At 36.9% G+C, this 144,179-nt stretch overlaps 6 protein-coding genes across 10 annotated transcripts; 3 read left to right on the top strand and 3 right to left on the bottom strand.

Moving 5' to 3' along the window:
• Positions 1-14,689: 14,689 nt before the first annotated feature.
• On the bottom strand, positions 14,690-49,207 carry LOC111894866 (uncharacterized). Of its 4 annotated transcripts, none has more exons than XM_023890958.3 (8): positions 48,956-49,199; positions 48,782-48,861; positions 48,522-48,606; positions 48,286-48,374; positions 48,094-48,205; positions 47,791-47,995; positions 46,572-46,673; positions 46,264-46,471 (listed from the first exon to the last, which is right to left on the bottom strand). In XM_023890958.3, the coding sequence occupies exons 1-6, from the start codon at positions 49,059-49,061 to the stop codon at positions 47,811-47,813; spliced, it is 657 nt and encodes a 218-aa protein (XP_023746726.1). In that variant the 5' UTR covers positions 49,062-49,199; the 3' UTR covers positions 46,264-46,471; positions 46,572-46,673; positions 47,791-47,810. The 4 variants fall into 4 exon arrangements, with proteins under 4 accessions (XP_042757373.1, XP_023746726.1, XP_023746727.1 ...); XM_023890959.3 differs by having other exon boundaries at positions 48,782-48,865; positions 48,956-49,152; XM_042901439.2 differs by lacking the exons at positions 46,264-46,471; positions 46,572-46,673 and adding an exon at positions 14,690-14,845 and having other exon boundaries at positions 48,956-49,207.
• LOC111894857 (uncharacterized) lies at positions 36,482-37,504 on the top strand. The gene has a single exon (XM_023890950.1). The coding sequence runs from the start codon at positions 36,482-36,484 to the stop codon at positions 37,502-37,504; it is 1,023 nt and encodes a 340-aa protein (XP_023746718.1).
• Positions 49,208-62,408: 13,201 nt separating the features above from the next.
• On the bottom strand, positions 62,409-64,607 carry LOC128133668 (uncharacterized). Its single transcript, XM_052771185.1, has 4 exons — positions 64,290-64,607; positions 63,944-64,216; positions 63,749-63,884; positions 62,409-62,656 (listed from the first exon to the last, which is right to left on the bottom strand). The coding sequence occupies exons 1-4, from the start codon at positions 64,605-64,607 to the stop codon at positions 62,409-62,411; spliced, it is 975 nt and encodes a 324-aa protein (XP_052627145.1).
• Positions 64,608-75,657: 11,050 nt separating this feature from the next.
• LOC111894855 (uncharacterized) lies at positions 75,658-83,607 on the top strand. Of its 2 annotated transcripts, none has more exons than XM_023890948.3 (11): positions 75,658-76,083; positions 76,351-78,140; positions 78,237-78,326; positions 79,126-79,584; positions 80,666-80,780; positions 81,072-81,245; positions 82,057-82,277; positions 82,571-82,658; positions 82,751-82,800; positions 83,073-83,177; positions 83,267-83,607. In XM_023890948.3, exons 1-10 carry the CDS (start codon positions 75,867-75,869, stop codon positions 83,160-83,162), a joined length of 3,294 nt encoding a protein of 1,097 aa, XP_023746716.1. In that variant the 5' UTR covers positions 75,658-75,866; the 3' UTR covers positions 83,163-83,177; positions 83,267-83,607. The 2 variants fall into 2 exon arrangements, with proteins under 2 accessions (XP_023746716.1, XP_023746715.1); XM_023890947.3 differs by having other exon boundaries at positions 75,659-76,083; positions 82,565-82,658.
• Positions 83,608-112,692: 29,085 nt separating this feature from the next.
• On the top strand, positions 112,693-114,002 carry LOC111894862 (V-type proton ATPase 16 kDa proteolipid subunit). Its single transcript, XM_023890954.3, has 3 exons — positions 112,693-112,917; positions 113,010-113,295; positions 113,644-114,002. Exons 1-3 carry the CDS (start codon positions 112,839-112,841, stop codon positions 113,774-113,776), a joined length of 498 nt encoding a protein of 165 aa, XP_023746722.1. The 5' UTR covers positions 112,693-112,838; the 3' UTR covers positions 113,777-114,002.
• A 6,240-nt stretch (positions 114,003-120,242) lies between these two features.
• On the bottom strand, positions 120,243-124,001 carry LOC111894863 (probable LRR receptor-like serine/threonine-protein kinase At4g36180). Its single transcript, XM_023890956.2, has one exon. It carries the CDS (start codon positions 123,793-123,795, stop codon positions 120,397-120,399), a length of 3,399 nt encoding a protein of 1,132 aa, XP_023746724.1. The 5' UTR covers positions 123,796-124,001; the 3' UTR covers positions 120,243-120,396.
• Between the last annotated feature and the right edge of the window lie 20,178 nt (positions 124,002-144,179).

Here is a 144,179-nt window from a genome sequence, read left to right on the forward strand (position 1 = left end):
AAAATTAGTTAAAAATAACAACAACTATAAATAGTATTAAACCATATATAATATTTAATTTTATTGATGTGTAACTCGCAAGTAGAAGCCATTCAAACGATTGAAATTATGAGGTTATAATAGATGTATATATTATCATATAATTTAAAATAATCAATATATTATATCAAATTAATATACGAATTATTATATCAAATTTAACAACAACGTTAGTGTTATATTATATTATATTATATATATATATATATATATATATATATATATATATATATATATATATATTTGTAAAGAGTTCAACTATATAAGTGTTTCTGCGCATTACAATATCAACTCAAATATAAATTTCAGTTCCATTTAAAAAAAAAACTAAAGAATATTTTGTAAATAGTTAAAATTAATAAATTGTAGTGATAAAAGCACAAACTAAATTGTAATCTCAATTTAACTAAAATATTTCTTAAATATATTTTTATAATCGTTAAAAGTTTTCAAATAAGTAGCTTAAAATAAATTAAAATAACAATAGTTAAAAACAACTTTATATAAATAATTATATTGTTAGCTTTAAAATAAAAATACAATGTTTGATGTTTTAAATAATTATAATGATAGAAATTAAAACATTAAGCAAATAAATTTTAAAAAATTAATTAACAATAAAAACAACTATAAATAACATCAAATCATATATTATATTTAATTTTATTCATGTGTAACTCACGGGTAGAAGTCATTCAAACGATTGAGATTATGAAGTTATAATAAATGTATACATTATCATATGATTCAAAATAATCAATATATTATATCAATTTAGTATATATACAAATTAATTATTATATCAAATTTAACAACAACGTTATTGTTATATTTAAAAAATCATATATTTGTAAAAACTTCAACTATATAGGTGTTTCTGCGCAATGCGCGGGTATTCGTCTAGTTTGATCAATGAAAAAAAACAAATAGAGATTGGTTGATAAATCTTCAACTTTTTTGGAAACATCGAATATTCATTCAAAGGGCAGTGCTAGCAAGTAGCTGAGAGAGCAAAGGAACAGTACACAGGAAATAAGAGAAAGAACCAAAAATTATAGCAGAAAATGAGAGAATGGTGAAATACTCCGTTTGACCCAATCTTCGCATCCAAGATTACCATGGTGTTACACAAGATATATGATAAAGAAATGATGTTGTTAGTAATTTTCGACAAGGGCACACCAATTTTTTTGAAAACCTTGTTATTCATTTCCATCCAAATGTTTCGGATAAAATAGTAGAACACCATATTTAGGATCAATTTCTTCCTAGGTAGTTTTCCCAAGCAGCCACGTAATCAATGAATTCTTAATTAACATTTGAGAAATTCATGTTTTGAATACCACACCATTTAAATATCCAATCTTTTACAACCCGAGTATACCCACATGTAATGAATAGATTAACGGTTGTTTTTACCCATTGAGGCTCTCCAAATAAATACTTTTAGAGGGATCAACTTTAACCAACAAATTGATTGCCCATTGTATAAAATCAATTTTGACTCAATTAACTTTCTCATGGATTTGACAAAGTATTGCCCATTGGAGTTTAGATTGAATCTAAACCCAAACTTGGAATTTCTCGCATTTGTCAATTCACCGATATCATTGTACAATTGTAGAAGTTCACTTAGTTCAGCTGTTGCACCTCTATGTTCAAACTTCCACATCCACGAGAAACCATTGGTTGAAAACCGATACTCTAATAAGCAACATTTAACCAATTCGTTCAAATACAAGTTGGGAAATTTAACTTGAAATAGAGTTTTACCACAAGATGAATCTTTCAATAATAGAATTTTGACTCTCGATCCACGAATAAGAGTGAAGATCTCATTTCTATCAATACTAAAATCATTGATGGAATTCACCACCTTGGAAATGTTGCACCACACGTCATTTGCAGTTTTCCTAGCTATGTAGAATATCGGTTTGTTGTTCAAGTTGTGTATGCTCGTAATGACAGCTTTCCATAAACTTTCTTTCTAATTCATCAATTGTCACTGCCATTTAACTATGAGTGATGTATTTTGAGCTAGAAGAGTTCCCGCTCCAAGACCACCAACAGATTTTGGGGCGATGACTTTCGACCAATCCACCCAGTGGATTTTCTTTTTAAGTTCTCCATCCCAATTTGGCCACAACTTTATACATACACCTTATCAGACTAATTGGGTGATAATAACCCAATTTGAGCAGGTTGGATACTTTCGATACAAGGGTGATAAACAATGAGTTGCTTCCAGATGTGAGAGAATCTGTTGCTTTAAAGTGCTTGTAAAATCTTATGATATCACCTTTAAATGTTTCCCATTTCGCTTTAATGAGTTTGAAAGTGTAACCATCGGGGCCCAACGCTTTCTCCCCACCACAACTCTAAACAGCACTTTTCATTTCTTGAATTGTAAAAGAAGATTCCATGAAGGAAGATTGGTCCAAGAAGAGTTGCTTATAGTGGTTAATAAATTTAGGTCTACTGGGCCATTGCTCTTGAAATTTGGCAGCATAAAAATCGTAAGCTCGTGAAATCTATTTTCTCAATTCTTGTTATTGACATCTAGTGCCATGAAAGAACCGGGTATTTTCATGTCCGTGTGTGACCCATTGATTTTAGCCTTTTGTTGCAAGTCGATCTTAGTGAAGCGCTCAAGCTAAGTGATTTTAAGTTTATCATCCTGCTAACAAATCCGTTCTGAATCCGAGAGCACTTGAGATTCAGCAAATTTATCCAAGTTCACAACCTTACTTTTGAGTTATATCAGTTCTGCTTGTTCCTTGATTAATTCCTTTTGTCTCGATTCTCTAATAGTGTTTTTTACAAATTTACTTTTGGCTGCAAGGTAACTGTCTGGTGCACCAAACCCATGAAAAGACTCCGAAGCATTGTAGAAAATCTCGTTTAAGTCGTCTCTCATTAACCATGAATTAAAGAAACGAAATGGGGAGTGGCCAAAATCCTCATAGGATAGTTTTAGGATTAATGTAAGCCAATGAAATAAATTTTGTGTACTCGTTTTAACTTCCCAATCCAGACGACTTTGTGATATAATGGCCAAATTTACCTTGGTGATACAATGGCCACATCTCACACGATTTAAAGAGTTTAATAGCACCTGAACATATTTTACGCCTTCATATTTGATGAAGGAAAAGTATGAGCCCCCTTTGTCTTTCCTCCCTGGTATATAGATATTCACAAGCCTTCCTAATTTTTGAAAAGCATCGTTTAGCATGGCATTGGTAGTGTCTGGTTGTATGTTTGATAATAAAATGATCTGATTGTCTTCTCTGTATGTTGCTTATTCCAGTAAACCTTCGTCCATTCGCCAGCCTTGCACTCCTGACCATCCGTCTCCCTAGAGAGCATCCTCACGCCTACACACTTTTTTTTATAAATCTTCAACTTGTTCCATTATATATAGTCTAAAGATTTAATATGCATCATGAACTTACGCCTTGTTCTTAGCTAAGTCTCTGATCAAGATAGACATAAAGCATGTCAAAAATTGTCAAGATTTAGCAAGCTAACTTTATTGGAAAGTCTGTCATCATGGTTCGCAGACTGAGTTTAGACTGAACGGTGTGGGCAACCCCCACATGTTGTTGTTCTGACGTGGCGGCCCCTCAACACTGTTACCACGCCCCCCCCCCTCCCCCCCGCTATTCGTTTTCGTCCGTTATGAGGCTACTCGTTGCCATCGTAACATTTCATAACGTGTTTAACGATCAAAATTTCGACTAATATGTTAAAAAAAATTAACCTTTTTTATTTTATCTATACATCCAAACATAAAATTTTACCAAAAAAACTTTTCTCATCTTCTATCTACTTTCAACTTTCAAAAAAAACTCATTTTTCCTTTCAACCAACTATGGAGCAAAACCCGAACACCCCGTCTCCAAACACAAACACATCCATCCCAATGGGTTTCGCACAATACGGAAGTTATATGAACCTGCTCACCTCAAACTCACCCCCAATGCAATTTCCTACATCCCCTTACATGCAGCAAAACCCAAATCTTGAACAAAACCTTTTTAGTGCTTTCAGTTCCATGCAACCACCACCCACACAACCACCACCAGAAATTGTTCCGAAAACACAAGCGGGAGGCCGTCAGAAAGGGAAAGGGAAAGGGAAAGGGAAAGGGAAAGGAAAAGGAAAAGGGAAAAGGAAAGGGAAAGCAGTCGCGGATACGGAAGAAGAGCCTCCACTTTGGTGGACACCGAAGGAGGAGTATGCTTTGGTTGTGGCGTGGTGCGGGACTTCAAAGAATCCAACCATAGGAAATGATATGTGGAGAGTTGGGTTTTTGGAAGTCGTGCTCGGCAAATTCCACATGCTTATGAAGAAACAACTATATCGGAATATCGACATGCTTAGCAGCAAATAAACTCCGATCAGTCACCGGTGCACAAAGTTTAATGGGATTTTCATGAGACTAGAATCGCAAAGGCAAAGTGGTGCGAATGATTTGGATGTTTACAAAGTCGTGAGGAAACAATATCAAGTGGAAATGGGGCATGCTTTTAAGTTTCAAAAAATATGGGAGATTGTTAGGCTAGACCCAAAATGGAATAAGACGCTGACATCGGGGGAGGCACAATCAAAGAGGTCCCGCAATTCTAGTTCGTTTGACGTTTTCGACGCACAAACGAACGTCGACCTTAACACAGACACGGATGATATCCCTGATGACATCGAAGAGATCTCCCCCCACGTCAATCGGTCGGACGCAACAAAGCGAAACGTGTTCAACGTCACGCAGACGAAATTGATAGAAGAGCACAAGAGTTGGCGGAAATAAAAGCAAAGTTCAACCAACACAATCTGATTGTCCAACAAAAGGTTGATGTACAATGTGAGCACTTGAAGTTTCTTCGTAAGCAGGCTGAGAAAGATCAAATGGTGAAGGATTTAGCAATTCTCCAGACCAGTTAAGCAAATATGGGACCACGAGAAGCACTAGTGCTCCGGAAGATAAAGGAGAAAATCAAAAGACAATATTTGGATGACTAGTTGATCGGTTTTTAGTTTTTAGGACGATTGGGTTTTTTTTTCGTTCAACGTTGTGTTTTTTTTTGGTGTGTAATGTTTTTTTTAGTTTTTAATGTTATGGTTAATCTAGGAGTTAATTAAATTGCATGCTTTTTTTTATTAATCCAATATGATTAAAAAAATATAATGAAAAAAAAATCAAAAATAAATAAATTGGAAAAAACAAAAAACAAAAAAAAAAACAGAAAAAATAAATATAGAAATGATGACAAAATATAATGAAAAAAAATCAAAAATAAATAAATTGGAAAAGACAAAAAAAAATATAAAAATAAAAATAAAAATGATGACATGAAAAGTTAAAGATGTTATAACAAATTATCCATTTCCTCCATTTAGTGTTATAACACCATTTTGAAATGACATGTGAGGTGGCACGTTTTGGGTGTGATAACACCCCTTAAATAGTTTCTCACACTCACTAGTCTTAGTGAGGATGGTGGTTTTTTTCATAAAAGATGAAATTGTCCCTCATTGATTTATTGTCTTTTGAACTCATTTAAGACCAGCGAACCCAAAACTTCAGGAACCATATATGGGAGCTTATCTAAAACAAATTGCACGTTAGGGATGGATATAATAGTATTTATGGTTATACATGTCTGATTACTCAATCAATACTCGGTCTCTAAGAGGTCTTGGGTTCAATCTCACAAATACTAACATGGCTGTTAAAAAAAAAAATACTCGGTCTCATTTACTCGTTCCCCAATAATTTCTATTTTCATAATTATTATATATATATATATATATATATATATATATATATATATATATATATATATATATATATATATATATATATATATATATATATATAAACACACTAAGTGGATACCCGCTTGATGACGTGACGTTGATCAAGTAATCTAACCACATTTTAAATTGTATGTGAAGATAATAACAAAAAGAATTTGTTTTTGGCAAAAACAACCACTTAGTCCGGAATGGGTATTCCAAAAAAAAAAACAAAAACAAAAAAAAAAACTTTTTTTTTCTGAAAAAAAATATACATTTCAAACTGACATTTTGGAACTACGGACTCCTGACTGAAATTTAGAAATTCGAAAAAAAAAAAAAATTGGTATTTCCGAAACATGTCCGAAATCGGATGAATAGTTCTGGAATTTGAGAAAAAAATATTTTTTTTACTTAAATCTAATAAAAAGTTAAACAAACATAGTAAATGTGAACATATATGATATTATGACATAAAATCAAACATTTTATTGAAAAACAGTAAATTAAACACTTCGATATTTGCATTTGGGATTGGGACATAAATATAATAAATATAGAGATTTCATTGGAAAAAGATAAATTGGAAAGAAAATTTTAAAAAAAAATTGAAACATCCCCAAAATACTCCTAAAATTTTCATTTTCGAAACACTCAAAATGATACAAACAATTGTTCCAAAACCAATCACAGTATAAATATTCTCAACATCAGAGTAATCAAACAAACAATGCAGAATAAAAATCAAGGAGATGTTATGCGATCAAGTCGGGCCCTTCCCTTCGGAACCAAAAGTACCTGAAACATTTAAACCATAAAACCGTAAGCACAAAGTTTAGTGAGTTCCCCAAAATATCACATACCATATATATCACTGGGCCCAACCCTAGGGGTATATTTTAACCCATGTGAAAGCTGCGATCCAACCATAGTCTTACAATCACATTCGTTGCTACAACCTAGTTACATTCATTCCTGCCATCATCCAACCATGATCTTACATACAAGTGTTGTGATCCAACCACAGTCTCTAATACAAGTAATGTGTAACATCTAAAAGATTGCAAATAAAAATTGTGTTTTTAATTCATTCAAAAGCATTTAATAGTCATATCAAATCAACCAAAAGTATATTATAGTGAAAATAACATCATAGTACAAAATTCCAAAATCACATAATGCGGAAAACATGGGCGGATACGGTTCAATCATGTCGGACCCTTCCCTTTCGAGCTGGAAGTACCAAAAACATAACATAAATTGTAAGCACAAAGCTTAATGAGTTCCCCAAAATACAACATACCATACAGATCATAACAGCCAAAAACATAAATGGGTCTATTTCACCCCCCCCCCCCCCCTTCGGTCTCTTTCAACCAGTATTTGGTCTATTTCACCCCCTTTCGGTATCTTTCAACCAGTACTGGGTCTATTTCACCCCCTTCAACCTTTTTTAACCGGTACTGGGTCTATTTTACCCCCTTCGGTCTCTTTCAACTGGTATTAGGTCTATTTCTCCCTTTTCGGCCTCTTTCAAATGATATTGGGTCTATTTTACCCCCCCCCCCCCTTCCGTCTCATTTAACCGGTATCGAGTCTATTTCACCCCTATAGCTAAGCATACAATCATATCATCAAGAGTCACAAAGACAATAAGCATATACAGGCATAACAGTAAGTATCACAAAGACAGCTATCATCCTACACACATAATCCAGTAGGCTAAAATTGGTACCTTCGACCCACGAGTATAGTGAGGAGACTTGCCTCTCAGTCTGAAAGATCGCTAATCAGGACAATTCTCTAAATATCAGCTCTACCGGTCACCTATTCATTGGAACATGACCAAACTTAACTTATAATCAAAATACCTAAAATACCTCTAAGTCAACTTGGTCAAAAACAAGTCAATTTCGAAAAGTCAAAAAGTCAACCAAGTCAACTCAACTGAGTACTGATGGGTTTTTAGCATAACATCATTCATATGGTGTACATGCAACCCTAATTGCTTTAATCTATGTTTTTCTACATTGAACATACAACATTGAATACCAAAGCAATAAACCCTAGATCTAGCATACAATAATCGATATTAACATATAAACTAGGGTTTAGATCTTAGCTTGATTTTTGAAAGCTTAGTGCCTCAAGTGTTGCACCTCTAATGGAGTCACAAACACCATAAGCAACAAGATGACTTAGGAGAGGGAGGAAGAGCACCAAAAACGTCCAAGATCTTCTAGAGAAAGCTTAGTGATGTTTTTGGAGCCTAAAGGGTTCCTTTTATATTTAGGCTTTCAGGGTTATCAACTAGGAAACCCTAATCCATTTGCTTAGGCCTTAAGCAGCCCATAGGATCCTTCCAGAAGGACCTTGGACGATTTCTATATGGACTTTCATATAGAATTTATCCATGCTTCCTTTATGGATCCTAAGCCCAAATTTGTAACTATCATAAAATTACAATATCAATGCCCTTTATTTAATTAATCTCTTTTAGCCACAAAATTAATTCTTGACCAATATTAATTAAATAATATGATTTCTCTTTTAATATATTATTCACATAATATATTAATAAATCATAATTAATCCTCTTTATCCTTAATCCATCATATCAGTTGCTATGGTGAAGGCAACCCAAAAGGACCATGCTCATAATCGGGTCAAGTACATACCAAAATAGTTATGGACATAGACACCTAATCCAACAGTCTCCCACTTGGATAAGTCTAATAATTATTTTAAAAGTACGACTTCGGAACCTGATCAGCAATCGTAGCTTTCAAAAGCCGTTGTCAACTCTGATATTATCAGTAACGCGTCCTTTAGATAAGGGATCATATATTCCTCCATTCTAGATATCGTATAGACTGAGACATGAATTTTAATCATTCTCTCTGTCTATATGTTGTTTCCCGATTTCCGATTTATGACGACTGCCAACAGACTACAATTGAACACATCAACTTAGTCCCGGCTTGGCCAAGCGCTTTAGGGTGTCATTACTAAATCATCGAGGGGCCCACAGATATCGCTTTTATCCACTTTGGATAAAAGGAACGGATAAAATTCGAATCATATGATTGCTCTATTTACTCATCAAATCACACACAACAATATGTTTTATAACACCAAGTTACTGGTGCGTTTACGTATTATCGATGAGCAGCCGACTCGTAAACTGTAACTCATATCTCTCTGTTTCAAGAATATAAGATTTTATCGTCTCACTAATCACTCATGATAAAATCCATGAAGTGATTCAAGTGAGCTTGGGTTTAATCCAATACTCTAATCTTATTACATAAGTACTCATGAACTTTGCAGCAAACTTGTGCTATGTCTAAACACTTTAGACAATCTACAGACAGATTCATGACAATCTTCATTCAAACCTACTTCCAAAGTATTATCGATTATGTAAGTTTTGAATAATCTTATAATTCAGGAAGTCAAAACATGCAAAGTGAAACACAAGAATAATATAATTCAATATGATCTCAAACTTTTGAGTATAAATAAAACCCCTTTTATTTAGTCACCATATTGGTTACACATTATTCATTGTATAATGTTTCAGATAATCAACTTAATACTTGAATTATAACATTATCTATCCCATGCTCTAAGCATGCATACTATGTTTACATATGGTCCTTACTTTGTGAAATAGATCAATTGAATAACATTTCCAATTTCTCTCATTTCACAATTCCCAATCCTTATCACAAGTGTAAGAATACCAAATTCTTGCCACTTTTAGAATATGTTCGATTCTAACATTTTATGCAATAATCCTTTTGTAATGTCACAGCACAAAATCACAAACATTTTGCCAATGATATTACAAAGTGCTCTATTGGAGACTATTACAAGACAATTCCACAGATATGAAGTCTCACATTCAAAGTATATTTTTTGAACATTTCCATATTTACCATACGACAACTCATTCTTAATAGATACATATCTATTCATAATAATGTTGATACGGTCCATCCTTTATGATACTTCCAACTGCTCACAAGTGACCAATCATTGGTGAACCTTAGATTGTTCCTGACAGTTGTTTAATTATTTTAGTCACATCTGGTTCTGGTCCTTTTCCCTCTTAATGCCCTAGGCATTTGGAAAAATTAGAACGGTTGAATATTACAGCTTATGCAATTGATCTCATACCCGAAGCGTATTAGATACGATTCTTAACAAAGACATGATACTTTACCAGTCTCCTGCTATAATATTTCCATATATAGAATTCCCTTATGTTGAATCTTTTCAACATAAATTTTATACATGTACTTATGACTAATTATAATTTCTCGATCTAAACTTTTAGATTTTAAATGAAGTATAATATTCTCTCCCTTAATTATAGCAAAACAACTTTTCGCCCTCTGCAACTTTGCAAATTTGAAACTTTTGTTTTCTATAATTAATATTGCTACCTTGTAATACTTAAAATAATAACCATGCTCCCACTAACATGATGATTATATCCTTACCAGCATAACACTTATGCTCCCACTAGCTTCGACATGTATTCAGAAAACAACTGAACTTCTAGAATTCAATACTTGTTGACTTTCTTAACTAAAGTTCATATATTTGATACGAGATGCTTCGATAAGCCTTTATCTAACCTTCTCAACCTCATACACATTTCCTTAGATAACTCATGTGTGTGTCTAAACAATTCTAGAACTTTATAGAAATAAGTCTCGAATGTTCAAACTAATTGTCAAATCTCACAATTCAAACTATGAAGAGGGATGTTGTACTTATAATCGAATTTGAGAATGCAATTTACACAATTGCTATCTCCTTAAAATCTTCCTAATGAAAGCGTTTTCTCACGATCATTTTCATGAAGCGGAGAGAAACCTTATGACAGTTAGATTTTATGGTGTACGTGTTCCTATCCATGTGAATTTGTCATAATCATAATCAAAAGACAATGTTTGTGTCAAAACTCATATGGACCGAACCTTGTTTAATCTTAATTTCTAGCCTCATGGCAGCACGGGTGCCCACCATTGCTTCCAAGTTGTTCAGAAGCTCACCTATACCAGTCAATGCACTTTCATTGATCAAGGTGATTTGCCTTATGCAATCAAATGAGAACTCATAGAACCCACATGCATAGTTAAGTTAACTGGAATGGCACAGAAACAAGAATGTGTCAACACGATATGTTATAAACCTCAAGTCGTAGTAATTAATAATAGGTTTACTCTTGATTAGTTCTTGAAACCTTTCAAGATCTTCAAGACTCCCACTAACCTCTTGACATATAAGATTCTCTTGTCAAGAAACATTCCTCGACAAACAAATATTCAAGAGTTAGTGTAGGTTTTTATCAAGACAAACACTTCACACAATTAGTCTTAGTTGGTCTTTGTCTTATCCAAGACATCACAACTTAACAATTTTAAATGTACATGAGTGAGAAACTTTTCCACTCTACAGTTGATGAGTGTTATAAACCTACTAAAGGTGTATTACTTACTTAAGACATGTCACTCAATACACAATCTTGGAGTACAACTCTAAGACTTGATTTTGGAACGAAGTATGATTCACCTTTTGATTTAAACATTTTAACAATTTATGATTCCTCTGCTTAGAGGATCAATTTGTGATATGGTTCAATAATCACTAAGACGATCATAAAACATGATACAAAAGTACCCTCTCTTCTTTTCAGATTGGAGAAACTTTTATCTTTCTGCCTAATTGATTTTTCTTATTCGTTCTGTTATCCATTAAAACTTTTCCAATGTTTCAGAATTACACTTAATCTTGTAAGCATAACCATATATACTAAACCCTTAGTAGAATATGACGAATATCCTTTATCGTTATTTGTGGTGGACTTGACCAATACACACAATGTGTACTAGATTTCCCAGTCCTTCACTTGACTCTTTGTCAAAGAATTAGTCTTAATTTCCCAAATACAAAGTTTCTCATTCATCACACAAAGCAAGTTGTATGATTCCAAGTTTATGTCCAATTGAAACTTGGGCGATGAGAATATTTCCTTATTTGGAGAAAATCTCGACACTGCCACAAATAGTATAATTAAGAATCACATCCATATTGCTAAAAATAGAAAACATTCAAACATCAATTTTCACATTTGCCATTGCAAGGAAATATAAATAAGACAAAATCAAAATTTATTTTATTTATAAAAATTGCGGAAAAACTTTTCCTTACAATGCAAAAACAAATGAAAACTACGCTATTACATAATCCTAAGCAATCTATCATAACTCTAAGTATCAGCTCAAAAATCCGATCTTCGAATCCATGCGATCAAAATCCATTTCTCCACGATCAGACTCAGCTCACTCTTCCTTTAAGCTTTGTTTCTTTTCTTTGATCCTACAAAACATCAAAATGCAATCTTATCACATCATGTATTAAGGAATCTACGAATAGGAACTTAGTAGAGTTAGATAGTGGATTTCACCTGAAGTAGAGTCATACATCTTGACTCTCCCATCTTCGCGATCTTTCAGGTAGACACAAAAGCTTCGTAACTAATGCCCCCATCTCTTGGCAATAGAAACAAGTGGACTTCTTTGGAATAGCACACGGACAATCTTAGACTTATCCTTTCTCTTGCGTAGAGAAAACTTTTCTGGACTTCCAATGTTGCCATTGTCAATGTCCATGGAAGCATGGGAGGTTGATTTACCAGACAAATTTGCTTTACCATTGTGTCAAATCATTGTTGATTCAACATCAATAAGTAAATAAGTCAAATCAATGAGGGTCACGTCGTGATCTATCATATATTACTCTTTAATTAACTCACTATATGAGTCAAGAAGTGACTGAAGAACCTAGTCAATAGCCAACTTCCTTGGGAACACAACACCCAACATTTCCAACTTGTCAATGTGTGACTTCATCTTCAAGATGTGTGCACACACAGACTTCCCATCTTCATGTCTTTTTGCCAATAGGGCTTGAGTGATTTTGAACTTTCTATGCCTTCGAACTTGTGGGTCAGGGAGAACTATTGGAGGAGTTAGAGGAAGTGAAGCATAATTCTCATTTCCATGATCTAATCATGGAACATCATCTTCACGTGGAAAGCTTTTTTCAAAAGGTTTTGGAAGACCATAGTTGTTAGATTTTGACATCTGCAAAACGGGAGAAATTCAAGTTTAGTTGATCGGGTCCTTAATAAAACACCCAAATGATATATTAAGGCTAGGACCCAACACAATATTCTACAAATTGGAAGTGGGATGTCGTAATCTAATTTGCAGAACATTTGAAGGTAGGTAAATGACGATTTACCAGTTTCCACCATAAAAAACGAAAAGGAAATTTAAGTTTTAAATGAACTAAAACTCCTAGATATTTTGAAATTCATTGAACTTTTCAATTGCATGTTTAATCTCGATTGTGTCCTTCATGTTTGTGACTGGGATGCCGAGGATCACAAACAAGGTGTGGATAACCATGCAAAGTAGATTGGTACTCTCAAAGATGTCATCACCTAATCAATGTACCGGTTAACCACACACGGTCCATTGATCTATGATAATCTACGAGATACCCATTGCCATCCTTAATTGGTCCCATATTAGTGTGTGAGAACAAGGACGATCTGATGCGCAGGGACAGGGTTTGAAAACTCAAACCTTGAATGAATGCTTAAGATCAATGTCTGCTTACCGATTAATGTTCTAGTCAAGACTGGAAAGACCATTCAAGTCTGAGTTAATGCAATCAACAAAGTATTCAAGATATTTAATGAAGAGAGAAGATAATGATCAAGGAAAAGTTAATAAATGAAGAACAAGAAAAATGTTTGAGAGAATATTCATAAAAAATGAAGTAACTTGGATATTGCTAAAATGAGTGAATGATATGTCTCTTGATTTAACATTGAAATCTCCTATAAATAGGAGTACATGAAACATGGTACTAACCAATTACAATGAAAGAACTGGATAAAAGAGTTACATCTAACACTCTGGATATTACATATGACAAGTTAAATCAAACAAAAGACAAATACAATTAATGCAAGAGACAAAACATAGATTCCGGATCAACAAACATTCCAGACATAAAGTCCATTCCGGAATGCCTTCACTTCCAATCTTCACATTACAAACAAATCTTCACGTCCGGGCCAAAACAGATCCCGGACCAATCTTCACTTCGGAACACCAGCTGACTTCGTAATTAACATAGGAACTTAGGATTGCTAGACGTTCACTTTCAGGTTCCAACAATCTCCCCCTAAGTGAACTTAGCAATCAAGTCAGCTTAGATAGCTTCTTCCTTGATGAAAGTGTAGGCTCTGAACAACCATTCTCGGACTTCAATGTACCAGGTCAGCTGACTTACAAACTTTGCTTTGACCTGTTTCGGAGCTTCAGACTTGGATGCACGATTGATGAACTTCTGAAGAGCTTTGGTAGGAACCAGGTGTTTGTCAAGGACTCTGAAAAAGTCCTTCTTTTTTGTCTTCTTTGTTGTGTAAACAAACCCTAGAACCGGTTCCTCAATTGGACCATCTGCAAGCAGTTCAGCCTCAGGAAGCACAAAGTTGGTTTCCGCAACAAAGTCTTCAGTTCCGTATAAGTGAGCCAACTAGAAGTCGTATCTACAAAATTTCGGGACATAGTCTTTGAGGAAGCTCAGAGCAGCATGGTAAGCTCCCATACTGATATCATCGTTTTGGAGTCCTCAAAAGTGAGCAACTAATGTGAGAATGTCATTCGGATTTGTCACACCCCCAAACCAGAACGGCGGAATCGTTCGAGGGCAGATGACTTCATGTAGTATCATAACAACTGAATATTTGTCAAGAAAGTAAACACAACCATCATAAATATAATTTAAAAAGTTACATAATTTCATGTAGTACATGTTTCAAAATAAATTACAATGTGATGTCAAAATGAGTTTTGAACTTGCCGTCTTAGCGTCCCTTCTACAAAAGTTGATGTTTACCTGTATTAATGAATCCCTGAGAAACACAAGTAGTTTTGAAAAAGTGTCAACAATTAAGTTGGTGAGTTCATAAGCGTTTTTTTATTAGAATTATATGTCTTTCTGTATAACTGAGTTTGTTTCTAGAAAATCCAATATTTTTCATAAATGTGTAGTAGTTGAAAGTTCCAAAGAGTGAAATGCATAAGTATTATCCATAGATAAAATAGTGTAGTAGATTTATATTTGTATATATATATATATATATATATATATATATATATATATATATATATGTATATATATACATATATATACATACATATATATATATATATATATATATATATATATATATATATATATATATATATCACTAAGGCATTTGATAGCCCCGTAAATCAAAATGTTTTAACACTCCATGTGAGTTTTATAATCGTGCTATTGACCTGGACTGCCTGTAACAACGTTCTTCGGGCGTTGCAGTGTTATGACGTTTGTCTCTCTTTGGGGATGCCAAATTTTGAAGAAATAAGTTCTTATTCTCCTTATTTCTCTTTCATTTGATACTAGACAAAAGTCTTTTAGTTGCTTCACCTGAGAATATATATTTCTAAGGCTTATGAACAACTAATACAAGAATATACTAGTATGTTTTGATGGTTCTACTCTTACTTGGTGGATACTTATAGAGAGCTCTTAATTTAGGCTTAATGTCATCTTCATCAACTTCCAGCCTCCCATGAGGATCAAAGTCTTCAAAGGTTGTTATGCTTTTCTCTTTTATGGTTGTTTTAATCTTGCTAAGTCTTGCAAAATGATCCTTGGTGGGAATAAAACTAGTTTTATTTTTGCTCAAATCTTAAGTCTTCTGTTGCATTGTTTATGTTTCTGAAACAATTTTTGAATAAAAACCCAACAATTTGTATCAGAGCCATTTTTGCAAGATTAGTTAGATTATTTGTTAAGTTGATGAAATCTTTGTTTTTGGAAAACATTGATGGTCTTCTCTTTGCAGGAAAAATCCATATATATTTCCTTTGACAACTTTAAAATGTTTATAATTTTTATTTTTGACAAAAAGCTTACATGCATCTTTTTAGTCATAAAATTTGTCTTAGAAAAACAAAGAGTTGTTGTATATAATTTAAGTATATAATTTTGTATGATGTGCATAAACTAGCCATGGACCTTTGTGTTGTTGAATGTGTTGATTTGTTTAAAATTGTCGTAATTATTTATTTATTCATATGGTATGTAATAGTTAAATATATAGTTTTCATTTGTTAATATTTGTAAGTAATATATTAGTTTTAGAAATAGTTTATTTTTATAAAAATATAACAAGAATGAAGATAGTGACCATTTTGAAGATAAATAGTTTATAAACTTGATTTTATTAAAGTTTCTTAAATTTATAAAATTATTTTTATAAACTTGTTACAAAGTGTTAAAGCAAGTGGGAGCACATGAAGATTACACAAGATGAAGGTCCCTTATGTCCCTTTAGGAATGGACTTAATATTTTTTGTGATGGCTCACAAAAATATTATTAGTTTATGGCTTGGTTATGCACATATGTTATAATTGTTATGCATGCTTATGTTGTCTAATGTTTATGTTAGTATTATTATGTTATGGTTGATAAATTAGTTTTTCAAATGCAAAATAATATTTTGAACATAAATAAACAACACAAAGGAGTTTGTTTTTAATGAAATTTACCTTTTAACATAAGATGGTAAAATTAGTTTTAAAAATAAAACAAGTTTTATCAATAAAACTAGTAACCGCTAAAATTTCGGGATTAAAATTGTATAAGATTGAAATAGAGATTTGTAAAGTTATCAAACTCCAAACCTTAATTTATAAAAGGAAGTTTTATTAAAAGGTTTACAAATGCTCTAAAGCGCTCAAACATCGACTTAATACGTCAATTTTATAAAATCGGGTTTTATAAAGGAACATTGTTAAAATGTGATTTTTTCATAAAATAAGATTTTTAAAGTATACCATGGTTTATTGGATGCATACAATAACCATGATATAATATGTTTTTCAAAACTAGAATTATTAAAACATCAAAGACCTCTTACAAACCTCAAATTTATGCAATATTTTTTTAAGAAAACTCGTACATCTCTTGTATGCACTAGTGGGATAAAGGTCACCTAACCGCTTAGTGTTATCTTTTGATGTCTGGGGTGTCTAGCGAAAACATCTATTTACATGACTGGTCGATTATACTGTAAGGCAAAACTGGGGTGTTACATGCTTGATGAATGTTTCATTTTGATTCTTGTTGGTCTGATCATCTAGCTAGGGTTTAATCATTCTAGTTAATCAGTTTTTGAAATCTGTAATTGTTTTGTCAGCCTAGTAATAAGTGACAAGTAATAAATCGATCCTATGTTTGGATTTGAATTTATTATAAACTGAAATTTCATATCTTTAAGCTTCCGAGCTTGTGAGAAGTATTAGATATTGCTAGGAATTTTACATAGATCTTAATGCAGCTTTTCTGATTTGATTAAGAGCATGTTTAATTAAATTAGTAAAAAGTTAGGGTTAACTGAAGAGCTTGTTTTGGTTAATTAGTTAGGTAAAATAGAATTTACTAGAGCTTGTTATTTCTTCTCAGTACCAGCTTAAATTGAACGCATTTGAAATAATCGAGTCTGGGTTGACTGCATGATTAGGAAAGTCGTAGCATAATTGAATTCATTTTTATTACTGAATTTTATTTTAGGTTATTTCACTGTATTTTTAGTCTTTAGTTAATAATTAAAAAAAAACCCCCATTTTTATATTTTCTGTTTTATGACTAGAATGTGTCTTATGCAAAGAGGCATTGACTGTTAGGTTGTGTCTCTGAGGATTCGACCATGCTTCCCTGTGTTACCCAATAGTGCAACAAAGCAGTGAAATTTTATTTGCTTAAATCGTGCATGAAATTGGTTTAACAGTGTGTTTTTTGGTGGCATTGTACCACAGGGAAAAAAACCCAATGGATTCAGAGATTGAGAGAGAGAGAAAGAAGAAAATAGTGGTGGTTAAGGGATTGTTATCTCTTGGCTTCGTTTCTTGAATTGGAAAAACCAGTTTTTGAATCAAATAATCTGAAAGAAAACATTAGTAATAAACACAGTGGTTGACGCTCAAGTTGGACTCGATTCCCTTAAACGCAGTGTACTGCCAGATATGGCTACTTGCCTGAAATAATCGTCGGAAATAGTTGCAGAGAAGAGGAGGAAGAAGATGAGTATATGCATTTGTGTGTCAAATGAGGTAGCAGTTGTCCGCTTTTATACTGGTTTGTAGGAATTGAGTGTGTCAATAAATGCTATTAATTGCACAATGGATGCGCAATAAATGCACCAGTTACCAAAATTCAAAACCAAGGACCAAAACTGTAAAGTTTATCAAAAACGAGGGTTGTGTATTCCCGATTTTTCGGAGCTGCATTCGTATCCGCAGGTTGCACCTACGCACAAGTTCGATGAATTTAGCCTACGAAATCAAAGATCCCTCCCCCCCCCCCTGCACGCGGTTAGGAGTTGGAGTAAAACCATAGACACAAGCTTGTAAGCCTATCATACATTCAAGCTTATAAACTTACTTGAGTTTAGTCTTTCTACCAATGTGGAAATCATTCCCACATCCACTTCACTTGCTAACTTTTATTCTCAAATACCCAACTTTGAGTATCGATATCTCATTCACATATAATCCATTTTGGACGTACGACATATCATTTCAAAGTTCTTACAGAGTAGAACACAAACCCACTTTAAGTTAATTATATATACAACATATGTATATATTTATATATGTCCTTAGTAAAAATATAAATATTTATACTAAAATTTCCAATAATCCCCCACATCAATGGAGATCTATCTCTACATATCAAATTTCCAAACGAAATTTTCAACAGTTGAATCCTGCATAGGATAGGTAGGTGTTATCTTTTGAACCCTCGCTTAAGAATTATACTTAATCTCCGAGCAGTCAGTAGATCTCGTTGTCTTTGAACTGAGCTGCCATTTGTGTAGACAAAAATATAATTCTCACAAGACTCTCCCTGACAATGGTGTATCCTCTAGACGTGTTCGTTTTGGTCATGAACACTAACCTGGTTCTCCAAGAGCTTTAGGAATTATACCCCCATAATTCCCTTAGAAGCGACCCCACTTCTCTCTCACATAGGTGATTCCAAAATCATTAAAACCTTTTGTTTAGCCTCATTTTTCACTACATATAGGAATGGACTAGGAAGTAATGTTAACTCCCCCCACAGTGACCTGCCTCACTCATACAACTAGGTTGTCCTTTTGAACCCACATCTTGGGATCTGCAGTCTTCTAGGTAAGGTTTCTTTCGTATGAATTTATTCATTCAAGGGCTTTAGTCTCATTCCTCTTGACGACTTATAAACTACATCTCTACTTAAGCCTTTTGTATGCGCATCCACAATGTTATCCTTTGACTTAACCCAATCAACTGTGATAACACCCCTAGAGATTAGTTGTCATATCGTTTTATGTCTGTCTAATGTGCCTTGATTTCCCATTATACATTGTACTTTGAGCTCTACCAATTTCCAATTGATTATCACAATGTATACATATGGCCGTTACCAGCTTTAGCCATTCTGGAATGTCCTCTACATATTGACGTAGCCACGCCGCCTCTTCAGCCGAATATCTAAGGCGATAAATTTAGATTCCATTGTAGATCTGGATATAACCATTTTCTTGGACGATTTCCAAGCTATAGCAGCACCTCCAAGTGAAAACACATATCCACTTGTAGATCTGGAATCTTTAATGTCAGATATCCAATTTGCATCAGTGTACCCTTCGATAACTGTTGGATGTCTACCATAATGTAGTCCATATTCTAGTGTGTATCTCACATACCTTAGCAACCTAGTAATACTCTTCCAGTGTTCATAACTGGGTTTACTAGTATATCCACTTAGTCTGCTCACAACATATGTTAAGTTAGGTCTGGTACAACTCATTAGATACATCAGATTGTCAATAATTCTTGAATATTCCACTTGATTAACACTCTCAACTCTATTTTGACGTAGATGTTAACTAGTGTCAATTGGAGTTCTAGCTATTTTAGTATCTCCCTTAGCAAATTTTTCAAGAATCTTATCCATATAGTGTGTTTGACTTAAAATCAAACCATTATGGGTTCTTGTGATCTTGAATCCAAGAATCACATCCGCTAAACCCATATCTTTCATGTCGAACTTGGATTTCAACATATCATTCGTGGATATTATCATCCTGTTATCACTACCAATGATAAGAATATCATCAACATATAAACACAAGATGACATAACCATGAGTGGTGTTTTTCACATAGCTACACTTATCACACTCATTGATTCTAAAACCACTTTCTATCATGACTAGATCAAACTTTTGATGCCATTGTTTTGGAGCTTGTTTTAATCTATATAGAAACTTAACAAGTTTACAAACCTTGTTCTCCTATCCCAAGGCAAAGAATCCGTCAAGTTGCTCCATATAAATTTTTTATTCCAACTCCCCATTTAGAAAGCAGTTTTCACATCCATTTGATGAACTTGCAAGTTTCTAATGGTTGCAATGGAAAGAACTAATCTAATGGATGTTGTTCATGTTACCGGCGAATACGTATCAAAGTAATCTAGACCTTCCTTTTGTGTATAACCTTTTATTACTAGTTTTGCCTTGTATTTATTAATATTGCCATCAAGTTTCATCTTTCTATTAAAAATCCAACGGTAACCAAGTGGCTTGCTACCTGGAGGTAGATCCACTAGTTCCCACGTATGATTTTGTAAGATAGATTCTACCTTATTTTTGATGGCTTCTTTCCATTGAGTTCCCTTAGAAAAAGTAACCGCCACTTGGTAAGTTTTGGGTTCACTTTCCACCACATAGGTGTAAAAATCGTCACCAAACGATTTCAACTCTATCCCTCTTACTTCTTCTGAGTTCTATCTCTTCTTCCTCGGATTAAGCTTGTTCGCCCTCTCGAACAGCTTCGTTGTTTGGTAAAAATGGGCTTTCAACCTCCTTGTTCAAACAAGGAGATACATCTTTAAAGAATGAAGCATTCCTTGATTCCATTATTGTATTCTTGTGTATCTCAGGATTCTTAGAATCATGCACAAGAAACAGATATGCACTACTGTTTTGTGCATATCCAATGAATACACAATCCACTGTTTTAGGACCTAACTTTGTACCTTAGGCGATGGTACAACAACTTCGGCTAGGCAACCCCACACTCATAAGTACTTATATGATGTCTTTCTTCCTATCTAAAGTTCATATGGTGTTTCATCCTTTTCTTTGTGAGGTATCTTATTTAAAAGATAGTTAGCCGACAAAATAGATTCCCCCCACATTGACTGGTTTACACCATAACTAATTAGCATGGCATTAACCATCTCTTTCAAGGTACAATTCTTTCTTTCAGCAATGCCATTAGATTGAGGTGAATAGGGTGATGTGAATTCATGACGAATTCCATTTTGGGCACAAAATTCAGCATATGGAGAAACATATTATCTACCCCTATCACTTCTAACTACTTTGATTTTCTTGTTGAGTTGATTCTCAACTTCCTTTTTGTACAAGACAAACGTGTCCATTTCTTCATCTTTACTCTTAGTAGCAATATTTCGTGAAAACGTAATGAAGTATTTGTTCCTAGCTAGAGTAGAAATTGATTTCAAATCACACACATCAGTGTGAATTAAATCAAGAGGTTCGGCGTTTCTTTTGATTGTTTGGATAGATAATCTAGTTTGTTTGGCTTCAACACATATGGGACATTTGTGATTTGAGTCAATATTAAATTTTGGTATGTAGTCTAGTTTAACTAGACGTTTAATAGAATTATAATTTACATGTCCTAAACAACCATGTCAGACATTTGAACACTCAAGCATATAATCTTTATTCATTTCATTTTAACACCATTACATTCATTTTGTACATGCCATTCACGGCATATCCTTTTCCCACAAACATACCATTCTTGGACAAAACAAACTTGTCCGACTCAAACACAAGCTTAAATCCAAACTAATTCAACAAACCACCCGACACTAGATTCTTACGAAGTTGTGGAAGATACAAAACATCCCTAATCTTCACATATTTCCCCGATGTCATTTTGAGAACGACATCACCAACACCTTTGATATCCACGGTAGCTGCATTTCCCATGTTGAGTTTTTCACCATCTTCAACTTCCTTGTAGGTGTTGAAAATACTCTTTTCATGAAACACATGACGAGTAGCCCCCGTTTCAATCCTCCACTCCTTTGAATTAGTATTCATGAGATTCACCTCCGAGACCATGGCCGTGAGATCAGTTATCAAGGCCACCAACTCCATGTCGTTATTCACCATGTTTGTTTCACGGTTCTCCCATTTGGGTTGTGGGCACTCCAAAGCCTTATGACCTGGTTGGCTGCATTTGTAGCACTTGAACTTCTTCTTGAAAGTTCCTGCCTTGGGGCCTAGGTTCTTGCCCTTTCCTTTCCCTTTGGGATCTCCTTTGCCTTTGTTCTTGGAAGTTTGACCAGCTTCCACCACATGAACCTTAGATGGTTCAACATCACCACCTTTCTTCAAAGCCATTCAATTGTCTTCTTCAATGCGAAGACGCACCACCAGTTTCCTCCACAGTAAACGAAATGATATTAAAGAAGAAATTGACACACACTCGATTCAGAAAAAACAAAAGAACAGAAAGAAACGAAAATAAAGATGAAAATATGTTTAAGATTGTTATCTCTTGGCTCCGTATCTTGAATCGGAAAAACCAGTTTTGGAATCGAATAATCTGAAAGAAAAATGTTAGTAATAAACACAGTGGATGAGGCTCGATTTGGACTCGATTCCCTTTAAATAGATTCGTCGTCTGTTCGCAGGGTACAACAACCGAAACAGTGTTTACTGTCGGATATGGCTACTTGTCTAAAAGAATCATCAAAAATCGTTGCAAAGAAGAAGAGGAAGAAGATGATTATATGCATACGTGTGTCAAATGAGATAGCAGTGGTCCACTTTTATACTGGTTTGTAATGGCAAAAAATCAATCCGTAAAAAGGTCAAACCCCTTGCACTGGTACTATGATCCGTGCAGTAAATGGATCTTATTTTAATGTATTTATACTTTAAGACTATTATTAAATGGTAATACTTTAAAAGTATTATTAAGTGGTACTGGAGTATGTAATAAATTAATTGGTGAGTTTACGACAGAATGAAGAGTTTGATAAGTTAAGCACCGGATATCTCTCTTTAACTCCTCCAGAGCATCAAATTTTGGGTAATGTTATTTTTCAAAAATATAATACCTTTGATTTTTTAGTAATCATGATACATTTTGTCGGCATAGATTGGTCACTAGAAACTTATTGTAAGCACATTGATTTTATGGGTAAACGTACATTGCATTTATTTGTAAAGTAAGTAAAGTATGTTGTTATTTTTTGCCCTTTGACATTGATAAATTAAAATAAAGTTAAGTATGTTGGTATTACTTGCACTTAGGTATTTATTTTTACAATATTATTTACATTTTCCGTTTTTATATATTTTGCATTCCTTATCGATTGATTTCTTGCGTTTTTTATGGAAGGCTCATGGTTGTTCTTTTTAACCAAAAAAAAAAAAACACCGTCACAAGGGAAGTCCGGGCATATCTCCTAGTTACAACTAAAAAACACATTCGCCTACATTGTAGAAGGTATCACCGAAGAACGAGTAAACCCTTCCTACTTTGGCACTATCTCGTGTCGCACTGTCTCACTCTCGCACACTCGCCAAATTACCGCTGTCCAGTCTTCTTGTCACCATTCACACTTGCATTCTCCACTCCAAAATGCAAAAAATTCACCGGTGGTAGAGTCAAGAGAGCTTTCTTTATTCTCTTCTAAGGTAAAAAAGAAAGAGAAATTGAGTAACCCCTTTGATTTTAAAAGAAGCTAATCATGCTGCTTATGATTTTCGATATTTGTGCTCTTGTATTTTCTAGGGGTGTAAGTGAGTCGAGCTACTCGTGAGCTATTCGGGATCGACTCGTTAAAAGCTCGACTCGAGATGGAATTAAACGAGCCCGAGCCAAGCTCGAGCCTAGATTTGAGGCTCATTTACTAAACGAACTTGAGCCGAGCTTCAATTAATGGGGCTCGCGAGCTTAAACAAGCCTCTCTCTCTCTCTCTCTCTCTCTATATATATATATATATATATATATATATATATATATATATATATATATATATATACACACACACACACACACACACACATATATATATATATATATATATATATATATATATATATATATATATATATATATATATATATATATGTGTGTGTGTGTGTGTGTATATACATAGAGGCTCGTTTAGGCTCGATTAGGCTCGCGAGCCCACTAAATTGTTCATGAGCCGAGCTCGAGCTTCATTTTAAGGCTCGAATCGAGCTCGAGCTTCCTCAAATTAAACGAGCCGAGCTCGAGCTTGGTCAGGCTCGGGCTCGGCTCGACTCGTTTACACCCCTAGTATTTTCAAGACATTTTGCGTGATGTCGTCCATTTACTTGAGTTCTTTGTTTTCTTTAGTTGCTTCAATAGTTAATATAATTGTTAAAGAAATTGAAACATGTAACAAATTATTTTAATTATATGGTTTGTATTCATCATAGGTATAATACTGAATATATATTGACCGCATATTCTTTTGTTTTTTAGATACGCTACTATTTTTGAATTCCATAATTAAGCAAATTGTTGCGCTCTGCAAATCTATGATCCAAGAATTAAAAACAATGTAATTCTTAACTCTTTGTTATATACTAGTTTATAACCTGTGGAAACCACGGTTAAAAAATTAATTAAACTTTCATAGTAAATATTTAAAATTATTAATCAATTATTTTAAATAAATTATTAACTAAGACATATTTTTTTAGTTATATAAAATTTTAATAGTTGGTTTAAATAAATACGTGACATTATATCACTTTATAACCTGTATTAGTTTTATTTTAATTTTTATTCTAATATTATTAATTTAATGTAATTGGAATGGGAAATTTAAAATTTGAACTTGAGAATCAATAGGATGACAAATGACATGACATTAATTATGAATTCTAATAAGATGACACACGGTAAAAAAAAAAAAAGAATAAAGCTATTTTTTATTAGAATAAGAAGATTTAACTTTTGTGTAACGTGTAGTGGTTATTTGGCTTCTCATAACCAAAAGAACATATTTGTGACCTTCATTGTATTAATGTGTAATGGTTATTTGGCTTCTCATAGCCAAAAGAAGATATTTATGACCATCATTGTATTAATGATACTATTATTGAAGGTTTTAATAATACATGCTTACAACTGTAAATGAATAGTAATATAAATGAATAGTAATATCAAAAGGCAATTAACAATCGAACCAACAATATTAATTCTAGGTTTGCTCTCATTATTCTAAAATCCTCACTCTCCCCGAGACTAAATATGTATACTACAAAAATATAACAATAATAGAAAAACAATTAATAGGTTCATATTTTATAACTAACTAGGGTTTAGACTATCCGTGCGTTGCTGCGGAAGATCTGGTATGTTAAAAAATGTAGTTTGACACCATATATACCATTGAGATAATTAAATCATGTAAAGTGGAACACAAAAATATCAAAATAAAATATGGATACAAACAATTGACTTGAAAGTGTATCTTTAAGAAATTAATAAAAAAATGATTATTAAAAAATTATATAAGGGGTCAAATTGTAACTTTAAAATATAGTATGGAATCAAATTATAATATATAAAATACTAATAATTTAATTTTAAAATTATAATGGGTGAAAACTGTTGAATAAAAATTAATTAAGGAGAAAGAATATAAATATATATAAATTTTAAAACTATAAGGATAAAAATTGTTATATCAAAATTAGTTCAGGGTACAAAATATAAAAGCAAATAAAAGTAAAGGGTGAAAAATGTAAAAAGAACCGTAAGTATGAAAACTTAAAAAATGAGTATGCTTACGGGAATGAACAGTGAATTGTCTCACATACCTATTTTGGTAATTAATATATATATATATAATATGAAATCTATACTTTTATGAAATTTCTACATTATGTATTACTAACTTTAAGTTTTTCATATTTATATTTTTATAAAATTAATTAAGCTTTATATTTTATTGTTACAAAGTTGCTAATTATTTATCCATCAATTTTCTATATGTTATTACAATTTATTTAAATAGCATATAAAATTATGGTTAATGTCACTTTTATACAACAAAGTCAATACGTCGTTGTTTAAGCCATTTATTTTATACTAAATTACACATTCCATCCATGTGTTCTATTATAAGTTAGAGCTCTAGTCAAGGATGTTTCTTATTTACCTTGATGGGAGTGTTGTTTGTATTAAACATTAGCATTTGTTAGGTTATGCGAAGTGGTCTTCATTTGCCTAGTTGGCATTTGGCACACCGTGCCATGTCCTCCACATGGCAAAAATGGCAAGTATTTCGGCAATAAGTTATCAAGCATTCTCCCCCATTTCACCCATTTGACTTTTTGACCAACCAATCACAATGCTTTTTTGATTTTTTATTTTTTTTCAATTTTTTTTAACATGGCAAAAATGGCAACCCACGCCCAGTAAATTGCAAAATTTTGAAGAAGTGTGGTAAATCCTACGTGGATCATGACAAACTTGACACCACTACCTACAGCCTTAAACACCATCATAATCTTTACCGTCCTTTAATGTTAAATGAGATTGTTGATTGGAATAGAAAGAAAAGTAAAAAGCTCACAATCTTTATAGCGGATTTTGAAATAGCGCACAACTCTCTAAGGTGCGGACATTTGGAGATTGTTATGGGGTTTTTTCTTTTCTTTTTTTGGCAGGGTGGGGGTGTTTTGCCGAATTAGATTGCCTGGGTGTATGGATGTTTGAATTCGGCTAAGTCGGCTTTGTTTGTGGTGGTTAATGGTAGTCCGACTTGTGGTAGTCCGATTAGAAATGAGTTTAAGACAACGAGATCTTCTTTCTTGTTTCTTTTCACTATGGCCATGGAAGGTATACATGTTGCAATTAAAGATGTGGTTGCTAATGGGTGCATTCAAAGAGCTTTGGTTCTAAAGGATAACTTTACTATTCGTCACCTTTTTTTATGAAGGTGGAGCGCTGTTTCTTGGCGAGTGCCATAAAAGAACACGAGGAATGGTGTGCGTCTTTTGAGATGCTTTTACTTGGTGTGCAGGTTGAAGATTCGTATTCCAAAGTCTAACGTGCATATAGCACAGGGGTTAATTGAGAGACGAAATCATGAACGAGGTGTTGATCATAGGATGTTCCCAACAAAATTAGCATTTGCTTATTTAGTATTGTTGTTTGGGGTTAAGATGTATAGGGTTGAAGGTCGGAAGAATATTATTGACAAATTCAATAACAAATTGTCTAAAAGGGAAGTAAAAATGCTCTTGATTGGTGGTCGCACTACCCTTTGAAAAGTATGTTGGGTAGTCTTGGGATTTACTTTATGTAATTTTTTAAGATACCGATAAAGTGCTCAAATTAAATGGGACAATATAAAAACATGGGAAAATGTCTTAAAATGACAACCAATAAAACTTAATTTGCTCTTTAAGTCACTAAACTTTTAATTGTATCCAATTGACTAACAAACTTTTCATTTTGGTTTTATTATATCATTGATATCGGTGATAGTCTGTTACAAACCTGCGTGGACTCCATGTCACCAATTTTGTTGTAACATCCGGTCCAGGTATGACTTAGCTTTGTTGTATTTATTTTAAAAGGGACGACCACGACGTGGAGGTCTGAGAAGGATCGTGGGATTTTAATGACCCGCCACAACGTGGTCATGAGGCACCACGACGTGGCAAGTGTTTTTTAGTAAAAACCCTAATTTTTAGGTCTTAAACCTTATATAAGGAACATTAAGGCCAGGGTTTCAGCCTCCATCTTTCTCCCAACCTCAGAAACTCTAACCCTAGCCTCCATTCAAGTTGTGACCTCATTCTTGGTTCTTTTTGGTGATTTTATAAGGAGAATGAAGCTTTTGGTGAGGTGGTTACTTGGCAATCTTCATTCTTCAGCTAAGTTTATCTCTTGGACCTTGGTGAGTGCCCAAGACTCAACCTTTTCATGCCATGTTGCTAGATTTATTGTTTTTGTCCCCTTTTTCCCATGCTTTTAGATGGACTTATGTGATGGGATCTCATAAAGTTTGCAACTTTATGAATCTCTAGATCAAGTTGAGCATTAAGTGTCTTGGATCTGATTTATAATCAAGTATTGATGTCATGCATGGGATTTTAGTCATTAAACCCTATTTGTGACCTAAAATGGAAAATACATATATTGGACATGCAAGTCCATAAAGTCGAGGTTTTTAAGGTCACTTTGGAGTGTGAAACCATTCTGGAAACTTTAGTTGTAACATCCATTTAAAATTAAGTTTCCATTCAAGTCCATAAATTAAACCTATTATAATAACTATTAACATCCATTTAAAATTAAGTTTCCATTTAATTTGTTAGTTTCCAGAATGGTTTCAAATTTCAAATAAATCAAGTCAAATTAAAACTTTTTCATCCATTTAAATTGACTTGATTTATTTGAAATTGAAATTGAAATTTGAAATTTGAAATTAATAGCTATTATAATAGGTTTAATTTATGGAAACTAAATTAATGATATAGTGGAAATGAATAATGAAGTAATTGACAAGTGGAAAATAAATATATTTCAAAATTATGACAAAATGACATGTGGCCAAATAAATGAGAGAATGACAAGTGGCAATAACATTTTCATTTATTAGGGTAGATAATCACATATAACGAGTCCAGTCATCCTCGGGATGGAATACGCTCCACTATCAATCAAACATGTGCACCTATATCAAAGAATCATCTACAGTCTAGAGAGACAACATGCTAGGGTCCAATCATCCACAGGATGGAATACCCTCAACTACCAATCAAGCATGTGCACATATAACAAGTAATCGCATAACAGTCTACAGACAATCAGACCAACTATAGGTCACTAAGCATATCATCATCCTACTACTAGGATATCGATCTAACAGATCATAATAGCATATAACCATCCTATCTATCAAGATACCGATCTACCAAATCATACCAGTAACAAATCTGAATAACAATTCAAAGGTCTGGCCTTGGTGTCGTAGACCCTTGAGTATAGTGAGGATAACTCACCTCGCAAGTAGTGTTGAAATGAACTAAAAGTCTCTGATCGCTGTCTCACCAAAATCCTGAATTATCCAAATAATAAACACTAATTCAATACATGGGATATCAATCTTGACTAAAGGTCTACATAGTCCATTTTATCTTTTCTCTTTACTGCGCCAAGGCCTAATTGCCAAATCCATGATCTTAAAAGTCCACATATCCAAAGCCCATTAATGGCCCAATTTTCCCAATTGGGTCTAACTTCCTAATTGGACCTGAATCTAAGATCCATCATCAAAGCTGGCCCAAACTAAATTATTCAGAGAGACCAGCAAGGCCCAAGTCTAATTAGTCCAAAGGCAGCCCAACTCGTCAAAAGTCCATCAGAGGGTGTATGCGAGGAGTACTCCTCTAGTACGTTGGGCGTACTTCCCTTGTGCGTTGACCACCGTCGGGGTGGTTGACTCGGTACACTGGGTGTACAAAAACTACGTGGGGGCATACCCAGGTTTTGCCAAAACCCTAATAAGTGCTTAATGGTTTAAGCACTTAAGCCCAAACTTCAGATCCATCGACTAAATGTGCCTAAGACTCATAAAGTCTCAAACTTTAACACTTTGGACGTCTAGAAAGTTCTTAATACATGGTCTTAATCCATTAAGACCTTCCTACTCTATGTATACGACACATTTAGCTATTGGGACATCATTTTTATCACTTAGGACCTCTTCAAGGGTCTGAAAGCACACCTTATCTCGTCCAAATCATATGATGCACCAACTTGGGACTTTTTGGAACAAGAATGGTTCCATAAAGCTAGCATGGCAAGATCTATATTATACAAGCATAAAGTTTGAAGCTTTTTACCTTCTAGAGCTTCTAGAGCACAGGGAAACCTTAGATCTACAAGCTTATCCTCCTTCTCCAACTTCTTGATGAAACACCTTCTTCTCCAACTACTCAAAGCACACTCTTTTAGCTTACACACTCAAGAAAGAGATTAGGGTTTGGGGAAAACGGCTCAAATCTATGGAGGCTGAGGTAAGGGAGGGTTATGAGCTTATAAGGACGTTTACATAGCACTCAAACCCTAAATATTTGGGTTTCCTTCTGACATGAGTACGCCAACGTACTAGGGCGCGCCTAGTAGGCTTAGCGTACCCTTATGTACGCTCAGCGTACTCCTCCTGGTCCCAAAATTGCAATTTAGCCCTTAGGCTTCTTATGGCTTCACGCATCCATCCCCAGGGACTATAAATGAAAATTCTTGGGATGTTACAACTGTCCCCCACTTGAACTAGGCTTCGTCCTCGAAGCCTGCTATAGCGAACAATTCAGGATAATGCTCCCGCATCTCAGACTCCGGCTCCCAAGTCTACTCATATCCTTTCTGATGTTGCCCCTAGTCTCCCTACATAGTTCAAGTGCTCTCTGACTTGAACATCACCCAGCGATACAACTGCCTTCGCATCCAATATGTGCCTTTGCAGCTGCTATACGTGAAAAGTGTCGTGAATCTGACTGAGCTTCTTCGGAAGGTCTAACCTATATGCCACCTTGCCAAACCTGACAATAACCCTGATGATCCAAAGCATCCGAGACCCCACTTTCCCTTCCTGAAACGAATCCTTTTGTGCTGACAGGATAATGCATCCTTCAGCTCCCGAAACAACCCACATAAACAACCAGCTAACAAGCATGAACACTCACACCTGGCCCAATCAGCCTCGGGCTGGAATACCATGCATGCCTACGACGGGTCCGATCATTCCTTGGATGGAATACCCTCGTTTCACACACATGTTTGGCCCAATCAACCCTCGGGTTGGAATACCAAACACGTCAGGTCCAGTCAATCATAGGGTCCGATCATCCCTAGGATGGAATACCACTATATACATAACAAGGGTCTACACCCATAACTTGAGATCCAAGGATCTATCCTCGCATCTCTTCCAGAATTCTCTGAATCGTCGCCACTAAGTATATCGCATCTGAATCTCGTTCAATCTGAACACGCACCAACAGGAGAAATAGTTCTCCGCAATTCTCTATTCCCACTGCCTATGACTGGAATGCTCCCGCTAATTTATTGTCACTGATGTTGACACCTCACTTTCCCAACTCTCCAACCTGAAGATACTCACATCCTTCCATTGTCCCAAAGGCCTAATCAATGTCCTTCACATCATCGAACAAGTGTCACCATACTGAAACCCTACCATACACGATTCCCTTATAACATAAGTTGTTGCCCACAAATTTCCAGGTTCTTTTATATGACCAACGACAGTCTCTAAGGGTATTCCATGAAAGGTAACCAACCAGTGCATAAAATGCAATTCGCCAGACTATAATCACCTAACGTCCGACTCAATACCAGGAAATGGACATCCTGATTGTTGTAACATAACAACATACTCAACACCTGCTCACAGATCTAACAGAATCCATACAGAGTCTTCAGCACGACTGGACCACCCGCATCGGGCCTTCAGTCTGTCTGGCCTACTCTTAGAACCTTCAGCATGTCTGGTCCGCCCTACTGGGCCTATATCCTGTCTGTACCGTTCTTCGGGCCTTCGGCCTGACTAGTTCGCCTCGCAGGGCACTCAGTCTATCCGGGCCGCCCTGGGTCTGTTGAGCAAAATCCTGAACCCGTCCTGGTGCCCTTCCCTAAATAGCCAGTCCTCCCCCACTTAGAACACTAACCACTACCCGCTGATGGAGAGACCAATCCACTACTTACCCGTCCCTACTAGTTGTTACCACCCTTAACTGTGGAACGATTAACCCTGGAGTAAATAACCTCCGCAGAACAACCCTCCCAACACGGAGCAACCAAACTTCAAGAGAAACCTGAATCCCCAGCTGAAAACTCCTGAATCTCCAAATCTCAACCACTAACCCTCCAATAATGATCTTTTATCCTAACTTCTCATCCTCAATGCATCCTTAGGTCTGAGCCATTTACAACCCTTTGATACTAAATTTCCCTGACACCTCCTATGTCCTAACGTCATTGAGCAGGCAAACGAAAGCTCATAATACAATCATAAACAATAAAACATGAGAAGACATACCCGTCTTCGCATGTGGTGCTGTCCTGGCCTCCTCAGTAGTGAGCTGAAAAGCACGCCCCTAAACCCTCGGGGGCTCTGCTCTACCCTACCTCCCGTCTGTAACCTTAGCCGGCGCTGGAACCGGCGCTGGTCTGGTAGCTAGCAAGGGACATTGGGCCTTTCATGTAGCCCACCTGATCACATTGGTAACAAAGTCGGGTGCTAGAAGCTGAAGTCTGCTGCCTGCAGTCCTTCGCAATGTGACCCTCCTTGCCACACTTGTGGTATCCTGAAGAAAATCGGCAACCCCCATCATGAACCTTGCCGCACTTCCCAGAAGTGTGACTCCTCTGACTCTCCTGCCTGTAATCAGCGGTCCTAAATCGCTTTGGCACGGGCTGTGATTGCGCCAGGACCCGCCCCTGTTCCCTCAACTGAAGCTCGATATTTATCTCGCGCCGCCTGGCGGCCTCCTGTAGCTCTAGCAAGATATCATATCTCTGCGTGGACACGAACTGTCTGATGTCCGACTTGAGCATGCTCAGATATCGGGTCATTTGAGCATGCTCAGAAGCAAACTCAGGGAAAGACATTGCCCTCTCAGTAAACATGCAGGTGATCTCCGTCACCGACTCAATACCCTGTCTCAACTCCAAAAACTCCTGTGACAACCTCTCCCGCTCCAACTCGGAATATAACGAGTACGGAACATCTTATTGAACTGATCCCAGTAACCGCCTCTCGCTGCTCATCAGAATATGACCTCGTAATCAACCTCCACCAATCCTTTGCTCCGGACCTCAGCAGGTTCAAAGCACCTAACCTTCTGGCCCACAGGACACGAGCAGGTGAAGAAACATCCCTACATGTCTGATAGCCACCTCATGGCTATGATTGGGTCCTAAATCCCATCGAAACTCAGGGGCTTCGTGTTATCGAAGTCCCGATACTAAAAAGCCCGACTGACTCCACCCCATGCCACTGTTACAACTGCAGTTGCTGCTGCGGCAGCCGACTTAGTAAGGGCTACATAGCCCTCACCAAAGTACTCGACCATAGTGGTCTTGATAGACCCAAACATCTCTGGTAACTCCGCCCGGAACGGTGCAGCAACCTCGTCAGGCAGGATCTCTCAGATCCTGGCATCCATCTCATTTGGCCTCATTTGGCCGATAGTCTCGGGCACTGCGGGTGTCTCCTATCCGCCGTCTCCTAATCCTGACCCGAATCCTGTCGCAAATTGCCTCGTGACCATCATGCTGAAAATATACCAGGAATATATCAAACACTCCCTATAATAACAGGAACTAACTCCCAACGAAACCCTAGGGGTTGTGACCTCCTTGCTACGCGTATGGGTCTTGTTCTTTCAATAGTACGAGATCATACTACCTTCCACACCGACCCATATTTGTCTCAAGTATCACCACAACACCCTAACAATATACATAAACATAACGAGCGCTCAATCCTCACTCCTAGAGGAATACTAAATATCTCATACAGGCCTACCGACCTCACACAACCCACCCATCCATTAAACTTCCACCAACCCTGCAGCACTAGTGTATGTTAATCATACATAACGATGGACCCCATAGACTTTCGAACTATGGGTCCAATCAACCATTGGGTTGGAATACCCCAGGCCCACAACCATCGGGTTAGAATGCCAACATACTATGGGTCCAATCAACCATCGGGTTGGAATACCCCAGGCCCTCAACCATCGGGTTGGAATGCCTACTATGAGTCCAATCATCCTCGGGATGGAATACTCTCGGCCCACAACCAACTTGGGACTTTTTGGGACAAGAATGGTTCCATAAAGCTAGCATGGCAAAATCTATATTATACAAGCATAAAGTTTGAAGCTTTTTACCTTCTAGAGCTTCTAGAGCACAGGGAAACCTTAGATCTACAAGCTTATCCTCCTTCTCCAACTTCATGATGGAACACCTTCTTCTCCAACTACTCAAAGCACACTCTTTTAGCTTACACACTCAAGAAAGAGGTTAGGGTTTAAGGAAAACGGCTCAAATCTATGGAGGCTAAGGCGAGGGAGGGTTATGAGCTTATAAGGACGTTTATATAGCACTCAAACCCTAAATATTAGGGTTTCCTTCTTACATGAGTACGCCCAGCGTACACAAGTGTACGCCCAACGTACTAGGGCGTGCCTAGTACGCTTATCGTACCATTATGTACGCTCAGCGTACTCCTCCTGATCCCTAAATTGCAATTGATCTCTTAGGCTTCTGATGGCTTCACCCATCCATCCCCAGGGACTATAAATGAAAATTCTTGGGATGTTAAGTGGTGCAACTCTATGAATTTGGTGCTTAATGAGAATCTTGATGCATTAAGTCACCATTAGTGGTTGGGTTTGGGATTTTGGATTATGGAAGGGTTTAAGTGATAAAGTTGGAAACTTTATCCATCAATACCATAGGGAGGACCAGATCTGAGCCTTGGAGTTTTATGTAGTTGAAGGAAAATAACTTAATGGTTTAAGTTGTCTAGACGCACCACCACTGCATGGTTGAGTTTGCCACGACGTGGTGACTTGGTCTAGACCCGCCTGTTTTGTCGGGTTGCATTCACGGTGTGGCCAAGGAGGCCATGACGTGGCAACTAGCTAGATTGACTTTTGGCTTTTGACATTGACCTAGATTTTGACCAATGTTGACTTAGGGGTATTTTGGGTATTTTGAGTTGTAGACTGAGTTTTGGTTACTGTTAATTGTAAAGGTGACCGGTAGAGTTGGTTTTCGAAGCAACGTGTTACTACAGCTATTTTGTTTGTCCATGAGGTGAGTCTCCTCACTATATACATGGGTTGAAGGCACCAATGTCGGCCCATTATTCAATTATGTAGAATGTTAACCGCTATGTGATATATATTTGTTTGTGTGATCGGGTTGGAATACAACCCAGGGCGGGGCCCATTATTATATGATCGGGTTTAAATACACTTTAGGGTGGGGCCCACTATCATATTATCGGGTTGGAATACACCCCAGGGAGAGGCCCATTATGGCAAGTTCAGGTTGAAATATACCCCAGGGAGAGGACCCAAGGTGGGGACCATATTTGTTTATTGGGTTGAAATATACATTAGGGCTAGGCCCAGTTGTATGTTTGGTATGTGGTACCTTGGGGAAATGACTAAGCTTTGTGTTTACAGTTTATGTTTATGGTTTCAGGTACTTCTAACTCGAAAGGGAAGGGTCCGGCATGATGGCACAGCATCCTCCCCTCATGATTTCCGCATTTTGATATGATTGTACTCTGATGTCTTGGATATTATTGTTGGTGTTGGATTTTGAAACAATTAATGAAGGAACTGATAGTCTTTTAATGAAAAAAAATTATCACTATTTTTGGGTTGTTACATGTGTCCACGTAATCGATTGTATAATATAACCAAAAGAAATTGTTGTTCAATTGGATATATATATATATATATATATATATATATATATATATATATATATATATATATATATATATATATATATATATATATAAGTTTAGTGACTTGAAAAGCAAATAAAATGTTATCAGTTGAGGCAAAATTGAAGATTTTGGATATATAATTAATGTTTAAAAGTTTTTTAATATTTTCTAAGGAATGTCTTAAATAGCAACCAATAACATTTTATTTGTTTTTTAAGTCACTAAACTTATAAATTTATCCAAATGACCAACAAACTTTTTTTGGTTCTATTATACATGTGATTACATAGACACAACCAATAGCGTAGAGTTCATGTGGGTTGGTAACGGGCTATCAAGGGTATCAATGGGATAATAGAATCAAAATGAAAAGTTTGATGATCAATTGAATACAATTAAAAGTTTAGTGATTGAAATAGTAAAAAAAAAATATTGGTTGCCATTTTAAGACATTTTCCCTAAAAGCATCCAAGGAAAATTGTGGAATTAGAATTGGAAGTTCGGTTTTAATCCTTCATTGCTTTTTAAATGGTAGTGGAAATAGGCAATCGATGCAAATTCTTTATGGGCTATATAAAGTTATCGAATCTAATCATGGAAGTAAAAGCATGTTTGGTTTTACTGTTAATGGTGTAAAATCGATGTGAGTTTGGTTAAATATGGTGTAAAATCAAGAAGGATTAATCTGGTTTTGGACAAAACTTGATAAATATAATAATAATAATTGGATCTATTATTCGCATCTAATCGACATATAATTCTCAATATTATTTGTCGGTTTCCTTACGTGTCTATTAGTTTGATTTACAACATTCTTAAAGGTTTTTATTGTGATAAATCAACAGACTAATGGACACTACTGCTAGCCTCCACTTCATGAACCAAGAGTTTGCCAAACTTGACCAATTCGATGGTCAGAACTACACCCGTTGGGCCGAGAAGGTCAGGTTCATGTTTCATGTCTTGAAGCTCGCCTTTGTGTTGGACCCAAAACCGGCACCAATTCCTACTAATCCAATTCCCGAGGCGGGGAAAACCGTGGACCCAGCGGTCATCGCAGAACTGGAAAAGCAAAGGACTATGCGTAGAGAGTCTGAGGAACTGTGTGTGGGTCATATCAAGAACTCCCAATCTGATCGACTCTATGATCTTTACTCACTGATCAAAGATCCAAGAGAGCTATGGAATGCGTTGGAACTTAAGTACAAGGCACATGAGGAAGGTACTAACAAATACCTTGTGTCTAAGTACCTAGAGTTTCAAATGGTTGATGACAAATCAATTATGGAGCAAGTGCATGAACTCCAAGTCATGGTCAACAAGTTGAACGCACTCTCCATCTCTATTCCAAAACTCTTTCAGGTTGGTGCGATTATCGCAAAACTACCACCCTCGTGGAAAGATTTCTCTAAGAGAATGATGCATAAATCTGAGGACTACTCCTTGGATGATCTGATGAAACACCTCTGCATTGAGGAGGAAACTCGCATCAGGGACAAGCATGGTAAAGTCGGATCAAGTGTGCATCACGTGTCAGTTGGGGGTTCTAGTCATAAAGGCAAGTCTAGGGGACAAAACAAGAAGAACTTGGGACCCAAGAAACAAAGCTTCAAGAAACCGGGTCATTCGAATCCTAACTCCAAGCTAAAGAGGACCGGACATTGCCACGTCTGCGGAGAGATTCGGCACTATGCTAGAGAATGCAAGGATCGCAAATCAGGACCGGTAGCACATGCAGTCGAGCAGGTGACTAACATGGTGGCAAGTGTGAACCTTGGAGAGATTTTTGTGATCTCCTCCCTTACCCGAGCAATCAGTGCTCGAGGATGGTTCGTGGACACTGGAGCCACCGTGCATGTTTGTGGGCAATGAGAGAGCTTTCGTACTTACCGCCCAATGCCTCATGGGACGGTAGTTGTCTGTGCTGATGGCCACAAAGCTAAAGTTCAAGGAAGAGGTGATGTTCGTGTGAAGTTCACACGTGGTGAATGGGTAACCCTTCGAGATGTTCTTCATGTTCCTACTATCTCGAAAGGGTTGGTTTCTGCGGACAAGTTTGACAAGGGTGGGTTCAAGATGGTGCGTGAGAGAGGCAAAATTGTGATCACTAAAGGCAGAAGATATGTTGGGAGGGCGAACAATTGTTCAGGGATGTATCGTTTGTGCGTTAGTTATGAGGGTAGTGTTAGTGGTCCTAGTGTTGAGAGTGGTGGTTCTAGTGTTGCAAGTGTGTCAAGTGTTGATAATGATGTAATTGGTGGATTGGTTGCTAATGTGAATGAAGTAAACTTTTCTGGTTATTTTGTTTGTTCAATTTCTTTATGGCATAAACGTTTAGCACACACTAATGTTAAAAACATTGAAAAAATGCAAACTAAAGGAATGTTAAAATATGATAGAAAAGATTTTGAAAAATGTGAAACGTGTGTGAAATCAAAGTTCACTAAGAAACCATTTCCATCGGTTAAGAGAAATACATCATTGCTTGAGTTGATTCATTCTGATATATGTGAATTAAATGGAATCCTTACTCGAGGAGGAAAAAGGTATTTTATCACATTTTGTGATGACTTCGGTCGATATCTACATGTTTATTTGCTGAGATCAAAAGATGAAGCTTTTGATGCATTATTCACTCGGATAGAGGCGGGGAATATTTCAACCAAGAGTTTGACACATTCTGTGAAGAGAATGGAATTAAACATGAGAGAACTTCACCATATACTCCCCAACAGAATGGTTTGGCTGAAAGAAAAAACCGAACCCTTTGTGAGATGGTCAACTGTATGTTGAACCAATCGGGCCAACCAAACAATCTATGGGGGAAGCACTATTGACTGCTTGCTATGTTCATAATAGGATCACTAGTCGTGTGATTCCTACAAGCCCTTATAAGTTGTGGAAAGGTAGAAAGCCTAACCTAGACTATTTGAAAGTGTGGGGGTGTGTTGCTTATTATTGGACTCCCAATCCTAAGCGGACCAAATTGGGAGCACGAGCGAATAAGAGTATATTTATCGGATATGCTCACAATAGCAAGGTTTACCGGTTATTAGATATTGAATCAGGTGTTGTTGTGGAATCCAGAGATGTGGAATTCTTTGAAGACAAGTTTTCTAAGGATGAAGAAAACTCCAGTCATACAACACCTACAAGTACTTATCGAGAAATACTCCCACCTCCTCTTATTATAGAGGAACCAATGAGAGGTACTAGGGCTAGAATAGAGAAAAGTTTTGGAGACAATTTCTATTCTTATTTGGTCAAAGGAACACAAAAGAAAGTGACAAGAGAGGTCATCTTTTCCATTAATTTTGATGATGATCCTAAGACCTTTACTGAAGCCATGACGTCTCGAGATGCTCCTTTGTGGAAGGAAGCCATCAATGACGAAATGGATTCAATCATGAGTAATGAAACTTGGGAGTTAGCTGATCTACCCAATGGGAGAAAACCCATAGGATCCAAGTGGATATTCAAGAGAAAGTACCATCCAGATGGATCCATATCTGCTTATAAAGTAAGATTAGTTGCTAAGGGCTATAGGCAGCGAGAAGGTATCGATTATTTTGATACCTATGCCCCAATTGCTAGATTAGTTCTATTAGAACTCTCATAGCAATATCAGCTTTGAAAGGATTGTACATTCATCAAATGGATGTGAAGACAGCCTTTCTAAATGGTTATCTCAAGGAGGAGATTTACTTGGAGCAACCTGAAGGTTTCGTGATACCTAAACAAGAAAACAAAGTGTGTAGACTAGTTAAATCCTTGTACGGGTTGAAGCAAGCTCCCAAACAGTGGCATGAGAGATTTGACACCACTGTGACTGCCTTTGGTTTTCAGCACAATAGTGCTGACAGATGTATTTATTCTAAACATACATCCGATTACATAGTAGTTATTTGTCTTTATGTTGATGATATGTTGATCATTGGCACTCACCTAGAAGGTATTCTTGAGATGAAGAAATACCTATCCTCGAACTTTAAGATGAACAATCTTGGAGAAGTTGATACAATTCTTGGTATCAAGGTGAAAAGGACAGGTGGTCAGTTTTCTCTGAGTCAATCTCATTACATAGAGAAAATTCTAACAAAGTTTCAACATTTGAACATTAAGGAATATTCAACACTCATTTTGATTCAAGTGTGAAACTTAAGGTGAATTCTGGTCGAGCTGTGGTTGAACTAGAATATGCTAGTGCAGTTGGAAGCATGATGTATGCTACTCACTGCACTCGACCTAACATCGCATTCGTTGTAAGCAAACTGAGTCGATATACTGTTAATCCAGGGACGGAGCACTGGAAGGCATTGGGTAGAGTGTTGGATTACCTGAAAAGGACAAGTACTTTTGAGTTGACGTATTCGTCATCTGATGGAATACTTGAAGGTTATTCTGATGCCAGTTGGATTGATCACACTAGTGATTCAAAATCCACGAGTGGTTGGATTTATACTCTAGTTGGTGGTGCTATTTCTTGGGCGAGCAAGAAACAGACATGCATAACTCATTCAACGATGGAAGCAGAGCTAATTGCCATAGCAACAGTGGGCAAAGAGGCAGAGTGGGTTCGAGATCTACTTATGGATATCCGTTTGTGGGATATTCCAATGCCTTCAATACCCATGTACTGTGACAGTGAAGCCACACTGTCTAAAGTATATAATGGTAAGTCGCGACATGTAGGTCTACGACACAATTTTGTGAGACAACTAATTGAAAGTGGTATCATCAAGGTTGTCTATGTCAAGACAAGTAGAAACTTGGCATATCCGTTTACCAAACCTCTGACGAGAGATTTGGTTACATCTACCACGAGAGTCATGGGTCTAAAACCACAATAGAATCGCTTAGTGATGGAAACCCAACTTAATATAAGTGCTCCTAATTCTCAAGTTTAAAGGGTAACAACGAAGTCACTAACGATAGAAGGTACTATCATTATTAATAGATCCATGTGAGGTAGGATAGTATGTCGTTGCCGAGAACGAGGTTGAGTTACGACTCTTAACAAAGTTTTGGGGACATCTAAGCAACGAAGATGCTGTAAAACTTTACCTATATGATCTAGAGGTGGTGCCGCCTCAAGTGAAGATTAGTGGTTTATCTTCTATAGGATCATGAAAAGGGTTTATAGAGCATGGCCATATAGGCCACAGTATATAATGCGGTATATAATTGTAAGTCGAGACATGTAGGTCTGCGACACAATTTTGTGAGATAACTAATTGAAAGTGGTACCATCAAGGTTGTCTATGTCAAGACAAGTAGAAACTTGGTAGATCCGTTTACCAAACCTCTGACGAGAGATTTGGTTACATCTACCACGAGAGTCATGGGTCTAAAACCACAATAGAATCGCTTAGTGATGGAAACCCAACTTGATATAAGTGCTCCTAATTCTCAAGTTTAAAGGTTAACAACGAAGTCACTAACGATAGAAGGTACTATCATTATTAATAGATCCATGTGAGGTAGGATAGTACGTCGTTGCCGAGAACAAGGTTGAGTTACGACTCTTAACAAAGTTTTGGGGACATCTAAGCAACGAAGATGTTGTAAAACTTTGCCTATATGATCTAGAGGTGGTGCCGCCTCAAGTGAAGATTAGTGGTTTATCTTCTAAAGGATCATGAAAAGGGTTTATAGCGCATGGCCATATAGGCCACAGTATATAATGCGGTATATAATGGTAAGTCGAGACATGTAGGTCTGCGACACAATTTTGTGAGACAACTAATTGAAAGTGGTACCATCAAGGTTGTCTATGTCAAGACAAGTAGAAACTTGGCAGATCCGTTTACCAAACCTCTGACGAGAGATTTGGTTACATCTACCACGAGAGTCATGGGTCTAAAACCACAATAGAATCGCTTAGTGATGGAAACCTAACTTGATATAAGTGCTCCTAATTCTCAAGTTTAAAGGGTAACAACGAAGTCACTAACGATGGAAGGTACTATCATTATTAATAGATCCATGTGAGGTAGGATAGTACGTCGTTGCCGAGAACGAGGTTGAGTTACGACTCTTAACAAAGTTTTGGGGACATCTAAGCAACGAAGATGCTGTAAAACTTTGCCTATATGATCTAGAGGTGGTGCCGCCTCAAGTGAAGATTAGTGGTTTATCTTCTAAAGGATCATGAAAAGGGTTTATAGCGCATGGCCATACTAGTGCTCAGGGAGAACACAAAGATGACTTGTGATGTGTGGGGGTAAACCTGAGAGGTCATTAAGGTTCATGGTTTAAACCTATAAGGATACCATTGAATCGGTCTCTTCTTGTTTTTTCTCATTAAACTAGGGTTTAATCTTCGTGACACCCAAGTGACATCATCTGTCTGAGTGAAAGGAAACTTTCCAACTTGGTGGGGGATTGTTGGAACTTTATATATATATATATATATATATATATATATATATATATATATATATATATATATATATATAAGGAATTGCAAGTTGGCAATTTCCTTTGTATCCCACATTGGTGGGGGCAAGAAACTTTTGTGGGTTTATAAGCCTATTCCCTTAATAGGCCTTCAAAGGCTTTAGTGGATCAAAGGAATGAGCCAAGCCCACGCGCGCGCCTAGCCTAGCCTAGCACTAGCCAACATCGTGAGTGCACAAAATGGCGCGATTTAGGCGCACTTGGCACTTCGCACGACACATCGGTTGCTGGGAGCTGAGGAGCTTTCATTTTTGGCAAGTTCGGGTCAAGTCAGTTTGACTGGTCCGGTCAAACCGTTGACCAGTGTTGACTTCGTGGAGGACAAGTCGGGGCACTCTAGAAGGATCAGGAAATGACTTGCTTGGAGAGCAAGTTGTCGCCCTAGGGTTTCTAGGGTCGGCCTATGGGGGCCCGTTTCATGCCTTCTAGGGTTTCGATACTTATAAATACTGCTCCCTAGGAGCCATTTGACACACTCACGAAAATCGAAACTCTCTCCCACTCTCAGCATTTTTCTTCCCGTTTCCGAGTATTCACTTTGTGTTTATCGATTTCCAGTGTTGTTGGAAAATCGATAGATATGCATTAAATCTTGGGGTTTTACTCTGTTGCTTACACCAATAGAAGCAAAGTAAAAACCTTTAAGGGCAGGAGTCCGATCCGTGCAGTTATATGAAGTTCAAGATCAGCCATCAACAGGTCGGTTTTACTTCTCTGTCTTACGTTTAATTTCGTCCAACAACAGGACAGTCTTCTTCTACCTTTCTTATAATCATATCTAATCGAGAAGGATTAATCTGGTTTTGGACGAAACTTGGTAAATATAATATTAATAATTTGATCTATTATTCGCAACTAACGACATATAATTCTCAATATTATCTCGATAAGTTGCATTTGGACAACCATTTTATGTAATCTTTAATTGGTTTAATATTGACGATAACTTAAGGGGAAAAAAACCAAGAAGTGAATACTTCATCCATGCTATGGCACCAACGTTTAGGCCACATTTCACAAAAATGAAAGTTAAGACTCGTGAAAGACGAAGTATTACCAAATATTAACTTCTCGGATTTTGACAAATGTGTCAAGTGTATGAAGGGGAATATAACAAAAGGAAATAAGAAAGGATCCATAAGAACTAAGAAGCAGAGGATTTCTTGAATGGATATATTTATGGGCCTTTCCATATGGGCATAAGCAGACATAAATTACTTATAACATTCATTGATGATTACTTATAACATAAATTACTTATAACATTCATTGATGATTACTGTCATATATGTATTTGTACTTGATACATGAAAAATCTGACTCTTTATAATGTTAAAAATTGTAAAGGATGAAGTTGAAAATCAACTTGAATAGAACCATTACACCCATGTTGTGCTCCTCAACAAAACGGAGTTGTCAATGGGATAGCACCTTAATGGACATGGCGCGAAGTATGCTTGCAAACACTAACTTGCCATATTTTTTACGGATCGAGGCACTAAAAACCACGGTCCACATCTTGAATAGAGTTCCTTCAAAGTTTGTTCCTAAAACTCCTTTTGAATTTCATACAGTAAGAAAAATAAGATAAAGGTATTTAAAAATATAGGGTTGTCCAACCGAAGCAAAACTCTAAAATTCTCGGTCGTAAAAACTCGACATCAAAACCTTGAATTGTTTTTTCAACCAATATCATGAGAGGTCTAAAGGTTATCGATTTTATGCTTCATCGCATAGTGCCCGAATTATAAAAATGAAGCACAGTGAATTTCTTGAGAATGTCAAAATGAGTGCGATTGGTTTACCGTGCAGTTTTGATCTCCACAAATCGAAATGAAGGCACATCTATAATTCAAGTGCATGCCCATTCTGACTGGTATTTCATTAGGATATTCAAGTCAAAACATTTTGCCTCATGATAATGATTATCCAAATGCATAGAGACATATGAAACACCATAAAATGAACCCACTGAAGAGATTGATACTAACTCATCAGCATGTAATACGATCTCAATGATCAAGGTGGCCCACAAGTTTTGACGATTATATGACATACTAATATGAGGTTGATCTTGACATAGGGAAGGAAAATGATCTCATCACGTATAGTGATGCCAGAACTTGTGATCAATCAACTAAGTGTAATGAAGCTATGATTAACAAACTTAATTCCATAGAAAAGAATGATGTTATGGAACTTGTTGAACTGCAAAAGGGTTTTATAAACATGTTGGATGCAAGTGGATCTTTAGGACCAAATTAAAACCCGAACGGAAACATTAAACGATATAAAGCTCGACTGGCTGATAAAGGGTATACACAGAAGGAGGGCATTGATTACCAAAAAATGTTCTCATATGTTTCCCGAATGGCCATTATAGCTCCTTTTGATTTAGAGTTATTTTGATTTAGAGTTACATCAGATGAATGTCAAAACAATTTTTCTTAATGGAGATTTACAAGAAGATGTCTACATGACCGAGAGGAAGGTTTTGTTTCTAAGGGTCAAGAACATCTAATGTGTAAACTCAAGAACTCGATATTTGGGTTGAAACAAGCTTCACGTCAATGGAATTTGAAGTTCAACGAAGTCATGAAGAAAAACGACTTCATTAAGAAATAAGTAGATCGATGCATACATATACCTCAAGATGAGTAGGAGGAACCTTATGATACTTGTCCATTACGTAGATGACATTCTTCTAGCAAATAATAATATTTATTTGTTGCACAAATCGAAACGTTTATTGTAGCGCCATTTTGATATGAAATATTTTTATGAATCCTCGTACGCTATATACATAGAAATACACTAAGACAGAACCCAATGGACTTTAGCATCCTCCCAATAGACATAATATAGCGGGTACTTAGTCGTTATAGCATGCAATAATGTTCCCCCTTGTTGCTCCCATAGTCAAAGCATATGTTTTCAGTTCATTTTCAATACCCAAAAGCATAGGAAGAATGATATCAAATTAAGTTAAACATTTACGCTTCGACAGTTAGAAGCTTTGTGTATACCCAAGTTTGTACTCATCTTGACATCACTTATGTTACTGGCATGTTGGACCGTTATTAGTCAAATCTCATACTAGATCATTGGAAAGTCGTAAAGAAAGTATTTTGATATTTATAAGGGACTAAGGGGGGATGTTGGAAAATAACCCATCAGTATGGCCTAAGGAGTATTATGTAATGTTAATTACACGTTGAGTACAAATCTATATTGTAGCATAATTTTCCATAATGACATTTCAGTCTCTACACATAAATATATCTAATATGATGGATATGACATTGTTCTATAACTTGAAGGACTATTTTGTATGGTTCTACATGCTTTCCCGTAAGGTTTAATTGGCGGGTTTTTCCTATGTGCTCTAAAACTCTATAAATAACATATGATCTTGTATGTTAGGAAAGCACTACTCAATCAAAGAAATTTGCACAGGCACCATTATAGGAAGAAAGGATTCGTGTACATGGCATCATCTTCTTCAAAATTAACACTTCAAAGTAAATAAACTTCATTCCTCATTAACTATTGATGAAGCTATGTGTAAATTTGATCTTGGTTATGCTTATAATCTAATATGAAGGTGTTTATAAGACCTAATATTTTGGTTATGCTTATACTTTAATATGAAGTTTGTTTATGGACCTATTATTTAGGTGTTAATAATAGGTATATTGATATGCTTAATTCCTTTGTTATCACGTTATAAAAGTGTATCTTTTTTGCATACATTGAATAATAAGGCATTTTCAGTATTAACTATTGCCCAAAGTTAAGTGAAACATTGATTGAGACTAATTTCACAACATCTGAGAGACTCTTTGAAATTGGATCCAAGTGTAATGGACCTAGATCATGCATTATGTTATGATCCTCACTCTATCTAAATAAGAAGAGCACCGTTGAACAATAACAGTTATATGATTAATGGGAAAGTTCAAACTGCATGGCACTCATGATCATAAAGAATTCCATTCTAATAGCTATTTGTAGAGCCATTAAAACACAATTAACTAAAAGGGTATGGATATGGAAATCAGTGAAGGTTCCTTGTTCACTTCATCATGACATCTCTTCCCGCTGAGTGTAGTCCTTACATGTTCAGTAGTTTCCCTTCAAAAATATAACTGATGTGTATGTTCCAGACAAAATAGGCAAAACTTTTCTCGCCAGATAACTGACTTTAACTCTATAATGTATATATACACATAGTTCGGTTTTGCAAACCACTTTTCACATATATTACATTTTCTATAATTTGTCTCGATAACATAAATCAAGGTATTTATGTGTTTTTGAATACAGAATTTTACCTGAAATCAAGATTGTTATTTCTTGTATTATCCCAAATCAGTATACCTATTATTAACACCAAAATAATAAGTCTTATAGACACGTTCATATAACATAATCAAGATCAATTTTACACATAACTACAGTAATAATGGAGTTTACTTACTTAGAAGTGTTAACTTTGAAGAAGATGATGCCATGTTCATGATGTATTTCTTCCCATAATGGTGAATGGTGTCTTTACTGATTTTCCGACGGGAGTGTTTGTCTAACATACACAATCATATGGTGTTTATGGAGAGTTAGGGCACATAAAAAGCTTTCCAACTTACACTTGATTGTAGGTGTGCTTTGCTTATTTAATTCATTAGTTACACCTTTTAGACAAGAGTATATATCCACACAAAAGTTCACTCTAAGTTATAGAACAATGCCATATCCATCATACTACATATATTTAGGTGTGGGAACTAAAAATCCATTATGGTACAATATTTAACTAAACTCAAAATATAATTAACAATACAAAATAGTCCTAAGGTCACATTAATGGGTTATTTTCCAACACCCCCTACCTATATAAAGTTATAAATGGCTTGTACTCTATGATGTGGTACTTTTTTTTGTATGATTTTTGTCTGCACTAAAGCAAGGGGAATTTACATTCTATTTTAGGACCAATTGAAATAGTTAAAATAGTTCAATAGAATTGGTGGATATGAATATAATATTGTGATGTTAAAATTGTTCAAATATTTAAAATAGTTTAAAGAATTATTATTGGTGAATATGTTAATTTTATTTGGTTTATATGCTACTTTTTTATTAGGTGTGTATGTTAACTTTTTACTAATGGTGTGTAGCAAGATGATGTTGTCTCTGAAAATTTGACACATTTAGAAGATCAATTATGAGATATTGAAGATCAATATTGATTGTGCGTTTTTTGTTGTTTTTTCTTGAATAAATATAGTCAGTACATATTCGGGTTCTTAGTTTTACTTGCATTATTATTTAATTATGTTGTGCATATACATTTGGGTTTTGGATTACTTATTTTCAAACAAAAGGATAAAATCATCATTTATTCTCGTTCAGATGCTTCATTTAATCCAAAAAAGGAAACATATTTTTTGTATAGAGTACTTTATACAAACAAACATCATTACAGATTCATACATGACTTAACAGAAAAAAAGCCCTTGATCATGTAAGTTATATACATAAAACAAAAAAAATCGGATATTTTCTTTTGCAAGTGTGTCATCATTTTCTTAAAGATTTTTTTAAAATCATTTTCCAAGACAACCAGTTTTATCAATTGTCTTTATCCAAACAGCACTTAATGGAATAAACAAAAAAGATAGAGCCCAAGATTGATATACCTGAGTAAGAAGATATGGAATCATAGTATTAATGATGTAGTAGAGGAGAAGCTAGTGGTAGTAGAAGCAGCTGTAAATGGCTTAATTGATGACTGAAGTGATTCAGGACCCTCTGCAACAATTCTCTTGCATACACCATCACAATTACTAATCACTTCAGTCAACCTTCCTTTTAGCTCACCAACTTCCACTTGTAACTCATGAACTGCATGTATATTTTTTTTGTAACATTTGGTTTGTTAAAAAGGGAATTTAGGTTTTTTCAGTTATATAAAAAAAAAAAATTTGAAAAGTAGAGAATACCTCCCCACAGGTGACTTGAAGTTGTTTTCATTGCTGTGAAGGAGGAAGTATATGTTTGAAGAAGTTTTACTGCTAAAGCATTTACAATTTCTATTTTGTTTTCCACCTCTTCCTATAAATATAAAAATAAAAATTCATTACATAAAAAGAACAAAAAGTTAGAAAAGGCCCTATTTGTTACTTATAACAAACCTGTCTTTTGTTAAAGGTGTGAGCCTGTTGTTCTTGCCATTCTTGATATGTTGTGTATAATTCCATTAGCACTTTAGGATCCACAATAACTGTTAACAAAAATTTAAGAACAATATAACAGACTTGTCAACCGAAGTTATGTTGATGTAACAATAGTAAATACAACTATGATAGTAAGAATTATAACTAAAAGATTGAGGATTTATTGACCAAATAAGATAATGAAGAAAATACACCTGCATCTGACGAAGTTGAGGGTCGATTGACCAAAATATCTGTCAAGCTACTCTTTGAGGGTTCAGATGTCAATATGGAAGTCGCCTGTTCGAGAAATTCAAACATGTGAATAACAAGAAGCCGATTTAAAACAAATTAGCACACATTTTGGTGTTGAGTGATCGAAATCGATGTAGTTTTGTCGATCTGAAAATCGTATGATCTGATACAAACATGCGAGTTAAAAACCTAATCAAATGTTAATCAGAGACAAACTCACGATTTGGAGCGAATTAAGCTTCTCTAGCACGGGATCGGAGCTTTCTAATCGCTCGGAGACAGTGGTGATTCCATCGTCCCCTTTCTTTACAGAAAACAGATTTACAGCGGTGAAAATTTTAAAAATTGAAAGATAATTAAAGTTCTAGTGAAATAGGTTGGAGAGTTGGGTTACCTGTGACCTTGAAAGAGTAGATTCCGATGACCCCATGGCCAAATGCTTCCGTGAAGGTGAAGAAATACGATGAATACCTTATATTACTGCCAGTTAGAAGTTGCATTCCATTTCTTTGGCGGAGCTAGACTACGGTGGCGGGATTACGTCGGAGCTTGCCGGAAAATCACACAGTAGGTTTTACCTAGACGGTATATTCTCGTTTGAGGCTGTTAATAGGGTCAATGTGATTGGGTTTCTGTTTTATTGGGCCGAATTAGTCGGGTTAGTTGGCTTACAAAGTAAAGTAAGATAAAAATGACGTGCCATGTTTGTAATAATTAAGTTTTATAAGCTTAAATTGTAAAGTGGTAAATCAAAATAATTTTGAATGCATATGGTTTATTGTATTTGTTTGTATTGTATAGTTAGGGTGAATTGGTATAGAATTTTCATTAAACTGAGTCATACCAATTACAGTTTTTACAAAAAATTTGCTACCACTACTTTACTAAGTATAGTTGGTACCAACCTGTTTTTTGGCTACCAATAAGTTCGGTTGGTACATATTGGTAAAGGTATATACCAACATGTATGTTTTGTGGATGACGATTGTTGTGTTCTTAAGATTGTGAAACGTGAATCGGGGTTTTGTAAATGAGAGCTTTTGTAATGGTTGAGATTGAAAATTAGATCCAAAAGGATTTTATTAATTTCTACCATGAATTTATATAATGCACGAAATTGAACATGCCAACATGAGCTTACAACTTTAAACTTTACTAATACGATAAATGTAAGAACTTGGAATTAAGAGTGAGTTAAGTTTTAGTCAACTAGTGACCAAATGGGCTAAATGATCATTTATGAGAAATTAGAAGATTTATGAGGTTGTGACTTCGTGAAAATGGTCAATATAAGTTTAAGTCACTAAGATGAAATTAGACAAATAAGTTCAAGAGAATAAATGCATGACAATATGCATTTTGGCCAAAAGGATAAAATTGAAAACTTTACGTTTTTAGGTCAACTTTGTGACTTAATAGATTAAGACTTGTGTTAAGTCAATGAGAAATGACTTAATAGATTTGTAGAGTATGTTCCCACCTTTACGTGGATATAAAGATAATAGAAAATGTGTATAGAGCGAATGAGTTATGAAGATTAGAAGTTGGGATGAAAGTTGTCTCCAAAGTTGGAACGAAATCATCAATGAAGTATGTTGATCTACAATCACCACGGCGTGACAAGATGCTCACCACGATGTGGTGAGGATAAATAGTGATTTAGACGAATTCATTCGTCGTAAGTTGTAGGCAACGTACATTGCACCACGACGTGGGGTATGGGCACCACAACATGGTGGGCAAAGTAGGTTGCTATGGAAGAATGGTCGCCACGATGCGGAGAAAAGAAGACTGCGGGGTCATTTAGGCCACCATGACATAGTGAACCCCTCACCACGACGTCGTTTCATAATAAATTATACCCTTGATTAAGTTTTAATCTCGCCAAAACACTCCATATTTCTTATAAAATGGAGCTCCAGCGATTTGTAAGAAGGATAAGGATTAAATGGCGCTCAAAGGTGTTAGAGGCAAGGATTAAACATCAAAAGCCCCTAAGGTAATCATCTTCTCCATTTTAAGCTAATAGGGCTTTAATAGTGATTTATGAAATGGACCTAGAAACGAAATATTACCCTTAGAAGGCTTGTTATTAATGTTATTAAAAGTGTTTAGGAGCTTTGAATAATCTCTATATGTGATTCCCAAGGTGATATATATATATATATATATATATATATATATATATATATATATATATATATATATATATATATATATATATATATATGTGTGTGTGTGTGTGTGTGTGAAGTTAGGATTTGAAACCCTAACTGGTGGTAATATGAATTGATGCAATATATGATACATTGTTGTAAAAATCCCGACTAGGTCCCGATTAATCTCCGATTAATCCCTAGGCGCTACCCGACCGATTATAGGACGCCTAGCGATTAATCCCTCCATACATAATGAGTGAAACATTGTAAAAAGATGAAATTTTAACATTTTGAAGAAGTTTTATCTCAATGGAAACTATTTGAGGCATGACTAGTGTTGTATTAATCATATTAACATATTTTGTTATCATATTAGTGGTATTTATGAACTTTAATATGATATTAGTCATCTTTAATTTTTTAAAATTCAACAAATTAGCAATTAATGGTCCCCGATTAATCTCCGCCTAACCGATTAATCTCTTAACCCCAGTCCACCGACTAGCTAACGTCGAGCGTTTTTTACAACCTTGATATTATATTATAAATAATTAGGTAGTATGGGATGCTTAATTCATTGTTTGGATTAGATTTAGAAGTAAAAAATGAAAAGATAGAATATTAATCCATTAAGTAGTCATTTTGACATAAGAAGGTCATTAAGATCTTAATAGGCTAAGATAAGTTTTGAAGACTCGGTTATGTTCAATGAATAGGCCTTGAGCAAGAAAATGGATCAATAATGCATCAATTGAAGAAAGGAGCCAAAAGGGGTAGTTAGTCATCGCTAATTAAAAAGGTAAGTTATATCACTCTCTCTCATTAGATTTTGTATGGACATATGTTTATATATATATATATATATATATATATATATATATATATATATATATATATATATATATATATATATATATGTGTGTGTGTGTGTGTGTATGCATGTGAATCTTGAGGTAGTAAGTGAGTGTCATAAAGTCATTAGAAAGAGATAGATTCTAATTATACATTTAAAATCATATAGTTGAGCATGTACGTATAATTAGATCATATATGATGTTATACATTCGGATCTTGTATCTAAGCATGTATGTATAACTAGAGTATGTATAAGATGTGTAAGGAGATGTTAAGGGTATAATGAGTAATACCCACCAGATATAGACGAAGAAAGAATATAATTATATGTATTATAGTCCTATTTACGAGTATATATATATATATATATATATATATATATATATATATATGTATGTATTTTAAATATTAAAGGTATTGTGAAGAATGCATGTATGTTATGATATAAAGATGGAGTTTAAGTACTCAACAAGTTAAGTACTAGATGAGAAGTAGAAGATCTCTTGATGAGATAAAGAGGTAGATTATCCATGGGAAAAGTGTCATGTGATGAGTCACGTGAAAGATTAATAGAAATGTAGTAAGATGATTCCTTCGACAATGAGATTATGTCCATGTAAGGAAAGAGATGATGATTCGTTCGGGAATATTAATAAATGATTAATGCAAAATTAGATTGTATATGATGTGAAAAGATAAGAGTGAGAAAGGTTACATAAGTGGTTCAATTTAATGGAGTTCTTTTAGGAACTTAGATATAATTTGTGAGCGATTAAGAGTAAGGAATTTGCGAGTGATTCAAAAGAATAAGCATGTTTAAAGATCCACGAGGGATCTTAAGAGATGGGAGCAAGTACGGATGAGTATACCTGGTAAATGTTAGTGTGTGGATGTTTCCCTTAGATGATATATGAGATTATAGTATGAGATTAGACCGTTGGGTCTAGTTGAGAATAAAATGGTGAGGCATGAGTATATGAGGATATAGAGATGAAGTGTAAGCAGAGTATATGATAGGCATGCTAAGAATAAGAGATGTGTGAGAAGAAGAGTAAGAATATGAGAAGAGCATACTTAGAGTATGAGAAGAACAAATAGAGAAAGATGAGATTAGATAGAGCATAGAAAAGGAGAAAATAGAAGAAGTGAGTATAGCATGAGAAGGGTAACGAAAGAGAGGTAGAGCATGTATAGAGTATGACATGAGCCTAAGAAGAGGCAAATAAAGAGTATGAGAATAAGAGTAGATGAAAAAGAAAGAGATATATAATATGAGAAAGATGGAGAATATATCAGAGTGTGAGAAAAGAGGATAAAATGTAGAGTATGTGAAGATAGAGAGATATAAAGATCATGCAAGGACTCATTCATAACGAAGAATCGGTCCTAACAAGTTTCACGACTATATTTCTTGTTTATTTGTCACATGTGCAGAAATGGTCAATATGGGACTCATTCATAGCGAAGAATCAATCCAACCAGGCTTAAGACTCGGAAATACCAAATCAAAGCACGCTTTAAATACTAGTTCAGCAAGATCCCATAATTATCGGACATTTAGTTACTTAATCTAGACTATAAATACACATGTAAAACACACATAACGGGGACAATTATCTGACACTTTACTCATTTAGTATCACTTTACCATTTGTAATCGTATTATCATGCTTATCTTTGTAATTCTTTCTTCAATCAATAAGATCAATTATCACCTCCTAATGTTTTATGTCGAAGATCCTAGCAAAGATCAAGGGCTTTCCTTGGAAACCACTTGTGCAATTCTGTTATAATTTCGTTAATCACTTCACCTACAACACCACAGTCTCTCATGCAATTTGTTTAATATTCACTTTGTCGATTTTTGACCAAAACAGTAATAAGATCAGAACATATAAAAGAAATATGAATTACGGTTGGTTGAGTTTGACATGTATTTCAATTACTTTGTTTTATTAATATTTTTATTAAATTTAAGAAAATTATCAATAATATACTAAAAAGTATCTTAATTTGGAAAGAAAGTAAATCAATACTTACAGGACCATTCTGGAGCAATTCATTATTATATAACATAAGTAATCGAACATAATACATATTTTTTAATTTATACAATTTCATAAAAATATAAAAATATTATTATATAAAATATTCTAAGTAGATAAACAACAATATAAAATTTTAATGTAACAAAACAATAAATTAATTTAATTTTAGTTAACAATTAATAAATAATATTAAAAATAATAATATTGGGAAATTCAATCTATACGTATAAAATACCATTTGCACTTCTAATTAAAAGTCTATAACTTTATATATCTTATATATCATTGTTACATTCAATTTTGTTATTTATCTATGGTTAGATTTTTAAAAATTGGAAAATTTAAAAAAATTGTTAGATTTAAGAAATAAAGAGTAAATTACAGAAATTGTCATGTGGAATAAAGAGTCAATATACATTTTGACGAGTAATGCCAAACCCTATATTTAAGAGTAATACCAACGGAGCTTCGAGTCAAAAGAATCGTCGGTAATCCATCTGTTGATTTATGCATAAGTCGGACATAAAACGCTTAAAGGTTAACAAATCAATTTCTCGAAGCCATGATTCATCCTAGAAAGCCTCATTTCTTCATCTGATGTTGTTGGTGACAATAAGTCAGACAACGTCATTATGTTCCTTCTTCTTCTTTATAGTGACACAATAAAAGAGAAAGATGAAGATACTTACAAGTTTGAAGTCGAAAAACTTGTCAATACGAAGAAGATAACTCAAGTGAGAATGTTACTTTCCTAAAGGTGAACATAAAAAATTATGATTTTTTAGTATATAAGAAAATTATGTATACGTTACATAAAAAGTTTTTTTTTTTATTGAGATTTAGTTACCTAATGTTGTCTTGTCCTGTTATTGTTAGGATTTAGATTTTTTAGTAATATTTATGAATATTGTTTGAAATTTGAACATGGTTACACTTTCTATTCACGAAGTATATTGCAATTTAATTTAAGTATTATGCAATAATCTTGTGCATTCTTTTTGAAAAAGGGACATGGGAAGTATCAATGTATTGGGTTTCTTGACCCTTTAGGTTTGGTTATTTGAATGTTGCATTCAAGGGTTGAGGATGATCAATTTTTCACTTTATTTTATTTCTTCATCTATAGGTGAGTTAACAATTATTTAGCAAAATGAAAATGTCAATCGAGAGTTGGAAAATCTGCATAACAAATATTTGGGATGTTGATATTATATAAGATAAATGGTTTTGCCGGATCTATGTTGTAGGCTATGGTGTATTGATAAAATATATAGTAAAACATTTCATAAATGCATAAAGCTTTTATATGTCTATAGAAAAGTCTTTGACATATCGTCTTGTTTTTCTGCACTTTACGATTATTAATAATTTGTTTTTATCAAAATAGAAAGTTATATGATCTTACTAACTTCCACAGTAGCTCTTATTGTGGAAAATAGAAATAAAAGCTATTTTGCACACAACTGTTTAAGGCAAGAAAGTATTGATGCTTTATTGGTGTAGTTAAAATGATTGTCAAGATGCCTAAGCTATTACCACATATCTAAGCTACAATATCAATATTTAGCTACACTAACATAACTTTTATTTTCTTATTTACCCTGTTCCTTTTTGTTTTAGGTATGAACAAAATGGTCAGTATAAGCTACTTGTGACAAGGGATTTTGCAACTATTGTAAATGAGCTTGAGATCCAACATCTTGCAACAAGAATATTGGTTTTGGCAGGAAAAGCACAACAAGAGGAAATTGGTAACAGAGCCAATCTTGTACTTTCTTTTGCATGGTAGCTTCTCCAGGGTGTAGAAGATCTCAATAGGATGGCACTGCATTCTACTGAAAATCATTATCAGATACGCAAAGGCAATTAACAAAGTAAGTCAAACTTCAGTTATTGTGCTATTTATCATATTTTAATAGGAAGGAGCATAGAAAAAGGTTTTTCTTTTCTAATGGTAGAATTGTTGAGTTTTATTTAAAGATTTCCTTTATAATGAACAAAAATTGAAAATGTAATACTATTTCCCAAAAATGAAACTAAATATGCCAGATTGATTCAAAGTAAAATGCTTAAATAAGAAAAAATGAAAATAATTAAGAAATAAAATTAAAGTACGATGCTAACTTAAAGAACATTGTATTTGCTAACTTTTTAGATTTAATAAAGCATTATGCTTTTAAATATACAATGTTATCATTGGATAGTTTTTTCAAAGTATATGTAGTTATAGCATACATAATTACAACACTGTACTTCTATTTGTCCAATAATAAGAAAAAAATTGAAAAGAACTAAGAAATACAAATTAAAGTACGATGCTAATGCAAACAAACAAAAAAATTTCATACTTATTTCTTGCATTTAGGGCAATCAGAGGCTAATTTCAAAAAATAACAATGTGGTTTCATTTGTCCAAAGTGCCCTTATGAATGGACTACGAATTAATGAAAAATGGGTTCCAAACTTACCTTAGCTTGTATAACATCCATTGCATTGTGACAATTAAAATAGAAGAAATACTAAATTTACTCAGATTATAGCAGCGTGGTTTGAAAGTTCATTGCTATAAGGGTAGACATGTTTTTTTTCTAAAAAAAAAGAGGATCACACACAAACTATCTTTTTAATTGGTCAAATTTTCTAATAAGAATTATTATTCAAATTATAATGTGACATCCCCAAAATCACAGCCAGAAAAGATCGGTTTCATTTATGTTTTTAAAATAATTTCAGAGTAAATCTTTTTGATTTAAAAGAGTTGCGGAATTTGTTCCGAAAAAAATATGATAAAAATAATATTTACCAAAACATTTCATAAAGAAATGTATTTTTATTATATAATCATAACTCGGGATGTCATGTTTCGATACAGACACAAAAGCATAAACAACAAAAGATAGACCATACAACAATTACATATAACAACTGGTCTAATAAACAAAATAACTTGATGATTCATCCATCTTATGCCTTCGTGCCATTACCTGTAATACAAATAAACTGAGTGGGTCAGACTTGGGAGCCTGGTGAGCATATAGGGTTTTCAACCCGCAATAAATAATTATATTTAATTTCATCAACCAACAATAACCCGATTACCCATTCCCGTTATCCTCACTTTACATCCCTAAATCAACATCTATCTTAAGGGAACTAATCTAGGATTTTCATCGGGACGGACATTACTGCAAAGGGGTTTCCTCAATAATTGATGTCCTAAAGGCAACCATGAGGGAGATAGAGTACACCGGTGAACACATCGTTCACAACACCTACAGGTTATGAGTCTGCTAGCGTTCCACATGACTGTCTAGAAAGAGTCTGTGGTCGTTATCCATACTCCGCTGAATAACTAGATCAACAACAGCAACATTGAGGCCTCTCATCTGTTTATCACACATCAACTATCTACCCATGTTCTACCCAACATATTAGTAGATAAATATATATATTTTTATACATAGTTTAAAACCTGTATGGCATTCTCATTCAATACATATTCCAAACAACAGATGAAACACATACCCATAACAAGTATTTCATAGAGAATAATTCATATCTATGAGATAGAAGAAAGTGAATATACATTCACACATATAACAACAAAATATACACATAACACCTACAGGCTATGAGTCTGCTAGCGTTCCACATGACTGTCTAGAAAGAGTCTGTGGTCGTTATCCATACTCCGCTGAATAACTAGATCAACAACAACAACATTGAGGCCTCTCATCTGTTTATCACACATCAACTATCTACCCATGTTCTAACCAACACATTAGTAGATAAAAATATATATTTTTATACATAGTTTAAAACCTGTATAGCATTCTTATTCAATACATATTCCAAACAACAGATGAGACACATACCCATAACACGTATTTCATAGAGAATAATTCATATCTATGAGATAGAAGAAAGTGAATATACACTCACACATATAACAATAAAATATACACATAACACACATTTCGTATAAAATACTTCATAATTATGTGTTAGAATAAAGTAACTACACACTCACTTGATCAGAAGATGATCGGACAACACTACGGCTTGTAGAAGTAGTATTCTTCGGTAGATCTGGAAGATCTTCACAAAAATTGGCTTTTCGCGGGCAGAGCTTCGACTCGGGAATTGCACTCCTCAGGATCTTCGGGGCTTCGGGACTTGCTTCGGGGCTCGGGAATGATACCGGGGCTTTGGGATATTTCTTGCACGTAAAATGGGGTAAAAACGCGAGAGGAAGGAAGAATGGAGCAAAAGATCTCGACTGCCTTCGACTTCCTTTTATAGGGACTGGAAACCTTGATTATGTTGGGCGTAAATCTAGGTATGTTGGGCGTACTAAGCCTTATGCTGGGCGTACGCAACGTAATTGCATGCGTAGCTGAGGCGGTTCCGGGTACGCTGGGCGTACTCCAAAATTACGTTGGGCGTACTCGATTAAGCATACTTCAAACTTGCGTAACTTTTGCATACGAGTTCCGTTTTTGACGTTCTTTATATCCATGCGTAGGTGAGACTAAGCTCTACAATTTTCGTTTAGATTTCATCGGCTGATTTTGACTTTATTTTTATTATTTATATTTAGTAGGTCGAGACAGTAAAACTCCGTTATAAATTCATAACTTCTTCATCTGGCGTCCGTTTTCGTCTGTCTTTTTACCATTGTACTACTATCAACGAGATCTTCGATTCTCGTTTAGATTGTTTCGACCAACAATCACTCGATCTCGAATTCGAGTTTCGGGCAGCATACTGCTAAGCTGAAACTTAGAAAAATCATAACTTCCTCATACGAAGTCAGATTTGGGCATTCTTTTCATGCACGCTCTCGGTTTAACGAACTCTACGACTTTAAATTAGATCACTATGGCTAAATATTGCTCTATCTTAATTTCGTATTTTACGTCATTCAGCGTCGTGCCGGTTCTGTCGCGAAACTTCGATAGGTCATAACTTCTTCGTTATAACTTGGATTTCGGCATTCTTTATATCTTCGGAATCCTTGTTTCAACCACTACAACATTAAAACTTAGATATCGGGTTTATCTATTATTTCATTTTGACGGTTATTTTTTATTCTTAATTCAATTAAGACACACAATTTAAGCACAAATCACATAATACTCAAATAATACACTTTTATTATTTCGAAACGGGTTACAAAGGTTAACCTAGACTATTACATCAATATTAATGACAATCCCATAAACACATGCGTTACATATAACAAAGTGCTTTAAAAGTGCATTGCTATAATTGTTATAAATGGAAAAGCCAAGAATTACCAAAATGTATGAAATATGTGGTATTTATGATTTACTGATGTCATGTTTATCATAAATCCATATAAATTTGATAACAGAAATTGTATGCATAGATTTTCAAAACGAAATACATGCTATCGACTAAATTGCACAAACACATAGACACATAGTTACAGTCATATACACACGTATAGGTACATGATGAAATAAAAACATTTATATTTACCACACACACACACACACTGATACATAGAAGTCAATGATAAAACTTCAATAAAAATTAAGAACTAACATGCTCCTCGAATGGAATTGAATGAAAATTCAAAACTTTTTTTGAATGCGTAATGATTTTCTTAGTCGAGAAAGAATAAACTCGAAAACAGTAAAGACTTTTTTTGAAAGCGTTTTACAAAGGATTGTAAACTACCTATATCTATACATACCGTAATATAATGATAATTTGAAAGCAAATCAATTGAAATCTCATTTAAAATTTAAAATATCCGGATTTTTTGTGGTTTGAAGTTAATACTTTCCAAGATAAGATGATGGTTATACGAATTGCTTAACTTATCATTGTAGTTTTGTAGGGATTCGATTCGACTAAATCACAGGTCGAGAGTTAATTTAAGAGAAATTGAAGAATGATTATGAAAACACCTTCAATCAATATACCTAATACGATATGCAACCAATTAGAGGAGCAGACGCATAAGCGGAAATTCATTTACATGAAATAGGCGGGATAATTACATTTGAGGAGGCTAATCGATCGCCACGTGGCGAAAAAGGTTTTATTTATTAAATTATAGAAGAGGAGATAGTGACTTTTGTTCTATGTAATAAATCTACATTATATGATGAGTATTTTATTTGTATATTGTTGTTTTTTATTTTATTGTTATAGTTAAAGTTGATCGGAGAACAATAAGGGGTCGTTTGATAGTTGCTGACTGGGTTAGAAATACTAACTGAGTCCATATCTGACTGAGTTTATGTTGTTTGATTATTTATCTGAATGGTTGTGCTGAATGAAAAAAATGACCATATTACCCTTGTGTTGTTTCTTGTGCTGGATAAAAAAAATTATAAAAACACAAATTATCATATAAAATCCAAATTAAACATGCATCAATTAAAATCCAAATACAAAGTGTAATACAAAATCCAAATACAAATTGTCATACATAATAAAAAAAAAAGTACATCATTTAACGTCAACCATTTGAAAATAACTGATTAGCAATCTGGTCACGCAAAACAGTCATATAATAAACGACTTATGAACCCCATTCTATCCTTTCTATGTTTTGGCCCTCACTTCCTCCACTACTCACATTAGGAGTAACCATAGTCTTTTGTTCAAAGTTCGTAAATAATTCATCTTCAATATCGTATTTCCTTATAAAATTATGGACCGCAACACAAGCAATGACTATGTAACGACCCGTCCTCGGTATGATGATTCCATAGTATTTAATTAGAAGTTTGCAAAAGGGACTCGGCGAGTTCATAGCCTGACTCGCCGAGTAGGGACGGGATTTCGAGCACGTGTTAGTCGGCGACTCGGCGAGTCCATATTCGGGACTCAGCGAGTCTACCTGCCTGGGAGAAACCCTAAATCCCCGGGTTGCTCACTATTTAATCCACCTTATAGCCCCCAATCTCGCCTCCTTCACCCTCAGAAGCTGTGAGAAAACCCTAATCCATCCTTGAGTGATCTAAGTGTTCTTGTGTTAAATTTTGAAGGCTTGAAGAAGGAGAAGAAGAAAGGAGCAAGGAGAAGAGGTGTAGAGCAAAGATCCAAGGGCAAATCAGAGTTCTTTGAGGTATTCTTCGGATTCCCTCCTGTTTTATGCTTTTAACCTCCATTAGAACTCTTCTAGGTCTAGTTTGATGCTTCTTTCAAGCCTTATGATTGTATGGATGCCCTATTATGTCGAGATATCCTTAGATCTGTTCATTTAGGAGTTGTAGAGCCCAGATCTATTGCCTTTTTGAAGTTATCTTGCATGAAAACCCTAGATCTAGCCTTTATTATGCTTTTTGAGCCATTTTAGCTTCATGGATGCATATGGGCACGTAAAGATAGAATCTTTACATGCTAATCGAGTTAAGGGAGTCCAGATCTATTAGTTTTATACACTGGATTCAAGCATAATCGAGTTTTGAGTTGCTGCATGCAAGCGACTCGGCGAGTCGAGTCGCGAGTCCCCGTTTTTCCCCTTTTGAGTGATGACGAGTGGAAGCCTGTGAGTAGTAGAGTGGACTCAGTGAGTCGGAGAGTAGACTCAGTAATGGAGGGACTCGGCGAGTTGTTCATACAACTCGGCGAGTCCAAGGCAATCTTCTTAAGCTCAAGAACAACTCGTTGAGTTGTTCATATGACTCGGCGAGTCGGATGAAGATTGTCTGAGTTCTGGGATAGAGAGAGTACTCGTCGAGTCGATGCCATACTCGACGAATAGCCACGAGTGGGGTTGTGAAATGAGATTAGAGACTCGGCGAGTTGGTGGCCCAACTCGGCGAGTCAGGTCAACTGTGGGTTGACTTTGACCGTGAGAGTTGACTTTGACCAAGGGTAAAAGAGTCATTTTACCCCAGTGCAGTGTTTAGTATTTGATTGAGTGTGTTTATGGCCTTGTAGCCGGGGAGATACCGGAGCAGCAGCAGTTAGCTTCGAGAGCCATTCACACAGCAGCCAGTTCACGAGGTGAGTTTCCTTCCAGTAGTAACGGGTCTAAGGCCACAATGCCGGCCCGTTTAGCTAGAAGTCAGCTTCGGACCCCGATCCGATGTAGTAGTTAGTATGTTTGATGCCTTCGTGGTTCAGACAGGATAAGTGTTTATGCCAGTTGATATGGTTATGCTATGTTCAGTCAGCTTCGGACTTCGGCCCGATGTAGGGGACAGAGGTCCAGTCAGCTTCGGACTCCGGTCCGATGTAGGGGACGTAGGTCCCAGTCAGCTTCGGACTTCGGTCCAATGTCTCAGTCAGCTTCGGACTTCGGTCCGATGTCCTAGTCAGCTTTGGACTCGGTTCGATGTAGGGGACGAAGATCCCAGTCAGCTTCGGACTTCGGTCCGATGTTCCAGTCAGCTTCGGACTCCGGTCCGATGTAGGGGGCAAGGCCCCGATTAGCCGGACTTCGGTCCGATGCAGTGGGCAAGGCTCAGTATGTGCCTTATATGTTTGTGTGGTATGTGGTAGTTTGGGGGAGCTCACTAAGCTTCGTGCTTACAGTTTCAGTTTTGGTTTCAGGTACTTCCGCAAGCAGAAGGAAGGGCTCGGGATGATGACATCGCACACACCACAGTCATAGTTTTTATCCTGGGAGTTGATTAGTTATCTTATATATGTTTTGATACAGTCATGACACCGTTTTCTCATTTGTATTTTAGTATGGTTTTGAGATTTGCAACGCATGGTTTTATTATGATATACTCCGTTTTATGATTATGGTTATATTAAAAATGAAATTTTCGGGCCGTATTTTTGGGTCGTTTCAGACTATGTCTCTTTGCACTGGAAAAGGATAAGGAGCCATTTGTTTTAAAATTGGAAATCTCGCCTTCAATATACCATAAACACGTTCAATGATATTTCTAAGTTGTGCATGAGCATGATTGAACCTTTCTTTCTTTGTTAAAGCTCTGTTTCTTCGAAAATCAGCTAACCAATACCTAGTATTACGGTATGGAGCCATAAATCCACGGGTGTTGGTGTATGCGACATCACAAAGGTAATATTTATCTGTAGATTATTGACAAATTTATCATATAAATAATATAGATAATAAAACGTATAGTAAAGTTACAAACCTTGTGGAGGGAATGGAAATCCGGAAGTCGGGTTAAATGCAACTTCTTTCAAAACTTTAGAATCATGTGGTATGCCCTCCCATCCAGCCCATACAAAGGTGAATATCATATCAAAATTACAAATTCCAATTACATTTTGATAACATTCACCTTTTCCTCTTCCCCTATAATGAGTTTGTTGATCAACAGGCACAACTGCATGTACAAGTGTTCCATCTAGTGCACCTATTGCTCCGGGAAATATGTGCATTAGCCGTCTATGTCGTTCTGAGGTATTTCTTGTTGGATTAGACGAGGTTGGTACTATAATTTCTCGTGCAAAACACATCATTGCACGTAAGACCTCATGAAAACATTGGTGAATTGTTTGTGTGGAGTGATGAAATCTTTCTTTAACGGCTCGAAAACGTTCATTATGTCGTATAACATGTATAAACATAGCCATCTTCTCTTCAACGCTTATCGTCCTACTACATTACAACCAATTTCTTTGTGTAAAGTGATTGCATAATATTACAAATGCATCTTGTGAAAGACGTATCATATCGTAACATTGTATAGGACATCCGTGTATCAAATCTTGCGTATACACATACCCCTTTGCTACTTGTTCGCTAGCTCTTATTCTTCTAACTATTCTTTGCCTTTGTCGGACCAACATCAACCAATACCACGAGAATATAAGGAAATATAAAAATTCACCTTCTTTATCCATGTGTCCTGTTAGATATCAAATACAAATTACATAACAATCCATAACATAACAAACTGTAACATGTAAATACTAAAAGCATAACATTCCATAACATATAAATTCATATAACATAATTGCACCTAAGAAAACAATCCATAACATAACTAAACCATAACATACTAATGTCAAACAATGAAACATAACATACTAATGTCAAACAATGAACCATAACATACTAAAGTCAACCAACTAATCCAAATTTTCTTCCCGCATTTGTTACCCACGACTCACAAGTTGACAAGTTAAGCCGCAACCAAAATTTCCTATTACCAGCACTTTCAGCAAATAACATAAGAGCAGTGGTGTATTTCGGATCATATTCTCCCCACTCTAAGCTTGTCAACTTTGCCATACAAGCATCCATCTCCTTGTCAAGATTATTTGCTTCTGTGAATGCTTGTGCAGCCTTGATAATTTCTTTTCCAACTTCTTTCAACTCATCATCAAGTGTGGTTTCTTTAGGACCATTTCGTTTGCCCCCTTGTTTTTTGTCCGCCCAGATGATTCCTCACTAGTAGGTTGAGGTACTGTTGAGCTTGGGGTATCTGCATGAGGTGTTGGCTCTTCCATCTCTGTATCCTCAAAATCATGTGTACTGAAGGTTTCGTTAGGATGAGGTAGTGTCGAAGATGGCCCCCAACTGTGAACACCAGTCGAGGTCGCCCCTTCAAATAGTTGGGTACAAAGTTTAGGGCAAGGGAGGGGTGCATTTCTCAGCTTATCTACATACTTGTTCAACTGTTTGAAAATTTAATAAATATTATTAAAGTATTAAAAAATAATCTAATTTAAAAAATATGTATATATGTACCTTCGCTTCTGCTTCCAATTCTTCATTAGTCATGTTAAAAGAATTCGTTACAGGATCATAAATATTTCCTGTTTTGTTTTTAAGTTTTAACCACACTGCATATTTTGCTTTTAAATAGTCGTATCGGTTTTTCATTTGTTTTTTCTCGACAACAAAATTATGATCTGTTTTCAATTTCTCCGCGACCACAACCCATGAGCTTGCTTTTAGGCCACTACCCTCCCGGCCATTGCTTGTTAATTCTTGTATACATGCTTCCAAAAAAGTTTTGTCCACCAATTCCGACTTCCAACTAACCCTAATTCTTTTATCTGTCATGTTTATTGTAAAAAGGAAAAAATAGCTAATCATCCACATAACACACATGTAACGACCCAAAAATTTCTTTTTTTTTTTTTTTGATATTACTTTAGAAAAACATTAATAAATAAAACATTGTCTAAATAAAAGAAACATTGTTTGTTCACATTGCAACCATGTTCTCAAAAGCCAAACCGTACATCCCATCAAAACATCAGAGTACAATCCCAGTAAATCTCATAAATGCGGAAACCGAAGAGTGTGTGTATGACGTGCCGCTACCGCGCCGGCTCCTTCCCCTTCGATGCAGAGGTACCTGAAAACAAAACTGAAAACGTAAGCACAAAGCTTAGTGAGTTCCCCCAACGTACCGCATACCATACAAATCACATAACATATATACTGCCAGGCTATTCTGGGGTGCCTGACTACCCGGTACGGCCATTCTGGGGTGCCGACCTACCCGTGTCAAGCCATTCTGGGGCGCTGACCTACCCATACGGCCATTCTGGGGTGCCGTCTTACCCGTGTCAAGCCATTCTGGGGTGCTGACTACCCATCGGTCCTAACAACCGATCCTCGGGGACTATTTCACCCCTACTACTACGATCACATATAACATAACAAGCCATCATGCAAGCATATCATCACATATTGTCAGACGTATCTGGGGTGTCTGACTACCCTTCGGTCCTAACAACCGAACTCGACTACTATCACTTACAACATATCATGCTAGCATATAACATATCAAGTAGTAGCAAACCTAGATGATATCACAAAGACAATCATCTATCATACGTCTCCTACTGGTGGGCCGGCATTGTGGCCTTAGACCCACCACTACTGGAAGGTAACTCACCTCGAAGTAGCCGCTGAACTGATCGGGAACTAACTGACTGCTGCTGCTCCGGAAGTCCTCCGGCTGCAATTTCCACGACATATTCAATCAAACACTGCTAACTGTCCTTTAGGTAAAATGACCATTTTACCCCCGGATTAACTCTAAGCCAAAGCTGGAATCAACTTTCAGTTGACCCGACTCGCCGAGTGGATCTCCACTCGCCGAGTCCCTAGCAAACCAATGTCCTGGGTCCCTGGTTCTACTCGTCGAGTCGGGCTATGACTCGACGAGTTCACCTTCTAACTGCCATTCAACACCTTCATCCTACTCGCCGAGTTGTATGAACAACTCGTCGAGTTCATCTTCATCCGATGAACACTTTATGCTAAGACTCGCCGAGTTGTATGAACAACTCGCCGAGTCTGTTCTTGAGCTATGAAGATTGCCTTGGACTCGCCGAGTCAGGGCATTGACTCGCCGAGTCCTAACATGGGTGAGTTCAGCTCCCAACTCACCGAGTCACCCCCTGTGACTCAAGGCTCAACTCGACACATGAAGAAGGGACCAATTCGGTGACTCGCGACCAGACTCGCCGAGTCACCTATGCGACTCGCCGAGTCGTCGCCATGCACTCCTTAAATATACCGATTTGCTCGGTTCCAGACCATGCCATTCATAGATCTGGACTTCTAGGACACGAATCACACGTAAAGTTTCCAACTTTACGTGTGGATATTCACCAATGTGGATTATAAGGCTCAAAATGTCTCAAAATGGTAGATCTAGGGCTAACAAGCCTCATGAGGCCAAAAAGCTAACAGATCTGAGCTCCTGGAGCTCAATCTTACATAGATCCAAAGGCCAAACGCCTTATTACAACATATAATGATCATGCAAACTTGGGGAATTGACCAAGAAGGACCCAAATGAAGTTTTAAGCATAGAATCAAGGGGAAAACGGGTTATACCTCAAAGGAAAAGTTGAAATGACACAAGGATGGCTGATCTCCTTCTCCTCTTCTTGATCTACTCCTCTTACTCTTCAAAACCTTCAAGAATACACCAAGAATACCTCAACTCTCAAGGAAACAAGGGGAAAACGATGTAGGGGGGGTTCTGGGGGTGAATGGGGACGAGTTGGGGCGGAATGAGGGTTTAAATAGGGTGCAAACCCTTGAAACTTAGGGTTTCATCCCGCAGCGGTGACTCGCCGAGTCCAGGATATGGACTCGTCGAGTCGCCTACTTAAAACGCGTTCTGAGTCTCGTCCCTACTCGGCGAGTCGGACCATATGACTCGCCGAGTCTAAGGCTAAATTAGGGCAATGCTCAAATAAAATTCACATACCGGAAACCAGGTGCTACAAATCTCCCCCACTTATTTTAGACTTCGTCCTCGAAGTCTGCCGCCTGATCCTGAAACAGCTCGGGGTAGTGCTCCATCATCTCGTCTACCGGCTCCCAAGTCCACTCTGAACCCTTGCGGTGCTGCCATTGCACCTTCACTAGTTCCACCCTCTTGTTCCTTAAATCCTTCGACTTCCTGTCGAGGATTGCGACTGGGCGCTCGATGTAGTTCAGGCTGTCATCAACCTGGATATCCTCCAACGGTACTACTGCAGAATTGTCCACTAGGCACTTCCGCAACTGCGAAACATGGAAAGTGCTGTGGATCTGGCTAAGCTCGGCTGGCAGATCCAGCCTATATGCTACCTTGCCCACCCGGGCTAAGACCCTGAACGGTCCAATGAATCGCGGGCCCAACTTGCCCCGCTTCCTGAATCGGATGACGCCCTTCCACGGTGACACCTTCAGGAGGACCATATCCCCGACCTGGAACTCTAAATCGGATCGACGCTTGTCGGCATAACTTTTCTGTCGACTCTGAGCAGTCTGAAGCCTGCTCCGTACCTGCTGTATCCTCTCAGTCGTCTTGAGCACCACTTCAGTGCTTCCCATAACTCTCTGGCCAACCTCGCCCCAGCATATCGGGGTCCTACACCTCCGTCCGTACAACATTTCGAAGGGAGGGCGGTCGATGCTCGCGTGATAGCTGTTGTTGTAGGAGAACTCAGCCAAAGGAAGATAGGTATCCCAGCTACCACCGAAATCCAGAACACACGCCCGCAACATGTCCTCCAAAGTCTGGATGGTCCGCTCACTCTGTCCATCTGTCTGCGGGTGAAAGGCGGTACTGAAATGCAGACGAGTGCCCAACTCGTCATGGAATCTCTTCCAAAACCTGGAAGTAAAACGCACATCCCTGTCCGAGATCACCGATACTGGCACCCCATGCCGTGCCACAATCTCCCTGATATAGATGTCGGCCAATTTCTCGGCCGATATGCTCTCCGGAATCGGAATAAAGTGAGCACTCTTGGTCAACCTATCCACGATGACCCAAATCGAATCCACTCCACGCGCGGTCCTGGGAAGTTTTCTGATAAAATCCATCGTGATATCTTCCCACTTCCACAGTGGAATGTCCAACGACTGCATCTTGCCATGCGGCCTCTGATGTTCGGCCTTGACCTTCCTGCAGGTCAAGCACCGCTCGACATACCATGCCACATCCCGCTTCATGCAGGGCCACCAATAGTCTAGACGAAGATCCCTATACATCTTCGTCGCCCCGGGATGAATAGAGAATCGGGACTTGTGCGCCTCCTCCATCAAAATCTGACGCACGCCCCCATGATACGGCACCCACACCCTACGGTGTAGTGTCAATAACCCTCGGCTATCATAATCGAAGGAGGAGACCTGACCTACTATGCGCTCGTTCTTCCGATGCTCCTCCTTGATAGCCTCCTGTTGAGCTTCCCGAATCTGCTCCAACAGGGGAGTCACCACAGTCATCCTCATACAGGCGTCCCTGATCGGCGCCGCCTTGCGGCTAAGCGCATCGGCCACCACATTGGCCTTTCCCGGGTGGTAAAGGATCTCGCAATCATAATCCTTCACCACATCCAACCACCGACGCTGCCTCATGTTCAGATTCGGCTGGTCCATGAGGTACCTCAAACTCTTGTGGTCCGTGTAGATGGTACACCGAACCCCATAGAGGTAATGTCGCCAAATCTTGAGGGCAAATACCACCGCCCCCAACTCCAAATCGTGCGTCGGGTAGTTCGCCTCGTGAGGCTTGAGCTGCCTCGAAGCGTAAGCAATGACATGCCCCCTTTGCATCAGCACCGCGCCCAACCCAGAAATGGACGCATCGCAATAAACCACGAAATCCTCTACGCCCTCCGGCAGGGCTAGGATCGGCGCCTCACACAATCTCTGTCTCAGCGTCTCAAATGCAGCCTGCTGCTCGGGTCCCCACCGAAAGACCACGGCTTTCTTCGTCAGCCGCGTCAGGGGCACGGCTATCTTGGAGAAATCCTGGATAAATCTCCGATAGTAGCCTGCCAATCCTAGGAAGCTCCGAATCTCAGATGGGGACTTCGGAACCTCCCATCTCATCACGGCCTCAACCTTGGCCGGATCGACCTGAATCCCGTTCTGGTTGACGAGGTGCCCCAGAAATTGCACCTCGCGCAACCAAAACTCACACTTGGAGAACTTGGCATACAAGCTCTCCCTCCTCAGGGTCTCTAACACCTCTCTCAAATGCTCCTCATGTTCCTCCCGGGTCTTGGAATAAACCAAGATATCATCGATAAAGACTATCACAGACCGGTCCAGCATCGGTCTGCATACACGGTTCATGAGGTCCATGAACGCGGCAGGAGCATTGGTGAGCCCAAACGGCATCACCACAAACTCGTAATGGCCATAGCGCGTCCGAAACGCGGTCTTCTGCATATCCTCCTCCCTGACCCTCATCTGATGATAACCCGAACGCAAATCAATCTTGGAGAACCAAGATGCGCCCTGAAGCTGGTCAAAGAGGTCATCAATCCTCGGGAGTGGGTAACGGTTCTTCACCGTTACCTTGTTCAGCTCCCGATAATCTATACACATCCGATGCGACCCATCCTTCTTCTTCACAAACAGAATCGGGGCTCCCCAGGGCGAACTGCTCGGCCGAATAAATCCCTTGTCCAGCAGCTCCTGCAGCTGCGTAGACAACTCCTGCATCTCGGGAGGAGCCAACCGATACGGTGCTTTGGCTATCGGAGCCGCACCGGGAACGAGGTCAATCCTGAACTCCACCTGTCGCTCCGGAGGTATCCCAGGTAGTTCCTCCGGAAAAACATCAGCAAAATCTCGAACCACCGGGACCTCGCTCACGGTTGCCTTACCCGCCTCCCGGGTGTCCATCACGTACGCGACATAACCCGCGCATCCCTGCTGAAGGTAGCGCCTAGCCCTCGCTGCTGAACATACAGTGGGTCCACACTGCGGCCGCTCACCATGAATCACCAACTCTCCCCCGCTTGGGGTCTTGACTCGCACTAGCTGCTGTGCGCAATCTATCACTGCCCCATTAGGGCTCAACCAATCCATACCAATAATCACCTTGTTCCCACGCAATGGAATGGGAACCAAGTCTACCAGGTAACACTCCTCAAACAGTCGCAGGACACAATCTCGAAACACCATCGATGCTCGCACCGAGCGATCATCGGCAATCTCTACCTCTAACGGGCAATCTAACTCGCCTGAAGTCTCATGAAATCTCTTGCTAAGGGCAAGAGAAACGAACGATCGGGATGCACCCGAGTCGAACAATACCTGAACCGGGATGCCGTTCACATGGAACGATCCTAATACACATGCATACATACGGAGCACATATCAATATCATAACAATGTAAAATAAAGGATAGAAGGAAGGAATCATACCCGTCACCACATCGGGCGCGGCGCGTGCCTCCTCGGCAGTCAACTGAAATGCCCGACTCCTCACCACTGGAGCCTCTGCCTTGCCCTGACGGCCATCCGTGATCCGCAGGGTCGCTGGAGCTGGCGCCTTCACTGGCGCTGAAGCTGTCAACATGGGGCAATTGGCCTTCTTGTGGCCCCTCTGGTTGCAGTGGAAACACAGCAACTCCGATGTCTGAATAACGGTCGCAGGAGCAGTGCAATCTCTGCTGATATGCCCAAACTTGCCGCACTTGTAGCAGCCTGACGATCCCGTCCTGCACGCCCCCTCGTGCGGCCTGCCGCACCTCCTGCAGCGGCTCGGTCCTGACTGGCCTTTCGGCCTCCCATCTGATCCCTTGGGCTTCTTCCCCGAAGCCCCCAATGACTGACCATCCTCAATTTTCCGTTTCCGGATGTGCTCCAAATCTATCTCTCTCTCCCTAGCCCTGGCAATCATGGAGTCCAGGGTAGGGCAAGCCGAAAAACTAACATGCTCCCGAATATCAGCTCGTAGCATATCATGGTAACGAGTCCTCCTCATATCCTCGTCACCTGCATACTGGGGCACCAATAAAGCCCTCTCCCGAAACTTGGCGGTGATCTCCGCCACGGTCTCTGTCGTCTGCCTCATGTCTAAGAACTCCCTGGCCAGCTGCTGAAGCTCGACCGCTGGCGCATACTCTGCCCTGAACCTAGCCACAAAGTCCGACCAGGTCATTGCCTCGATAGCCGAGGCTCCCATCGAGTCACCCACTGACTCCCACCAATCTCGGGCCCGGTCCCGTAAACATCCTGCTGCGTACCTCACCTTCGACCCCTCGGGACAGAAGCTGATCAACTGGGCAGACTCGATATCCGCAATCCACCGCCTGGCGACAATGGGGTCCTTTACCCCATGGAAATCCGGCGCACCACTGCTCCTGAAGTCCTTGAAGGACAGTGTGCGAGATCCTGACTGGCTAGAGGCCAAGTCGCTCCTGAATGCCCGTAGACGATCCTCCATCATCTCCACAATCCCTTCCTTGATCGACCCAAAGATAATGGGGGTCGACTCAAGGATGCCCCTAGTGATCTCCGATGTGATGAACTCACGTAGCCTCTCCTCAATCGGCTCGGTGCCAGATCCCGAACCTGACCCCTCTCCTGACCCGCCATCTGTCGGTCTCGGTCGAAGTACCACCATTCTGCAAAGCATCAATAATGATCATTAGTGGTACTGCTACTTTCTGAGGGATCTCACTACTTACAGGTTCCTTGGTCTCGTCTTGGCCTTCCTCGGCTCGGGTACGGATCCTCTGCTTTCAGTAGTACGGGCCCATACTACCTTCCACATCTATCCGTACCTTCACCGAGAAATTCCTCGACTCCACCAACTCCCCTCTACTACTGCTACTCTCCGATATTCTCACCCTAGACTTGCCCTAGGGAGAACTCAAGTTCAACACAACGGGTCCTCAGCTGCTGTAGGTCTCCTCATAATGCCAGTTAGCCACCACCTAAACACCACCACCTATGATGAGGATTAGATCATCCTTCAAGTAAAAGGCCCGTCCCTACAACGGTTGGACTCAAACAAGAGCTGCGCAATAGGGCCGGTTCTAACACTTTGGGATTATTCAACCCCGATTACATGTGGTGCGACGTGTTTACCTGGTGGCTCACTCCCATTACTCAGAATCCCACCGAGCACGAAGCAAGCAGCATTCGGACAAGGAAAACAGGCTCAAGCCAAAACTGTCCTTAAAACAAGAAACGACACTTAACATAGGATGCTAAGCTCATACTATCAGGCATAACCTAAACAGGCTACCCTACTGCTGTCTACTCAATTCTAGCATGCAATATTCAATAAGCTGCAACAAATAAACAGGCACATAAGGCATCGCTCCTAGATCCTTAGCCTATTCTAGCATGCAATATTCAATAAGGCTGATAAACATAACATAAACTTGTATGGGTACTATGGGGAATACTTACTTGAGCTCGGCCGGTCGCGCACATCACACACACTTCGTTCTTTCTCAAAATCCTTTTCTCAATTTTCAAAAACATTTTCTTTCGGAAAATCTTTTAATCCCTCGATTTGAGTTCAGACACCCCCGAAGGTGTGTCAGAATCCCTCAAACCAGGGCTCTGATACCAACTTGTAACGACCCAAAAAATTTTTTTTTTTTTTTTGATATTACTTTAGAAAAACATTAATAAATAAAACATTGTCTAAATAAAAGAAACATTGTTTGTTCACATTGCAACCATGTTCTCAAAAGCCAAACCGTACATCCCATCAAAACATCAGAGTACAATCCCAGTAAATCTCATAAATGCGGAAACCGAAGAGTGTGTGTATGACGTGCCGCTACCGCGCCGGCTCCTTCCCCTTCGATGCAGAGGTACCTGAAAACAAAACTGAAAACGTAAGCACAAAGCTTAGTGAGTTCCCCCAACGTACCGCATACCATACAAATCACATAACATATATACTGCCAGGCTATTCTGGGGTGCCTGACTACCCGGTACGGCCATTCTGGGGTGCCGACCTACCCGTGTCAAGCCATTCTGGGGCGCTGACCTACCCATACGGCCATTCTGGGGTGCCGTCTTACCCGTGTCAAGCCATTCTGGGGTGCTGACTACCCATCGGTCCTAACAACCGATCCTCGGGGACTATTTCACCCCTACTACTACGATCACATATAACATAACAAGCCATCATGCAAGCATATCATCACATATTGTCAGACGTATCTGGGGTGTCTGACTACCCTTCGGTCCTAACAACCGAACTCGACTACTATCACTTACAACATATCATGCTAGCATATAACATATCAAGTAGTAGCAAACCTAGATGATATCACAAAGACAATCATCTATCATACGTCTCCTACTGGTGGGCCGGCATTGTGGCCTTAGACCCACCACTACTGGAAGGTAACTCACCTCGAAGTAGCCGCTGAACTGATCGGGAACTAACTGACTGCTGCTGCTCCGGAAGTCCTCCGGCTGCAATTTCCACGACATATTCAATCAAACACTGCTAACTGTCCTTTAGGTAAAATGACCATTTTACCCCCGGATTAACTCTAAGCCAAAGCTGGAATCAACTTTCAGTTGACCCGACTCGCCGAGTGGATCTCCACTCGCCGAGTCCCTAGCAAACCAATGTCCTGGGTCCCTGGTTCTACTCGTCGAGTCGGGCTATGACTCGACGAGTTCACCTTCTAACTGCCATTCAACACCTTCATCCTACTCGCCGAGTTGTATGAACAACTCGTCGAGTTCATCTTCATCCGATGAACACTTTATGCTAAGACTCGCCGAGTTGTATGAACAACTCGCCGAGTCTGTTCTTGAGCTATGAAGATTGCCTTGGACTCGCCGAGTCAGGGCATTGACTCGCCGAGTCCTAACATGGGTGAGTTCAGCTCCCAACTCACCGAGTCACCCCCTGTGACTCAAGGCTCAACTCGACACATGAAGAAGGGACCAATTCGGTGACTCGCGACCAGACTCGCCGAGTCACCTATGCGACTCGCCGAGTCGTCGCCATGCACTCCTTAAATATACCGATTTGCTCGGTTCCAGACCATGCCATTCATAGATCTGGACTTCTAGGACACGAATCACACGTAAAGTTTCCAACTTTACGTGTGGATATTCACCAATGTGGATTATAAGGCTCAAAATGTCTCAAAATGGTAGATCTAGGGCTAACAAGCCTCATGAGGCCAAAAAGCTAACAGATCTGAGCTCCTGGAGCTCAATCTTACATAGATCCAAAGGCCAAACGCCTTATTACAACATATAATGATCATGCAAACTTGGGGAATTGACCAAGAAGGACCCAAATGAAGTTTTAAGCATAGAATCAAGGGGAAAACGGGTTATACCTCAAAGGAAAAGTTGAAATGACACAAGGATGGCTGATCTCCTTCTCCTCTTCTTGATCTACTCCTCTTACTCTTCAAAACCTTCAAGAATACACCAAGAATACCTCAACTCTCAAGGAAACAAGGGGAAAACGATGTAGGGGGGGTTCTGGGGGTGAATGGGGACGAGTTGGGGCGGAATGAGGGTTTAAATAGGGTGCAAACCCTTGAAACTTAGGGTTTCATCCCGCAGCGGTGACTCGCCGAGTCCAGGATATGGACTCGTCGAGTCGCCTACTTAAAACGCGTTCTGAGTCTCGTCCCTACTCGGCGAGTCGGACCATATGACTCGCCGAGTCTAAGGCTAAATTAGGGCAATGCTCAAATAAAATTCACATACCGGAAACCAGGTGCTACAACACATTTATATGTGCTGCTATTTATAGGGACAATTTGGTCATGTGCAACATATTCAACATAAGTTCATTTCAACATATTGAATCCAAGGGTAATTTGGTCATGTGCTGCTATTTATATGGACATGTACAACACATTCAACATAAGTTCATTTCAACATAAGCTCTTTCAATAAACAAAATTTTTATATGTGCTGCTATTTACAGGGGCAATTTGGTCATGTGCAACATATTCAACATAAGTTCATTTCAACATATTGAATCCAGGGGCAATTTGGTCATGTGCTGCTATTTATACAGACATGTACAACATATTCAACATAAGTTCATTTCAACATAAGTTTTTTCAATAAACAAAATTTTTATATGTGCTGCTATTTACAGGGGCAATTTGGTCATGTGTTGCTATTTATATGGACAATATGGTCAGATTACCGCAGAACCACAAACATGCTAAAACATACAAATTCAGCAAACAAATTAAATGGCCATAAAATCGATTTGAGCATAGGAGGAATGATTGGTCGACTGACTGTAAAGCAAAAAAAAATGTTTTTCTTCTGTAAAAAAAGTAATCACCGTAGATTCTTGAAACATAAGAAGTAAAGAATCAAGGTTGTATAATGGAGAATAGGAATATATAACATATGCTTACATAAAATCGATTTGAGCAAAGGAGAATAGGAATCAAGGTTTTGTGATTTCAGAAAAAGAAAAGCAAAAAAAAAAAAATAACGCAGAAATCGTGATATGCTTACCTGCTCGTCGCCGGTGCAGAGGAGTCGTCGGCCTGTGTGCGTCGTCGCCGGAGAAGACGGGGGAGGAGATGAAATCGCGATGGAGGAGGCGATCAGTAGGTGTTGGCGATGGAGGGGAGCACCTTTTGTCTAGGGTACTGGCGAGTGGCGAAGGAGGCGTGAGTGCAAAGGGCAAAAACGCGAATCTTTATTTTCCAGTCAGAAGTTTTTTTTTGCTTACCGGGTAAGTTGATTGGGCTGACCGAATCAGCTATTTTATGTATTTATCAAACATCCGACTGCTGACCGAGTCAACAGTCAGCACTGACCGGGCCCGGTAAGTTTAAATTAAACGACCCCTAATTTAAGTCAACGTGTATGAGAGATCGGACCCAAAGACAAAACCCGAAAGCATCCGAACATCACACGGAACTTCATGTCCTCATCGCCTTCAACCGGAGTCCAGAAACACCGTTCCCACTCCTTTGTTTACCAAAATCTAGGGTTTGATTCTATATTTTCCCAATTAAAAGCCATCATCATACTGATTCCATCTCAATTTTTGTCTGCATAATCCAATCAACATTTGATTTCATCATGAGAACTCGAAAAGCAGACAATCCCAAATCGCCCCCTGCGGCAAAAAGAACCCCACCGGCTAGAAAATCGGCAACTAAAACCCCTACCACGCCACCACCCAATGCCTCCCAGCAATCAACATCTGAACCCACGATTACTCCTAAGCGTGCTTCCCTCCCTAGAGGGAAGACCATGGCGACCAACGATACCACACCAACAACTCCAAAAACACCAGGTACATAGTCAAACCTCAAACTTGATTCATGTATACCTTCGCCTTTTGTTTTCTTTATGTTCATAGTTCGAATGAATGATCAAGTCCAAAAAAGAAGTAGTTACTTTTGTTTTCTCCATAGTATTCCGTTTTTGCATATTCAATTTTCTAAATAACATGAAGGTATCATGATCATTATCATGGTAATCGTTATGTTGAATACCATGCAGTACATTCAACATCCCGCATCGATGTAAGTTCTAAGTTTTTGTGATGTTATGCGTGCAGTTAGTGCAATAAAACCACAGGCTGACACAGTCAAGGCAACTCCGGGAACAAGGTCTGGAAGTAAAAGGACTGTTAAGAAAGTGGTTAAAAAGACTGTTATCAAGAAAAAACCTAAATTGACTGATGCTAAGGCACAGCCTGATTTAGTTGCAGATGAAAACGATGATGAATTACTCACAGAAAAAGATAGTTTCGAGGAGGTGAAGGATATGGAACATGCAAAGCAGCAAGAATCTAGCCCAAGTGATGCTAAAAACTCTATCAAAGAGGAAGAACATGATGATGTTTGTATGCCTTTAAAAGATGATGAAGATACTATGAAGGATGTTGAAGAGGGGACTGATGTTAAGCCCTCTGTTGAAAGCTCTCATTTAAGAGATGTTGCAAAAGCCATTGATAATCAAGAACCAGAAGTGGATAAGAAGGAAAACATGGACGCAAAAGAGAAGGAAAATAAAGAAGCCATTGATGATAAATCCTTAAAGATCCAAGAATCCTTTGTAGAAGCTCGAATAGAGGAAGAAGAGGAACCTGAGGAAGAACCTGAAGAGGAACCTGAAGTTGAGCAACTCATCAAGAATCAAGAAATCATCATGGAAAATGAGAAAAAAGTTGAGATTGAAGAGGAACCTGAAGAAGAACCCGAAGAGGAACCCGAAGTTGAGCAACTCATTAAGAATCAAGAAATCATCATGGAAAATGAGAAAAAAGTTGAGATTGAAGAAGAACCCGAAGAAGAACCTGAAGAGGAACCTGAAGTTGAGCAACCGATTAAGAATCAAGAAATCATCATGGAAAATGAAAAAAAAGTTGAGATTGAAGAGGAACCTGAAGAAGAACCTGAAGAGGAACCTGAAGTTGAGCAACTCGTTAAGAATCAAGAAATTATCATGGAAAATGAGAAAAAAGTTGAGATTGAAGAGGAGCCTGAAGAAGAACCTGAGGAGGAACCTGAAGTTGAGCAACTCATTAAGAATCAAGAAATCATCATGGAAAAAGAGCAAAAAGTTGAGATTGAAGAGGAGCCAATGGAATGTAATGATGATGAAGTTGAAATGGAGAAAGATATGAATGAAGAAGTAAAGAGAGAAGAAGACCTACAAGAGCATGTATGCTCAAGTAATGAAGAAAAGAACAAAGACAATGATGTTCATGAAAAAGAGAAAAAAGGTGAGATTGAAGAGGAGCCAATGGAATGTTATGATGATGAAGTTGAAATGAAGAAAGATACAAATGAGGAAGCAAAGGGAGAAGCATGCTCACAAGAGCATGTATGCTCAAGTAATGAAGAAAAGCACAAAGACAATGATGTTCATGAAAAAGAGAAAAAAGGTGAGATTGAAGAGGAACCTATGGAATGTAATGATGATGAAGTTGAAATGGAGAAAGATCCGAATAAGGAAGTAAAAGGAGAAGAAGATCCACAAGAACGTGTATCTTTAACTGATGAAGAAAAGGACAATGACACTGACATTCATGAAGAAGATGACAAGGGTGTACAACAACAACAACAAGAGCAAAGTGAAACAAGGTTAGAAGAGGAACAAGCAGAATGTAAAATAGCTGTAGAGGAGCGAAAAAGAAGGAAAGAATTTGAGATATTTGTTGGTGGATTGGATAGAGATGCCACAGAAGAAGAAGTAAAGAAAGCTTTTCAGTATGTTGGTGAGGTTGTTGATATCCGAATGCATAAAGAACTTCCAACCAATAAAAACAAAGGATATGCATTTGTGAGATTTGCTAATAAGGAGCATGTAGCACGTGCTTTAGCCCAAATGAAAAACCCTGTTGTATGTTTATGGCTTTATGCTTCTCTTTTAATATACTACTATATTTTTGTTTGTGTAGTATAAAATGCTAATAAAACTTGATTATTATTTATTTAGATACATGGAAAACGATGTGGAACTGCACCTAGTGAGGACAATGATACTTTGTTCTTGGGCAATATCTGCAATACATGGACAAAAGAAGATGTAAGGCAAACATCTCTCATTTCATTTTGACCTTTTTTCTTTCAATATTTGTGTATATGCTCCACTTTACCTTCAACTTTATTGCTTGTATCTGTTTTTCTTACTTTAGTCACATATCACTGCTTTATTACTAGTATCTGCTTTCACTGTTTGTTTATCTGTACAGTATCTACCTTTTAACCTTTCCCCACTTCACCTTTACCTTTATTGCTTTTATCTTTTTTTTTTCTTTAGTCACACATCACTGCTTTTATTGCTAGTATTTGTATTTTTACTATTTGTGTATCCATACAATATCTACCTTTTAACCTTTCCCTACTTTACCTTTACCTTTATTGCTTTTATCTGCTTTTTTTATCTTTAGTCACACATAACTACTTTATTATCTGCTTTTTTTACTATTTGTGTATCCATACAATATCTACCTTTTAACCTTTTCTTACTTTACACAATATCTACCTTTTAACCTTTCCCTGCTTTACTCTTACCTTTATTGCTTTTATCTGCTTTTTTTTTTCTTTAGTCACACATCACTGCTTTATTGCTAGTATCTGCTTTTTTACTATTTTACTATTTGTGTATCCATACAATATCTACCTTTTAACCTTTCCCTACTTTACCTTCAACTTTATTGCTTTTAACTGTTTTTTTTTGTTTTTTTTTTTTTTTTTTCTATAGTCATAACTCACAAACCAATCTTTATTCTTCTTTGTGAGCTGAGTTTTCAAAAGCATCAGTTGTTGTAGTGTTCTAACTTAAGTAGATAACTTTCTAACAACATTCATATATTGTAAAACAGATAAGACAAAAACTCAAAGATTATGGTGTAGAAGGTGTAGAAAAGATCACACTTGTGTCTGATCCTCAACACAAAGGATTAAGTCGTGGGTTTGCATTTCTTGAATTCTCAGGACACCCGGATGCCATGCTGGCATTCAAAAGGCTTCAAAAACCTGATGCTATATTTGGTCACCCTGATAAAACTGTAAAAGTAGCTTTTGCTGAACCCTTACATGAACCTAATCCTGAGGTTTTAAAAGAGATTAAATCTGTGTTTATTGATGGATTGCCACCTCATTGGGATGATGACATTGTTAGAGAATATTTAAAAAGTTATGGTGTTATTGATCGGATTATGCTTGCAAGAAATATGTCATCTGCTAAAAGGAAAGATTTTGGATTTGTTGATTTTACTACTCATGATGCTGCTATTGCTTGTATTGATGGGTTGAATAAAAGAGAATTGGGTCATGAGAAAGTAAGGTCACAATCTTTTTTTATCATAATTGATTCATTTCTACTGTTTTTTTTGTATGTTTTAAAAAGGGTTAATCTCAAAAAAGACCTTATGTTTTGTGTTTTTTTTACGCATTAAACCTCAAGTTTATTTTTTGCTTGAGAAGATCTTGTATTTTTTTCATTTTTTCTGATCTGGGTCTTTTAGTCAATTTTTTTTTCGGAAAAAAATTGTAAAATGTGAGGGGTTTTGGAGAAAAACTAAAAAAGTTGAGGGTTTATTTGGAAGCATCTAGAAGATTGAGGGTTTTTTTTTCGGAAAAAATGAAAAAATACAAGGTCTTTTTCAGGCAAAAGATAATAAATTTGAGGTTTGATTCGGAAAAAAACACAAAATATAAGGTCTTTTTTGAGATTAACCCTTTCAAAAATTTTGATTCTAGATTGTTTTGCATATTTATCTGGGAAAATTACAAAAAGGGTTAATGTTATAAGTTATAACTCATAAATGGGTAACAATTTTTTTTTTTTTTTTTTTAATCTTTACAAAACACAATTGTTTTGCAAAAGTAGTATCTGATAAGCAACTGGAACTTTGTGTTCACAAAATACCATTATTTTAATGGCATTTTTTGAAGAAAAAAAACCAAATAATTCATTACCCACATTTACGGTAATATTTTTAAAGCAAAAACACAGTTTTTTAACCCTTAAAAAGCCATTATATTTTGGGCAGTTTCATTGTTTAGCCACTAATAGTTTATTTTTTTTAATAAAAACCATAAAAGTTTCAGAATTTTTCCAAATTAACCGTTTTGACCTTCACATTTCACATTTCACATGTAAGTTTGTTATATCAGGCTTTACATGAAACACTCAAATTTAACCACTTTGACCTGATATATTATATCAAGTCAAAATGTTTAAATTCGAAAAACATCTGAAACTTTTATAGTTTTGTTGGAAAAAAATAAAGTATAAGTGGTTAAACCACAAAATTGCCCAAAATACAATGTTTTTTTTTTCTTTTCTTTTCTTGTAATCTACCCTATTTATTGTTCTTTAATTGCTTCAATTGTATAACAAATTATACATATTGCTAGATTAAAGTGAAAGCAAGGCTTTCAAATCCTTCACCTAAAACTCAAGCTGTGAAAGGTGGAATAGCTGGAGGCTTTCGATATGGTCATGGAAATGGTGCTTCCTTTAAAAGAGCTGGTATATAAAATAAAACACACTTTAATATAAAAAATATATACAAGGAAAAATAAATAGAATACCAATGCACTTTATTTTTCACTCATACTAACAGCATATACTTACATTTCCTTACTTATAATACCAATATCTCAACTTTATTTGTTACATATTGCTATTATTAGCAAGGAAATGTAAGTATTTTTCTATTTTGTGTGAAGAATATGTGTAAAGAAAAATGAAACTTTATTTGTTACAATTTGGTCTTACAATATAGTGTTGAAATCTTGATTATATATAATGTTTTTTCAGGTAGGGGTTTTGGAAGAGGTCCATATCCTAACAACAATATGGAATTTCCACGAGGTGGCAGAGGTTTCTATCAACATGGTCAACATGGTCAAACCAGTAGAATGGGTTATACAGAGGATTACCCGCCAGCTGGCGCTCATCCTTCTTTCAGAGGGAGACATGATTTTAGACAAGGTTATTGAGTAATCTTTTTGAATATTTATCATTGGTTTTTGTGTTACTTTTCTTTTTAATTGAGTCATATTGATTTGATTCTATTCTCTGCATCATTTTAATTATAGACTTGTTTTATTTACAAAAGTTAAAAATTAACCATGATAAAATCTCATTAAAACCCTAATAAGATTAGGGAAACTTATGTTAAATCATTATGTTTTAGGCAATTTTTATTGTTTGACCACGTATACCTTATATTTTTTTCAGTCAAACCATAATCTTTTTGGATAATTTTCCAAATTAATCACTTTGGCTTTGATATAACAGCCAAAAAGGTCAATTTTGGAAAACTGTCTTGAAACTTTTTTTATTTTGGTTGAAAAGTATAAAGTATTACTATTAGTGGTTAAACTTAAGCTGCAAAACTGCCCAAAATATAATGTTACTTTTGTAATTTGTCCATAAAATTATAACAATATATATATATATATATATATATATATATATATATATATATATATATATATATATATATATATATATATATTTGAAATAAATTGTAGTTGTTAAATAAAAATCATGTCTTGTTTTACAAAAAAGTTACATAAGTAAAGATGATTTATACAGTTACACTGCAAAATTTTCTTTTATTCCATGATTAATTATAAAGAATCACATCCATATCCATGAAGAGTAAATAGTTTCATTCCATTCCATTATATAAAATAAAACAGACTTGTCTTTCTCTTTCCATTCCCAAGAAGGAATGAACAATTCCATTCCATCATAAGTTCATAACACATAGCTAGCTACCAATTGATATTTGCAGGAGGGAGGTGGAATAATTTCAGGGGTCCACATCAGCAATCTCAAGGCCCTATGCCATTCCCACCTAGATACGATGATCATCATCATCATGATAATCATCATCATCATCCTATGCCTATGAGAGGACCACCATTTATGCCTGAAGAACAATTCAACAGACCTTATGAAGACCCCTACATATATGGAGATTCCTCACGTGGTGTAAAACGTCCTTATTATGCAGTATGTTATGTTCACTCCTTTTTTTTTTTTTTTTTTTTTTTAAAAAAAAAAAAGTTAAATTCAAGAAATAGCAACGTACTTCTCTTGATTTGCTTATTATAGCATCATACTACAATTTTTTATTTTTATTACAACATTTTAATTAAAATGATCTACTCATTGTAGAAATACCATAAAAAAATTTGGGTATATTTTTTTAAGTATAATGTTTTAATAAGAAAAGAAGTTGAAAGTACAATGATATAATTGGAAAAAAGTACTTCATTTAAAATTTTGTTTGTTTTTAGGAGCAGGATCCTGTGTATATGGAGCATAGTAGAGTTCGGCCTCGTTTCGATTACCCTGAGCCTCCAAATTCAGCTCCTGCATCTCATTTAAGAGGTTTTCTTTTTTCTTTTAAAAAAAAAAGAAAATCAATAATTAAATGTTTATGTGAAGCCTAATTTTTAATTATTATCCTTCTGTTATTGTAGGAGGTGGTAGTGGCATGCATTCACGAGACTACTATAATAATAATTATGACGTGAGTAATATTTTATTATTATTATTATTATTATCTTTCTTTGTATTATATACAGCATTGTATTTTCAAGTTATTATTTATTTTTTCTTTTATTATTAAGGCATTGATTGTACTTTGAAAATTCTCTTTAATCCAATATAATCAGTTTTCATATATATATTACACCATGAAAACTCTACCTGTTTTTCATTTCAAAGTACATTAAGAAATCCAATATAATCAATTTTCTTAAATTTTTTTTTTTTAGTTTTTGATAATCTTATTTATTGCAGTATGAAGGTCCATATTCATCTTACTATGGTGGGGGTGATCAGCGGCCTTATGGTGGCAATCAACCTTATGGTGGCCGATATTATTATTAAACTATTTAACTACTGGTAAAAAAAAAATTCTAAACCTGTCTTTAATTTTCCAATTTTAATTTCTTTGTATAATTCTGATTCTTTTTTCAACAAAATGTGTCCAGGTGTACAAGATTTGAGTTGCTGTGCTGGCATGTTCTTCTCTCTCTCTCTCTCTCTCTGAAGGAAAGCCCTTTAAAATCTTTTTTTAAATTCATGTTCTTTCCTTTCCTTCTGAAGTTGTTTGGCTTTCTTAGACATATATATTGGGAGGTTAATCTTTAAGATATGGTGAAGGATTTTAGTCTTCTAAGTAAGATGTTAGGTATAAATCTGGGATCAGATATTAAGTGAGAAAGGTAAAGATTTGAATTTGAAATAAAATAGAATCTAAGCCCTGTAGATGAGACTTGTGGATATTGTGAAATCTGGAAATAATACTCTTAATGGATTGTATGTTTTATAATGAGTGTTCAAAGTTCAAAGTTCAAAACAGTATCTTTCACTTAATGTTCTGAAGGTTTCTAGTATGTTGAAGGACTTGTAACAACTTTTTATAAGGATTAGGATTTGATCATTTTTGGGTGTTATTTCAAGAAAATAAGTTGAATATGACTATGTTATTTCATACTTTGAGAAATGCAAGGCTTTTACACGTGTCACTTGTCTTAGGAATTGATTGTAAGGTTGAAAATAAGGTTTGCTATTAGTAAATATACATGACATGATAGAAGAATATGGAGTCTGGTTTAGTTATTTCCTGTAGGCTTGTAACTTGTTATAACATCTTTTAACCTGAAAATGATGACATGGCATAGTTGTTTCCATGTCATTTGCCATGTAAGCAGACGAGATTTTTTCTTAAATTTAAGTAAGTTATTGAATATTATTTATGTTATGGTAAAGGTTAAAGCTATGAAAGGAAAAGTACATTGTTAAATTTTGCAATTTATCTTTTCTGGTAAAGTTTTAAGTTCAATTCTTTGCTGCCCATGGTTCCAAATTTGTAGGTTTCTGCTTTTGTCTGGCCTCATTCGAAGCTCTCTTAAAAGTATTTTTATATATATTTTTTTTAGGTAGAGAATTTAGAAGCATATGATGTATGTATATTTGTGTGAATTAATAAAATACATGCATTTATGGTTTGTTGCAACTTTTGCTATCAAATATTGGTTGTCCTTCCCTTTACTTGTATCAATTGGATTGATGATTAGTTCTATTTATGTAGATGGTTGATCCTTTTTTTTGTGCAAAAAACATATTCCCTAGTTTCTTTTGGTAAATGTAAATAAATTTATGATTTTAATGTCTAAAAGTTTTGTGAAATATATATCTTTTAGTTAATTTATAAGTTATTATATATCGTTGGCTACTAACGTAGAGTTTCTTAAAAGATGTTTTGGCATAGAGAAATTAAATATCTTTTTACGTTTTGTTTCTAATATCTTCCTAATTATTTTAGATGGTGAGAAGTGTCATTCGATTCAATTTAAAGTGGAATAGGATGTTAAATTTGTACATTTGTCATCACTTAAATCGATAGGAAGAAAAGTACAAAAGTTAAGAAGATATTAATTTCTCTTTAGCTTATGACATGCAATGGTTACTTGAAAACATCGAGGAAGTAATGATTGTAGGAGTTACTTAAAACATAACTCCTACTAATCTTCCAAATTATATTCCTTCATAATTCCACCTTCACCTTTATTGCAATTTGATGTTTATTTTTGGGCAAATTAGAGACGACTTTCATTAAAACTTTATAATCATGGTTTTTTTTCTTGTTTAATTTTTTTTTTTTTACATTTTTTCGATGTTCTTGTTCAACCCATGGAGCCCTGATCTTGTATCCTCACCATCAATTTTGTATCCCCACCATCACTTTAAAGAACCTTTTGACACCCTTTTGCTTTCTCTTAGGCTTGATCTCTTCTCATAGACTGACTCGACATCGAAACATCATAATGTTTCTCTTCGTTGTGGTTTAACCCAATATGTGCATCTGAATATTGGTTATGGTTGTTTTAAGATGTTTTGATTCTTTTCGAACTATCTGTGACATCTTCCGTTGTTTGAAGTTTAAGCCATTTTTCTTTATCCTTCACAAATAACCAAAACTCAATAATTTTGAATGCCTTCTTTGCGGTAACATTCTTAAGTTTTGGCCATGATATGTGTATTGTTAGCACCGCTTGGAATTGGGATTGGCTTGCTCAATATGTATAATATGGATCATTTCTGGGATAGTGATACATTTGTGGTAAAAAGATGGGTACATCAAGTTGAGTCGGTAGACCAAATGTGACAGATAGTCTGATGAAGGGTTTCAAGATCCTTTTTATTTATTCTTGGAGTTTTTTGTTGGTTAGGAGAATACATTTTGAGAGATAAGGAGGGCTTGAGAAAAAAAATTGATATTGAAGGTTATGGTGCGATAAGAATGGGAGGTTAATATGTATATTTATAGTGATTGAAAAAAAGGTTTAAAAAATTGAATTTTAAAAAAACGGCTAGTTTTTTTATATAAAAAGTAGGTGAAATGCGAATTGGGGTAAAAAAGTGGTAAAAATATATAATCTCTCTCTCTCTCTCTCTCTCTCTCTCTCATTTAACCCCTCCACTCCCTCCCTCCCTCCCTCCCTCCCTCCCCAATGTCATTTAACCCCTCCACTGGGCAAGCCACTATGGTAGGCCGGTGTGCATCGAACATGTTGAGCCACTCCCTCAAGCCTAAGGAGTAGATTGCATTTGTCTAAAATGGTAATATTTGTCTTTTTATTGTTTTATAAAAGGCATATCTTATAAAAATCCAACATCTTTTTATTTAGTTTTTTAAAAAACCATTATATTATTTCTTGAGTCAATTAAGAGGGTGTTTGGAACTGGTTATTTAACTAATTCAACAAACATTTCTTGATAAAAATGTTTATTAGCTTATGTTGTGACAAAATTGAGTTTATAAAAAATGTTTAGATTAATCTATATGATAGTAAGAAGCTACAAGTTGATAAGCCCGCTTCAAAAATAATGTTTAGATAAGCTTATATAATCATTTTGGGTGAATAAGTTATAAGTAATTTTCAAAATTAGGAGTGCGTGACTTTCAAAACTCATTTATAAGGGAGTAAAAAATGTTTTCAAAAACTATTTTCTGTTTCCCAAACATTTTTTTTTAAAGTTTGTCGGCTTATTGAAAAAACTAATAAGGTAATATGTATTTTTCAAACTCAATCCCAAACACCTTTTAAAATATTTTATTGAAAGTCTAATTTAAAGCATCTAACGTAAAAAAAACCCAACCTATTTTCATCCAACCATAAAAAATTGTTATATTTTTTCAGTGTGTTAAAAATTCTATATTTTCTTTTTTAATATAAGGGGTTGTACCAAGAAAATCTTTAAGAGCCAGTTATCTAGCATTTATGGTTGTATAGGTTTACCGGCCTTAAAACCTTAAATTAGACAATTTCAAAAAATAGAGGGGTTTTTAACGTAATAAAAATAGAGAAATTAACTAAACTAACCAAATGTTTATGACAATTAAATAAGATAGTCATACATATTTTTTTTTTTTACAAAATAACCACCTCCTTTGGAACATTGCATTCTAGAATAGAGTTCGGAATGTGGAGTAGCCAATTCTGAGTGCCCATTTTGTTAGAGATTAAATTCTCACAAATATTCATTTCAAAGTTAAGAGTCTAAACATGTTAACACTAAAATAAATTGTACAACCAAATTCCAACCTACTATTTAATCCTCACCTACTACTTTATTATCACACCAACACCCACCTAACTAACTATGATTTCTTATCTACCACTTAAATTCATTAGATTTCCCACATACCTCCATATTCAAAACTTAAATCAGTTTTGATCCTAAAATAATTTACACCAAAACCCATTAACTCCTCTAAAAAATGTTTTCCGGCCGGTCGAAATTCATTCCCAACGCATGTAGTTCATGAAGCTCCAACAATGCGCTAAGGTCTTGGGGCGTCTATGAATCTATGATGAATATGATAGAAGGCAGAGTACTAAAAGCCGAAAGCAGAATATAAGGAACCCGAGCAACAAATGTAGGGTAAGCTACGAAACATTAAATAAAAGAAAAAATGGATAATGGATATAAAGAAAGAGTATTGGATAAAAAAAACTTGAATGTGAGCGTGAGATTGTTGACTGTAGAGTATGAGTTTTGGGAAATTTGTGAGAAAATACATGGAATAACAAAACAAATTTATGGTTTTAATGATCATTTATTTATATTTTTATGGTAATTTCATTTAACGATCATTTATGAGAAAATACATGAGTTTTATGGTCATTTCTTATGTTTTTATGGTGCGAAAATACATGAGTTTTTATGGTCATTTCTTTATGTTTTTATGGTGAGAAAATACATGATTTTTTGCCAAAGGAAGATATGTATCCTAACTACCGCCAAAATACAAAATATATGCCCACAACATGTCCTCCGAAGTCTGGATAATCTGCTCACTCTGACCATAAGTTTGCGGGCGAAAAGCCGTGCTGAAATGCAGACGAGTACCCAACTCTTCATGGAATCTCTTCCAGAACCTGGAAGTAAACCGAATATCCCTATTAGAGACCACAGAAACTGGCACCCTATGACGTGCCACCACTTCCCGAATGTAGATATCGACCAACTTCTCCGCCGAAATGCTCTATTGGATCAGAATAATATGCACGCTCTTAGTCAATCGATCCATGATGACCCATATCGGATCCACTCTGTGTGCTGTCCTAGGCAATTTAGTGATAAAATCAATTGTTATCTCTTCCCATTTCCAAATAGGGACTTCCAACGACTCCATTTTCCATGGGGTCGTTGGTGCTCGGCCTTGACTTTCCTGCAAGTCAAGTACCTCTCTACATACCACACGTATCGCTTTATACATGGCCACCGATAATTAGGCCGGAGATCTTTATACATCTTTATTGCTGCTCGGATAAATAGAGAATCTCGACTTATATGCCTCCCCCATCAATACCTGACGTGCATTACCCCAATATGATGAAGGGTCAATAACCACCGACCATCATACTCAAAGGAAGCCTCATGACATGCTATGCGCTCACTCTCCCGATTCTTTTCCTTTATAGCCTCGACCTGAGGCACTCGAATGTGCTTTAAAGGTGGGGTAATCACTATCATCCTCAAACAAACATCCCTAATCGGGGCAGCAACCGCTTTGCGTTGAGAGCATTGGCTACCGTGTTGGCTTTCCTAGGTGATAAAGGATTTCAAAATCATAATCTTTCACCACATCCAACCATTTACGTTGCTTCATGTTCAGATTCAGCTGATCCATCAGATACCTCCGACTCTTGTTGTCCGTGTGGATAGTACAGTGGACCCCATAGAGGTAATATCGACAAATCTTGAGGGCGAACACCACAACCCCCAACTCCAAATCATGTATAGGATAATTCGCCTTGTGAGGCTTCAGCTGCCTCGAAGCGTAAACAATCACATGACCCCGCTGCATCAACACTACACCCAAAATCGTGATTGATGCATCATGGTACACTAAAAAATCTCAACACCCTCTTACAGGGCCAGAATCGGCACCTCACACAATCTTCACCTCAGAGTCTTAAAAGTTGTCTGCTGCTTAGGCCCCCAACAAAACTTGACGATCTTCTTTGTCAACAGGGTCAAATGAACCGCTATCTTGGAGAAATCCTTAATGAATCTCCGATAGTAACCGAAAGGTCTAGTATGCTCAAGAGTCATATTAAAGTGATATTTCTAATTAACATATGATATTAATGGGTTACACTAACAACAACTTGATATAATTGATTATTTATTAGAAATTGATTTTAATAAATATTAAATACGAATATGATATCTACTTCACTACGAATATGCTTTCTAACTTTATTTGCAATAATACTAATACTTTCTTTTTGAATTTCTCCAGAAGTATACTTTGAATTATAAGGAGCTTTCTCTAATATAACATTTTCAACTTCATCATTATAAGATGCTAGAAGTTTTAGTAGTTGCAAAAAATTACCACGATTTTGAAATTAGGAGATTCATCATGTCCTCATAAAGCATAAGCTTGGAATGTCAGCCAACGAACTGTTTCAATCGAAGCTTTTAATCATAAACGATTCTTCAATATTTGCGCTTCATTTTGCTTCACTATGATATTTTCAATGCGTGCTTCTTGGTTCATTAAGTTTTTAGCGAATGCAACAAAATTTCTATGTTGTGAACAACCAATGTGCTTCAAGAATGCACAATTTTTCCCGTCATTAACTTTTTTTCCAATTGTCAAATCCTTTAACAGTAAATGGATCATAAGCATGGCACACAATTAGTTTATTGTCAAATATAAAACAAATAAAACAATAGGATGCATGTGTTGTTGGAGAATATTCTAACCAATTAGGGAAAATGTTGAACCAAGAATATTGGAATCTACGAGGATATTTCTTTGCACCTTTTTCATGTTCTTGCAGTCGTGGTTCACTTGTTGAAGCTTTGTGGCGTTTAATCTCTTGATTTAAATCATGAATTTCTTCATTATCAACCTTTCTTTTGAAAAAAAGAATGAATGGTTTTCATATTTCACATGATTGTATCTATAAAAATCAAAATCGAAGAATAATTCATTCAAAATCAGTTAATAAGCCATTCAGCCCTTTAACTTATATCACCTATTAGATTAACATAAGCAAATAAGAAATGCTTATCACTCATCACTAATTAGTTGAACCAAGAAGAGAACATATAACAATGTGTAATTTGTAACATCCCAATTTTCGAGGCCAAAAATTTCATTTTTAATTACGAGATTCATAACATAGTTTACCAAATATTGCCAATGTCATATCAATTTAAGAAAAACCATAACAACGTGTCTGAAAACCATGTCATCAAAAGTAATAAAAATCAGAGTACAATCCTAGAGATCTCTACGCGGAATCCATATGAGTGTGTGTGTGTGATGCGCTGCTACACTGCCGACTCCTTCCCCTTAGACGAAGAGGTACCTGAAACCAAAACTGAAACTGTAACCACAAAGCTTAGTGAGTTCCCCCATCATACCACATACCATACATAACACATACCGCTAGGCATATCTGGGTGCCTGACCTACCCCTTCAGTCCTCTCGACCGGTAACCGTGCCTAGCATACCTGGGTGCTGGCCTACCCCTTCGGTCCTCTCGACTGGTGACCTAGCCTAGCATACCTGGGTGCTGGCCTACCCCTTCGGTCCTCTCGACCGGTCATTGGGGACTATTTCACCCCTATACTACTACTACTACTACTACTACTACTACTACTACTACTACTACTACTACTACTACTACCACATAAAATCATAACACATAAGATAACTAACATGACTGGGCATTAACTACCCCTTTGGTCCTTTCGACCGACACCGGGGTCTATCCTACCTCTATTATCATATAACACATAACATCATAACATACTAGCATGCAATCATAACGTAGCACACATACCAGACAAGTATCACGAAGACAATCATCTCAACTATAACTCCTACTATTGGGCCGACCTTGGTGCCTTAGACCCACTTATACTGGAAGGTAACTCATCTCGATGTCGTGTAGAACCCGCATAGTCCTCGACACGGGTATCAACTCGTATCGACTCCTCAATTCCTACATAACGATCTTTCTCAATTATTATGCATACCAATAACCCTTACAGGAGTCAACCCAAACCCAAGCAAAGTTAACATTGGTCAAAGTCAACACCCAGTTGACTTGACTTGCCGAGTTGGTCTACCAACTCGTCGAGTCGATACTCCACTAACCCGAACCAACCCCGACTCCACTCGTCGAGTCTAGCAAGAACTCGACGAGTTCTCCTTCATTCAAACAATTAGGACCATCTTCATCCGACTCGCCGAGTTCTTCCTTGAACTTGGCGAGTTCATCTCCCTCATAAGAATGTGTCCGGTCTATGACTCGCCAAGTTGTATGAACAACTCGTCGAGTCCATCTTAAAGATTGGGAGATTGCCTTGGACTCGCCGAGTCTGTTCATACACTTGTCGAGTCCTATGATTCCCAGGCCCCTTTTCGTGCCTAAACATCTACGGGACTTTCCTCCCTAACAACTGGTCCTTCCATAGAAAGGATTTGGTGGTCAATACACCGCGACTCGCCGAGTCCGAAGAACAACTCGTCAAGTCCATCCTTGACCAACACTATACAATCAATTTGAATGGGTCTTAACACCATAAAATCATAGATATGGCCTCCTAATGTCCATTTCATACGTAAAGTTTTCAACTTGGTGCACATGCAAGGGGTCTGTGACATCCCCATTTTCACGGCCAGAAAAGACCGATTTTGTTTATGCTTGTTTGAAAATCAGAGTAACATTTTACATAAAAGTGTTGCGGAATTTGTTCCCAGAATAAAAGTATGATAAAGATTTATCAAATCATTTCCGTAGAAATGCGTGTCATTAAAAAGACTCGGGATGTCATGTTCGATACAGATCAAAAGCATAAACAGTACATTATAAGCCTTACAACAGTTATTTACAACTACTGGCCTATAATCCAAAAAATCCATCATCATCATCCAAATTATGCTCTGGGTCCACTACCTGTAAAACAGAAAGCTGGGTGGGTCAGACTTGGGAGCCTGGTGAGCATATAGGGTTTTCAACCCACAAATAATAATAAATTTATTAATTACATCGACCAACGATAAATTTATTAATTTCATCAAACCAATAATAACCCTGATTACCCATTCTCGTTATCCCCACTTTACATCCCTAAACACCTATAAAAGGGACCTGGTCTAAGGATTTTATCATCGGGATTGACTTTACTGCTAAGGGGATTCCTCAGCCATATATGTCCGTAAGGCAACCATGTGGGGGATGGAGTACACCGGTGAACATCAAGCCCACAAACACCTACAGTGTGACAACCCGAAATTTATTCCATCATTTTAACCTCTCCTTCTGTTAATAAGCCTCGCGTTATTAAACTGTCCGTTAACCTTTTGGAATAGGTTAATTAAATTGGGAATTTTATTATGACTTCATAAGGGTTGAAACAAATTAGTAACACCCTCAATATTCCCTTGAAATTTTTTAGTTTCAACCAAGTCAAATTGTGGCCATTTAATCGGGTGCGACCAAAAGCCCCATTTAACGTCAGTATCGGGTAGATTTTCACCGAGCCACAAACTCAAACCCTATATAAGGGTGAGTGGACTCCATTTGGAAACTTTCCACCCTCTCTCTACTCTCTCTCTCTACAAAGCCGATTTTGATCCAAAAACGCCTCCTTCAAGCCCCAAACTAGTAAGTAATCTACCCTAACTTGTTGTGTAGCTCATTTAACATGCAAATTTGTGATTAAGACATCCAAAAGGGGCAAATTCATACAGCCCAAGAACACTCTTGGATTGCAAACACCCATAAATGGGGTTTTGAAGCCCCAAAACCCTTCTAAATCACTCTTAGGGCTTAGATATGACTTGTGGACTTGCATGTAGGAGCTTAGAACACCAAAACCTTGTCATATGGAGAGTAAACATGAGTTTGCGGCCCAAGAACACTCTTGGACCATAAACCCCTCTTCATGAGCTATGAACACCTTTTAAGGTGTTAAATTTGCCCTTACACACCTCCTAAGGCTTGGGTAAATGTCTAGAACCAACCAAAAATGAAGTAGGGGATTTAAACATCAAAGAAACCAAGGACCTAGGAGTTTACGGCCATAAACCCCCCAAGGATTGGTCCATGGGCCGTAAACTCCCCTAATGAAGCCAAATGATGCCCTAACTTCCCCATTTGACTTGGAAAAATGCATAGAACTTTATACCCTTTCATTTAAGACCTTAATTCATGAAGGGAATGACCAAGTGAGAGTTTACGGCTGTAAACTCTAAGTTTACATCCGTGAACTCCCTTAAGTGGTTCATTTGGAGCCTTAACCCTTTCCTATGCCCTAAATGTGAACCTAGCCAAACTCTACAAGTGATTTAAGGCCTTTTAGCATCCAATAGCACACCACCCATGAGTTTACGGCCGTAAAATCATGGGGATATGGTCTTAGGGCCGAAATCTCCATAAAGAATTTACTCTTGAAGAGTAAACTCCCTAACTAGGCCATACACTTCCTTATTTCAACCCAATAGCCTCCTAACACTTGACCAAAGTGTTTTCCGCACATTAGGATGTGTATACGTGTTTAATTAGTATTATAATTACTAATTGTATGTAAACATATGCCTTCATATGTTACTAGGTCACTAAGTGTGTTCAAGTCTTTACTTGACACCGAGCACCCAACCGGCACCTCCATCCGATCCACTTACAACAGGTGAGTTCATACCCTTGAATTAACCTTTTAAATTATTTTACTGCATTTATAGGGGGGAATACAAGTTGATCTATACAGTTATTATATAAATCACATGTGATTAATAACTGTATAGCAAAATAGATTTTTGCATGATAACTGTTTTATCCAGCTTGAAATGTTCCAATCTCACTTTCAACTCTTGTTAAAGGTTTTCCAAAGATTTTCTTCACTTAATCTGTTTTATAAAAATCATTTTCAAAGTTGTTACCAAAGGCTTTCAAAGGATTCTAAAGATTTTCAAAACTCGTTTTACAAACTGACATCAAGTCGTAAATTTCTTATGTGTAAAGTTTTTCCAAAGTTTTCTTCAGAGTTTTCTTCTATGCTTTTATTTCGTTAAATGCATGCATGTATTTGTATAGTTATATAAATAATGTTTGAAAGACTTAGGAAGGCTAGTTCGCCCTATTTCCTTTTCCTCGTTGGGATGTGGTCTGGTGGGTATCGGTTATCCGTCCGAAGGTCGTTCAAACATTAGTTATATATTATGTATACATGTATAGACATAAAGGTTTCCATCGACCAGTTCATTTCCCTTGGGTAGCAAGGGCATCCTTCCAGTCACCGTTCATAGACCAAAGACACTAGTAACTATTATAGGACTAGTTAGGAGGTTCTATTTACTCTTTCTAGTGTAAGAATTCCAAAGGAGTCAGTTCATTTGTGAGTCTCTATCATTAGTCCAGTACCTACATTAGAATTCAGAATACGAGATGCATCCTCTAGGCACGAATTTCCCCGTTGTCAAGTTGGTAACCAGAGTCTCCTGTAGGGAGAGCGGGCATTCTGTGTATAGATCTATACGAGACTGACACTCCCACACCCTGACTGCTAGCTACAGTCCCCGGCCGACCAAGCCAAGGGGTGACAAATGTCACATCCATTCCGACGCTTGTAGGGTGTCAAGTACTCTATTGTTAATCAGTATGGTTACGAGTACCTCCATGTTTACCTTATAATTCATGGCCTTAAGGTAACAAGATTTATCACTGTATTTTCTTGTTTTAGACTTTGCTAGCCGTGTCGTTCATCTGATACTGTCTGGAGTCTGTATTTTCTTGTTTTAGACTTTGCTAGTTGTGTCGTTCATTCGATACTGTCTGGAGTCTATATTTTCTTGTTTAGACTTTGCTAGCTGTATCGTTCATTTGATACTGTCCGAAGTCTGTATTTTCTTGTTTAGACTTTGCTAGCTGTATCGTTCATTTGATACTGTCTGGAGTCTGTATTTTCTTGTTTTAGACTTTGCTAGCTGTGTCATTCATTCGATACTGTCTGGAGTCTGTGCTTCCTTTTGTTAGACTAAGCCAGTCGTATCATTCAATCCATACTCTCCTGGAGTCTATGATTTTCTTTTGCCTTAGTCAGCAGTATCACTGCTGAGGCATATGTTATTTTCCCCTGGCATTTCTACTTGTGATTTTCCCATTATTCCTTTAAAAGTCAATACTATATTCTAATAATAATAGTATTTTTGGGGAAAATTTCTCCTTAAAACGTAAATCCGTTGGGTCTTGGTAGAAGACTTCTTTTATTTAGAAAATATAGGATTTTCTGGAAAGAACACTAATACACCGTAGATTCTAAACTACTATCTTTCATAAAGTTATTTTGAATAAAATGCTTACTTACACAAATGACACTAAATATTTATGGACTCACCAGCATTATAAAAATGTTGATACTCGCTTTCAAAATAACTTATATTCTCAGGTCAGTGATAGACAGGTACATCCCGGGAGCTTTTGTGGAGACAGCCTAGTACCAAGCTGCATCTATATTATTCCTTGTATTACTTTGACGTTGCTATGAAATGTAACCTATGTAAAAACTATTACTATTAATGCAATGGTTGTTGTACTTTGATTACTATACTGCATATGTTGTGATACTTGACATGACGTCATCCACCCCATAACGTTTCCGTCGTTCCGGTTTTGGGGTGTGACATACAGGTTGCGAGCCTGCTAGCATTCCACTGGACTGTCTAGAAGAGTCTGTGGTCGTCATCCATACTCCACTAGATGACTGGAACAACAACATCGAGGCCTCTCATCAATTTATCACACACCAACTATTTCATCTACCCATGTTATACCCAACATATTTGTAGATAATATATATATATATATATATATATATAGTTTAAATCATTTTAAAACTTGTATAAACATTCATTCAACAACCATCTCAAATAAACAATCAATATATATACACATAGCACGTATTTATATACAATACTTCATATCTATGTGTAAGATGAAAGTGACTATACACTCACTTGATTTAATGATAATCGGGCAACACTTCGTTTCTTAAAATGATCGTTTATGATAAAACCGGGGGCTTTAATGAAAAACCAGGCTCTGCGAGGTTGGAGCTTCAAAACCGAAAAGATAAATTTTTCCGGGTCTTCGGGCACTTCGGGACGTGTTTCGAGTGTTGGAAATGATTCCGGGGCTTCGGGGGAAGTCAAAATAGTCAAAATATAAGTTTAGGGGTGAAAAGTGGCAAATTTCTAATTCTAGCCAGCAAGTCTCGAAACCCCCTATTTATAGGGTGCGAGACCGAAGTTTGAATGGCTGAGAAGGATCCACGTAGCAGCTGCGAGGCTCGGACCCGGAGGGGAGACGTGGCTCGGATGTGAAGGCGGGTTGGAGGCTGGTAGGCTAGACGTGGCTCGCTTTGGACAGGCCACACATGCGATACGCGTCGGTCTCGGACTGGGCCACGACTCGGATGACGCAGCTAGTTCGGACATGGGTCAGCAGCGAGGCGAGGGTGACGTGGCCGGTTCCAATCCATACGAATTTCTCGGAAATTGCACCTAAACCTTCTAAAATCCATAACTTTCTCATACGGGCTCCGTTTTTGACGTTCTTCATATGCACGCGTAGGTAAAATTATGCTCTACAACTTTCGTTTAGACTTCATCGGCTAATTTTGAATTTAATTTTTATATTATTATTTTTAACAGACCGGGACAAGAAAATCCGTTAAAAATTCATAACTTCTTCATCCGACGTCCGTTTTCGTCAGTCTTTTTACCGTTGTACTGCTATTAACGAGACCTTCGATTCTCGTTTAGGTTGTGTCGGCTAAATATCACTCGATCTTAAATTCGAGTTTTTAGCTGTCTATTGCTAAGCTAAAATTTAGAAAAATCATAACTTCCTCATACGAAGTCAGAGTTGGGCGTTCTTTTTATGGACGATCTCGGTTTAACAAAAACTACAACTTTTGTTTAGATTGCTAAGGCTAAAAAGCACCTTATCATAAATTTACTTTTTACGTTTCCCGGTGCCATGCCGGTTCCGTCACGAAACTTCGACAGGTCATAACTTCTTCGTTATAACTCGGATTTCGGCGTTCTTTATATCTCCAGAATCCTTGTTTCGGACACTACAACTTTCTTAAAAGATATCGGTTTTATCTAAAATTTATTTTCAACACTTATTTTTATTATTAATTAATTAAATCATAATAATTAAGCAAATAAGCACATAATTCACATAATATTCACATAATTCCTCTTTATTATTTCAAAATGAGTTACAAAGGTTGACCTAGACTATTACACAATTATTAATGCTTTAGCCCAAAAACACAGGTGTTATAGGGTCTTTGGCCCAGAAAGCCATGAAAGATGGCCTCCAAGGTGCTTGGGGTGTCCATGGCAGCAAAATGGGCACCTTTGTGCCATAAAACCCCCCAATAGACCTGGATATAAAGCATACACTAACTTCCAACACTTAATCCCGAATACAACCTCTCTAGGTAGAAAGATGTAGGAAAAGGCCCAAAAAATCAAGATCTATAGACAAAGATTCAGCTTCATACCTCCAATAAGCTGAAAATGAGCTCCAAACTCTGGATCTTCTTGTTTCCCCTTGGTCTCATAAGTCTCCTTCTCCCTTCCAAGATTCAAACACAAAAAGTAGCACCACAAGGCTCAAGAACACAATAAGAACGGCTAGGGTTTTGATATACAACTTTCTGGGAGTGATAGGGACGATGGAGGCTGAGATAAGGTGTTTAAATAGGGTGCAAACCCTCAAATTTAGGGTTTTACTCAAACAACACTTACTCGCCGAGTCAGTCACTTAAACTGTCCGCGAATCTTGACTTTACTCGACGAGTTGGGCCTCCAACTCGTCGAGTCATAGAGAAAAACATAAGAAATGCTTGAATTAACTACGTACCTGGAATCGGGTGTTACATAATTAGTTGATTCCTAAAATTCCAAAAACAATCAAATATAGAGGAAATAATCATATCAGTTTATTTCTAGACAAAATCCACAAAACATGATCCTGAATGAAAAATTACAACTTTCAAATTCCAACTACTAAACAAGTAGAACAATAGAAATTAGAAAAGAGAGAAGACAGAACAGGGCAACAGGCTACAACCGAACAGGAAGGAGCATACCTGAATCCCTAATTACGTGATTTTCTTCACTTCTATTCTGTTAATATGAAAGAACAACAGAAGTGCAGTTGTGTTGTGCATAACAGCTCAACGACAATAGCACTGTAGCAAGTGACAGTGGTGAATGGTGGGAGCCGATAACTTTGATTTAGTGATTAGCAACTAGCGACGGAACGATTGAACGATGAATGATTGCTTCTCCATCTCTCATGATCAGACTTCTTGCCAAACAGAACACTGGATCAGGAGGGGCCACAACCCAAGACTCACGTTGTTATGTGATAACCGAACCTTTTCCGTTAACGCTAGTCCGATTCCGTTAAATCAAATTTTGAATTTTATTTGTTTCGTTAATTTCTTGTGGTTTAGGAAAATCATTTAATTTATATAAATTAAATTCATATAAGAGTCGGAACCAAAATCTCACGAAAATCCCGGATTTTCCTTTGAAAATCAGCGAAATTCGATCAGTATGGTGTTCATGGCCGTGAACCCGATCATGGCCGTAAACCGTTCACGGCCGGGAACCCACCCCCTGCGGTAAACCCAGCCTATATATATATATATATATATATATATATATATATATATATATATATATATATATATATATATATATATATATATATATATATATATATATATATATATATATATATATTCACACCCTCATTTCTTCAAGGCTGGCCGAAAACACTACTTTCTCTCTCTAAAACCATCACCCGAAAACACAAGAAATATCTCATTTATCACCCGGAAATCATCCAATTCATCTTGGAACTTGTTTTAGAGCATCAAGCATTCATCAATTCATAAAAATCGAACACCCCTCATACTTGAGTTCACAACCGTAAACCCTTCAAATCTTCATATTTCGCCAAGAACACCAAGATCAGGCAGTACACCACTCAAGGGTCGTAAACCATTCAAAAGCCAAAATCTGTTCATGGCCAAGAACCATTCACGGCCGCAATCAGCCTTAAGCCGTGAACGCTGAAAACCCGCCTTTTCGATCTAATCGAGTCCCGGTAATATTCCTAAACCAAAATCAATTGTTTTCCAACACTATAATTAATGGTTTCGCTAATAAAATGCATTTATGTGTTTAATTATTATTAGGACTCTGTTAAATCCACGTCCAACAACTCAAGGGTCCTCATTCTAGTTTCACAGTCCGACACCTTCATGCAACCAACAGTGCGTTCATACCCCTACGCTTTTACTATTTTCAACGTTTTCAGGGGGAGAATACAAGCCAAACACAAATGATTTTGTGAGCTTATACAAAAGAATTTCAACAGATTTAAAACTTATGCAATTGATACAACCAAAAAGATTATCACATTTTAGAAAATATTTAGATATTTTATCCCTTTTGTAACATGCTGAGCATAAGGGACGTTTTCGACTTACAGCCATAATTGCATAGTTTTCAGATCAATACATGAACCAAGTACATAACACACATACAAACTATAATAGGTATAGTTTGGGATTTCAATACACAGTTTTACAAATTCAGAGCTTATACATCAACAAACATATAAACTATGATAGACTTAGTTTATGATATACATTACTACTTTCGGATTTTAGGAGTACATCACTATATAATTATTTAAGTATAACTATTATTACTCTACAAGGTATACAAACGAATTCAAATACAAGAGAACAATACACAACCACACGTAAACTAGTTAATACAGGATTGTGAGACATCTCTTCAGTTGTACCCTTAGGGGTACAGAATAAATCCTATCTTTTAGTGTAACCAGAGTCTCCTGGAGGGAGAGTGTGAGATTTGTGAATAGATCTATTCGGGACTGACAATCCCACACCTAAACTGCTAGCTACAGTTAGGCAGGCATGCCTGGGGTGACAAATATCATACCGTCCGATGCCTGAAGAACGTCGAAGAGGTCATCATTCATATCAAGCATGGTTATACGACTCACAACTGTATAAAATAACCTTTGTTTACGGGATTCCATTCTTCATTAGTTTTATTTTAATTAATAGAACTACTATACATTATACTGGAGGATTCCAGGGAATACAACTCATGGTTTAATTTTAAGTAATGGAACTACTATACATACTGGTGGTATCCAGGGTTTTCAAACAAAATATTCCATACATTACTGGTGGTAGCCAGGGTTTTCATACAAAAGGTTTTCATTCAAAACAACATGATACAAAACAGCTGGTAGTAATCAGGCATTCGAACTAATACTTTATGGAACACTGTAACGAACATATACATTAGAAAATATTGGATTTTCTTGAGAAGCATACAAACATTTTTTTTACAGATTCAATGACAGGTTTACAATACAAAAACATTTTATGAACTCACCAACTTAATGCTGATACTCTTTCAAAATCGCTTGTATTCTCAGGAAATCAGTAGACAGGTACTCCTGTAGGCTTTTGAGAAGACGGAGCGTATAGAGTCACATCTTCTATATTTTACTATACTTTTTATGTATACAAACTATGTATCAAACAAATCTAAATATCTATATTCCAATGTAATGGTTGTGTTTAATTTGATTACTATGATGAAATTGTTGTGATACCGTGCATGACGTCCTCCACCCCCGAACGTTTCCGACGTTTCGGTTTGGGGGTGTGACAGATTGGTATCAGAGCTATTGTTTATAGTGCACTAAGTATACTTTTTAAAACATAAGTATTTTATAAGAAGTATAGAAGTATATATACATACCAGAAATAGTATCGCAAGTAGAACAAAACAAAAGTATTTGGATGTTGGACACTTCAGTTAAACATGGATAGTTATGTAATCATGTCTGGAATAAATATAGCCTGATCAACTCTATTTATTTGAGACACAACCAACATGTGTTTAGGGGTGACTGTGGTGTTGCAACATGCCTAAAACTTACAAAGCTATATACAACAAGAGATTGATAGAACATAACATACAACTTAAAATACCATAAGAGTATTTTATCTAGAGCCGAACTCAATGTAGATATTCATTCCAAGTGTTGCTACTTATTTCTTTTCTAGCGATAATTTACTTGTATTGGTAGCTTTTCCTTGTATTTTGCTGGGTAGAACACTTTATATATCATGTTGAGATATGTCTTGTTTCATATCACTTGATTCTAAATTCTAGGGGACTTACCATCCTCTTTTTCTTGATTATTTCAGAGTAAGATTCCTCCGAAGAAGAGACCTAACAGAAAGAATAACAATCCCCCGACAGATCTATCACCGCCACCTCCCTAGTACGACCCAGCTGTCTTCCAAGAAGATGTGACAGCCACCGTGGTTGCTGTAATGTCCCAAATTAACGCCAACGGTACAAGTGGGGCGGGTAGTGGTGCCCAAACTTCCAATCTTGGTGACAGTCATGGTCATACCAGGGAATGTACATACAAAGATTTTTTCGAATGCTAATCCGCGGTCTTTCGATGGCACTGGAGGTGTCATTGCCCTGACTCAGTGGTTCGAGAAGATAGAGTCAATCTTTGAGATATGTGCTTGCCCCGAATCCAACAAGGTGAAGTTTGCAGCATGCACCTTCACCGACAGAGCACTAACTTGGTGGAATGGACAAGTCAAATCTCTAACTCTTACGATGGCTAATGCCATGAATTGGGAGGATCTGAAAGAACTAATGATCGCTGAGTACTGCCCACGAGGCGAGATGCAAAAGCTAGAGGATGAGCTCTGAACTTAAAGATGAAAGGCTCCGACATTGCTGCTTACACTGAGAGATTCAGTGATCTTGTTCTTCTCTGCCCGGGAATGGTCACCCCGGAGAGCAAGAAAGTAGAAAGATTCATATGTGGATTAACACCCCCAACTCAGGAAAATGTCCTGGCTGCAAATCCGATGACGTTTGTGTTGGGTTTTGAGCATTCTAACACTCTTATGGTGTACATGCAACCCTATAAACCTTGGATCTATGTTTTCTCTATTATACATGCAAATAAGAACTTTCCAAGGCTTTAATCCTAACTAGCATACTATGAGGTAACTATACTACAAAGACTAGTTAGATGACATACCTTTTGGTGTAGCTTGATGTCTTCAAGCTTTAAAAGCTTAGCCCCAATAGTGTGGAAGCCTCAAATGGAATCACAAATCACCAAAAACACCTTGAAAGACTTTAGAGAATATGGATACTTGGTTCTCTCTAGTGAAATTGGCTAGCCCTCTTAGTGTACCCACACTAGTGCCTATTTCACCAACCAAGGACATCTTTATATAGTGTGGAGGATTAGGGTTAAACCCTAATACCCATGACCTTTCATTTCCTAGGATCCATGGGTTAAATCTCCATGGACTATCCATGAAGACTTAGCCCAACCTAAATGAACTTGGCCCACTACACATATATATCTAAGAGTCCATATTTAATTAGTTCATTTTGATCACTTAATTAATTATAAATTAATTCTTGATCAATACTTATTAAATAATATGATTATATTAATATATTAGAACTTATAATATATTAATATAAATCATAAATATACTATTCTCAAAATACTATCCATATAAATTGTGCCGGTGAAGTGCAACCCAAATGGACCATGCCGGGTCGGGTCAAGTACATACCAAATATAGTTATGGACTTAGACATTAATCCAACAGTCTCCCACTTGGATAAGTCTAAAACTATTATTGAGTATGACTTCAAAACCTAACTAGCAATCGTAGCTCTTAAAGCCGCTGTCGAACTCTGATCTTGTCAACGAACTTGTCCATTAGATAACGGATCATATATTCCTCCATTCTAGATATCATATGGACTGAGACATGGATTATAATCATTCTCTCTGTCCATTTGTTGTTTCCCGATTTCTGATTCATGATGACTGACTGATTGAACAAATCAAATCAGTCCTGGCTTGGCCAAGAACTCACATGTATCATCATTAAATCATCGAGGGGCCCACATATATCGCTTTTATCCCGAAGGTAAAAGGAATGGATAAACTTCGACTCATATGGCTTGTTCTACTACTTGTTGAATCATACACAAAGGCACGTTTTATAACACCGAGTTACCAAATGCGTTTTCGTGCAATCAATGTACAACCAACTCATAGTAACAACTCATATCTCTAGGTTTGAAGAATATAAGATATTATCGTCTCATGATCACTCGTGATAAAATCCATGAAGTGATTCCAATGAACGTGGGTTGAATCCAATACTCAGAACTTATGAGCACTCATGAGTGTTGTAGCCCTTTGTCCAACATCTTAGACCTCTACAAGCCAACCCATGACAGTCTTAATTCATATCTACTTCCAACATATGACCGACTGTGGATGGTTTGAATAACTTAGTCATTCCAGAAGAATAACCTAGTTTATTCTGGAAGTCAAAACATGCAAAGTGAAACACAAGAATAAATGAATCAAATATGGTATCAAACCCTATGAATATAAATAAACACTTTTATTTATCACCATACTGATTACTCATTATTCATTGTTTTGGTTTTATCAACTTTATACTTGAATTTAAAACAATAGTTGTCCCATGCTCCAAGCATGTACACTATGTTTTCTAAACACTAGTCATGCCATACACAAAGTATGCATACTATGTTTGTCTATGATCTTTACTTTGTGAAACAGATCAATTGAGCATAACTCCAATGATCATCTTTTCACAGTCCCAAACCCTTACTGTAAATGCAAGAATTCCAAATTCATGCCATTTACTGAAATCTGTTAGATTCTAAACTTATATGCATTAATCCTCTTGTAATGATTATGCACAAATTAAACAAGACTTGGCAACAATCATTACAGAGTATTCCAACAGAGATCAACTCCTTGGAAACATCCTTCTTGCATTAAGTTTCCTAATCTTACAGATTGAATACTTTCTAACTTTGAACCATTTCCATATTCCATTTTGACTATCACTTCCGAAAAAGAGTTGCCTCTTTTCAGAAAAGTGTAACTTCCACCATCATGGATCATGTTGTGAAATGTTGTGCAAAAGCTGTGGCAAAAAAGGGCATACAACTCATTTTTGCAAGACACAAGTCCAAGCCACTAATCAGGCTCCTGGAGCTGGAGTAAGCCAAGCCTGTTATGGATATGGTGAGACCGAGCACTTCAAGAGAAATTGCCAAAAGGAAACAGCTGGTAACACAGGGAAAGTGCTTGCTATGGGCCAGAAGGGGGCTTTCGCTGATCCCACCATAGTTTTGGGTACGTTCCTCCTCGACAACTCTTATACATACATTCTTTTTGATAGTGGTGCAGAGAGAATTTTTGTTAGTCATGCATTCAAACATCTACTCAAGCATAAATCCCAACCTCTAACCGAAACATTTACCATTGAGATGGCTAATCGTAAGAAAGAGAGCACTAACGACATATTCATAGGTTGTACGCTTACCCTAAACGATTATTCATTTCCCATCGATATTATGTCGGTCTCCATTAAGAGTTTCAATGTCATTATCGTCATGGACTGGTTAAGTCTTCATCGTGCCAATATCCTTTGTTTCGAGAAAGACATTCACCTAAATCTGCCTAAAAGCGAAGCCCTCATCATTTATGGCGATAAACTCAGCAAAAACCTTCGTACCATATCATGCATCAAAGCCCAAAATATTTGCGAAAAGAGTGTCAAGCATTCCTAGCCCATGTCGTTAACGAAAAGCAGGAAGTTAAGGATATCGAGAGCATCCCCGAAGTCTGCAACTTTCCAGATATCTTTCCTGAAGATCTCCCCAGAATCCCTCCCGAACGCCAAGTCGAGTTCCGAATCGACTTAATCCCCGGAGCTACCCCTATAGCCAAATTCCATTACCGTCTAGCACCGGTAGAAATGCAAGAGTTATCCAGCCAGCTCAATGAACTGCTCAACAAAGGATTCATTAGACCGATCTTCTCACCCTAGGGAGCCCTGATATTATTTGTGAAAAATAAGGATGGATCCTTCCGGATGTATATAGATTATCGCGAACTAAATAAGCTCACCATCAAGAATCGCTACCCTCTTCCCCAAATAGACGACCTCTTCGATCAACTACAAGGAGCCAGTTACTTCTCAAAGATAGACCTGAGATTAGGGTACCATCAATTGCGAGTTAATGAGGGTGATATTCCTAAGATAGCTTTTCGGACTCGATATGGTCACTACAAGTTTGTAGTGATGCCCTTTGGTCTAACCAACGCACCGACAATATTCATTGATCTGATGAATCGGGTGTGCCGCGCCTTCCTAGACAAGTTCGTGATAATATTCATTGATGATATATTTGTCTATTCTTGAGGCGAGGAAGATCATAGACAATACTTGAGGCTAGTGCTAGAAACTTTACGGGCAGAGAAACTGTATATGAAATTCTCTAAGTGTGAATTCTGGATCAGAAAGGTAACTTTCCTTGGTCACGTGGTTAGCGAGGAAGGCATACACATGGACCTTTCCAAAATCAAGGTGATTGAGAAATGGTCAGCACCGAAGACGCCCACAGAAATCCGTCAATTCTTGGGTCTAGTTGGCTATTATCGCAGATTTATCCAGAACTTCTCTAGAATTGCGAACTCAGAAAGGTGTATCCTTTAGTTGGGGAGAAAAGCAAGACACTGCGTTTCAAACATTAAAGCAGGCCTTATGCAACACACCTATCCTGTCTCTGCCAGAAGGGACAGAGGACTTTGTTGTCTACTGTGATGCATTTAATCAGGGCCTAGGTTGTGTGCTCATGCAGAAAGGAAAAGTCATTGCTTATGCCTCGAGACAGCTGAAAGCACATGAAGTCAATTATACAACTCACAACCTGGAGTTGGGAGCAGTGGTCTTCGCATTAAAGATATGGAGACATTATCTCTACGGAACCAAGAACACTGTCTTCACCGACCATAAGACCTACAACACATTTTCGATCAGAAGGAGGTGAACATGAGGCAACGACGATGGGTGGAGCTACTCAATGATTATGAGTATGAAATACGCTATCATCCAGGCAAGGCTAATGTGGTAGCAGACGCCCTCAGCCGGAAGGAGTACTCAGGTCACAGAGTGAAGGAACTGACTATGACCATCCATTCCCATCTATCCGCTCAAATCAGAGAGGCTCAACTGGAAGCCTTGAAACCAGAGAACATGTTGGATGAATCTTTAAGAGATCAAGGGAGACGGAGTCTACTATTTCATGAACCAGATCTGGACCCCAAAGTTCGGCGGTTATAGAGAGGTTGTCATGAGCGAAGCTCAGAGGACTCGATACTCCGTTCACCCAGGTTTAGATAAGATGTATCTGGATCTCAAAAAGGTCTACTGGTTGCCAAATATGAAAGCGGAGATCGCTATATTCGTGGGCAAGTGCCTGACTTGCGCCAAGGTGAAGGTGGAATATCAAAAGCCCTTAGGTCTACTTCAACAGCCAGAAATACCTGAGTGGAAATGGGAAAGAATTGCGATGGATTTCATCACTAAATTTCCCAAGACTCCGAGTGGGTATGACACCATCTAGATAATTGTCGACAAGATTGACTAAATCCGCCCACTTCTTGCCAATCAAAGAAACCTTCAAGATGGAGAGACTGACACGAACCTACATTCAAGAGATAGTCCGTCTGCATGGTGTGCCTGTGTCCATTAACTCCGATCGGGATAGCAGATTCACCTCGAGATTTTGTTAGTCACTGCAGAAGGCTCTTCGAACTAAGATGGATATGAGCACAACTTATCATCCACAAACCGATGGGCAGAGTGAGAGGACCATTCAGACATTGGAAGACATGTTGAGGGCATGTGTTATAGACTTTGGCAAGTTGTGGGACACCCATTTTCCCTTGTTGGAGTTCTCCTACAACAACATCTATCATACCAGTATCAAGGTTGCACCGTTTGAAGCCCTCTATGGCCGTAAGTGCAGATCCCCTCTGTGCTGGGCTGAGGTGGGCGACACGCAGCTAGCTATGGGTCAAGTCCCCGACAACACTCTCGTAGGCCCAAAAATCATTTGAGAAACCACCGCAAGGATCGTGAAAATCTGAGAACGACTGAAGGCCTCTAGGGATAGACAAAAGAGCTACGGCGACAGAAGACGAAAACCATTGGAGTTCCAGGTTGGTGACCATGTTATGTTGAAGGTCTCACCCTAGAAGGGCGTGATATGCTTTGGGAAGCGTGGAAAGCTGAATCCAAGATACATTGGTCCATTCGAGATTCTCGCTAGGATCGGTCCCGTAGCATACAAACTTCGTTTACCCCAAGAGCTTAGCAACATTCATCCCGTCTTCCACGTGTCGAACCTTAAAAAGTGTCTATCCGACGAAACCCTTGTGATCCCTCTTGATGAGATCGAGATCAATGACAACCATAATTTTGTGGAAGAACCAGTCGAAATCATGGATCGGGAAGTCAAACGAACGAAGCAAAGTCGCATACCGATAGTGAAGGTCCGCTGGAATGCCAAGCGGGAGCCTGAATTCACTTGGGAGCGAGAAGATTCAATGCAACAGAAGTACCCTCATCTTTTTCTGACTTCATGATTGTATTCTATGTTAGAATTTCGAGACAGAATTATCTTTATCTGGGGGATGATGTGACAACCTGAACCTTTTACGTTAACGCTAGTCCGATTCCGTTAAATCAAAATTTGAATTTTATTTGTTCCGTTAATTTCTTGTGGTTTAGGAAAATCATTTAAGTTATATAAATTAAAATTTATATAAGATTCGGAACCAAAATCTCACGAAAATCCGGGCTTTTCCTTCGAAAATCAGCGAAATTCGATCAGTATGGTGTTCACGGCTGTAAACCGTTCACGGTCGTGAACCCACCCCCGGAGGTAAACCCAGTCATATATATATATATATATATATATATATATATATATATATATATATATATATATATATATATATATATATATATATATATATATATATATATATATATATTCAGACCCTCATTTCTTCAAGGCTGGCCGAAAACACTGCTTTCTCTCTCTAAAACCATCACCCGAAAACTCAAGAACTCTTTCATTTATCACCTGGAAATCATCCAACTCACCTTGGAACTTGTTTTAGAGCATCAAGCATTCATCAATTCATAAAAATCGAACACCCCTCATACTTGAGTTCACAGCCGTAAACCCTTCAAATCTTCATATTTCGCCAAGAACACCAAGATCAGGCAGTACACCACTCAAGGGTCGTAAACCATTCAAAAGCCAAAATCTGTTCATGGCCAAGAACCATTCACGGCCGCAATCAGCCTTAAGCCGTGAACGCTGAAAACCCGCCTTTTCGATCTAATCGAGTCCCGGTAATATTCCTAAACCAAAATCAATTGTTTTCCAACACTATAATTAATGGTTTCGCTAATAAAATGCATTTATGTGTTTAATTATTATTAGGACTCTGTTAAATCCGCGTCCAACAACTCAAGGGTCCTCATTCCAGTTTCACAGTCCGACACCTTCATGCAACCAACAGTGAGTTCATACCCCTACGCTTTTACTATTTTCAACGTTTTCAGGGGGAGAATACAAGCCAAACACAAATGATTTTGTGAGCTTATACAAAAGAATTTCAACAGATTTAAAACTTATGCAATTGATACAACCAAAAAGATTATCACATTTTAGAAAATATTTAGATATTTTATCCCTTTTGTAACATGCTGAGCATAAGGGACATTTTCGACTTACAGCCATAATTGCATAGTTTTCAGATCAATACATGAACCAAGTACATAACACACATACAAACTATAATAGGTATAGTTTGGGATTTCAATACACAGTTTTACAAATTCAGAGCTTATACATCAACAAACATATAAACTATGATAGACTTAGTTTATGATATACATTACTACTTTCGGATTTTAGGAGTACATCACTATATAATTATTTAAGTATAACTATTATTACTCTACAAGGTATACAAACGAATTCAAATACAAGAGAACAATACACAACCACACGTAAACTAGTTAATACAGGATTGTGAGACATCTCTTCAGTTGTACCCTTAGGGGTACAGAATAAATCCTATCTTTTAGTGTAACCAGAGTCTCTTGGAGGGAGAGTGTGAGATTTGTGAATAGATCTATTCGGGACTGACAATCCCACATCTAAACTGCTAGCTACAGTTAGGCAGACATGCCTGGGGTGACAAATATCATACCGTCCGATGTTTGAAGAACGTCGAAGAGGTCATCATTCATATCAAACATGGTTATACGATTCACAATTGTATAAAATAACAATTGTTGATTTGATATCAACCTTCTTTTTTGGACTTTTTTTTTGCTTCGGTGTCATGTGCATCTAAAACAATATTAAAATCTTTAAATCTCTATCTTTCAAATAATTCACATAAAAATAAAATTCTATTATTACGATATAAGCTTTTAAATTAAACGAATACCTTGGTATAAGGAGGGCACAAATACTTTGATGGATTTCGAGCCCCCGGTCTATCGGGTGTAACTTCTTTGCCATCAAAACCATAAGCATCATAATAATTTACATTTCCCGTAATTATTAAATCATCTTCCTCCGACACCTAAATTAATAAGCAATAATCTCTAATTAAAAAATGTTTCAATCCACTAAAAAAACTTAAAATAAATGTAAGTATAACAACCTCTTTATCTTCATAGTAATCATTTACATCAAACACATCATCATCAAATTTGTTCCTACTACAACCCATATTCTCATTCCTCTCCTCCAACTTCTACATTAAAATTAACACATTATAGTTATTAATGAAAGAGACCTTAAAATTTAATTATTAAAATCATAATTGTAATATATATAATAACCTTGTCGTCTTCGATATCACCAAAAACATTTTCATTTGTATTGTTTTTATTCATCCCTTCATCTTCTACGACCTACATTTTCAAATATAAAATATGAACACAAAATTTCAAATATGTTAATAAATTATAAAAAAAAATGTAGTGTGTAACTAACCGGTTGATGAAAATTTGTTTGGAATACTACAGGCTCCTCAAAACTGATGTTATTCCATAGATCTTCATTATTCACTTCTTCAACAAACACCTCTGTAGGTTATCGGTTCATAAACATATGTTGCTTCAGTGCATGTAGTTGTTTCAACACCTTCTCTAAGCTGGGCTTCCCACTACACCCACCTCTACCGTGAGAGCGACTACTAGACGAAGATTCGTCTTGCCTCCTAAAATGGTCCCGTACTGGGGATGGATCGATTTTCGTCCACCATATACATACTCTTGAAATGACATATAATAACAAGATTTCATCTCATCTTCACTCGGTGACATTTTATTTCTTGGTGGTTGTCCCTCCTAAAAAATTGAACATATTAAAAATGCATATAAAAGTATAATAATGAATTTTATTAAAAATAATTTTTTTTATAAACCTGTGTCTTTGAAAATATATTGTTCACATCAACCCATTTCAATTTTTTTGTGCCACTCCAGCGTTTTATCCGGGGCATATCTCTATTTTTAAAATATATTGTTCATAACAGCTCCGGCCTCCTTTACGACTCCATCGTTTTTTTATGTCTTTGAAAATATATTGTTCACATCAACCCATTACAATTATAGTAATAAAAGTTAAAATTAAAATAACTAACATAACAGTAAAACCATTTAAATATAAATAATTTTTTATACCCTAAAGGAGTCGTAAATCTTGAGACGAAGTATTTTAAAGTTTGACGACGCTCAGACAGTGATAAATATTTATTTATCTTGTTTCACGTATCCTGAAGATCCTCATAAGTAAAATCCTATAAATAGGCACCCCAAGCAAAACTAACAAAACAAAAAAAAATATTAGTTATAATATACATTAACATTAATAATATGAAACTTTCAAAGTAAACAAAAAATACCTGTTCCAGACATCCAAATTTTCAACAAAAAAATACCAATCTTGTGGCACCCGATCATTTATTTCTTTTCCCAAAAAACTTTCACACAAAATGTATATCAAACATACTCTAACTGCATCAGCGTCGCCAACTTCTAAGAATGATTGATTTAAAATAAAACTTTTCAGGTCACCAATTTTCTCCGAACTATTTGTATGGTTCGGAAATAGCCGTTCACGCAATAAACATCTTTTTTTACTACTAACTATTTTTTCTGACACTTTTTACCGATATTTTTAGGATACTCCCTAAAATTCAACCCAGTTATCAAACAAAACGCTTTCGGGCCATATACAATTTTCGTATCACTCATTCTAAAATATAACTGTTTTATTCCACCTGGAGATAAAACAGCGTCCGACCGTATTGTGGAACAACAATCCGTCCCCTTGTAAACGAGGGACGTCCAACAAGAAACCAAATACAGTATCTCTAAATATATCACGTCTGACACAATCTAACACATCAAATAATTCTCATATGTTACACCCCGATCCTTTTAAGTTGACAATAACTTTAACAGTGAAATTATTATAATCATGCTGCATAAAAAATAATAACATATTAGAAAACTAAATAACTATTTCATTTTAAAATATCAGATTATTAAATGCAATAATAATCCAACATTCAAATTACAAACAAAAACAATGCAAAAACCAACATTTAATTAATAATTTTTATATTTACGTTGAAAAACAACAACATAATATAACAATTTTTCAACTTCAACGACAACTATATACAAATTTCCAAGTTATACGACAAGTATACAAACGATTTTTAACTTTCAAATTAAATAAAATAATATATTCTAACCATACTATAACAATTTTTCAACTTAAACAATAAGTATATAAAAATTTTCAAGTCATACGACAAATATACAAACGACTATTGTAAACATATTGTAAACATTATTATAACCATTTTTCAAGTTATACAATCAATTATACGATAAGTATATACAATTTTTTAAATTATACAAACAAAAAAATAACATATTCTAACCATGCTATATCAATTTCTCAACTTAAACTACTAACCAAACATATTGTAAACATTATTGTAACAATTTATTTAACTTTGAACTTAAAAAAATAACATATTCTAACAATTTTACTAAATGTACAACTAGTCAATGCACATTTTATGTAATCTATACTTGTACATTCATACAACCACTGACAAAATAGCATTAGTACTTCAAGTTTACTAATAAATAATATTAAAACTATCAAACACAAAAAAAATATCCAATCACAAACAATATAATTTCATTTTTTTAACACTAACTAATACAATAAATAATAAAATAATAAAAACATATACCAAATAAATGTTAATTAACATAAAAAGAGTTAAAAGTCTAACCATATTTTCGGGATTGTTGAAAAAATCGTTCATTTTCTTCAAGAAATCGTCACAGGGAATCGCCGAAAGAGAGAGTTTTTCTATATTGAAGAGTCAAAAATAAAGAAAAAAAAATTGTTTTATACTTTTTTATGTAAAATCGAAGGTGGAACAACAATTTCGCAGATGAACTATTCCATCTGCAAAGGTACAAATGCCTAAAGCATAGTTGTGTTTTATGCACTTGTACCTTCGGAGATAGAATGACAAAATCGCAGATGGCTCATTTCCATCTGCGATTTAAGTGGTTATTTTTGCAAAAAAAAAGTTTTAGGCTAAATTTGTAAATTAATTAGTAAAAATTGTTATTTTTGCAATTTTCTCTAAATAAAATCCCAAATGTAGCCCAATCAAACTATAGCCCATTAATAAGCCAGAAGAACAAAATACCAATCGGCAATTTGGCATCAAACGTGAGGCTACAAGATTGTACGCGTGCTATATTTATCTGCTCAATCAATATTCATACTCCGGCGACCAGTTCACCGGAAAACGAAATCCATTGCGATCTCTCCCGCAGATCAAAAGCTGTAATTCATGTCGTCTACTTTCAGCGGCGATGAAACTGCTCCGTTCTTCGGCTTCCTCGGAGCCGCAGCAGCCCTCGTTTTCTCCTGTAAGCTCAAACCCTAAGCTCAAATTTCATTACTCATTACTCATTGATGCAACATCTCTGTAAATAATATAACTTTTTAATTGGATCTAAAGGTATGGGAGCGGCGTATGGGACGGCGAAGAGCGGCGTTGGTGTTGCCTCGATGGGAGTGATGAGGCCGGAGCTGGTAATGAAGTCGATTGTGCCGGTTGTTATGGCAGGAGTGTTAGGTATTTACGGATTGATCATTGCTGTTATTATTAGTACCGGAATCAATCCAAAGGCAAAATCGTATTACTTGTTTGATGGTTACGCTCATCTGTCATCTGGTCTTGCTTGTGGTCTTGCCGGACTTTCCGCCGGAATGGCCATTGGAATCGTCGGCGATGCTGGTGTTAGGTAGACTATTCCTTTACATTGATTTCATCGTTATTTTATTATGTTTCTGTTTGATATTCTTTGAAGTCTTGTGTATACCAATCCTCATAAATTGTTAGCTAGTACTTAGGCAATAGATAATCAGATACTTACTAAGATATTGAAACCATAAAGTTTAAGAACTTTTGCTTCATCAATGGAAAATTGTCCCTTGGATTAATGACTGGATTTGATTCATAGAACACAATTTGTGGAACTATTGCATCCATTCAATTTGTTTCATGAACTAAACTATGTGAATCACAAGTTTTACTCTAGATTTCTTGCTGAAGAAAATACTAATGTGATTAATTTGAATGATGTGATTAGGGCAAATGCACAGCAGCCAAAGCTTTTTGTTGGAATGATTTTGATTCTTATCTTTGCTGAAGCACTTGCATTATATGGTCTCATTGTTGGCATCATTCTCTCTTCGCGTGCTGGTCAGTCCAGGGCCGATTAAGTCTTTTTACACTTTCTTATCCTTCCATTATCAGGTTAGTTTCACCAGTGTTCAGAAGGATTCAAAATCATGCTTTTATCTTTGTGTTGTTAAATTGTTTGTTAGTTATTAAACTGGATGACACTTTTGCCCTTGAATAAAGCCTTAAAGCTACCATTGTTTGTTTTCTTATTTTGTATCATAAATACATGAAGGTGAAACGGTGTATGATTATTTATTATGCTCATTGTTAGGTGTTGTTTCATTTTTACTTAATGGGCACAAAAGGGTAAAATAGTCATTGTGGCAAAACATTTGAACATAAAGGGTAAATTTGTCATTTATCCTTCAATAAGTTAAAAAAAAAGATACTTTTGTTTCATACAACACTTCCCTTACACCAACTTTATTTATCCATATAACACTTAATTGAGAAAAACAAACAAGCCTTCTTCCAAAAAGTGTAAATATAAAGGGTAAAATAGTCATTTATTTTTGTTCAGACAATTCATTAAGTCCAAAAACTTTCATTATACATACATGATTTATGCCCTCTTCCAGAAATTGTGAACATAAATATTACTACTAATTTAATAAAGAGAAATTTATATCATGGAAAACCAATGAAGATTTGTAAATTAGGAAAATCCTGAAAACTTAACATAAACAATGTTATTAGATTTTGTTATCATGAATGTAAACATTTAATTGTAACTCATGATTTAACACGTGTTAAAGAAAGTTTCTAAATTATATTGTAATCTGTAAAACAATGTTTTCAATATCTGCGATTGCACATTGAATTTTAGTAATTGAAATCGAGTAGTAAAAAAGTTTCTAAACAATTATATTGTAATTTATAATCAAGAGTAAATTACACGAATGGTCCCTAAGGTTTGGGATAACTTACATGTTTGGTCCCTAACTTATTTTTTTAACTTGGAAGGTCCCTATAGTTTGTTTTTGTTACGTGTTTGGTCCCTGTTTTATCTGAAAAGACTATTTTGCCTTTGATTGTTTAATTTATTTAAATAAGGTGGGGGTAGGTAAGGTAAGGTGAGGTGGAAGTGCGGTTGGGATGTGTTTATTTAAATAAATCAAAAATTCAAGGATAAATAGTCTTTTTATGTAAGACAGGGACTACGTGTGCAACAAAAACAAACTGTAGGGACATTCTGAGTTTAAAAAATAAGTTAAGGACCAAACATGCAAATTACCCTAAAGCATAGGGACCATTCGTGTAATTTACTCTATAATCAAAGTTTAGCTAAATCAAAAGAAAGGAACATGAATGTTCCACCACTCAGGCACTTTTTAAGTGGAGTGTTGTTTTTTGAATGATGCTTACATGTTATGAGTTCAAGTGATTATAGCAATATATGGTGTTGATGGCCACATAAATTCGTATCAACATACAAGTGATTATAGCAATATATGCTATCATGCAAAGATCTAATTCTAGTCATGTAATATGTTGATCTACCTAATTGTCTTAGTACCTACATCTATTGGATTAAACACAACTAGTGGTTTGATAATAAACCATTACAATGTTACACATTAGATATTAAAAATATTTGAATATTGTATGTTGATTCAACGAATAGTCTTAATTGTTACATTATCTGAACTTGAAACGGTGCATGAATTAGCAATATAGTATTTTAATTAAAACAACAAACATCGCAATAAAACACAAAAGTAAGTACTTTAGACAAATGATTAGCAAAAAAACACAATAATACTATATAATGGTAATAACCGAAATGTGTTCATCCTAACTTTGTAAAACCTAACTAAAGTAATCTCGGAGAATTTGGCCTTCCATCTCAATGAAAAACACAACATATCGATCTTGAAAACATGGAAAACGTAGCGCTGAAAGACAAATACTTGAATTAGAGGGTTATATTTATATGATGAAAATAGGGTTAAAAGAGTTAGAGTTGGAAAATGATTAAAAAAATAATGATTTCTAATAAAAATCGTAAAGCTCGGATCCAAAAACCGGAGTCCTCGGCTTGAAACCAGAGGGGTCGTAATTTTGGGTGTTATGTGAATACTATTTAGAGTAGCTAGCTTTAAAAATTTAGGGCTTTGGTTGATGTTTTAAAAGTCGGAGTGCTTACAGGTAAAATCGGAATGGTTTGGGGGTGAGGTCTTCGATTGGCAACTAAAACACACGGGTTAAGATGTGTAAATGGATCCACATGGGTCAAATGTGGATCCATATACAAAGACACGTCTAAGGTGCAAACGAGCTGAGCTGAGCCGAGCCGAGCCCAAGCCTGACCAGGCTCGAATCGAGCTCATTTAAGTTATAAGGGCTTCGAACTCAATCTCGACTTGATTCGAGCTTTGTAGTATGGAGTTCGGCTTGGGCTCGTTAAGAATTATATAAGCTTAACTCAAGCTTGATCTCGATTCGAGTTATGTAGTATGGAGCTTGACTCGGACTCGTTAAGAATTATATAAGCTCGGCTTGACTTGTTTATTGTCTATCAAGCCTAAGACTATGTTTGGCGTACTAGCTGTTAGCTGAAAAGTTAGCTTTTAAATAAAAAGTTAGCTGATAAAAAATAACGTTTGGTAAAACTAGCTGAAATATATAAAATCACATAAAAGGACATGTAAGAATATGTGTTTCTATAATTAATTAAGGGATGTATTTGGAAAATTTTAAAAAAAACTCCTAAAAATCTAGTCTAAGTAAAAAGCTAGCTTATAAGCTACTTTTTGGCTTACCAAACACGATAACATAAAAAAACTCAAACAATAAGCTAGCTGTGGCGCGCCAAACATAACCTAAATAAACTTAAGTTTGGTTCGAGCTTGTTAAGAAACTCGTTTACTAATACCTAAATCCATAATTCCTAAGATATGTTTTTATTTTAACATATAAAAATAATGAACAATCGTATTATATATATGCTTGTTTAGGCTCGCGAGCCTGATCTAGCTTAGTGACAAAGACTCGAGTTCGAGGTCGGTTCAGGCTCGTTAAATTCGGTATTGAGTTGAACTTTTAACGAGCCGATCCGGAGTAGCTTACGAGTACTTTTACTCGTTTGCACCCCTCAAACACCTTCCTCTATGATTCTTCATTTCATATTTCCATCTTTTTACCCTTAATATGATGCTTTTGTTTTATTTAAACTAATTTATCAATTTAATCAAAATTAGAAAATAATTAAACGATCATTTCCCAATAACTATATTAATTGAACTTCAGAATTAATTTAAATTGCATTTTTCTTCATTCTCGAATACAACTATTTGATTCTAATCTGTAAATGCACCATATTGTAGCATTTTATCACTTTTTAAGCATTTACAGATTAGAATCAAATAGTTGTAATAGTAGCATAGTTCTTAGATATAATTGGTCGTTTTGCGAACACAACTTTTAATAAATGTAATATAAAATCGACTTTTAATAAATATAATGTAAAATCGACCGATCACACTCCAAAAAAAAAAAAAAAAAATCGTCTGAAGGCTACTCCCACCAAACTTTAGATGATATCATGGATACTGCAGTTTCAATGCTTATATTCCTAACAATGCCCTATTTCAAAGGAATGTTTGGAGAACCCTACTGTGGAGAAGGAGTGACCTTACTTCACAAGCTCAATTCCCCAATGGCCCAACCCTATAAGACTTCTCCCTCCGCATAAGCCATTGATACTTTGCCTCTAGTTGAAGCCATAATGGCTTCACCCTCCGGTCGAAGTCGTCTAGACTTCCCTTTTGGATTTGGTTTCAAGTCCATCTTTAATCGATTACTTCTAGTGGTATCGTGAAATTCACTTCTTCAAAATGTTTAAAAGTTGAGAGTTCGATTCTTATATGATAGTACATATCTGAGTGTGTCATCATTCTATAAAAAAATAAGTATGTTGGTCGTTTGAAAACAACCAATATAATAAATTTCTCTAATAAAAGTAATACATATTTATGTTGGTTAAAATTGTCATGTTCATTGTTTTGTAGACTTTTATATAAACAAAATGGCCAAGAAGAAATCTTTACCAAAAGGGAGTTTTCAAATAATTTTTCCAAATTAATAAGTTTATCATTTTTCATTGTTGTTTACGATGTAGGGCCGTGGAAGATGATAAATGATGAATTAATAATATCATTGTTAAGTAGATTTAAATTGATTCATAAATAGCATTGTTTGATCATACTTGCTAAATCAATAATATCATCCCCGTCTATTTAACTTTATATATTTATGGACCTCTAATAGTGGCATGCATACACGAGATTGTTCATGTTTTTCTAGGCCTGACAATTGGGTTGGGTTCGGGTTGGTGGGGTGGCGGGTCAGAAAACATAAACTCAATCCAACCCATATAATATATGGGTTGACGGGTTGGCAGGTCACAGGTTGGTGGGTTGGAAACTTCAACCCAACCCAACCCATATAACCTGTTTAAGTATATGGGTTTCGCGGGTTCACAAGTTAATGGATCAAACCAACCTATATAACCCGTTTAATAAATAAACAACACATTTTAAAAAATAAGATTTTTTTAACATAAACTTATAAAATGATTAACGTAATTAACATAAAAAAAAGGTTTTCAACATAAATTCATAAAGTCAACAACATTCAAGTAAAAATGAAAAATGAAAACATTCATAGAAAGTGAATGTATTTTTCGTTCGTGACTCGTGAAATAATGACATGTATTTTTTTCTTTTTCTGATTAACGAACCGCAAATGCAGATTAGTCACATACGAATATGGAAGAAATAGAATGATACCAAAATACTCTCTCATTATTACTTAACCGACTAAGCATTTAATTGGACATTAAATGCAAAGTAAGGGCAAAACTGTCATTTTATTATATAAAGTTAGTGGTAATTAATGTTTTTCTTAATCTGTATGTTTTTTGTCTGTGGACAATAATATTAAGATGGAAGGAGTATACCGATTAGCTAGTGAGAAATAAGACCATTGTGAAAATATCATTTCTCTAAGCAAAGTAGCCATTTTCTATGTCCTATGGAAAAAGCGGTCTATTTCTGAATGTGTAATGTTGCCATTTCCACGACTCAGAAATGGACATTTTTCACATCGAAAAATGGTTAGTAAGAAATGTATTAAAAACTCAAAATTTACACACTATGAAATATTTAATTCTCACTAAGAACATCATCTCTATAATACATAATTTTTACTTAAATCATAATAGGCTTAAAAGAAAATTCAAGTTACATTGATGGAAAATAAAAATAAAAACTGAAAAAATATACAAGATTAAATCGTAAACAAATTATCAAACCGATTTAATTAAAAAATCAATTTTCAATTTTTAAAACTTTGTAGAAAAAAAAGTTTTACACTCTTAAAGCGTTGTTCAAGTGGATCCATATTTGGTAGGGGGTCCTTCCATTTCACTTTTTGTTAAATTGAATGTCTTTAATGTCATAACTCATTGGTCAGCATTGACTGTCAACATGATTTATTATTATTATATATGAATGAAAGAAAACAAAATGAAGAAATTTGGTTGGGTTTTCAAGGACATTTAAATTTATTTAATTAATTTTATGACATTAATAATCACCAACGACAAAATTATCATGTGCTTCTATACAGTACTCTATTTGTTGCGTAACGGTTGCTTTGTGAAAATATATTTTATATTGCAATTTTGTTCTTGAATAATTCACCATTTCAAAATTTCAATTATTAAATAGGAATAACTTTTCCATAAGCACTTTAATTTAGTTGGTAGTTTTATTTTTTAATTGTGAATGATTGAATTATTAACTTTAAATCTGATCTACAAATGTATCAATAATAATGTACAATTTAAACACCCAATTATCAAGTCATGTAATTTCCTTTATGATAAAAGTATCCAAATTTTAACCTCATACATAATCTTATATTTGTCTGACATGCAAATTGCTTTGCAAAAACAAAATGAACTATTTATCTTTTTAACAAAATGTCATTGTTAAAAAATATCTATACAGAACAAATTATTTATTTTTGTTTGTAAAATAATATTAACATAATAATATTCTTTAAAATATAATAATTCATTACTTATTTATAACATAAATAAATTTAAAAAACAAATAAATAAATAGACCAAAATTGCTCACATTAATTCATTTAATAAAAAATTAAAACCTTAACCATATTTCTTGTGATCTTATGTCCTTATCGAAATATTGTTATGCTCTTGTTGTACATTTTGTTACTGACAATAGTACGCAGTGTACATTGATATATCACGAGATTCATAGCTATAAATTCCCAATATAAAATCATCCAAAAGTAAGAATAATTAAATAAAAAAATAAAAAATGACACTGTGATGCATTAACGGCTATATTGTCAGTAACCCCAGTGACCCTCACGTGACCTCTGACACCCCTTCGCCGGAACTTCTACTTCCGATGACCCCCACCACATGACTCCTCCACCTCCCCTTTGACTCCAAACAACCAATAATTCATATACATAAACAAAATTGACATATTGAAAACATCGAATTTCTGAACTACATTACTACAATCAAATCGGAAACATCAATTGAAAATTAATGTCAAACAAACAAAAATCAAATTAAAAATAAAAATCTAGCATTCCACATATCTAACATGTTAGATTTTTAAGCCGGTGAAGGTTGACTGGTCGGGTCAGCAGACGATGGAATATCTGGCCCGACCCGACAACCTTCCAGCATAAAAACAATATCCGCCATCGTAGGGCGGTCATGAGGGTCGGGCGCAGTACACAGCAGCCCGACCTTCACACCAAGCAAAAACTCTTCCCATTCGGACGACTCCGGGTCCAACTCAAGTAACCCGGGTTCCAAAAGCTCTGATACTTGACCTGTTTGTAACATCCTCTTAACCCATTTCACAATATCCTCATCTTGCGTAAACATCACCGGTTTCTTCCCCGTCAACAACTCCAACAACACAATCCCGAAACTATAAACATCCGATTCCGGCGTAACTTCTCCGGTCAACACCACCTCCGGCGACGCGTACCCGACCGACGCGGCGGTTTCCGGCGACGACGCTCCGGCGAGGACCGCGAGGCCGAATTCGGAAACGTGCGCTTCGAAATCCGCATCGAAGAGGACGTTTTGCGGCTTTATGTCACCGTGTACGGTTGCAGTCGAATGGAGAAACCCTAATCCCCGGGCGATACCGAGCGCGATTAAATGTCTCATTGGCCAATTCAAAACGTGACCATCTTGATGCGATGCTTCTTGAAGCAGTGTAGCTAGGTTTCCGTTTGGCATGTAGTCGTATACCAGCAGTCGGAGGTCCGGTGGGCCCGCGTAGTACCCGCGAAGAACGGTTAGGTTCCGGTGACGGATTTTCCCGAGGAGTTCGGCTTCTTTTTTAAACGCGATTTCTTCGAGGACCCCGTTTTGTAATCTTCGAATCGATAACACCATTCCATCATTGTAACATGCTTTGAAGATTAATCCGAATCGCGTTCGGGATAAAACGTTTTCTTCATCGAATTGGCGAGTGGCTTCTAGGGTTTCGGCGAGGGTGATCTTGTTGTTGAACATGACGAGTTTCGGGCCGCCATTTTCGCCGGAGCTTCGTGTCCCGGAGCTTCGATGGGGGCTTGGACGCTTTTTGTCGCCGGATTTTGAGTTTTGTTTGATCCGTTTCCGCCACCGGAGGAGGCTGTAGGTGTAGAAGCAACAGCAGATTGACATGAGAAATGCTCCGGCGACCGCCACAATGATTAGAAGAATCAGTCTTTTCCGGCTGCTGCTGCTTTTATCTTTGCATTTTTTGTTCAATGGCTTCCCGCATAAATTAGTGTTACCGGAAAAATCGGATTCGTTGTTGAATCTTGAAGCTAATGATTCGGGTATTTTTCCTTGGAGATTGTTGTTTGAGAGATTGAGATAAATCAAGGTTGGGATTTCTGTGAGATTTGTTGGGATTTCACCTGTTAAGTTGTTTGAACTGAGGTCTAGTGAAGTGAGGTTAGGTAAAGAAGAGAAGGTCGCCGGAATGTTGCCGGAAAGATGGTTGGAGTTCAGAAGGATTGAGTTCAGGGATGAGATACCGGAAAATTCTTGTGGGATTTCACCGGAGAGATTGTTGTTGCTTAAATCGAGTTGGGTTAAATGGGAGAGGCGTGAAAGATCATAAGGGATTGACCCAGTCAAAGTATTTGAACCCAGATTGAGAATCTGAAGATCGGAACTGTTCCCAAGCTCCGGTGGAATCTTCCCGGAGATATTGTTGTTTGACAAAGAGAGAACGGATAAAGACTTGAGGAAGCTGAAAGTTGAAGGGATGTGACCGGAGAAGAGATTTGAAGAGAGGTTTAAGTAATGCAAACCTAATAAGCTGCTGAAACCTTCGGGAACATCGCCGGAGAATTTATTTTCTTGTAGAGCAATTACTTGGAGACTGGGTAAGCCAAAGAGATCCAACGGCAGCTCTCCGGTGAGATTCTGTTTGCTCAAATCAAGAGCGGTGAGCTTGTAGAGACTCCCAATGCTTCCCGGAATCTTGCCTGAAAATCCATTCCCACTCAAGTTCAGAACTGATATCGCTTTCAGATTTCCAATGCTCACCGGAATATCACCGGAAAACTTGTTTCCGGCGAGGTTTAAGGTTGTGAGATTGCTCATTGACATGAGATCTTCTGGCAATGTTCCGGTGAGTGAATTATCTCTCAAGCTAAGTGTTTCGAGCTGTGAAAGATTGCTAAAACTTGAAGGAATGCTGCCATTGAATCGATTTCCACCCAAATGTAGCATTTTAAGCCCTCTCATCTCGCTTAAAAACTTGGGGATTTCACCGGAGAACAAATTCCCTTCGAGATTTAGAACTTTTAAGTTACTGATTTGCTTGATTTCACTTGGAAACAATCCGGTTAACGAATTATTTGCCAACTTCAGCTCCTCTAATCGTTTCAAATTTCCGATCTCACTTGGAATTTTACCCGACAAATGATTACCAGAAAGATCTAAAGCTGTTAATGTGGATAAATTAGTCAGCCACAAAGGGAAATCCCCGTGAATCTGATTCTGTTGAAGATCCAAAACTTGCAGAACACTAAAACAGCTAGAAGATGGAGGAGGTACAATATCTGTGAATGCATTAAACCCTAACTGAACGTTCTTCAGAGAAGGTTGAGAAACCGAAACGTTACAGAAAATAGACGCCGGAATTAAACCAGTGAGATTGTTGTTTGAGAGAGAGATTACTTGTATCTTAGGAATCGAGCCTATTCCCGCCGGAATAACACCTCCGATTTCATTCCCGTCAGCGCTAAAATGAACAAGTGAAGTACAGTTCGCAATCGCCGAAGGTAACGTCCCTTGCAACTGATTATGATCAAGCCAGAGGAACTCAAGCTTCTGTAAAGCTCCATATCTCTCCGGAATAGCACCAGTGAAGAGATTGTATGAGAGGTTTATGAGTTGAAGATCAGGTAAGTCGGAGAGGTTACCAGGTAATTCCCCGGAGAGTGAATTTGAGGAGAGATCGAGGTACCGTAAGCTTGAAGGGAGATTCTCCGGAACTTCACCAGAAATATTGTTTCCGGCGACGTTAAATATCAGAAGCTCGTTTAAGTTCGAGATCTCCGGCGGAATGTCGCCAGAGAACGAGTTATACTGAAGAAAAACATACTCCAACAGATCACATTTCGACAGAGACGAAGGAATACTCCCGTTGAAGTTATTCGACCGGAGGCTCAACCTCCGCAGCATCCTCAAATTACCAAGCTTGCTCGAGAGCACACCGCGTAGCTGAAGACGAGGGAGACGAAGGTCGGTGACACGGCCATCGGAGCAACCGACGCCGCGCCAGTCACATGGAGCCGAAGCAGTGGACCGGTCCCAGCTGGTGAATGCACCAAGCGGATCATGGAGATTAAGCTTGAAATCAACAAGTGCGTCGATTTCTGCTAGGGTTTCTGGAGAACTATCAGCATGTATTAGCAAAGTGGGGGATTGGAAAACGAGAAAGAAGAGAAAAGCAACGGCCGCCATTAACGGCGGAGGACGTTGACGCATTGTGGAAGAGGAAGAAGGCTATTCAAGAATATGTAACGGAAGGAAGCATGGGAGCGTATGTTAGCCTGAGTAGCGGGTGTATAGTGGGAGAGAAAGGCGACCAGTAGAGTAGGTTTCGCGTATTTTGCGCCGCTGTGCGCATTGCCCTCTCTTTTTCTCTCTCAGTTACTGACTTTGCTTACAAAACCCCAAAAACACACAGATTTAAAGGGACACTCAAGTACCCAACTTAAACACTTGTTTCTCTCTCCCTCTCTTTCTCTCTCATACATTTGAATATTCTTTTTCATAAATTATTTTCCTTTTTATTTGCCTCATTAATAAATATGATTTAAATTATTTAAAAGTTATACTTCAATGTTAGATTATTTTAGGTCTTTGCTGTGTTATTAAATGTTGTCTATACAAATTTTATCTACTACAAGGCTTTTTGTTGATCAGTATTTTGTATTTTATTTTTATTTATTTATTTATTTGAGTTGAGGGTTTAACTTTTGTATGTGACAAAGGTAAATTTAGAAATAATTTATGATTTACATTATATTTGTTGTTGAAAAAAAATTATAAACTTTATATAAAAGATATTTAAAAAACGTGACATGCTTAAAAATGCAATGGAAGAACAATTAATTTTTTTATGTAAGTTATAGTTTGAAACGTATATGTAATTTTCTATATTTAATCATTAATTATGTATAATTACTTTATTGAAACATTTTTTTAATTAGGTTAAAAGAATCTCAAAAAAATATTGTTAATCCAAAATGCATTTTTTTTTTCTATTAAAGGATTGTTTGATTAAAATGAATTGTTTAATTTAAATGATTATAAGGTTTTTATAGTTAAATGAAATTAGGATTTTTTTTAATCATTCGGTGTTATTGATTCGATCGGAAATTGTATCAAACACATTGAATACTCCAATTAAAATATACATTTGATAGTTTTTTTAGATATTATCAAACAACCCCTAAGTCTTAAACGTGCTCAATGCAACTTGAAGATATATTCATCGTTCGTCGAATTATGATTAAATATATTAGCATCAACCTTAGCTCTCTTTTGATTATGGTTTCTTTACTTTCAGTATTTTCAAGAATGCTTCTATTGATTTTGTGTTTTTCCCAATTCAAGGTTTCAATATTATAGAATTAGTTATCATTGGTTCCACAAATGAATTTCTTTAATGGTCATTTTCATCTGTTAAAATAGTATCCACTGATTTATAAAAAAAAGAAAAAGTTAACAAAACAAAGGTTGCACTTTAAAGAAAGTGTGAAGGAAAGAAAAATTTGGCCCTTTTTGGGGAATATAGATTCCTATGGATTGCATAATGGATATGGCATCTGTCATGGTTTCAAAAAGGACCCTTCTGGCTCCTTTTAGATGATAAAAAATTTCGAATACGTGCAACATAAAAATAGTTGAGTTTGATATGACTTTTTTTTGGTCAAATTTTAAATTTGAATGGTATCAAGTAACACATTAGATTTTCCTAAATCATGGGTTTTTGCAAAATGTCTTCACTCATATAAATGGAACAAATTTGATTAGGAGGTGATCGAGTTGAAATAATACTTAGATATTCCCATTAAGGTATCATGAAAATAACAAGTTTAACTGTTACCCAAAAGGTCTTACTTGATATACATTTAGCATTTAATCTTATGGATTTTGTTCATATAGTGTGAGAATATATGTGATTGCATAATTGCATGTCAACTATTAGCCTATCATAAATTTGGTTTGGTTAGTTGTTATTAAAGTTGCATGTTCCAACTATTATAAAAATTTAAAGTATATTAACGTTACATGTTCCAATTATTAAAGAACATTTGAGCTTTAGTAACCTCTCTCTGAGTCGATGTCGACTAACACATCGACTAACTTGCAGTGACCAGGGTTACCGACATCCTCCTGCCAAGGGAGAGGGGTTATTCATACACAAGTCGTTGTCTTTTCCCCTTATGATTTGCGTTTCAAACTCAAATTGTTGATTGGTCAATCCTAATTATTTAATGGAGATTATTCGGTGAATTGTTTCTCACATAAGTTAATATCTTTATGCTTTTTTTTCTTGGATTGTTTTTTATTTAAATTAATTGTGGAAAGTGGTTTTTGGGGGTCTAGATATGACCTCGGAGAAAAATGGGTGTAATGTTGCTAGGTGAAAAAAATCATCATTGTAATCAAGTAGGGGTTTTGTATTATCTTGGGCCTCGTTCACATAATTCAAATGCTTCCGACTTGCAATGAGTCTCATAGTCTATTTAAATTACTAAGTTCCCACCTGCAATGGGTAGTCGCAAAATGTGGAATGTGTATGTAAAATATGGAGTTATTGATGATGTAGGAAAATATTTGGCTTCATACACTTTTTAAGAGTGGAAAAAACAGACATCAAAAGTAATAATTTATGCTTTATATAGATTGGAAACTATAGGCTTTATGCATCATTAGCTAGATTGACTGGATTGAAAAATCTTATGCTCAATAGGTTGAAGTACCAAAACCAAATACATGTAACAATAACAAGAAGAATGCAACCAATTTATGCATAAGTATTACACTAATGTTGTTAAGGTTAGTTGTGAAAACCTATTGAAATAAACAATAAAGAGATAATGAAAAAAGGAACATATATGGTTAGAAATAGGGTATTGTGTGGTTAATCCTAAGGAATCACACAAGTATGCATGTATTACATACTTGTTAACCACACGAGTATGCATGTACTACACAAGTATGCATGTATTACATAAAAATGAAGACTTTGTCGAATTAGGTATGAAATACATCGGGGTTAAATGGATTCTATTGAAATTCCCTAATGAGCATGCATTTTAAAAAATTTGTGAACAGTAGGAATGGGTCTCTTTACCCAATTGAATCCAAGTCCTTGTGATTTTTTGGTACCCGAAAGACTTATCTGGCTTGGAATCAAGGGAAATCCATTGCGTTCTTGGTCTCCTAAATCTTTCATCAAAGTGGATAGCAAATGGATAAATGTGGTTTATATGATATTAAAGGTGTTCACTTGTGCATCGGTCATGTATGTATTGTTTATACATGAATGGATATTATCTATGAAGTAGTTTTAGGTGAATTGAATTTGTAGTGCATATTCAAGAGATAAAAAGGCAAGAATCATTCTATTAAATAGATGATTCCAAATCAGTTGTGGTGAGGCTTTGGGTTCTTATTCTTTTTCAGGAGTCATTAGGGGAATTTGGTAGTGAAAATAATTTCAAAGATGAAGATATTTCAGAATGCTTTCATGATACAGTTGTGGAAGAAAATAATCACCCTTTAATAATGATAGGGCTGTCTTACATGGTAACTTTCATGTATTTTAGAGGAAGGTGATTATCACAAAGAATATAAGTTCAATTTGATACAAAATTAGATGAGATAACAATAAAGAAAACAATTGAATATGGTATCGATCAAATAGTTAGAAGTAAGTTCGAACATCTATTGTTGACTTCCCTCATATATCTACTACAACCATGGATGGTGGGAAAAAAAATAATCAAGCTCAGATTGAGGAGGAGGTTACAGTTGGGGGTATGATCCATTTGGTTGAGTGCCCCCATGAAAAACAACATATAGATTTTCGAGGAGTACAGTTATGGTTCACATATACAAAATGTAGGTGTGGTTCTCAATCACATTCGACCATATCTTTTGCATATGTTAGCCCGAGATGTTCGGTATGTTATGGTTTCTCTATAATAGACACTTTTTTTAAGGATTAAAGTGGGGAAATATTTGTAATAACATGAAGGGTTGTTTGAAAAATCTTAAAACAATCATCAATAGGATTCTCTAATGAATATGCTCTCTATTAATAATGCCTCTATTAATAATGCCTGAGTGATGGAAGATACAAGAGAGTGGTGTTAAGGGGTTGTGCCATGAATATCAAATTAATGTATAAAATGTGTAACAAAAAAAGATGGCGAGACTTGATCTCATGGCAGTTTGGGATCTATAAGGTAATTACGAATTTGATTTCGCATGTAGTAGTAAAAGAGGTAGACCGGGAGGCATTTGTATGAGATTTATCTATTATTTTTTTTAAGAAAGTAACTTACATGTTTCGAACATTTTGTAGCAGTGGAGGTGATTTGGGGAACCAGGAATAATATCATTATTTTTATTCATATTTATGCACTGCAAGGCATGTGTAAATAGATACTTCTTTATAATTTGATTCTTAACTCTATTAGAAGAATTTCAAGTGCTTTTGTAATTTTTTATATTATTTTAATGATGTTTGTGTTACCAAATGAGAGGTTTGATGAGATTTCTATTAAACGTTGATGAAGAATTTCAACAACTTTGTTAATGGTGTGGATTTTAATGATATTCCTCTTAGGGGCCAAACGTTTATTTATGCTAACAAGTGGGGAACCAAAATGAGAAGAGTCGAAAAATTATTTTCTAAGGAAGGATGTTTTGTATTTGTTCCCTAATATTTTCACTACCACATTGTAGAAAAGGTGATCCTGTTATAATCTGGTTTTACTAAAGGTACTTGCTCACTAATTATGCACAAATCATTTTTCAAATATTTTGTAAAGTCCTAAAAATACTATGTAAAAATTTCATTTTAAATTAATCAAAAGCATTCATTCATTTGTTCCAAAAGACAATTAGAGTAACAGTATTCCTAAAACATAAGGGTAAAATCAAAAGCAACCAATGTGGAATAAATCTTCAGGGGTTGCAGTGTGATCGAATTAGACCCTTCCCTTTGGAATGAGAAGTACCTAAAAGCATTTTATGCATAAACCGTAACCACAAAGCTTAGTGAGTTTCCCGAAATACCACATACCATACATAAGATAACGAATGTTATGGGTTGAATCATAGTCTTACAGTCACTTTCTGCCATGGGCCAAATCATGGTCTTTCCTTGTAATGTCGATGGCCAAATCCTAGTCATACGTATAAGTGCCAAGGGCCACATCCTGGTCTTCCATGCAAGTATCACAATGACGACTAGCATCCTACATACAAATGTCAAGGGCCAGATCCCAGTCTTACATACATTTGCTAGGGGCCAGATTCTAGTCTTTCATACAATCGTTAGGGGCCAGATCCTGGTCTTTCATATATATTTCAGGGGCCACGTCCTGGTCTTGCATGCAAGTATCACAAATACAACTAGCATCCTACATAGTATAGTAAGAAAACTCATGTGACATCCCCATTTTCACGGCCAGAAAATACCGATTTTGTTTATGCTTTATTAAAACCAAAGTACTTTTAAAAAAATGTTGCGGAATTTGTTCCATAAAAACATGATAAATATATTATCAAAGCATTTCCGAAGAAATGTATTTTTATTCATTTTAAAACATTTGGGATGCCATCGTTAATACAAAAACATAAGTATAAACAGAACTTACATTCATTTATACTAGTGATCTACATCTCTTTTAAATCTCTCAGTGTAAAGTAGCTTCATATCGACACCTGTAATACAAATAAGCTTGACTGGGTCAGGTTGGGAAACCTGGTGAGTACCTAGGGTTTTCAACCCACAATAATATAATTATTATGTTTAAACATCAAACTAATTCTCGTTCATTTATTCCTAAGAATTATCCTAAGGAATAGGTACGAAGTCCATCGTTGTCAATGACACAGCTGTCAAACACAACTGCTAATATTATTATTTAGGCGCAACTGCCAGAATTATGACATTCTCTATTTAGGCGCAGCTGCCGATATTGTCCTCTAGGCGCAGCTGCCAAGGTTTAGGCACTAAGTCTGCATAGTCGTCAGGGTTTATCTCGTTTATTGACTATATTATTTTCGAGAGTCCACTCACAATACATGTCAATGGGTTTTTAGAGTACACCGATGAACACATCGTTCACAACACCTACAGGTTGCGAGCCTGCTAGTGTTCCACTGTATTGTCTAGAATAGTCTGTGGTTTTCATCCATACTCTGCTAGATGATGGGGCCAAGGCTTGGGTAAAAGGCTTCTCTCATTGTTATCCTCTCACCCTTATCTCATGTTCTATATCGCCTCTCATCTCATCATCCAACTCATATTTCATCTACCCTTGTTTTACCCAACATATTTTGTATATATAAAATACATATACGGTTTAAATAATTTAAAACATGTATAAAATCGTTCATCCAACATAGATAGCAAGTATAAAGATAATATGCACACACAACACGTAATTTATATAAAATACTTCATACTTATGTGTAAGATGAAACTAACAATGCACACACTTGTTAAAGTGATGATTCCAAACTCGGGCAGCGCTTTGCTTCTAATGATTCTATTTTCCTTCGATGAAACCTAGCATTATTATTGCTAAATTTTAGTCTAATATTTATTGCGACTAATTATTAGTCTAGATTCATCATTAACTCAAAGTCTACTGCATGATCTATCAAGTAAGGAACAACCACGTAGGATCATATCGAATATAGGGTCTGTTTGGTATACGAAGTATACTGTTTGGAAATCCCACTTTAAAGACCTCACTAAATCACAGCCTAGACATCATTCCCGTAATTAGACCAATCAGTATAATGGCTTGAATCACTGATAAATCTTATTTATAGGTTCGTAATAACGATATTATATTTATATATAAGCTATATTTAAAATATGGTAGGCGTATCTCACTTACTGCGGATTTTTATTAAAAATCAGGCTTCGCTGGACCAGCGTTTCCAAGCCAAAAAGCTCTTTTATCGGAGCCTTCGGGAGCCTTGGGGCTTCATTTGGGTGCTAGGGGTTTTCCTAGGCTTTAGGGGGGTTTAGGGGGTTAGAGAGAGTTTAGAGAGAGAAAGTGAAGGTTGAAGGTGTGAGTTTGAAGCTTCACCCGACACCTCTATTTATAGGATGGAAAACAACTCAACTTGTCGAGTAGGAGGACCTACTCGTCAAGTCCATGCCACATGTCACCATCTGGTGGCTAGCCTTGGGGAGAAAGCAACAACCAGGATTTCGCCACGTCATCCGATTTCGCACAGCTCATTCTCGACTTAGAAAAATCATAACTCTCGCATATGAGCTCTGTTTTTGATGTTATTTATATCCAAGCGTAGGTAAAGACAAGATCTACAACTTTCCTTCTGACTCCGTCGACTAATTCTCGACCAATTTTAAATTTAACAGTAAGGGAAGATTATATTGTTAATTGACCGCGTAAAATTCATAACTTCTACATACGGAACCCGTTTTCGTCTGTATTTTTATTGTTGAGCTCCTATTAAATAGATCTTCAATCCTCATTTAGGTCACATTGGCCAAAAACCGCTCGATCTAAAACGCGAATTTCGGGTTGTGCATTGTTATGCTAAAGCTTAGAAAAATCATAACTTCCTCATACGAAGTCAAATTTGGGCGTTCTTTTTATGTATGTTCTTGTTTTAACGTATACTACCACTTTCATTTAGATCTCTAAGGATAAAAATTAAAAAAAAAATCACTTTTTATGATTCCCGGTGTCGTGCCGGTTTTGCCGTAAAACTTCGACAGGTCATAACTTATTTGTTATAACTCGGATTTTGACGTTCTTTATATGTACGGAACCCTTGTGACGTATACTATAACTTCATTAAGATTAATAATCTTCTTTCAAAAAGTCATTTTTGATGTTCATTGTCTCTAAATTGACTAGCCCGAATCTGCGGATGTTACAACTCACCTCGCAAACATATTCAACAACTAACAGCTATCACAGTCAATGAACGACTGTTATACACCTCCTAATAAACCACACAAGGTAAACCTTAGTCCACCTTCTAAAACTAGATAATTAACCAAAAGTCAACCAAGTCAAAAGTCAACGGTCAAAGTTATCAGCCGACTTCCACGTTGATAAGTTGTAAAACAAACTTGATGATCGATTAGATCTTCGTAACAGGTAAGCGATGAATGCAAAAATAGTAAATAACACGAGTATGAATCAAGATGTGTCGAATGATTAGATTACTCAATCCTCAGCAGAGCTCGACTAAGAACTTCCGTTGTAGAGGATACTAGGGTTACAAAACAAGAACGGTAAAATGCTGAACAATAAATCTCTAATCGTTACTAATCGTCCTCTTCTTCTAAGATGCATGCAAGCACCTATATATACTAAACCCTATAAAACTCACGGATGGACAGGCCCATACCGGAGATACATATTAGACTAGCTAACGAGCCCAATAGACGCAACACAAAATACGACCCAACAATCTCCCCCTTTGCGTCAAATTGGAGCGAGACTACTTCTTCTTCTTGCTTGGGCCGGCAGCGGGAACCTTCTTTGTTGTATCAAATAGACGTGAGATCAGCGCCAGGATAGTCTGTCTGAACCGAATGTACCATTGAATCATATCATCAAAGTACTTCACATCATCCGCTGTGTTCTGCTTGCATCGATGGATGATCCCCAAAACGTGTTCCAAATAGGCAGTGGTGTAGAGATGTTTGTCTGCCAAGGCGAAAAGACATTTCTGTCCTTCGTTCCTGGTAAACATGACAGAGTTCCTCTTTGGGTCAATCTTACCCATCTGCATCATGTTGAGATCACTGGCAGAGCCAACAGGAGATATGGTTGGTTTCTTCTTGAATACGCTCACAATCTCCTGATCCATCAAAGCAACTTCCATGATGTAGCATAAAAGCATCCTCTTAAAATGGTCGATGATCGGACCATATTCAGCTTCGTTTGTAAGAAGGATGTTGTGCAAGATAATCCAATCATGGGGATTAAGGTTGGGAAGATCTGCAAGTGAGATGGCATGTTCGGTCTTGGCAGATCCCCGATGTACCTTGAACCGAACGTTGGTGAAGTTACCTTCCCTGTACGGCTTCAGGACCCGAACATTGACAATTTTCTGAGTGCTCCAAGTCTGGTATTGGGGTTGAGTAGCCTTCAGATAAAAATCGATTATGTCCCGATCAACCTGTGGATGAGGATGAGGGAACTCTGCAATGTTGGAGAAGGCATGAAAAATAAACGCCTTTCGGGTCAGTGGCATGTCGAACTGTGAGTCGACAGTGTTAGAACAATCTAAGGAGATCACAGGTTCTAGCCACAAGATACTTGGTGTGTCAATGGCTTCTTTAATCAGCCTCTCAAGAGTCCAGGAAGGAAAAAGAGTTTTCCTGCTCTCAAGAAGGTCGTGGCTTCTTTCTGTTTCCTTTCAGCTTCTTCAGCCTCTCTATCCACACGAGCATTGATGTCAGCCTCTTTGACTCGACCTTGCCACTTCAGAATGTTGGCAATTGTCTCTTTATCATCATCTTCACTCTCCTCAGCAATCTTTTTGCCTTTGTCTTTCACACCGGAACCGGAGGCTTGGCCTACTGGAGGAGGTTCGGTTGTGTGTGTTGCTGTTGAAGTAGGAGGTGGTTGAGACATAGTTTCCTTCTCTCCCCTTTGTTTCGGAATGGACACGAAATCAAGCAGCCCTTCGATTTTGCTGAGTAGAGAGAGGGCGGGAGCGAGCTTCTCTGCAAGGTCACGCCTCACAGTGTAATTGAGGATTGGATCATGTGCTTCAAGGATGTTTGATATTGCTGAGTGGACATCCGAAACACACGATTTGACCACCTCTCTTTCAGATCGAAGAGACTCAATCTCCTGTTGAGAGTTGGAGAGTTGAATGCTCTTGACCTTCAGAGCGGTAGTTTTCCTTGCAAGAACATCCATTAGAGTGTTCTCGGCAACCAAGTCTTCTTGAAGCTTGGAGAGACACTCTTCAATTGTTGTTCTGAAAGCTGAGTTGTCGTTAGAAATAAATTGACGAAGCGAAGCGAATGACTTCAACTCAGATGCGACTGATGTAGGCAACTGGTTGATAATTGGTTCCAGCGTAGTCTTGGTGGCTTCGACACTTTCCTGTAAATATTTCAACAAGGAAGTGGCATCAGTAAATAGTTTATCGACTATTTCGGTCGTTGCCTGACAGGCTTTGGTTGAGGTATCTATGGCGGCAGTGGCTGAATCAAGGGAAACTTGCTGAGCTTTGGAAAAAGTGTCAACAATTTTCTGAATTGCAGCTTCAGATATGGATGACTTAGAAGTAGATGACGAGGCGATGAGCGAATCAATTTTGTCATGTAGCTCCTTGAGATGCCTTTTGGTGACAGGAGCGTCGTCATCGTCATCACTTTGAACTTGAAACGGGCTGTAATAGACCGAATCAAACGTCATATTCTCCCTGCCAAGGAGTGGTTCTTCTTCCTCTGATGCGTGAGCAGGAGAAGATGGTGGTGGTGAAGCTGGTGGTTCGGTAGTAGTAGTGGTTTCGGGTTGGGTTGTGTGTTCGGGTGTTGGTGTGGGTTCGGGTGCTGAGGTGGATTTGGGTGCTTCAGTATGAACCCCCGTATCAGATACGTTGGTTCTAACATCTGCAGTGGTGGTGGTTGTTGCTTCGGTAAAGATTGTTGGAGGTACTGGGATGGAAGTGGGTGGTATTTGAGTGGTGGAAGATATGGGGGGAATAGAAATAGGAATTGTAACAGGTGGAGATGGAATAGGAGAAGTAGAGACATGAGCGTCAGGGGTTGGAGATCGTGGTGGAGTGTTACCATGAGGAGAGCCTTCAGAATCGGAACTCTCTCCCTCAGATTCGCTCAAGGATGAAGCGATAATCATCTTTCGCCTCGGTTGAGTTTTTCTCCTCTTCTGCTGTGGAGACTGAGCAGCCCTGGTGGTTTTCCTCTTCTTGGGAGATGGGCCTTTTGCCCTCTTGGCCACCTGTTTTCCCTTATCAGCCTTCTTGCCTCTTGGAGCAGGCTTGTCGGCGTCATGAATTGATTTCAACATCTCTGGAGTAAGATCCTTCGGACCAGAATGCTTGAACTCCTTGTACGTTCTGATAATCCGGCTATCAGTAGGAACATCCCCATACATCGTTTCCGGGATAGACCTGTTGAATGGAAACTTAGAAGCATCCGAGACAATGATCTTCATGGTATGGAAGGTACCAATCGAAGACATTGGAGCACCAGCGACAATGGGGACGTGGTACTTGTCCATCACCCATTTCGTGACTATAGTCCAGAACCGGGCATATGAGATCTCTGAGTGTCGAGAAGTGGAAGAGAGACTCTGGATAAGTTGTTGCCATAGGACCGACCCGTAGTCCATGTTGATGCCATTGTAGATCCCGTACATGTTGGAGAGGAACAAACGACTTGACCCGTCTGATCCAACACTTCTTTCAGATAAGCCCTTGAAAAGAACAGTGAACATCCCATTCCACTGAGGGGGTAGGCACGACTTCTTGAATTTCGTCACCGTAGTAAGCACCTCAGTGTACCCCATGTTGTAGAACATGTTGAACAGATGACCCATAGGAATGGTTTCCGGATTAACCCTCGAAGAATCAGCGTCAAACCCTAACAACGTATAGAACCTTTGTTTGGAAATCGACGCCTTGTGCTCAAAGACATCGAAGAAAATCCTGTCGACGACCTTGTCGTAGTGTGCGGTGGCAAAGATTTGGGACAGGAACTCCATTGGAACAGCTTCAGCCTTGGTAAGAGCAGGAGCAATGGAGGAGTACTTCAGACATTCGATGATGGGAAACATGAACGCATCGTACACCTGAGGAGTGAGATCAATGATCAAACTCTGCTGTGGGCGAATGGGCAAGATGTGGGATGTTGCGTGAACTGATGAAGAATCCGTCATTGCTGTGAAGAAAGTGGGAGGGATGATGAACAACAATGGTTGAAGGTTTTCTTGCTCTCTGAAAATATAGGCACAGTAAAGAGGTAAATGGTGGTTTACATTGCCTTTTATACTGAGGGTAAAGGAGAGAGAAAAATCTTTCCCAAATCTTCGATTGAAAAACGAAGGGTTTTTCGGAGGCAACTGACACGTGACAGTTGGGTTTGCCGATGATCACGCATGAGAGAGAGTGTCAGGCCCTAATTACATGCCTTCCCATCAGGCGTCGTTTGGAGATGAAACGGTTCCTATTCGCACGCTTTTCCTTCTTGCACCGTTTGAAATCAAATCGATTGGACTCCCGCCTGAGTCATCATGTCATCATCTTATCCCTTTAGAATAAAACGGCATCTTTAAAATAAAATCACCATGTGGATCAAAATTAACCACAATCTTTTATAACAACCAATCCAATTAAAATACCGTGAAATTAATGAAACCAGAATTTTGGAAAATCAAAGATTTTCGTGCTGAGTGTGTAAAAGAAAAGGAAATAAAGCAACACTTTTTGAGGGATTATGTGATGTCAATAAAGACACAAAACAATGGATCCCGCCCACGAATCTCTTCCTTCAAAGTCAAGTGAGATTTTAAAGTGTTTGTGTGGTTTCCCGTTGAATAACGATCAGACACTTATTAAGAAGTGTTGAAAGGCTTCTTTTAATTAGGCTTATGAGGGTGGCTTTCGCTTCGATTCAGAATTCCTAATCTTGATATAAGACAGAAATCGAACGAAATACTTGTGAGACCGGTGTAGTCTGTTGAACAAGTAGGTTGGAAATAATTTGAAGTAGCAAGGTAAACTAATATATATGTGAAATCTAAAAAAAAATAAAACTGGATCCCAAGGGAAGAAATGTTATTGGATTTAACAATTTCATAAGAATCACTTAAAAGAAAAATAGATATTTCATGTTGTACCCCTATGGATAAGTCCGTCAATTCATTAGTGAAAGCTAGAGCAAATTAATTGTTCACCGTCAATGCATAATAGGTATTGAATTTTGGGTTTCACCTAGCACGTAGTGACACGAAGCTAGGATCATGAACACAGAAATTGTGCAACCATAAACCTCAGTGGTAATGTCTGAGAGTCTCAAGGGTTACGTTTGTGAAGCGAATGTGATGGAGAAAAAAAAATAATGTTGGTGGTGTAAAGAAACCAAAGTACCTTTGCTGTAAAAATAGGACCAAACAGAAAACTCTTATCTCATGTGAGAAGAGAGTTAGGTAGCTCATGATTAGAATAAATATGAGAGTCGAATTGGGAAGACAAGGTTTGTTTATACAAAGTCAGTAAGGCTATTATTCAGAATTAGATGAGGCTTTGGACACATACAACAGCATGCTTCTAGGGACACTTAGCTAGTGAAATGATGTACCCACAAGTAGACATAAAAAAAAGCCAAAAAGAAAATAAATAAAATAAATAACAAAATATTTTTTTTTTGGAGTTTTTGAATTTACGAAAGAAAATTTTTTTTGGAATTTTTGATAATAAATAAAAATAAGACATAAAAAAAATGAATACAAAAAAATGTTGGAACCGAACCCGAGCGTTCGGTCTACTTCGGTTGAGAAAAACTTTGGAACCGAACCCGAGCGTTCGGTCTATTTCGGGTGAGAAAAAAGTTTTGGAACCGAACCCGAACGTTCGGTCTATTTTGGTTGCAAAAAAAATAAGTTTGAAGTAGAAAAGAACTTTAACAATTTGATAAATGAATTTGGAAAAATAATACAAAAGATCTACAACCAAGGAAACTACCTTTGAGTGATAAGCGAAGGTCAGATGATACAACCGAACCCGAGCGTTCGGTTCATTTCGGTACACCAGAACAAGACCCGAACCCGAGCGTTCGGTCTATTTCGGCATACAAGAGACCCGAAACCGAACGTTCAGTCTATTTCACTTCTAACTTTTGATCTTGAGAGGTAATTTTTGGTACTGACTCCGATTCCATCATTCCAAGCCCTTGTAGAATTTTGTTGAAAGATGCTTCAGGAAGAGCTTTGGTGAAGATGTCAGCCAGTTGATCAGTGGTTCGAACAAAATGTATTTCGACGTTCCCATCTTCCACATGATCTTTAATGAAGTGATACCTCAGTGCTATGTGCTTAGTTTTAGAGTGTTGCACTGGGTTATGACAGATCCTAATTGCACTTTCAGAGTCGCAATATAGTGGGATCTTTTTCATATTGAGTCCATAGTCCTGGAGCTGGCTTTGGATCCAAATCACTTGAGAAGTACAGGAGGCAGCTGCGATGTATTCTGCTTCAGCGGTAGACAGAGATACACACGTCTGTTTCTTTGATTGCCAGCTAACCAACTTTCCGTCAAAGAATTGGCAGCCTACAGTGGTGCTTTTCCTGTCTAGTCCACAACCTCCAAGTTCTTCATCTGAGTAGGCTTGGACGAAGAAACCTGAGTTTGATGGATACCATAAACCGAGAGAGGTAGTTCGTTTGAGATACCGGAGTATGTTCTTCACTGCAAGCATATGAGGTTCACGAGGATTCGCCTAAAATCTAGCACAGTAACAAACAGAAAACATTATATCAGGCCTGCTAGCAGTAAGGTACATTAAAGAACCGATCATCTGGCGATATAGCGTAATATCGACTACAGGCTTATCCAAGGATGGAGTGAGCTTGGTGCCGAACGCCATTGGAACTTTAACCTTTGAGTCTCCCATCATGCCGAATTTAGCAAGGAGAGTCTTGGTGTAAGCTTCCTGGTTAATAAAGATGCCTTCGGGTCCCTGTCTGATATTTAAACCAAGGAAAAAGTTAATCGGACCCATTGAGCTCATTTCAAATTTAGTCTCCATCAGCTTTCTGAATTCAGCGGTTAAGCTAGGATTCGTTGAGCCAAAGATGATATCATCGACATAGATTTGAACAATCATAAGGTGGTTACCTTCCTTCTTACGAAAGAAGGTTGGGTCAACCGAACCTTGTTTGAATTTGGACATCTTTAAAAACTTGGTTAGCATTTCTTACCAAGCTCTAGGTTCTTGTTTCAGTCCATAAACCACTTTGTCCATAATATAGCAGTGATTGGGATACCTTTCATTGACAAATCCCGGAGGTTGCTCCACGTACACCGTTTCTTCGAGTTCTCCATTTAGAAATGCGCACTTTACGTCCATTTGGTAGACCTCAAAGTTCTTGTGTGCAGCATAGGCAAGAAATATTCGAACAGATTCTAGCCTAGCTACAGGAGCAAAAGTTTCCTCATAATCGATTCCTTCCTCCTGGCAGTATCCTTTCACCACTAGTCGAGCTTTATTTCTTATTACATTGCCTTCCTTGTCCATTTTATTTCTAAAGACCCATTTGAGACCAACAACTGAGGCATCTTGAGGAGTTGGAATGAGGCGCCAAACTTTATTTCTTTCGAACTCATTAAGTTTGTCTTGCATAGCCTGAACCCAATCAGAGTGATCAAGAGCAGTGTTTACTGTCTTTGGTTCAACTTTTGAGACGAAAGAGTTAAACATGAAAAACTCTACTTTTGAGAATAGAGATGTTTGCTTTGCCTTCAGTTGAGATCGGGTCAGGACCTTTTCAGAGACATTACCCACAACCTGTGAAACAGGATGATCTCTAGTCCATTTGACAAGAGGAGGGTAAGTTGGATCATAGGATGGATCCAATTCAGCATTCACCATCTCTTCTAGTTCAGATTGACTATCATCGTCGTAAAACATATCGGCATTCTCCCCCTCGACTGATAGGCTTTGTGGTGTATCTTGACTTTCCGAAGCTACTGGAGTTTCGGGTGGTATCGAGCTTTCGGGTGTTCCAGTACCTTCGGGAGCAGCTGGGCTTTCGGGTACTACAGGACTTTCGGGTGCAGCTGGGCTTTCGGGTGCAGCTGGAGAAGAGTTCTCCCCCTCAACTTGTGAACTTGGCTGTTTTGAAGAAGATGGATTCTCCCCCTCAACTGAAGCACTGTGCTGAGAAGGTTCAGTTGGAACTGATCCTCCTTCACCCAGTCGTTTGGTAGCGTCATCGACGATTTGCTTCAGATGATCAACTTTGTTTTCTGCTGCATTAGCTTCTGAGAGAGTAGCCTTCTCCGGTTCATCGAATAACTCCACAAACTGCTCAAACAAATTTGCAATCGAGGCTGTGACTTGGCCTGTTTGAGAGAAGATTTCTCCAACTGTTTCTTCCGTGGCCTTCAGCTTCTTGACATAGCTGTCATCGAAAGTCACATAATACGTTTCTTCAATCTTCCTCGAACGCTTGTTTAAAACCCGGTAGGCTTTCGAAGTGAGAGAGTAACCCAGAAAAATCCCTTCATCGGCTTTGACGTCGAACTTGTTACGATGTTCTTTAGAGTTGAAGATGAAGCATCGTGAGCCGAATACGTGGAAGAATTTGACGTTTGGCTTTCTGTTGTTGATGATCTCATAAGGAGTAAGAGTGAAACGCTTATTGAGATAGGACCTGTTCTGCATAAAACAAGCTGCAGCAATAGCATCAGCCCAGAAATATAAAGGTAGGGAAGCGAAACTTAGCATGGTTCGGGCCGCCTCACACAAAGATCGGTTTCGTCTTTCGACAATCCCGTTTTGTTGAGGGGTGTAGGGGGCTGAGAAGTTGTGACTGGTTCCTTTTTCTGCCAAAAAGTCTTCAAATTCTTTATTTTTTGAATTCCAGCCCATTGTCGCTTCTGATGTTTCGAACGACTTTCCTCAGTTGCACTTCAACCTGCTTGATGAACATCTTTAGCTTGAGAGTTGCTTTAGATTTGTGCTTCAGAAAGAATACCCATGTAAAACGCGAAAAGTCATCAACAATGACAAGAATATACTTGCTACCGCCAATGCTTTCGATAGATGATGGACCACACAAGTCAATGTGACTTAACTCTAGTGGTTCAACAACTTTAGTGTTTATAATCGATGGGTGACTTTGACGACTCTGCTTCCCCATTTCACACGCAGCACACAAATGTTCTCGATCGAACTGGAGCAATGGAAGACCCCGAACATGCCCTCCGGTGACAAGTTTGTTGATATCCTTGAAGTTGATATGGGAGAGCCTTCGGTGCCACAACCAACTTTTGTCAGAATGTGCTTTGGATAACAGACAGATAGCTGGATTCCCTTTGATAGGTCTAAGATTGAGAGGAAACATTTCGCCTTTGCGCTCCGATTTGAGAATCACTCTTTTTGTTTTCTTCTCTATTATTTCCGAACCCTCATCATCAAAGGAAACTTTAAGACCGGTACCTCCAACAAGTTGAGATACATTGATGAGGTTATGCTGTAGTCCTTCAACATATGCAACCTTTCTAATCGTGAAGTCTCCATTTGTTATCATCCCATAACCCCTGATTGTGCCGTATGAGTTGTTCCCGAACTTTACATTTCCGCCGTTTGAAAGAGACCGAAATTCCCTCAGCTCTTCTTTCCTCCCTGTCATGTGACGTGAGCAACCACTGTCAATATACCATTCTTCGTCGAACTGCTCGTCACTGATAACCTGCAAAAATCAAGCAGATTTAGGAACCCAAAGTTTATTGGGTCCTTGTGAGCCTTTCACAAGAACAGGAATAGTAAGAGAGATGGCAACAAGATATGTTCTTTTTATTAAAGTTGTTTCATCTTTCTTTTTAATGGTGAAAACTTTAATTTTGTTAACATTTGTTACAGACGGTTTAGGTTCAGGTTTTGGCGTTTGGGCCTTAGAATGCTTTTGATCATTCTTGACTGAGGAAACCTTCGATTTTCCTTTCAAATCTGTTGAAGATTTTGGATTTTGAGTTTGAACAGAATTGGATTTAGAGTGGGGTTGAGAAGAATTAGAAGAATCAGAACGAGAGAAGTTAGACTGAGAAGTTTTCTTGACTTGAGGTTCTAGGTGGCCCTTTTGTTTTTGGTCATTTTTGGGACCGAACCTTCAATTTTGGTCGCTTTTGCTCTCGGAACCGCACCTATGCTTTCGGTAGCTGGTGTTTGCTGAAACGAACCTTTCCCTTCGGCTGTTATTCCTATCAGAACCGAACCTGTCCTTTCGGTTGTTATTACTTTCTTGCTGCCTAACAACACTTTTCTCTGACTTTGAATTGCTGTCATGATAAGAGAAATGGGCGTTTTGAGATTGCCAAAATTGTTTTCGCTCTGAGAGATTCTTTTTGTATCTCAGATTCCTTTGCTGCTTTTGATCCTTCACTTGCTTCGGCTGTCGATGGATGTTGGCTTTTTGCTTTTGCTTTTTTTTTTTTTTCAGCTGGTTCACTTTGAATTGATGATGTTTCACTTGAAGGAATGACTTCTTCTACATGAACTTCTTTTTCTTTAGGATCTTCTTTTGTACCACTAGTACTTGGCACATCAAAATTGTCAGGCTTGTTCAGTGGCTCTGGCACATATCTGCCCTTGGTTTTCCAGGACGTCCGTTCAGACAGACCAACGGTTTCATCAACATTGTCTATAGGAGCAGACCAGAAGAACTCATCACAACCATCTGCATTATCTTCGTTTACAATGGCTGTGAGTTCGGCTGTTTGATGTTCAGTTACTCCAGTGACCTTATATACCCGATTTGGAGTCGTCCTTACTTTTTGGTATACAACAGCCTTTTCTGTAAGAATTGGGAACTTATTTTGGGACAAACGAGCAAACTCCACATAATTTTCTGAAATAAGATTTTTGTGGTTTTCAGGTTCGCTCTTGACAAACTCAGAACAGTCAACTTCGCCCTCTACAGAAATTTCACTCATATCATCATCCTCATTAAGCTCAGATGCGTTTTCAACATCAATTTTATTTTCAGAGCTTAAGTTGGCATTCAAAGAGTCAAATTTTTGTATGGTTTCGGGCCTTAGTTTCAGTTTATCATTTTCATCCAAAAGGTTTTTCAGCATGTCCTTATGGTCCTTGGACTTTATAAAAGATTCGATTTTGTCTAGACCATACATATATGTCAGATTCACATCATCAGACGAAACTATACTTTCACAATTATAAGCTTCAGCATCAATTTCATCCTCCTTAAACTCAAGGAAGGGCAAAATCATGCGATGAATTTTCTTCCCTATTTCACAGTTCAAATGAAGTTGAGTGATGTTAGAATAAAGACGCTTAGCAATTAAACAAAAAACATTTCTTTGTTTCAAAAGTTTCAAATTGTCTCTTTGTAAATAAATGTTTTCGTCTCTGGATTTGATCAGCTCCGACTCCTTTAGCTCTATCCACATCCTCCGTTCCTCACTTTTTGATGACACCCTGCTTATTTGGTCAGTTAGGTTAGAATTGGTGACCCGTGTTTGAGTTAAACTACTATCTAGATTTGAGATTCTTGAGTTTAAGCTTTTTAATTCTTTTTCATATGAATTTTGTGGGACTTTGAATGAAACAAAAACGGATTGTACCTTCTTGATCAATTCATCAAGCTCATTGAACTGCACGCTGAGAGGTTTTGCTGTGAAGCATAGGTCCTCTCGCTCCTTCGTTTCTTCATTCCCACCGTCTGTATTGTATCCCCTCATTTGAGATACATCCGTCACCATCAAGTACTTCCCACTACTTTCTTCACCTCTAGCAACACAAGCCTTTCCATGAGATGGCTTCCCGACTTCATCTTCCTCTGAGTCGGTTGACCAGACTTCCACGCCACCGAACTCATCATCCGCTGTCGAACCCAGCACAATTAAAGCATTCATCGAAGGATTAGTGGCAACTTTCTTTCTCTTGATCTCTTCAAGCTTTTTCATCAACACTGCTTCTTCATCTTTCTTTTCATCCTTTTCTGCCATTTTCTTTAGGACACAGTCTTTGGCATAGTGGTTCTTTCCTCCACAGTAGTAGCAGTTTACACCAGAATCACCTTCAACTTTCGCCTCTTTCTTTGGTTCTTCTGCCTTCGGTTCCTCCCTAACTTTTTCAGAACTATAGCTTCCCTGCCAATTTCGGTTCTTATTGGTAGGGAACCTTTTCTTAATGAACCTCTTTGGATTTGACACCATCATTGCATAATCATGAGAGGTAAGATCATAATCTTCTAAGTTGAGATCTTCATCCTCTACCACACTTTTGCTTTTAGACAGAAGGGCCAAGGATCCCAAGCTTGAGACCACATTTTTCTCTTGCAAGACAATCTTTTCTTGGGATTTCAAAATCCCTACCAGCTTTGCCAATGAATAAGATTTAAATTGCTCATGAGCTTGAACAGTGGACACAACCACTCTCCACTCAGATCTAAGACAATTCAAAAGGGTAACTTTTTGTTCAATCAACTTCCTTTCTATATCGTGTTTCATCATCTTACAGAGAAGATGATTGAAGCGATCGAATGTCTGAGTAACAGTCTCATCGGAATTATGATTGAATTCACCAAACTCAGACAAAAGTAAGGTATGAATGGAATGCTCCAGATCTTCATCTGTGGAATATAGCTCTCGCAGCCTATCCCATATTTCTTTAGCAGTGCTGCATGAACTCACTAGCCTGAATGTATCGGATTGAAGAGCAAATCGAATCAGTCTCAATGCTTTAATGTTGCACTGAAACTTTTCCTTTTCGTCTTGAGCAACATCTTTTACGTCCTTTAACATATCATTATACTCTTTCTGAGTTTTAATGATTCTTGACGTTGCTGAGTGAGCAAATGGTCCCGAAACGATTGCTTCCCAGATAAGGTATCCATTGT

Source organism: Lactuca sativa, chromosome 4 (assembly GCF_002870075.4).
Source record: "Lactuca sativa cultivar Salinas chromosome 4, Lsat_Salinas_v11, whole genome shotgun sequence".
NCBI classification, from domain to species: Eukaryota; Viridiplantae; Streptophyta; class Magnoliopsida; order Asterales; family Asteraceae; genus Lactuca; species Lactuca sativa.

What these genes read in the sequence shown, in the direction of transcription:
- LOC111894863 (XM_023890956.2), bottom strand. Translation starts at nt 123,795, where the DNA reads ATGCGTCAACGTCCTCCGCCGTTAATGGCGGCCGTTGCTTTTCTCTTC.
- LOC111894862 (XM_023890954.3), top strand. Translation starts at nt 112,839, where the DNA reads ATGTCGTCTACTTTCAGCGGCGATGAAACTGCTCCGTTCTTCGGCTTC. An exon ending in AGCAGCCCTCGTTTTCTCCT is followed by an intron (nt 112,918 to 113,009) that starts GTAAGCTCAAAC and finishes TTGGATCTAAAG; the next exon opens with GTATGGGAGCGGCGTATGGG. An exon ending in GTCGGCGATGCTGGTGTTAG is followed by an intron (nt 113,296 to 113,643) that starts GTAGACTATTCC and finishes TGATGTGATTAG; the next exon opens with GGCAAATGCACAGCAGCCAA.
- LOC111894866 (XM_042901439.2), bottom strand. Translation starts at nt 49,061, where the DNA reads ATGCAACTTCTAACTGGCAGTAATATAAGGTATTCATCGTATTTCTTC. An exon ending in ACACCTTTAACAAAAGACAG is followed by an intron (nt 48,206 to 48,285) that starts GTTTGTTATAAG and finishes TTATATTTATAG; the next exon opens with GAAGAGGTGGAAAACAAAAT. An exon ending in TTCAAGTCACCTGTGGGGAG is followed by an intron (nt 47,996 to 48,093) that starts GTATTCTCTACT and finishes ATATACATGCAG; the next exon opens with TTCATGAGTTACAAGTGGAA.
- LOC111894855 (XM_023890947.3), top strand. Translation starts at nt 75,867, where the DNA reads ATGAGAACTCGAAAAGCAGACAATCCCAAATCGCCCCCTGCGGCAAAA. An exon ending in CCCAAATGAAAAACCCTGTT is followed by an intron (nt 78,141 to 78,236) that starts GTATGTTTATGG and finishes TTATTTATTTAG; the next exon opens with ATACATGGAAAACGATGTGG. An exon ending in GAGACATGATTTTAGACAAG is followed by an intron (nt 81,246 to 82,056) that starts GTTATTGAGTAA and finishes TGATATTTGCAG; the next exon opens with GAGGGAGGTGGAATAATTTC.
- LOC128133668 (XM_052771185.1), bottom strand. Translation starts at nt 64,607, where the DNA reads ATGACAGATAAAAGAATTAGGGTTAGTTGGAAGTCGGAATTGGTGGAC. An exon ending in AATTGGAAGCAGAAGCGAAG is followed by an intron (nt 64,217 to 64,289) that starts GTACATATATAC and finishes ATTTTCAAACAG; the next exon opens with TTGAACAAGTATGTAGATAA. An exon ending in ACAAGGGGGCAAACGAAATG is followed by an intron (nt 63,885 to 63,943) that starts GTCCTAAAGAAA and finishes GAAATTATCAAG; the next exon opens with GCTGCACAAGCATTCACAGA.
- LOC111894857 (XM_023890950.1), top strand. Translation starts at nt 36,482, where the DNA reads ATGGACACTACTGCTAGCCTCCACTTCATGAACCAAGAGTTTGCCAAA.